Here is a 144,179-nt window from a genome sequence, read left to right on the forward strand (position 1 = left end):
TTCTTTGTGTCCTTCTCTTTCTTCTCCCACATATTCTGAGCCGTGAGGATGAAAGTCTCTTGGTGCTCAAGCCTGGAGTCAGTGTTGTGCATCTGAGGGGGGAGAGCCGACTTCAGGACACTGGTCCAAAGGAGACCTGACAGCGACAAATAATATCAAACGGAGAAAATCTCCCAGAGATTTCCTTCTCAAGGCCAAGACCAACATTCACTCAGTGACCAGCAAGCTACAGTGCTGGACACCGTATGCCAAACAATGAGCAAGACAGAAACACAGCGCCATCTGTTATCAGAGAGGATGCCTTAAATCATATTAAGGATGGAGACACGAAAATACATACCACCACACGTGGAAGTGCCCACCAGAAAGACAAGATCCAGCTTCATCCTCCAGAACACAGGCACAATTCCCTCCACTAAGAAGCCTACTCCACCCACCGAACAAACCTTAGCCGCTGGGGACAGACACCAAAAACAACAATAACTACGGGCATGCACCCGGTGAAAAGGAGACCGCAAGCAGAGTAAGCTAAGCAAAATGAGGAGACCAAAAAACACACAGCATACGAAGCAACAATGTTAAAACACACAAGACCTAACAAATGTAGAGGAAATAGGCAGTCTACCCGAAAAAGAATTCACAAAAATGATAGGAAAGACGATTCAAAATCTTGGAAATAGGAGAGAGAATATACAAGAGACGTTTCACAAGAGACGACCAGAACTGAAGAGCAAACTAACAATTATGAAGAACAAAAAAAATGAAAATAAATATTCTCTAACATGGATCACTGGCACAGTTACTGGGGACGAAGAACGGTTAAGTGGCCTGGAAGATAAAATAGTTCAAAGAAATAATGTGGGGCAGAAGAAAGAAAAAAGAAAGAAAGGAACGGAGGACAGTCTCAGTGACCCTTGGGACAACATTAAACGCACCAACATTCGAATTATAGGGCTCTCAGGAAAAGGAGGGATAAAGAAAAGACCTGAGAAAATATTTGAAGAGATTATATTTGAAAACTTCCCTAGTATGGGAAAGGAAAGAGTTAATCAAGTCCAGGAAGCACAGAGAGTCCCATACAGGAAAAATCCAAGGAGAAACACACCAAGACACGTATTAATCAACTTAATAAAAATTGCATACATAGAAAACATGTAAAAAGCAGCATGGGAAAAGCACCATATACCATACAAGGGAATCCACTTAAGTTAACAGCTGACCTTGAGGCAGATATTCTGCAAGAGAGAAGGGAGTGGCAGTATACGTATTTAAAGAGATGAAAGGAAAAAAACCTACAACCAATGTTACTGTTCTCAGCAAGAATCTCATTGAGATTGGACGGAGAAACTAAAAACTTTACAGAAAAACAAACGGAAAAAGAATTCAGCACCAACAACAGCTTTATAACTAAGGATAAAGGAACTTCTCTAGGCAGGAATCAGAAAGAAAAGAAAAGACCTCCTAGAACAAACCAAAAACAATTAACAAAACGGTAAGAGGAACATCCATATTGATAATTACGTTACATGGAAATGGTATCAATGCTCCAACCAAAACAGACAGACTGGCTGAAGGGATACAACAACAAGACCATTATATATGCTGCCTAGAAGAGATCCACTGTAGACCTAGGGACACATACAGCCTGAAAGTGAGGGGTGGGCAAGAGACATTCCATGCAAATGGATATCAAAGGAAACTTGGAGTTACAATTGTCATATCAGACGAAATAGACTTTAAGACAAAGACTATTACAAAAAACAAAAATGGACACTACATACAGATCAAGGGATCATACCAAGGAAAGGATATAACAAATACGAATACTTACGAACGCAACCGAGGAGCGCTTCCATACATAAGTTATATCTTAACAGCCATAAATGCTAACCTGACAGTGACTCCATAAGACTAGGGGAAATGACCACCCCACTTTCACCAATGGACAGATCATCCAAAATGAAAATAAATCAGGAAACATAAGCTTTAAATGACACATTGAACAAGAGCGACTTCATTCATATGTATACCACACTCTATTGCAAAACAACAGAAAACACTTTCTCCTCAGTGCTCATGGAACATTCTCCAAGATATATCATATGTAGCGTCACAAATAAAGCCTTAGAATATTAAGAAAATTGAAATAGTATCAGGTATACTTTCCACCTACAGTGCTATGAAACTAGATAGGAATTAAAAGGAAAAAAAACTGTAAATAATAAAAACACATGGAAGCTAAACAAAACGCTGTTACATATCCAAGAATTCACTGCAGAAATCCAAGATGGTATCACAAATACATGGGAAAAAGTGACAATGAAAATACGACCACCCAAAAGTATGGGATGAAGCAAATGCCACTCTAAAAGGAGAGCTCTGCGAACAAAGAAGCAAAAGGGAATTCTCTTTCAGCAGCCGCGGGAAGAGTGGATGAAATCTCCACATTCAATGCGAAATACCCCACATTTGTTGAACACCTGAATACACAATGAATCAGCCCAAAATTGAGGAGGTGGACTTTGTGAGCAACGATATTTTATGTTTTAAACGTTTTCACTTTTTGTGAGAGTGTAGGTGTATGCTGCTGTTTGAGATTTTTTTCCGTATAGTTTAGATTTAACCATTTGTGCTAGAGTTCTGTCCTTCTGTATTGTATTTTTTACTTTTTAAAATTTTCTCTTAATAAATATTTTTTTATTTTAATAACTTCATTTTATTTGATTTTACTTTATTTTGTTTTATTTTATCCTCATTCTTTGTTTCTTTCCCTTTCTGCTCACACATATTCTTAGCTGTGAGGATGAAAGTCTTTTCGTGCTCCAGCCGGGGGTAAGTGCTGTGCATCTGAGGTGAGAGAGCCTTGTTCAGGACACTGGTCCACAGGAGACATGACAGCTCCACATAATATCAAATGCACAAAATCTCCCAGAGATTTCATTCTCAATGGCAAGACCCACTTTCACTCAGTGACAAGCGAGCTACAGTTCTGGAAACCGTATGCCAAACAATGAGCAAGAAAGAAACACAGCCCCATCCGTTATCAGACAGGATGCTTTAAATCATAATAAAGATGGAGACACCAAAATACACACCTGCAAACATGGAAGTGCCCACCAGAAAGACAAGATCCAGCCTCATTCTCCAGAACACAAGCACAACTCCCCTACACTAAGAAGCCTACACAACCCACTGAACAAACTTTAGCCACTGGGGACAGACACCAAAAACAACAATAACTATGGGCATGCAGCCTGTGAAAAGGAGACCTGAAGCACAGTAAGTTAAGCAAAATGAGGAGACCAAAAAACACACAGCAGATGAAGAAGCAAGGTCAAAAAGCACCAGACCTAACAAATGAAGAGGAAATAGGCTGTCTACCTGAAAAAGAATTCAGAATAATGATAGGAAAGAAGATACAAAATCTTGGAAATAGGAGAGAGAAAATACAAGAAACGTTTCACAAGGGACGACAAGAACTGAAGAGGAAACAAACAATGATGAAGAACAAAATAAATGAAAATAATTATTCTCTAGCATGGATCACGAGCACAGTAACTGAGGCAGAAGAACGGTTAATAGGCCTGAAAGATAAAAGAGTTCAAAGAAATACTGTTGGACAGAAGAATGAAAAAAGAAAGAAAGGAACGGAGGACAGTCTCAGCGACACGTGGGACAATATTAAACACACCAACATTCGAATTATATGGGTCTCAGAAGAAGACGAGAAATAGAATGGGCGTTGAGAAAGGGAAAGAGAAAAGAACTGAGAAAATATTTGAAGAGATTATAGTTGAAAACTTCGCTCGTATGGGAAAGGAAAGAGTTAATCAGGTCCAGGAAGCACAGAGAGTCCCATACAGGATGAATCCAAGGAGAAACATGCCAAGACACGTATTCATCAAACAATTAAAAACTAAATACATAGAATGCATGTAAAAAGCAGCATGGGAAAAGCAGCATATATCATACAGGGAAATCCACGTAAGTTAACAGCTGACCTTTCAGCAGAAATTCTGCAAGAGAGAAGGGAGTGGCAGTATACGTATTTAAAGAGATGAAAGGAAAAAAACCTACAACCAATGTTACTGTTCTCAGCAAGAATCTCATTGAGATTGGACGGAGAAACTAAAAACTACAGAAAAACAAACAGAAAGAGAATTTACCATCACAAAACAGCTTGATAACAGAGGATAAAGGAAGTTCTCTAGGTAGGAATCACAAAGAAAAGAAAAAACCTCCTAGAAAAAAACAAAAACAATTAACAAAACGGTAAGAGGAACATCCATATTAATATTAACCTTACATGTAAATGGATACATTGCTCCAACTACAATAGATCGAATCGCTGAAGGGATACAGCATCAAAACCATTATATGTGATGCCTAGAAGAGACCCACTTTAGACCTAGGGAGTCATACAGACTGAAAGTGAGGAGATGGCAAGAGACATTCCATGCAAATGGAAATCAAAGGAAAACTGGAGTTACAATTCTCATATCAGATGAAATCGATTTTAAGATAAAGACTATTAAAAGAAACAAACAAGGACACTATATACGGATCAAGTGATCAAACCAAGGAAAGGATATGACAAATGTGAATACTTATGAACTGAACAGAGGAGCACTTCAATACATAACATGTAGCCTAACAGCCACAATGGGGAACTTGACACTACTACCAAAGGAGTAGGGGACATTACCACGGCACTTCCACCAATGGACAGATCTTCCAAAATGAAAATAAATCAGGAAACATAAGTTTTAAATGACTCATTGAACAAGAGAGACTTCATTCATAAGTATACCACATTCTATAGCAAAACAACAGAAAACACTTTTTACTCAGGTGCTCATGGAACATTCTCCAAGATATTTTATATGTATGATCACAAATAAAGCCTTAGAAAATTAAGAAAATTGAAACACTATCAGGTATACTTTCCGCCCACAGTGCTATGAAACTAGATACGAATTAACAGGAAAAAAAATGTAAATACTAGAAACACGGGGAATCTAAAGAAACGCTTTTACATAAGCAGGAATTCACTGCAGAAAACCAAGATGGGATCACAAATACCTGGAAAAAGTTACAATGAAAATACGACCACCCAAAACTATGGGTGAAGCAAATGCAACTCTAAAAGGAGAGCTGTGCGAAAAAAGAAACCAAAGGGAAATCTCTCCCAGCAGCCACAGGAAGAGTGGGTGAAATCTGCACATTGAACGGGAAGTACCCCGCATCATTGGATCTCTTGAATACACAATGAATCAGCCCAAAATTTACGAGGTGGACTTTGTGAGCAAAGATATATTATTCTTTCCAGTTTTTCATTTTCTGTGACTGTGGTGGTGTATGCTGCTGTTTGCGATTTTGTCTATATAGCTTAACTTTAAACATTTGTGCTAGAGTTCTGTCCGTCTGTTATGTTTTTTTAGTTTTTTAAATTTTCTCTTGACACATATATTTTATTTTAATAACTTCATTTTATTTTATTTTACTTTATTTTGTTTTATTTTATCTGCATTCTTTGTTTCCTTCTCTTTCCTCTCCCACTTTTTCTGAGCTGTGAGTATGCATGTCTCTTGGTGTTCTGGCCAGGAGTCAGTGTTGTGTTTCTGAGGTGGGAGAGCCAACTTCAAGACACTGGTGCACCGGAGAACTGACGTCTCCACATAATATCAAAGGGAGAAAATCACCCAGAGAGTCCTATCTCAACACCAAGAACCACATAAACACAGTGAGCAGCAGTCTACAGTGCTGGACACCGTATGCCAAACAATGAGCAAGACAGAAACACGGTGCCATCCATTCTCAGAAAGGATGCCTTAAATCATAATAAGGACAGAGGCACCAAAATACACACCAGCAGTTGTGGAAATGCCCACCAGAAAGACATGATCCCGCCTCATTCAAAAGAACACAAGCACAATTCCCCTCAACGAAGAAGCCTACACAACCCACTGAACAAACCTTAGCCTCTGGGGACAGACACATAAAACAACAATAACTACAGGCATGCCACCTGTGAAAAGGAACCCCAAGAAGAGTAAGTTAGACAAAAGGAGGATACCAAAAAACACACAGCACACGAGGCAGCAATGCCAAAACGCACCAGACCTAACAGATGAAGAGGAAATAGGCAGTCTTCCCGAAAAAGAATTCAGAATAATGATCAGAAAGACGATTCAACATCATGGAAATAGGAGAGAGAAAATACAAGAAACGTTTCACAAGGACGACAAGAACTGAAGAGAAAACAAACAATGATGAAGAACAAAATAAATGAAAATAATTATTCTCTAGCATAGATCAGTAGCACAATAACTGAGGCAGAAGAACGGTTAAGTGGCCTGGAAAATAAAATAGTTCAAATAAATACTGCAGGAAATATAAGAAAAAAGAAAGAAAGGAATGGAGGACAGTCTCACCGACCCTTGAGACAACATTAAACGGACCAACATTCGAATTATATGGGTCTCAGAAGAAGAAGAGAAATAGAAAAGGCGTGCGAATATATTTGAAAAGATTATATTTGAAAACTTCCCTAGTATGGGAGAGGAAAGAGTTAATCAAGTCCAGGGGGCACAGAGAGTCCCATACAGGATAAATCCAAGGAGAAACACGCCAAGACTCGTATTCACCAAACTATTTAAAAATAAATACATAGAAAGCATGTAAAAAGCAGTATTGGAAAAGCAGCATATACCATAAAAGGGAATCAACGTAAGTTAACAGCTGAGCTTTCAGCAGAAATTCTGCCAGAGAAAAGGCAGTGGCAGTATACGTATTTACAAGATGAAAGGAAAAAAACCTACAGCCAATGTTACTGTTCTCAGCAAGATCTCATTGAGATTGGACGGAGAAAGTAAAAACTTTACAGAAAAACGAACAGAAAGAGAATTCAGCACCACGCAACAGCTTTATAACAAAGGATAAAGGAACTTCTCTAGGCAGGAATCACAAAGAAAACAAAAGACCTCCTAGAACAAACCAAAAACAATTAACAAAACGGTAAGAGGTACATCCATATTATTAATAACCTTACATGTAAATGGATTCATTGCTCCAACTACAACAGATAGACTCCCTGAAGGGATACAACATCAAGACCATTATATGTGCTGCCTAGAAGAGACCCACTTTAGACCTAGGGAGTCATACAGACTGAAAGTGAAGAGATGGCAAGAGACATTCCATGCAAATGGAAATCAAAGGAAACCTGGAGTTACAATTCTCATATCAGACGAAATAGACTTTAAGATAAATACTATTACAAGAAACAAACAAGGACACTACATACGGATCAAGGGATCAAACCAAGGAGAGGATATGACAAATGCGAATACTTATGAACCCAACTGAGGAGCACTTCAATACATAACATATAACCTAACAGCCATAAAGGGGAACTTGACAGTACCACCAAAAGAGTAGGGCATATTACCACCCCTCTTCAACCAATGGACAGATCATCCAAAATGAAAAAAAATCAGGAAACATACGTTTTAAAAGACACATTGAAGAAGAGGGACTTCATTCATATGTATACAACATTCTATTGCAAAACAACAGAAAACACTTTTACCTCAGGTGCTCTTGGAACATTCTCCAAAATATGTTATATGTAGGATCACAAATAAAGCCTTAGAAAATTAAGAAAATTGAAACAGTATCAGGTATAGTTTCCGCCCACAGTGCTATGAAACTTGATAGGAATTATAAGGAAAAAAAAACTGTAAATAACACAAACACGGGGAAGCTTAAGAAAACGCTGTTACATAACCAAGAATTCACTGCAGAAAACCAAGATCTGATCACAAATACCTGGGAAAAAGTGACAATGTAAATACGACCACAGAAAACTATGGGATGAAGAAAATGCAACTCTAAAAGGAGAGCTGTGCGAACAAAGAAGCCAAAGGGAAATCTCTGCCAGCAGCCGAAGGAAGAGTGGATGAAATCTGCATATTCAACGTGAAGTACGCCGCATCCGTGGAACACCTGAATACACAATGAATCAGCCCAAGATTGACGAGGTGGAATTTGTGAGCAAAGATATATTATTCTTTCCAGTTTTTCAATTTTTGTGAATGTGGAGGTGTATGCTGCTCTTTGCGATTTTGTCTGTATAGCTTAGCTTTAACCATTTGTGCTAGAGTTCTGTCCGTCTGTTATGTTTGTTTAGTTTTAAAATTTTCTCTTGATACATATTTTTATTATAGTCATTTCATTTTATTTTATTTTACTTTACTTTGATTTATTTTATCTGCATTCTTGGTGTCCTTCTCGTTCCTCTCCCACTTTTTCTGAGCCGTGAGGATGCATGTCTCTTGGTGCTCCGGCTAGTAATCAGTCTTGTGCCTCTGAGGTGGGAGAGCCAACTTCAGGACACTGGTGCACAGGAGGCCTGACAGCTCCGCATAATATCAAAGGGAGAATATCTCCCAGAGTTTTCTTTCTCAACGCCAAGACCCACATTCACTCAGTGACCAGAAGGCTACAGTGCTGGATACCGTATGCCAAACAATGAGCAAGACAGAAACTCAGCCCCATCCGCTATCAGAGAAGATGCCTTAAATCTTAATAAGGATGGAGGCAACAAAATACACACCAGCAGTTGTGGAAATGCCCACCAGAAAGACAGGATCCAGCCTCATTCAAAAAACACAAGCACAACTACTCTCTCCGAAGAAGCCTACACAACCCACTGAACAAACCTTAGCCACTTGGGACAGACACCAAAAACAACAATAACTTCGGGCATGCCGCCTGAGACAAGGAACCCCAAGCACAGTAAGATAAGCAAAATGAGGAGACCAGAAAACACACTGCGGACGAAGCAGCAAGGTCAAAATACCCCAGACCTAACAGATGAAGAGAAAATAGGCAATCTTCCCGAAAAATAATTCAGAATAATGACAAAAAAGACGATTCAACATCATGGACATAAGAGAGAGAAAATACAAGAAACGTTTCACAAGGGACGACAAGAACTGAATAGCAAACAAACAATGATGAAGAACAAAATAAATGAAAATAATTATTCTCTAGCATGGATCACTAGCACAATAACTGAGGCAGAAGAACGGTTAAATGGCCTGGAAGATAAAATAGTTCAAATAAATACTGCGGGGCAATATATGAAAAAAGAAAGAAAGGAATGGAGGACAGTCTCAGCGACCCTTGGGACAACATTAAACGCACGAACATTCGAATTATATGGGTCTCAAAAGAAGACGAGAAATAGAAAAGGCGTGAGAATATATTTGAAGAGATTATAGTTGAACAAAACGCTGTTACATAACCAAGGATACACTGCAGAAAACCAAGATGGGATCACAAATACCTGGGAAAAATTGAAAATGAAAATAGGACCACCCAAATTTATGGAATGAAACAAATGCAACTCTAAAAGCAGAGCTGTGCGAGCAAAGAAGCGAAAAGGTAATTTCTCCCAGCACCCGCACGAAGAGTGGATGAAATCTCCACATTCAACGTGAAGTACCCCGCATCTCTGGACCACCTGAATAGAACAATGAATCAGTCCAAAATTGAGGAGGTGGACTTTGTGAGCATAGATATATTAGTTTTTCCACTCTTTCACTTTTTGTGAGTGTGTAGGCGTATGCTGCTGTGAGTCATTTTGTCAGTATAGCTAAGCTTTAAACATTTGTGTTCGAGTTCTGTGTGACTGGTTTTCTTTTTAATTTTTAAAATTTTCTCGTCATAAATATTTTTCATTTTAAAAACTTCGTTTTATTTGATTTTACTTTATTTTGTTTTATTTTATCCTCATTTTTGTTTCCTTCTCTTTCTTCTCCCACTTATTCGGAGCTGTGAGGATGAAAGTCACTAGGTGCTCTAACCAGGAGTCAGTGCTCTGCATCTGAAGTGGGAAAACCAACTTCAGGACACTGGTTCACAGGAGACCTGACAGCTCCACATAATATCAAATGGAGAAAATCTCCCAGAGATTTCCTTCTCAAGGCCAAGACCCACGTTCACTCAGTGACCAGCAAGCTACAGTGCTGGACACCGTATGGCAAACAATGAGCAAGACAGAAACAGTCCCATCCGTTATCAGAGACGATGCGTTAAATCATCATAAGGATGGAGGCACCAAAGTACACACCACCAGACGTGGAAGTGCCCACCAGAAAGAAAAGATCCAGCCTCATCTTCCGGAACACAAGCACAACTCCCTTCAACCAAGAAGCATACAAAACCCACTGAACAAACCTTAGCCACTGGGGACAGACATCAAAAACAACAATAACTTCAGGCATGATGCCTGTGAAAAGTAACCCCAAGCACAGTAAGTTAAGAAAAATGAGGAGACCAAAAAACACACAGCAGATGAAGCAGCAAGGTCAGAAATCACCAGACCTAACAAATGAAGAGGAAATAGGCAGTCTACCTGAAAAAGAACTCAGAATAATGATATGAAAGACGATTCAACATCGTGGAAATAGGAGAGACAAAATACAAGAAACGTTTCACAAGGGTCGACAAGAACTGAAGAGCAAACAAAGAATGATGAAGAACACAATACATGAAAATAATTATCCTCTAGCATGGATCACTAGCACAATAACTGAGGCAGAAGAACGGTTAAGTGGCCTGGAAGATAAAATAGTTCAAATAAATACTGCGGGGCAAAATGAGAAAAAACAAAGAAAGTAACGGAGGACAGTCTCGGCGACCCTTTGGACAACATTAAACGCACCAACATTAGAATTATATGGGTCTCAGAAGAAGAAGAGCAATAGAAAAGGCGTGAGAATATATTTGAAGAGATTATAGTTGAAAACTTCCCTAGTAATGGAAAGGAAAGAGTTAATCAAGTCCAGGAAGCACAGAGAGTCCCCTACATGATAAATCCAAGGAGAAACACGCCAGGACACGTATTCATCAAACTATTAAAATCTAAATGTATAGGAAACATGTAAAAAGCAGCATGGGAAACGCAACATTTACCATTCAAGGGAATCCACATAAGTTAACAGCTGACCTTTTAACAGAAATTCTGCGAGAGAGAAGCGAGTGACACTATACGAATTTAAAGAGATGAAAGGAAACAACCTATAACCACTGTTACTATTTTCAGCAAGAATCTCATTGAGATTGGACGGAGAAACTAAACACTTTACAGAAAAACAAACGGAAAAAGAATTAGCCACCAACAACAGCTTTATAAGAAAGGATAAAGGAACTTCTTTAGGCAGGAATCACAAAGAAAACAAAAGACCTCCTAGAACAAACCAAAAACAATTAACAAAACGGTAAGAGGAACATCCATATTGATAATTACCTTACATGTAAATGGATTCATTGCTCCAACCACAACAGATAAACTGGCTGAAGGGATACAACAACAAGCCCATTATATATGCTGCCTTGAAGAGATTCACTTTAGACCTAGCGAGACATACAGACTGAAACTGAGGATATGGCAAGAGACATTCCATGCAAATGGAAATCAAATGAAACCTGGAATTACAATTCTTATATCAGAAGAAATAGACTTTAAGATAAAGACTATTACAAGAAACAAACAAGGACACTACACACTGATCAAGGGGACAAACCAAGGAGGGAATATAAGAAATTCCAAATACTTATGAACACAACCGAAGACAACGTCAATACATAAGTTTTATCCTAACAGCCATAAAGCGGCACTTGACAGTAAAACCATAAGTGAAGGAAACATTACCACCCCACAATCACCAATGGATAGATCATCCAAAATGAAATTGCATCAGGAAACATAAGCTTTCAATGACCCGTTGAAAAAGAGGGAATTCATTCATAAGTATACAACATTCTGTTGCAAAACAACAGATAACATTTTGTCCTCAGGTGCTCATGAAACATTCTCCAAGTTATATCATATGTATGGTCACAAATAAAGCCTTTGAAAACTAAGAAAATTGAAATAACATCAGGTATAATTTCCCCCTAGATAGGAATTAAAAGAAAAAAAAAACTGTAAATAATACAAACACATGGAAGCTAAACAAAACGCTGTTACATAACCAAGAATACACTGCAGAAAACCAAGATGGGATCACAAATACCTGGGAAAAATTGAAAATGAAAATAGGAACACCCAAAGCTATGGAATGAAACAAATGCAACTCTAAAAGCAGAGCTGTGCGAGCAAAGAAGCAAAAAGGTAATCTCTCCCAGCACCCGCACGAAGAGTGGATGAAATCTCCACATTCAACGTGAAGTATCCGGCGTCTCTGGAACACCTGAATAGAACAATTAATCAGTCCAAAATTGAGGAGGTGGCCTTTGTGAGCATAGATATATTAGTTTTTCCACTTTTTCACCTTTTGTGAGTGTGTAGGTGTATGCTGCTGTGAGTCATTTTATCTGTATAGCTAAGCTTTAACCATTTTTGCTAGAGTTCTGTGTGACTGTTTTTCTTTTTACTTTTTAAAATTTTCTCTTAATACATATTTTTCATTTTAAAAACTTCATTTTATTTGATTTTACTTTATTTTCTTTTATTTTAACCTCATTCTTTGTTTCCTTCTCCTTCTTCTCCGACTTATTCTGAGCTGTGAGGATGAAAGTCTCTAAGTGCTCTCACAAGGAGTCAGTGCTCTGCATCTGAGGTGGGGAAACCAACTTCAGGACACTGGTCCACAGGAGACCTGACAGCTCCACATAATATCAAATGGAGAAAATCTTCCAGAGATTTCCTTCTCAAGGCCAAGATCCAGGTTCACTCAGTAACCAGCAAGCTACACTGCTGGACACCGTATGCCAAACAATGAGCAAGACAGAAAAAGCCCCATCCTTTCCCAGAGAGGATGCCTTAAGTCATAATAAGGACGGAGGCACCAAAATACACACCACGAGACGTGGAAGTGCCCACCAGAAAGAAAAGATCCAGCCTAATCTTTCAGACCCAAAGCACAACTCCCCTCAACCAAGAAGCATACAGAATCCACTGAACAAACCTTAGCTGCTGGGGACAGACACCAAAAACAACAATAAATACGGCCATGCCGCCTGTGAAAAGGAACCACAAGCACAGCAAGTTAAGCGAAATGAGGAGACAAAACAACACACAGCAGACGAAGCAGCAAGGTCAAAACGCACCAGAGCTAACAAATGAAGAGGAAATACGCAGTCTACATGAAAAAGAATTCAGAATAATGATAGGAAAGATGATTCAATATCGTGGAAATAGGAGAGAGACAATACAGGAAAAGTTTCACAAGGGTCGACAAGAACTGAAGAGCAAACAAACAATGATGAAGAACACAATACATGAAAATAATTTTCCTCTAGCATGGATCACTAGCACAATAACTGAGGCAGAAGAACGGTTAAGTGGCCTGGAAGATAAAATAGTTCAAATAAATACTGCGGGGCAAAATATAAAAAAAAAGAAAGGAACGGAGGACAGTCTCAGCGACCCTTGGGACAACATGAAATGCACCAACATTCGAATTATATGGGTCTCAGAAGAAGAAGAGAAATAGAAAAGGCGTGAGAATATATTTGAAGAGATTATAGTTGAAAACTTCCCAATATGGGAAAGGAAAGACTTAATCAAATCCAGGAAGCACAGAGAATTCCCTGCAGGATAAATCCAAGGAGAAACACGCCAAGACACGTATTCATCAAACTATTACAATCTAAATGTATAGGAAACATGTAAAAAGCAGCATGGGAAAAGCACCATATACCATTCAAGGGAATCCACGTAAGTTAACAGCTGACCTTTCAGCAGAAATTCTGCAAGAGAGAAGGGAGTGGCAGTATACGTACTTAAAGAGATGAAAGGAAAAAACCTACAACCAATGTTACTGTTTTCAGCAAGAATCTCATTAAGATTGGACGGAGAAACTAAAAACTTTACAGAAAAATAAACGGAAAAAGAATTCGCCACCAAAAACAGCTTTATAACAAAGGATAAAGGTACTTCTCTAGGCAGGAATCACAAAGAAAAGAAAAGACCTCCTAGAACAAACCAAAAACAATTAACAAAACGGTAAGAGGAACATCCATATTGATAATTACCTTACATGTAAATGGATTCATTGCTCCAACCACAACAGATAAACTGGCTGAAGGGATACAAGAACAAGCCCATTATATATGCTGCCTAGAAGAGATCCACTTTAGACCTAGGGAGACATACACATTGAAAGAGGATATGGGAAGAGACATTCCATTCAAATGGAAATCAAATGAAACTTGGAATTACAGTTCTTATATCAGAAGAAATAGACTTTAAATAAAGACTATTACAAGAAACAAAAAAGGACACTACACACTGATCATGGGAAGAAACCAAGGAGGGGATATAAGAAATTCCAAATACTTATGAACCCAACTGAGTAGCACTTCAAAACATAAAGTATATCCTAACAGCCATAAAGCGGCACTTGACAGTCAAACCATAAGTGAAGGAAACATTACCACCCCAGAATCACCAATGGATAGATCATCCAAAATGAAATTAAATCCGGAAATATAAGCTTTCAATGACTAGTTGAACAAGACCGAATTCATTCATAAGTATACAACATTCTATTGCAAAACAACAGAAAACACTTTCTCCTCAGGTGCTCATGAAAAATTCTCCAAGTTATATCATACGTAGGGTCACAAATAAAGCCTTAGAAAACTAAGAAAATTGAAATAGCATCAGGTATAATTTCCGCCTACAGTGCTATGAAACTAGATAGGAATTAAAAGCAAAAACAAACTGTAAATAATACAAAAACATGTAAGCTAAACAAAACGCTGTTACATAACCAAGAATACACTGCAGAAAACCAAGATGGGGTCACAAATACCTGGAAAAAATTGAAAATGGAAATAGGAACAACCAAATCTATGGAATTAAACAAATGCAACTCTAAAAGCAGAGCGGTGCGAGCAAAGAAGCGAAAAGGTAATCTCTCCCAGCACCCGCACGAAGAGTGGATGAAATCTCCACATTCAACGTCAAGTACCCCGCATCTCTGGAACACATGAATAGAACAATGAATCAGTCCAAAATTGAGGAGGTGGACTTTGTGAGCATAGATATATTAGTTTTTCCACTTTTTCACTTTTTGTGAATGTGTAGGTGTATGACACTCTGAGTCATTTTGTCTGTATAGCTAAGCTTTAACCATTTGTGCTAGAGTTCTGTGTGACTGCTTTCCTTTTTAATTTTTAAACTTTTCTCTTAATACATATTTTTCATTTTAATAACTTCATTGTATTTGATTTTACTTTATTTTGTTTTATTTTATCCTCATTCTTTGTTTCCTTCTCTTTTCTCTCCCACTTTTTCTGAGCTGTGAGGATGAATGTCTCTAGGTGTTCTAACCAGGAGTCAGAGCTTTGCATCTGAGGAGGGAAAACCAAGTTCAGGACACTGGTGCACAGGAGACCTGACAGCTTCACATAATATCAAATGGAGAAAATCTCCCAGAGATTTCTTTCTCAACGCTAAGACCCACATTCACTCAGTGACCAGTAAGCAACAGTGCTGGACACCGTATGCCAAACAATGAGCAAGACAGAGACAGTCCCATCCATTATCAGAGAGGATGCCTTAAATCATCATAAGGACGGAGGCACCAAAATACACACCAGCAGTTGTGGAAATGCCCACCAGAAAGACAGGATCCAGCCTCATTCAAAAGAACACAAGCATAACTCCCCTCCATGAAGAAGCCTACACAACCCACTTAACAAACCTTAGCAGCTTGGGACAGACACCAAAAACAACAATAACTACGGGCATGACGCCTGTGAAAAGGAACCCCAAGCACAGTAACTTAACCAAAATTAGAAGACCAAAAAACACACAGCTGACGAAGCAGCAAGGTCAAAACGCACCAGACCTAACAAATGAAGAGGAAATAGGCAGTCTACCCGAAAAAGAATTCAGAATAATGATAGGAAAAACGATTCAACATCGTGGAAATAGGAGAGAGAAAATACAGGAAACGTTTCACAGGGGTCGACAAGAACTGAAGAGCAAACAAACAGTGATGAAGAACACAATAAATGAAAATAATTATTCTCTAGCATGGATCACTAGCACAATAACTGAGGCACAAGAACGGTTAAGTGGCCTGGAAGATAAAATAGTTCAAATAAATACTGCGGATCAAAATAAAGAACAAAGAATGAAAGGAAAGGAGGACAGTCTCAGCGAACCTTGGGACAACATTAAATGCACCAACATTCGAATTATATGGCTCTCAGAAGAAGAAGAGAAAGAGAAAAAGCGTGAGAATATATTTGAACAGATTATAGTTGAAAACTTCCCTAGTATGGGAAAGGAAAGCGTTAATCAAGTCCAGGAAGCACAGAGAGTCTCATACAGGATAATTCCAAGGAGACACACGCCAAGACACGTATTCATCAAACTATTAAAATCTAAATGTATAGGAAACATGTAAAAAGCAGCATGGGAAATTCACCATTTACCATTCAAGGGAATCCACCTAAGTTAAGAGCCGACCTTACAGCAGAAATTCTGCAAGAGAGAAGGAAGTGGCAGTATACGTATATAAAGAGATGAAAGGAAAAAACCTACAACCAATGTTACTGTTTTCAGCAAGAATCTCATTGAGATTGGAAAGAGAAACTAAAAACTTTACAGAAAAACAAAGGAAAGAATATTCAGCACCAAGCAACAGCTTTATACCAAAGGATAAAGGAACTTCTCTAGGCAGGAATCACAAAGAAAAGAAAAGACCTCCTAGAACAAACCAAAAACAATTAACAAAACGGGAAGAGGAACATCCATATTGACAATTACCTTACATGTAAATGGATTCATTGCTCCAACCACAACAGATAAACTGGCTGAAGGGATACAACAACAAGCCCATTATATACGCTGCCTAGAAGAGACACATTTTAGATCTAGGGATAGATACAGACTGAAACTGAGGATATGTCAAGAGACATTCCATGCACATGGAAATCAAAGGAAACCTGGAGTTACAATTCTCATATCAGAAGAAATAGACTTTAATATAAAGACTATTTCAAGAAACAAACAAGGACACTACACACAGATCAAGGGATCAAACCAAGGAGAGGATCTAAGCAATGCAAATACTTATGAACCCAACCGAGGAGCACTTCAATACATAAGGTATATCCTAAGAGCCATAAAGCGGAACTTGACAGTAAAACCATAAGAGTAGGGGACATTACCACCCCACAATCACCAATGTATAGATCATCCAAAATGAACCTAAATTAGGAAACATAAGCTTTCAATGACACGTTGAACAAGAGGGAATTCATTCATAAATATACAACATTCTATTGCAAAACAACAGAAAACACTCTCTCCTCAGGTACTCATGAAACACTCTCCAAGATATATCATATGTAGGGTCACACATAAAGCCTTAGAAGTCTAAGAAAATTGAAATAGCATCAGGTATAATTTCCGCTTACAGTGCTATGAAACTAGATAGGAATTAAAAGAAAAAAAACTGTAAATAATACAAACACATGGAAGCTAAACAAAACGCTGTTACATAACCAAGAATACACTGTAGAAAACTAAGATGGGATCACAAATACCTGGGAAAAATTGAAAATGTAAATAGGAACACCCAAATCTATGGAATGAAACAAATGCAACTCTAAAAGCAGAGCTGTGCGAGCAAAGAAGCGAAAAAGTAATCTCTCCCAGCACCCGCACGAAGAGTGGCTGAAATTTCCACATTCAACGTGAAGTACCCCGCATCTCTGGAACACCTGAATAGAACAATGAATCAGTCCAAAATTGAGGAGGTGGACTTTGTGAGCATAGATATATTAGTTTTTCCACTTTTTCACTTTTTGTGAATGTGTAGGTGTAAGCCGCTGTGAGTCATTTTATCTGTATAGCTAAGCTTTAACCATTTGCGCTAGAGTTCTGTGTGACGGCTTTTCTTTTTAATTTTTAAAATTTTCTCTTAATACATATTTTTCATTTTAATAACTTCATTTTATTTGATTTTACTTTATTTTGTTTTATTTTATCCTCATTCTTTGTTTCCTTCTCTTTTCTCTCCCACTTTTTCTGAGCTGTGAGGATGAATGTCTCTAGGTTCTCTAACCAGGTGTCAGAGCTCTGCATCTGAGGAGGGAAAAGCAAGTTCAGGACACTGGTGCACAGGAGACCTGACAGCTTCACATAATATCAAAAGGAAAAAATCTCCCAGAGATTTCTTTCTCAACGCCAAGACCCACATTCACTCAGTGACCAGTAAGCAACAGTGCTGGACACCGTATGCCAAACAATGAGCAAGACAGAAACAGTCCCATCCGTTATCAGAGAGGATGCCTTAAATCAACATAAGGACGGAGGCACCAAAATACACACCAGCAGTTGTGGAAATGCCCACCAGAAAGACAGGATCCAGCCTCATTCAAAAGAACACAAGCATAACTCCCCTCCACGAAGAAGCCTACACAACCCACTTAACAAACCTTAGCCGCTTGGGACAGACACCAACAACAACAATAACTACGGGCATGACTCCTGTGAAAAGGAACCCCAAGCACAGTAAGTTAACCAAAATTAGGAGACCAAAAAACACACAACTGACGAAGCAGCAAGGTCAAAACGCACCAGACCTAACAAATGAAGAGGAAATAGGCAGTCTACCCGAAAAAGAATTCAGAATAATGATAGGAAAAACGATTCAACATCGTGGAAATAGGAGAGAGAAAATACAGGAAACGTTTCACAGAGGTCGACAAGAACTGAAGAGCAAACAAACAGTGATGAAGAACACAATAAATGAAAATAATTATTCTCTAGCATGGATCACAAGCACAATAACTGAGGCACAAGAACGGTTAAGTGGCCTGGAAGATAAAATAGTTGAAATAAATACTGCGGATCAAAATAAAGAACAAAGAATGAAAGGAAAGGAGGACAGTCTCAGCGACCCTTGGGACAACATTAAATGCACCAACATTCGAATTATATGGCTCTCAGAAGAAGAAGAGAAAGAGAAAAGGCGTGAGAATATATTTGAAGAGATTATAGTTGAAAACTTCCCTAGTATGGGAAAGGAAAGAGTTAATCAAGTCCAGGAAGCACAGAGAGTCTCATACAGGATAATTCCAAGGAGAAACACGCCAAGACACGTATTCATCAAACTATTAAAATCTAAATGTATAGGAAACATGTAAAAAGCAGCATGGGAAAAGCACCATTTACCATTCAAGGGAATCCATGTAAGTTAACAGCCGACCTTTCAGCAGAAATTCTGCAAGAGAGAAGGAAGTGGCAGTACACGTATTTAAAGAGATGAAAGGAAAAAAACCTACAACCAATGTTACTGTTTTCAGCAAGAATCTCATTGAGATTGGACAGAGAAACTAAAAACTTTACAGAAAAACAAACGGAAAGAGAATTCATCACCACGCAACAGCTTTATACCAAAGGATAAAGGAAATTCTCTAGGCAGGAATCACAAAGAAAAGAAAAGACCTCCTTGAACAAACCAAAAACAATTAACAAAACGGGCAGAGGAACATCCATATTGACAATTACCTTACATGTAAATGGATTCATTGCTCCAACCACAACAGATAAACTGGCTGAAGGGATACAACAACAAGCCCATTATATATGCTGCCTAGAAGAGACCCATTTTAGACCTAGGGATAGATACAGACTGAAACTGAGGATATGGCAAGAGACAGTCCATGCACATGGAAATCAAAGGAAACCTGGAGTTACAATTCTCATATCAGAAGAAATAGACTTTAAGATAAAGACTATTTCAAGAAACAAACAAAGACACTACACACTGATCAAGGGATCAAACCAAGGAGAGGATCTAAGAAATGCAAATACTTATGAACCCAACCGAGGAGCACTTCAATACATAAGGTATATCCTAACAGCCATAAAGCGGAACTTGACAGTAAAACCATAAGAGTAGGGGACATTACCACCCCACAATCACCAATGGATAGATCATCCAAAATGAAACTAAATTAGGAAACATAAGCTTTCAATGACACGTTGAACAAGAGGGAATTCATTCATAAATATATAACATTCTATTGCAAAACAAGAGAAAACACTCTCTCCTCAGGTACTCATGAAACACTCTCCAAGATATATCATATGTAGGGTCACACATAAAGCCTTAGAAATCTAAGAAAATTGAAATAGCATCAGGTATAATTTCCGCCTACAGTGCTATGAAACTAGATAGGAATTAAAAGAAAAAAAACTGTAAATAATACAAACACATGGAAGCTAAACAAAACGCTGTTACATAACCAAGAATACACTGTAGAAAACTAAGATGGGATCACAAATACCTGGGAAAAATTGAAAATGTAAATAGGAACACCCAAATCTATGGAGTGAAACAAATGCAACTCTAAAAGCAGAGCTGTGCGAGCAAAGAAGTGAAAAAGTAATCTCTCCCAGCACCCGCACGAAGAGTGGATGAAATCTCCACATTCAACGTGAAGTACCCCGCATCTCTGGAACACCTGAATAGAACAATGAATCAGTCCAAAATTGAGGAGGTGGACTTTGTGAGCATAGATATATTAGTTTTTCCACTTTTTCACTTTTTGTGAATGTGTAGGTGTATGCCGCTGTGAGTCATTTTGTCTGTATAGCTAAGCTTTAACCATTTGTGCTAGAGTTCTGTGTGACTGCTTTTCTTTTTAATTTTTAAAATTTTCTCTTAATACATAGTTTTCATTTTAATAACTTCATTTTATTTGATTTTACTTTATTTTGTTTTATTTTATCCTCATTCTTTGTTTCCTTCTCTTTTCTCTCCCACTTTTTCTGAGCTGTGAGGATGAATGTCTCTAGGTGCTCTAACCAGGAGTCAGAGCTCTGCATCTGAGGAGGGAAAACCAAGTTCAGGACACTGGTGCACAGGAGACCTGACAGCTTCACATAATATCAAATGGAGAAAATCTCCCAGAAATTTCTTTCTCAACGCCAAGACCCACATTCACTCAGTGACCAGTAAGCAACAGTGCTGGACACCGTATGCCAAACAATGAGCAAGACAGAAACAGTCCCATCCGTGATCAGAGAGGATGCCTTAAATCATCATAAGGACCGAGGCACTAAAATACACACCAGCAGTTGTGGAAATGCCCACCAGAAAGACAGGATCCAGCCTCATTCAAAAGAACACAAGCATAACTCCCCTCCACGAAGAAGCCTACACAACCCACTTAACAAACCTTAGCCGCTTGGGACAGACACCAAAAACAACAATAACTACGGGCATGACGCCTGTGAAAAGGAACCCCAAGCACAGTAAGTTAACCAAAATTAGGAGACCAAAAAACACACAGCTGACGAAGCAGCAAGGTCAAAACGCACCAGACCTAACAAATGAAGAGGAAATAGGCAGTCTACCCGAAAAAGAATTCAGAATAATGATAGGAAATACGATTCAACATCGTGGAAATAGGAGAGAGAAAATACAGGAAACGTTTCACAGGGGTCGACAAGAACTGAAGAGCAAACAAACAGTGATGAAGAACACAATAAATGAAAATAATTATTCTCTAGCATGGATCACTAGCACAATAACTGAGGCACAAGAAAGGTTAAGTGGCCTGGAAGATAAAATAGTTCAAATAAATACTGCGGATCAAAATAAAGAACAAAGAATGAAAGGAACGGAGGACAGTCTCAGCGACCCTTGGGACAACATTAAATGCACCAACATTCGAATTATATGGCTCTCAGAAGAAGAAGAGAAAGAGAAAAGGCGTGAGAATATATTTGAAGAGATTATAGTTGAAAACTTCCCTAGTATGGGAAAGGTAAGAGTTAATCAAGTCCAGGAAGCACAGAGAGTCTCATACAGGATAATTCCAAGGAGAAACACGCCAAGACACGTATTCACCAAACTATTAAAATCTAAATGTATAGGAAACATGTAAAAAGCAGCATGGGAAATGCACCATTTACCATTGAAGGGAATCCACGTAAGTTAACAGCCGACCTTTCAGCAGAAATTCTGCAAGAGTGAAGGAAGTGGCAGTATACGTATTTAAAGAGATGAAAGGAAAAAACCTACAACCAATGTTACTGTTTTCAGCAAGAATCTCATTGAGATTGGACAGACAAACTAAAAACTTTACAGAAAAACAAACGGAAAGAGAATTCAGCACCACGCAACAGCTTTATACCAAAGGATAAAGGAACTTCTCTAGGCAGGAATCACAAAGACAAGAAAAGACCTCCTAGAACAAACCAAAAACAATTAACAAAACGGGAAGAGGAACATCCATATTGACAATTACCTTACATGTAAATGGATTCATTGCTCCAACCACAACAGATAAACTGGCTGAAGGGATACAACAACAAGCCCATTATATATGCTGCCTAGAAGAGACCCGTTTTAGACCTAGGGATAGATACAGACTGAAACTGAGGATATGGCAAGAGACATTCCATGCACATGGAAATCAAAGGAAACCTGGAGTTACAATTCTCATATCAGAAGAAATAGACTTTAAGATAAAGACTATTTCAAGAAACAAACAGGGACACTACACACTGTCCAAGGGATCATACCAAGGAGAGGATCTAAGAAATGCAAATACTTATGAACCCAACCGAGGAGCACTTCAATACATAAGGTATATCGTAACAGCCATAAAGCGGAACTTGACTGTAAAACCATAAGAGTAGGGGACATTACCACCCCACAATCACCAATGGATAGATCATCCAAAATGAACCTAAATTAGGAAACATAAGCTTTCAATGACACGTTGAACAAGAGGGAATTCATTCATAAATATACAACATTCTATTGCAAAACAACAGAAAACCCTCTCTCCTCAGGTACTCATGAAACACTCTCCAAGATATATCATATGTAGGGTCACACATAAAGCCTTAGAAGTCTAAGAAAATTGAAATAGCATCAGGTATAATTTCCGCTTACAGTGCTATGAAACTAGATAGGAATTAAAAGAAAAAAAACTGTAAATAATACAAACACATGGAAGCTAAACAAAACGCTGTTACATAACCAAGAATACACTGTAGAAAACTAAGATGGGATCACAAATACCTGGGAAAAATTGAAAATGTAAATAGGAACACCCAAATCTATGGAATGAAACAAATGCAACTCTAAAAGCAGAGCTGTGCGAGCAAAGAAGCGAAAAAGTAATCTCTCCCAGCACCCGCACGAAGAGTGGCTGAAATTTCCACATTCAACGTGAAGTACCCCGCATCTCTGGAACACCTGAATAGAACAATGAATCAGTCCAAAATTGAGGAGGTGGACTTTGTGAGCATAGATATATTAGTTTTTCCACTTTTTCACTTTTTGTGAATGTGTAGGTGTAAGCCGCTGTGAGTCATTTTATCTGTATAGCTAAGCTTTAACCATTTGCGCTAGAGTTCTGTGTGACGGCTTTTCTTTTTAATTTTTAAAATTTTCTCTTAATACATATTTTTCATTTTAATAACTTCATTTTATTTGATTTTACTTTATTTTGTTTTATTTTATCCTCATTCTTTGTTTCCTTCTCTTTTCTCTCCCACTTTTTCTGAGCTGTGAGGATGAATGTCTCTAGGTTCTCTAACCAGGTGTCAGAGCTCTGCATCTGAGGAGGGAAAAGCAAGTTCAGGACACTGGTGCACAGGAGACCTGACAGCTTCACATAATATCAAAAGGAAAAAATCTCCCAGAGATTTCTTTCTCAACGCCAAGACCCACATTCACTCAGTGACCAGTAAGCAACAGTGCTGGACACCGTATGCCAAACAATGAGCAAGACAGAAACAGTCCCATCCGTTATCAGAGAGGATGCCTTAAATCAACATAAGGACGGAGGCACCAAAATACACACCAGCAGTTGTGGAAATGCCCACCAGAAAGACAGGATCCAGCCTCATTCAAAAGAACACAAGCATAACTCCCCTCCACGAAGAAGCCTACACAACCCACTTAACAAACCTTAGCCGCTTGGGACAGACACCAACAACAACAATAACTACGGGCATGACTCCTGTGAAAAGGAACCCCAAGCACAGTAAGTTAACCAAAATTAGGAGACCAAAAAACACACAACTGACGAAGCAGCAAGGTCAAAACGCACCAGACCTAACAAATGAAGAGGAAATAGGCAGTCTACCCGAAAAAGAATTCAGAATAATGATAGGAAAAACGATTCAACATCGTGGAAATAGGAGAGAGAAAATACAGGAAACGTTTCACAGAGGTCGACAAGAACTGAAGAGCAAACAAACAGTGATGAAGAACACAATAAATGAAAATAATCATTCTCTAGCATGGATCACAAGCACAATAACTGAGGCACAAGAACGGTTAAGTGGCCTGGAAGATAAAATAGTTGAAATAAATAATGCGGATCAAAATAAAGAACAAAGAATGAAAGGAAAGGTGGACAGTCTCAGCGACCCTTGGGAAAACATTAAATGCACCAACATTCGAATTATATGGCTCTCAGAAGAAGAAGAGAAAGAGAAAAGGCGTGAGAATATATTTGAAGAGATTATAGTTGAAAACTTCCCTAGTATGGGAAAGGAAAGAGTTAATCAAGTCCAGGAAGCACAGAGAGTCTCATACAGGATAATTCCAAGGAGAAACACGCCAAGACACGTATTCATCAAACTATTAAAATCTAAATGTATAGGAAACATGTAAAAAGCAGCATGGGAAAAGCACCATTTACCATTCAAGGGAATCCATGTAAGTTAACAGCCGACCTTTCAGCAGAAATTCTGCAAGAGAGAAGGAAGTGGCAGTACACGTATTTAAAGAGATGAAAGGAAAAAAACCTACAACCAATGTTACTGTTTTCAGCAAGAATCTCATTGAGATTGGACAGAGAAACTAAAAACTTTACAGAAAAACAAACGGAAAGAGAATTCATCACCACGCAACAGCTTTATACCAAAGGATAAAGGAAATTCTCTAGGCAGGAATCACAAAGAAAAGAAAAGACCTCCTAGAACAAACCAAAAACAATTAACAAAACGGGAAGAGGAACATCCATATTGACAATTACCTTACATGTAAATGGATTCATTGCTCCAACCACAACAGATAAACTGGCTGAAGGGATACAACAACAAGCCCATTATATACGCTGCCTAGAAGAGACACATTTTAGATCTAGGGATAGATACAGACTGAAACTGAGGATATGTCAAGAGACATTCCATGCACATGGAAATCAAAGGAAACCTTGAGTTACAATTCTCATATCAGAAGAAATAGACTTTAATATAAAGACTATTTCAAGAAACAAACAAGGACACTACACACAGATCAAGGGATCAAACCAAGGAGAGGATCTAAGCAATGCAAATACTTATGAACCCAACCGAGGAGCACTTCAATACATAAGGTATATCCTAACAGCCATAAAGCGGAACTTGACAGTAAAACCATAAGAGTAGGGGACATTACCACCCCACAATCACCAATGTATAGATCATCCAAAATGAACCTAAATTAGGAAACATAAGCTTTCAATGACACGTTGAACAAGAGGGAATTCATTCATAAATATACAACATTCTATTGCAAAACAACAGAAAACACTCTCTCCTCAGGTACTCATGAAACACTCTCCAAGATATATCATATGTAGGGTCACACATAAAGCCTTAGAAGTCTAAGAAAATTGAAATAGCATCAGGTATAATTTCCGCTTACAGTGCTATGAAACTAGATAGGAATTAAAAGAAAAAAAACTGTAAATAATACAAACACATGGAAGCTAAACAAAACGCTGTTACATAACCAAGAATACACTGTAGAAAACTAAGATGGGATCACAAATACCTGGGAAAAATTGAAAATGTAAATAGGAACACCCAAATCTATGGAATGAAACAAATGCAACTCTAAAAGCAGAGCTGTGCGAGCAAAGAAGCGAAAAAGTAATCTCTCCGAGCACCCGCACAAAGAGTGGCTGAAATTTCCACATTCAACGTGAAGTACCCCGCATCTCTGGAACACCTGAATAGAAAAATGAATCAGTCCAAAATTGAGGAGGTGGACTTTGTGAGCATAGATATATTAGTTTTTCCACTTTTTCACTTTTTGTGAATGTGTAGGTGTAAGCCGCTGTGAGTCATTTTATCTGTATAGCTAAGCTTTAACCATTTGCGCTAGAGTTCTGTGTGACGGCTTTTCTTTTTAATTTTTAAAATTTTCTCTTAATACATATTTTTCATTTTAATAACTTCATTTTATTTGATTTTACTTTATTTTGTTTTATTTTATCCTCATTCTTTGTTTCCTTCTCTTTTCTCTCCCACTTTTTCTGAGCTGTGAGGATGAATGTCTCTAGGTTCTCTAACCAGGTGTCAGAGCTCTGCATCTGAGGAGGGAAAAGCAAGTTCAGGACACTGGTGCACAGGAGACCTGACAGCTTCACATAATATCAAAAGGAAAAAATCTCCCAGAGATTTCTTTCTCAACGCCAAGACCCACATTCACTCAGTGACCAGTAAGCAACAGTGCTGGACACCGTATGCCAAACAATGAGCAAGACAGAAACAGTCCCATCCGTTATCAGAGAGGATGCCTTAAATCAACATAAGGACGGAGGCACCAAAATACACACCAGCAGTTGTGGAAATGCCCACCAGAAAGACAGGATCCAGCCTCATTCAAAAGAACACAAGCATAACTCCCCTCCACGAAGAAGCCTACACAACCCACTTAACAAACCTTAGCCGCTTGGGACAGACACCAACAACAACAATAACTACGGGCATGACTCCTGTGAAAAGGAACCCCAAGCACAGTAAGTTAACCAAAATTAGGAGACCAAAAAACACACAACTGACGAAGCAGCAAGGTCAAAACGCACCAGACCTAACAAATGAAGAGGAAATAGGCAGTCTACCCGAAAAAGAATTCAGAATAATGATAGGAAAAACGATTCAACATCGTGGAAATAGGAGAGAGAAAATACAGGAAACGTTTCACAGAGGTCGACAAGAACTGAAGAGCAAACAAACAGTGATGAAGAACACAATAAATGAAAATAATTATTCTCTAGCATGGATCACAAGCACAATAACTGAGGCACAAGAACGGTTAAGTGGCCTGGAAGATAAAATAGTTGAAATAAATACTGCGGATCAAAATAAAGAACAAAGAATGAAAGGAAAGGAGGACAGTCTCAGCGACCCTTGGGACAACATTAAATGCACCAACATTCGAATTATATGGCTCTCAGAAGAAGAAGAGAAAGAGAAAAGGCGTGAGAATATATTTGAAGAGATTATAGTTGAAAACTTCCCTAGTATGGGAAAGGAAAGAGTTAATCAAGTCCAGGAAGCACAGAGAGTCTCATACAGGATAATTCCAAGGAGAAACACGCCAAGACACGTATTCATCAAACTATTAAAATCTAAATGTATAGGAAACATGTAAAAAGCAGCATGGGAAAAGCACCATTTACCATTCAAGGGAATCCATGTAAGTTAACAGCCGACCTTTCAGCAGAAATTCTGCAAGAGAGAAGGAAGTGGCAGTACACGTATTTAAAGAGATGAAAGGAAAAAAACCTACAACCAATGTTACTGTTTTCAGCAAGAATCTCATTGAGATTGGACAGAGAAACTAAAAACTTTACAGAAAAACAAACGGAAAGAGAATTCATCACCACACAACAGCTTTATACCAAAGGATAAAGGAAATTCTCTAGGCAGGAATCACAAAGAAAAGAAAAGACCTCCTTGAACAAACCAAAAACAATTAACAAAACGGGCAGAGGAACATCCATATTGACAATTACCTTACATGTAAATGGATTCATTGCTCCAACCACAACAGATAAACTGGCTGAAGGGATACAACAACAAGCCCATTATATATGCTGCCTAGAAGAGACCCATTTTAGACCTAGGGATAGATACAGACTGAAACTGAGGATATGGCAAGAGACAGTCCATGCACATGGAAATCAAAGGAAACCTGGAGTTACAATTCTCATATCAGAAGAAATAGACTTTAAGATAAAGACTATTTCAAGAAACAAACAAAGACACTACACACTGATCAAGGGATCAAACCAAGGAGAGGATCTAAGAAATGCAAATACTTATGAACCCAACCGAGGAGCACTTCAATACATAAGGTATATCCTAACAGCCATAAAGCGGAACTTGACAGTAAAACCATAAGAGTAGGGGACATTACCACCCCACAATCACCAATGGATAGATCATCCAAAATGAAACTAAATTAGGAAACATAAGCTTTCAATGACACGTTGAACAAGAGGGAATTCATTCATAAATATATAACATTCTATTGCAAAACAAGAGAAAACACTCTCTCCTCAGGTACTCATGAAACACTCTCCAAGATATATCATATGTAGGGTCACACATAAAGCCTTAGAAATCTAAGAAAATTGAAATAGCATCAGGTATAATTTCCGCCTACAGAGCTATGAAACTAGATAGGAATTAAAAGAAAAAAAACTGTAAATAATACAAACACATGGAAGCTAAACAAAACGCTGTTACATAACCAAGAATACACTGTAGAAAACTAAGATGGGATCACAAATACCTGGGAAAAATTGAAAATGTAAATAGGAACACCCAAATCTATGGAGTGAAACAAATGCAACTCTAAAAGCAGAGCTGTGCGAGCAAAGAAGTGAAAAAGTAATCTCTCCCAGCACCCGCACGAAGAGTGGATGAAATCTCCACATTCAACGTGAAGTACCCCGCATCTCTGGAACACCTGAATAGAACAATGAATCAGTCCAAAATTGAGGAGGTGGACTTTGTGAGCATAGATATATTAGTTTTTCCACTTTTTCACTTTTTGTGAATGTGTAGGTGTATGCCGCTGTGAGTCATTTTGTCTGTATAGCTAAGCTTTAACCATTTGTGCTAGAGTTCTGTGTGACTGCTTTTCTTTTTAATTTTTAAAATTTTCTCTTAATACATAGTTTTCATTTTAATAACTTCATTTTATTTGATTTTACTTTATTTTGTTTTATTTTATCCTCATTCTTTGTTTCCTTCTCTTTTCTCTCCCACTTTTTCTGAGCTGTGAGGATGAATGTCTCTAGGTGCTCTAACCAGGAGTCAGAGCTCTGCATCTGAGGAGGGAAAACCAAGTTCAGGACACTGGTGCACAGGAGACCTGACAGCTTCACATAATATCAAATGGAGAAAATCTCCCAGAAATTTCTTTCTCAACGCCAAGACCCACATTCACTCAGTGACCAGTAAGCAACAGTGCTGGACACCGTATGCCAAACAATGAGCAAGACAGAAACAGTCCCATCCGTGATCAGAGAGGATGCCTTAAATCATCATAAGGACGGAGGCACCAAAACACACACCAGCAGTTGTGGAAATGCCCACCAGAAAGACAGGATCCAGCCTCATTCAAAAGAACACAAGCATAACTCCCCTCCACGAAGAAACCTACACAACCCACTTAACAAACCTTAGCCGCTTGGGACAGACACCAAAAACTACAATAACTACGGGCATGAAGCCTGTGGAAAGGAACCCCAAGCACAGTAAGTTAACCAAAATTAGGAGACCAAAAAACACACAGCTGACGAAGCAGCAAGGTCAAAACGCACCAGACCTAACAAATGAAGAGGAAATAGGCAGTCTACCCGAAAAAGAATTCAGAATAATGATAGGAAAAACGATTCAACATCGTGGAAATAGGAGAGAGAAAATACAGGAAACGTTTCACAGGGGTCGACAAGAACTGAAGAGCAAACAAACAGTGATGAAGAACACAATAAATGAAAATAATTATTCTCTAGCATGGATCACAAGCACAATAACTGAGGCACAAGAACGGTTAAGTGGCCTGGAAGATAAAATAGTTCAAATAAATTCTGCGGATCAAAATAAAGAACAAAGAATGAAAGGAAAGGAGGAAAGTCTCAGCGACCCTTGGGACAACATTAAATGCACCAACATTCGAATTATATGGCTCTCAGAAGAAGAAGAGAAAGAGAAAAGGCGTGAGAATATATTTGAAGAGATTATACTTGAAAACTTCCCTAGTATGGGAAAGGTAAGAGTTAATCAAGTCCAGGAAGCACAGAGAGTCTCATACAGGATAATTCCAAGGAGAAACACGCCAAGACACGTATTCATCAAACTATTAAAATCTAAATGTATAGGAAACATGTAAAAAGCAGCATGGGAAATGCACCATTTACCATTCAAGGGAATCAATGTAAGTTAAGAGCCGACCTTTCAGCAGAAATTCTGCAAGAGAGAAGGAAGTGGCAGTATACGTATTTAAAGAGATGAAAGGAAAAAACCTACAACCAATGTTACTGTTTTCAGCAAGAATCTCATTGAGATTGGACCGAGAAACTAAAAACTTTACAGAAAAACAAACGGAAAGAGAATTCAGCACCAAGCAACAGCTTTATACCAAAGGATAAAGGAACTTCTCTAGGCAGGAATCACAAAGAAAAGAAAAGACCTCCTAGAACAAACCAAAAACAATTAACAAAACGGGAAGAGGAACATCCATATTGACAATCACCTTACATGTAAATGGATTCATTGCTCCAACCACAACAGATAAAGTGGCTGAAGGGATACAACAACAAGCCCATTATATACGCTGCCTAGAAGAGACCCATTTTAGACCTAGGGATAGATACAGACTGAAACTGAGGATATGGCAAGAGACATTCCATGCACATGGAAATCAAAGGAAACCTGGAGTTACAATTCTCATATCAGAAGAAATAGACTTTAAGATAAAGACTATTTCAAGAAACAAACAAGGACACTACACATTGATCAAGGGATCAAACCAAGGAGAGGATCTAAGAAATGCAAATACTTATGAACCCAACCGAGGAGCACTTCAATACATAAGGTATATCCTAACAGCCATAAAGCGGAACTTGACAGTAAAACCATAAGAGTAGGGGACATTACCACCCCACAATCACCAATGGATAGATCATCCAAAATTAAACTAAATTAGGAAACATAAGCTTTCAATGACACGTTGAACAAGAGGGAATTCATTCATAAATATACAACATTCTATTGCAAAACAACAGAAAACACTCTCTCCTCAGGTACTCATGAAACACTCTCCAAGTTATATCATATGTAGGGTCACCCATAAAGCCTTAGAAATCTAAGAAAATTGAAATAGATAGGAATTAAAAGAAAAAAAACTGTAAATAATACAAACACATGGAAGCTAAACAAAACGCTGTTACAAAACCAAGAATACACTGTAGAAAACTAAGATGGGATCACAAATACCTGGGAAAAATTGAAAATGTAAATAGGAACACCCAAATCTATGGAGTGAAACAAATGCAACTCTAAAAGCAGAGCTGTGCGAGCAAAGAAGTGAAAAAGTAATCTCTCCCAGCACCCGAAGGAAGAGTGGATGAAATCTCCACATTCAACGTGAAGTACCTCGCATCTCTGGAACACCTGAATAGAACAATGAATCAGTCCAAAATTGAGGAGGTGGACTTTGTGAGCATAGATATATTAGTTTTTCCACTTTTTCACTTTTTGTGAATGTGTAGGTGTATGCCGCTGTGAGTCATTTTGTCTGTATAGCTAAGCTTTAACCATTTGTGCTAGAGTTCTGTGTGACTGCTTTTCTTTTTAATTTTTAAAATTTTCTCTTAATACATATTTTTCATTTTAATAACTTCATTTTATTTGATTTTACTTTATTTTGTTTTATTTTATCCTCATTCTTTGTTTCCTTCTCTTTTCTCTCCCACGTTTTCTGAGCTGTGAGGATGAATGTCTCTAGGTGCTCTAACCAGGAGTCAGAGCTCTGCATCTGAGGAGGGAAAACCAAGTTCAGGACACTGGTGCACAGGAGACCTGACAGCTTCACATAATATCAAATGGAGAAAATCTCCCAGAAATTTCTTTCTCAACGACAAGACCCACATTCACTCAGTGACCAGTAAGCAACAGTGCTGGACACCGTATGCCAAACAATGAGCAAGACAGAAACAGTCCCATCCGTGATCAGAGAGGATGCCTTAAATCATCATAAGGACCGAGGCACTAAAATACACACCAGCAGTTGTGGAAATGCCCACCAGAAAGACAGTATCCAGCCTCATTCAAAAGAACACAAGCATAACTCCCCTCCACGAAGAAGCCTACACAACCCACTTAACAAACCTTAGCCACTTGGGACAGACACCAAAAACAACAATAACTACGGGCATGACGCCTGTGAAAAGGAACCCCAAGCACAGTAAGTTAACCAAAATTAGGAGACCAAAAAACACACAGCTGACGAAGCAGCAAGGTCAAAACGCACCAGACCTAACAAATGAAGAGGAAATAGGCAGTCTACCCGAAAAAGAATTCAGAATAATGATAGGAAAAACGATTCAACATCGTGGAAATAGGAGAGAGAAAATACAGGAAACGTTTCATAGAGGTCGACAAGAACTGAAGAGCAAACAAACAGTGATGAAGAACACAATAAATGAAAATAATTATTCTCTAGCATGGATCACAAGCACAATAACTGAGGCACAAGAACGGTTAAGTGGCCTGGAAGATAAAATAGTTGAAATAAATACTGCGGATCAAAATAAAGAACAAAGAATGAAAGGAAAGGAGGACAGTCTCAGCGACCCTTGGGACAACATTAAATGCACCAACATTCGAATTATATGGCTCTCAGAAGAAGAAGAGAAAGAGAAAAGGCGTGAGAATATATTTGAAGAGATTATACTTGAAAACTTCCCTAGTATGGGAAAGGTAAGAGTTAATCAAGTCCAGGAAGCACAGAGAGTCTCATACAGGATAATTCCAAGGAGAAACACGCCAAGACACGTATTCATCAAACTATTAAAATCTAAATGTATAGGAAACATGTAAAAAGAAGCATGGGAAATGCACCATTTACCATTCAAGGGAATCCACGTAAGTTAAGAGCCGACCTTTCAGCAGAAATTCTGCAAGAGAGAAGGAAGTGGCAGTATACGTATTTAAAGAGATGAAAGGAAAAAACCTACAACCAATGTTACTGTTTTCAACAAGAATCTCATTGAGATTGGACCGAGAAACTAAAAACTTTACAGAAAAACAAACGGAAAGAGAATTCAGCACCAAGCAACAGCTTTATACCAAAGGATAAAGGAACTTCTCTAGGCAGGAATCACAAAGAAAAGAAAAGACCTCCTAGAACAAACCAAAAACAATTAACAAAACGGGAAGAGGAACATCCATATTGACAAATACCTTACATGTAAATGGATTCATTGCTCCAACCACAACAGATAAACTGGCTGAAGGGATACAACAACAAGCCCATTATATATGCTGCCTAGAAGAGACCCATTTTAGACCTAGGGATAGATACAGACTGAAACTGAGGATATGGCAAGAGACAGTCCATGCACATGGAAATCAAAGGAAACCTGGAGTTACAATTCTCATATCAGAAGAAAGAGACTTTAAGATAAAGACTATTTCAAGAAACAAACAAGGACACTACACACTGATCAAGGGATAAAACCAAGGAGAGGATCTAAGAAATGCAAATACTTATGAACCCAACCGAGGAGCACTTCAATACATAAGGTATATCCTAACAGCCATAAAGCGGAACTTTACAGTAAAACCATAAGAGTAGAGGACATTACCACCCCACAATCACCAATGGATAGATCATCCAAAATGAAACTAAATTAGGAAACATAAGCTTTCAATGACACGTTGAACAAGAGGGAATTCATTCATAAATATACAACATTCTATTGCAAAACAACAGAAAACACTCTCTCCTCAGGTACTCATGAAACACTCTCCAAAATATATCATATGTAGGGTCACACATAAAGCCTTAGAAATCTAAGAAAATTGAAATAGCATCAGGTCTAATTTCCGCCTACAGTGCTATGAAACTAGATAGGAATTAAAAGAAAAAAAACTGTAAATAATACAAACACATGGAAGCTAAACAAAACGCTGTTACAAAACCAAGAATACACTGTAGAAAACTAAGATGGGATCACAAATACCTGGGAAAAATTGAAAATGTAAATAGGAACACCCAAATCTATGGAGTGAAACAAATGCAACTCTAAAAGCAGAGCTGTGCGAGCAAAGAAGTGAAAAAGTAATCTCTCCCAGCACCCGCACGAAGAGTGGATGAAATCTCCACATTCAACGTGAAGTACCCCGCATCTCTGGAACACCTGAATAGAACAATGAATCAGTCCAAAATTGAGGAGGTGGACTTTGTGAGCATAGATATATTAGTTTTTCCACTTTTTCACTTTTTGTGAATGTGTAGGTGTATGCCGCTGTGAGTCATTTTGTCTGTATAGCTAAGCTTTAACCATTTGTGCTAGAGTTCTGTGTGACTGCTTTTCTTTTTAATTTTTAAAATTTTCTCTTAATACATATTTTTCATTTTAATAACTTCATTTTATTTGATTTTACTTTATTTTGTTTTATTTTATCCTCATTCTTTGTTTCCTTCTCTTTTCTCTCCCACGTTTTCTGAGCTGTGAGGATGAATGTCTCTAGGTGCTCTAACCAGGAGTCAGAGCTCTGCATCTGAGGAGGGAAAACCAAGTTCAGGACACTGGTGCACAGGAGACCTGACAGCTTCACATAATATCAAATGGAGAAAATCTCCCAGAAATTTCTTTCTCAACGACAAGACCCACATTCACTCAGTGACCAGTAAGCAACAGTGCTGGACACCGTATGCCAAACAATGAGCAAGACAGAAACAGTCCCATCCGTGATCAGAGAGGATGCCTTAAATCATCATAAGGACCGAGGCACTAAAATACACACCAGCAGTTGTGGAAATGCCCACCAGAAAGACAGTATCCAGCCTCATTCAAAAGAACACAAGCATAACTCCCCTCCACGAAGAAGCCTACACAACCCACTTAACAAACCTTAGCCACTTGGGACAGACACCAAAAACAACAATAACTACGGGCATGACGCCTGTGAAAAGGAACCCCAAGCACAGTAAGTTAACCAAAATTAGGAGACCAAAAAACACACAGCTGACGAAGCAGCAAGGTCAAAACGCACCAGACCTAACAAATGAAGAGGAAATAGGCAGTCTACCCGAAAAAGAATTCAGAATAATGATAGGAAAAACGATTCAACATCGTGGAAATAGGAGAGAGAAAATACAGGAAACGTTTCATAGAGGTCGACAAGAACTGAAGAGCAAACAAACAGTGATGAAGAACACAATAAATGAAAATAATTATTCTCTAGCATGGATCACAAGCACAATAACTGAGGCACAAGAACGGTTAAGTGGCCTGGAAGATAAAATAGTTGAAATAAATACTGCGGATCAAAATAAAGAACAAAGAATGAAAGGAAAGGAGGACAGTCTCAGCGACCCTTGGGACAACATTAAATGCACCAACATTCGAATTATATGGCTCTCAGAAGAAGAAGAGAAAGAGAAAAGGCGTGAGAATATATTTGAAGAGATTATACTTGAAAACTTCCCTAGTATGGGAAAGGTAAGAGTTAATCAAGTCCAGGAAGCACAGAGAGTCTCATACAGGATAATTCCAAGGAGAAACACGCCAAGACACGTATTCATCAAACTATTAAAATCTAAATGTATAGGAAACATGTAAAAAGAAGCATGGGAAATGCACCATTTACCATTCAAGGGAATCCACGTAAGTTAAGAGCCGACCTTTCAGCAGAAATTCTGCAAGAGAGAAGGAAGTGGCAGTATACGTATTTAAAGAGATGAAAGGAAAAAACCTACAACCAATGTTACTGTTTTCAACAAGAATCTCATTGAGATTGGACCGAGAAACTAAAAACTTTACAGAAAAACAAACGGAAAGAGAATTCAGCACCAAGCAACAGCTTTATACCAAAGGATAAAGGAACTTCTCTAGGCAGGAATCACAAAGAAAAGAAAAGACCTCCTAGAACAAACCAAAAACAATTAACAAAACGGGAAGAGGAACATCCATATTGACAAATACCTTACATGTAAATGGATTCATTGCTCCAACCACAACAGATAAACTGGCTGAAGGGATACAACAACAAGCCCATTATATATGCTGCCTAGAAGAGACCCATTTTAGACCTAGGGATAGATACAGACTGAAACTGAGGATATGGCAAGAGACAGTCCATGCACATGGAAATCAAAGGAAACCTGGAGTTACAATTCTCATATCAGAAGAAAGAGACTTTAAGATAAAGACTATTTCAAGAAACAAACAAGGACACTACACACTGATCAAGGGATAAAACCAAGGAGAGGATCTAAGAAATGCAAATACTTATGAACCCAACCGAGGAGCACTTCAATACATAAGGTATATCCTAACAGCCATAAAGCGGAACTTTACAGTAAAACCATAAGAATAGAGGACATTACCACCCCACAATCACCAATGGATAGATCATCCAAAATGAAACTAAATTAGGAAACATAAGCTTTCAATGACACGTTGAACAAGAGGGAATTCATTCATAAATATACAACATTCTATTGCAAAACAACAGAAAACACTCTCTCCTCAGGTACTCATGAAACACTCTCCAAAATATATCATATGTAGGGTCACACATAAAGCCTTAGAAATCTAAGAAAATTGAAATAGCATCAGGTCTAATTTCCGCCTACAGTGCTATGAAACTAGAAAGGAATTAAAAGAAAAAAAACTGTAAATAATACAAACACATGGAAGCTAAACAAAACGCTGTTACATAACTAAGAATACACTGTAGAAAACTAAGATGGGATCACAAATACCTGGGAAAAACTGAAAATGTAAACAGGAACACCCAAATCTATGGAGTGAAACAAATGCAAATCTAAAAGCAGAGCTGTGAGAGCAAAGAAGCGAAAAAGTAATCTGTCCCAGCACCCGCACGAAGAGTGTATGAAATCTCCACATTCAACGTGAAGTACCCCGCATCTCTGGAACACCTGAATAGAACAATGAATCAGTCCAAAATTGAGGAGGTCGACTTTGTGAGCATAGATATATTAGTTTTTCCACTTTTTCACTTTTTGTGAATGTGTAGGTGTATGCCGCTGTGAGTCATTTTGTCTGTATAGCTAAGCTTTAACCATTTGTGCTAGAGTTCTGTGTGACTGCTTTTCTTTTTAATTTTTAAAATTTTCTCTTAATACATATTTTTAATTTTAATAACTTCATTTTATTTGATTTTACTTTATTTTGTTTTATTTTATCCTCATTCTTTGTTTCCTTCTCTTTTCTCTCCCACTTTTTCTGAGCTGTGAGGATGAATTTCTCTAGATGCTCTAACCAGGAGTCATTGTTCTGCATCTGTGGTGGGAAAAGCAACTTCAGGACACTGGTCCACAGGAGACCTGATAGCTCCACATAATATCAAACGGAGAAAATCTCCCAGAGATTTCCTTCTCAAGGCCAGTACCCACATTCACTCAGTGACCAGTAAGCAACAGTGCTGGACACCGTATGCCAAACAATGAGCAAGACAGAAACAGTCCCATCCGTTATCAGAGAGGATGCCTTAAATCATCATAAGGACGGAGGCACCAAAACACACACCAGCAGTTGTGGAAATGCCCACCAGAAAGACAGGATCCAGCCTCATTCAAAAGAACACAAGCATAACTCCCCTCCACGAAGAAACCTACACAACCCACTTAACAAACCTTAGCCGCTTGGGACAGACACCAAAAACTACAATAACTACGGGCATGAAGCCTGTGAAAAGGAACCCCAAGCACAGTAAGTTAACCAAAATTAGGAGACCAAAAAACACACAGCTGACGAAGCAGCAAGGTCAAAACGCACCAGACCTAACAAATGAAGAGGAAATAGGCAGTCTACCCGAAAAAGAATTCAGAATAATGATAGGAAAAACGATTCAACATCGTGGAAATAGGAGAGAGAAAATACAGGAAACGTTTCACAGGGGTCGACAAGAACTGAAGAGCAAACAAACAGTGATGAAGAACACAATAAATGAAAATAATTATTCTCTAGCATGGATCACAAGCACAATAACTGAGGCACAAGAACGGTTAAGTGGCCTGGAAGATAAAATAGTTCAAATAAATTCTGCGGATCAAAATAAAGAACAAAGAATGAAAGGAAAGGAGGAAAGTCTCAGCGACCCTTGGGACAACATTAAATGCACCAACATTCGAATTATATGGCTCTCAGAAGAAGAAGAGAAAGAGAAAAGGCGTGAGAATATATTTGAAGAGATTATACTTGAAAACTTCCCTAGTATGGGAAAGGTAAGAGTTAATCAAGTCCAGGAAGCACAGAGAGTCTCATACAGGATAATTCCAAGGAGAAACACGCCAAGACACGTATTCATCAAACTATTAAAATCTAAATGTATAGGAAACATGTAAAAAGCAGCATGGGAAATGCACCATTTACCATTCAAGGGAATCAATGTAAGTTAAGAGCCGACCTTTCAGCAGAAATTCTGCAAGAGAGAAGGAAGTGGCAGTATACGTATTTAAAGAGATGAAAGGAAAAAACCTACAACCAATGTTACTGTTTTCAGCAAGAATCTCATTGAGATTGGACAGAGAAACTAAAAACTTTACAGAAAAACAAACGGAAAGAGAATTCAGCACCAAGCAACAGCTTTATACCAAAGGATAAAGGAACTTCTCTAGGCAGGAATCACAAAGAAAAGAAAAGACCTCCTAGAACAAACCAAAAACAATTAACAAAACGGGAAGAGGAACATCCATATTGACAATCACCTTACATGTAAATGGATTCATTGCTCCAACCACAACAGATAAAGTGGCTGAAGGGATACAACAACAAGCCCATTATATACGCTGCCTAGAAGAGACCCATTTTAGACCTAGGGATAGATACAGACTGAAACTGAGGATATGGCAAGAGACATTCCATGCACATGGAAATCAAAGGAAACCTGGAGTTACAATTCTCATATCAGAAGAAATAGACTTTAAGATAAAGACTATTTCAAGAAACAAACAAGGACACTACACATTGATCAAGGGATCAAACCAAGGAGAGGATCTAAGAAATGCAAATACTTATGAACCCAACCGAGGAGCACTTCAATACATAAGGTATATCCTAACAGCCATAAAGCGGAACTTGACAGTAAAACCATAAGAGTAGGGGACATTACCACCCCACAATCACCAATGGATAGATCATCCAAAATTAAACTAAATTAGGAAACATAAGCTTTCAATGACACGTTGAACAAGAGGGAATTCATTCATAAATATACAACATTCTATTGCAAAACAACAGAAAACACTCTCTCCTCAGGTACTCATGAAACACTCTCCAAGTTATATCATATGTAGGGTCACCCATAAAGCCTTAGAAATCTAAGAAAATTGAAATAGATAGGAATTAAAAGAAAAAAAACTGTAAATAATACAAACACATGGAAGCTAAACAAAACGCTGTTACAAAACCAAGAATACACTGTAGAAAACTAAGATGGGATCACAAATACCTGGGAAAAATTGAAAATGTAAATAGGAACACCCAAATCTATGGAGTGAAACAAATGCAACTCTAAAAGCAGAGCTGTGCGAGCAAAGAAGTGAAAAAGTAATCTCTCCCAGCACCCGAAGGAAGAGTGGATGAAATCTCCACATTCAACGTGAAGTACCTCGCATCTCTGGAACACCTGAATAGAACAATGAATCAGTCCAAAATTGAGGAGGTGGACTTTGTGAGCATAGATATATTAGTTTTTCCACTTTTTCACTTTTTGTGAATGTGTAGGTGTATGCCGCTGTGAGTCATTTTGTCTGTATAGCTAAGCTTTAACCATTTGTGCTAGAGTTCTGTGTGACTGCTTTTCTTTTTAATTTTTAAAATTTTCTCTTAATACATATTTTTCATTTTAATAACTTCATTTTATTTGATTTTACTTTATTTTGTTTTATTTTATCCTCATTCTTTGTTTCCTTCTCTTTTCTCTCCCACTTTTTCTGAGCTGTGAGGATGAATGTCTCTAGGTGCTCTTACCAGGAGTCAGAGCTCTGCATCTGAGGAGGGAAAACCAAGTTCAGGACACTGGTGCACAGGAGACCTGACAGCTTCACATAATATCAAATGGAGAAAATCTCCCAGAAATTTCTTTCTCAACGCCAAGACCCACATTCACTCAGTGACCAGTAAGCAACAGTGCTGGACACCGTATGCCAAACAATGAGCAAGACAGAAACAGTCCCATCCGTGATCAGAGAGGATGCCTTAAATCATCATAAGGACCGAGGCACTAAAATACACACCAGCAGTTGTGGAAATGCCCACCAGAAAGACAGGATCCAGCCTCATTCAAAAGAACACAAGCATAACTCCCCTCCACGAAGAAGCCTACACAACCCACTTAACAAACCTTAGCCGCTTGGGACAGACACCAAAAACAACAATAACTACGGGCATGACGCCTGTGAAAAGGAACCCCAAGCACAGTAAGTTAACCAAAATTAGGAGACCAAAAACACACAGCTGACGAAGCAGCAAGGTCAAAACACACCAGACCTAACAAATGAAGAGGAAATAGGTAGTCTACCCAAAAAAGAATTCAGAATAATGATAGGAAAAACGATTCAACATCGTGGAAATAGGAGAGAGAAAATACAGGAAACGTTTCACAGAGGTCGACAAGAACTGAAGAGCAAACAAACAGTGATGAAGAACACAATAAATGAAAATAATTATTCTCTAGCATGGATCACAAGCACAATAACTGAGGCACAAGAACGGTTAAGTGGCCTGGAAGATAAAATAGTTCAAATAAATACTGCGGATCAAAATAAAGAACAAAGAATGAAAGGAAAGGAGGACAGTCTCAGCGACCCTTGGGACAACATTAAATGCACCAACATTCGAATTATATGGCTCTCAGAAGAAGAAGAGAAAGAGAAAAGGCGTGAGAATATATTTGAAGAGATTATACTTGAAAACTTCCCTAGTATGGGAAAGGTAAGAGTTAATCAAGTCCAGGAAGCACAGAGAGTCTCATACAGGATAATTCCAAGGAGAAACACGCCAAGACACGTATTCATCAAACTATTAAAATCTAAATGTATAGGAAACATGTAAAAAGCAGCATGGGAAATGCACCATTTACCATTCAAGGGAATCCACGTAAGTTAAGAGCCGACCTTTCAGCAGAAATTCTGCAAGAGAGAAGGAAGTGGCAGTATACGTATTTAAAGAGATGAAAGGAAAAAACCTACAACCAATGTTACTGTTTTCAGCAAGAATCTCATTGAGATTGGACCGAGAAACTAAAAACTTTACAGAAAAACAAACGGAAAGTGAATTCAGCACCAAGCAACAGCTTTATACCAAAGGATAAAGGAACTTCTCTAGGCAGGAATCACAAAGAAAAGAAAAGACCTCCTAGAACAAACCAAAAACAATTAACAAAACGGGAAGAGGAACATCCATATTGACAATTACCTTACATGTAAATGGATTCATTGCTCCAACCACAACAGATAAACTGGCTGAAGGGATACAACAACAAGCCCATTATATATGCTGCCTAGAAGAGACCCATTTTAGACCTAGGGATAGATACAGACTGAAACTGAGGATATGGCAAGAGACAGTCCATGCACATGGAAATCAAAGGAAACCTGGAGTTACAATTCTCATATCAGAAGAAAGAGACTTTAAGATAAAGACTATTTCAAGAAACAAACAAGGACACTACACACTGATCAAGGGATAAAACCAAGGAGAGGATCTAAGAAATGCAAATACTTATGAACCCAACCGAGGAGCACTTCAATACATAAGGTATATCCTAACAGCCATAAAGCGGAACTTTACAGTAAAACCATAAGAGTAGAGGACATTACCACCCCACAATCACCAATGGATAGATCATCCAAAATGAAACTAAATTAGGAAACATAAGCTTTCAATGACACGTTGAACAAGAGGGAATTCATTCATAAATATACAACATTCTATTGCAAAACAACAGAAAACACTCTCTCCTCAGGTACTCATGAAACACTCTCCAAAATATATCATATGTAGGGTCACACATAAAGCCTTAGAAATCTAAGAAAATTGAAATAGCATCAGGTCTAATTTCCGCCTACAGTGCTATGAAACTAGATAGGAATTAAAAGAAAAAAAACTGTAAATAATACAAACACATGGAAGCTAAACAAAACGCTGTTACAAAACCAAGAATACACTGTAGAAAACTAAGATGGGATCACAAATACCTGGGAAAAATTGAAAATGTAAATAGGAACACCCAAATCTATGGAGTGAAACAAATGCAACTCTAAAAGCAGAGCTATGCGAGCAAAGAAGTGAAAAAGTAATCTCTCTCAGCACCCGCACGAAGAGTGGATGAAATCTACACATTCAACGTGAAGTACCCCGCATCTCTGGAACACCTGAATAGAACAATGAATCAGTCCAAAATTGAGGAGGTGGACTTTGTGAGCATAGATATATTAGTTTTTCCACTTTTTCACTTTTTGTGAATGTGTAGGTGTATGCCGCTGTGAGTCATTTTGTCTGTATAGCTAAGCTTTAACCATTTGTGCTAGAGTTCTGTGTGACTGCTTTTCTTTTTAATTTTTAAAATTTTCTCTTAATACATATTTTTCATTTTAATAACTTCATTTTATTTGATTTTACTTTATTTTGTTTTATTTTATCCTCATTCTTTGTTTCCTTCTCTTTTCTCTCCCACTTTTTCTGAGCTGTGAGGATGAATGTCTCTAGGTGCTCTAACCAGGAGTCAGAGCTCTGCATCTGAGGAGGGAAAACCAAGTTCAGGACACTGGTGCACAGGAGACCTGACAGCTTCACATAATATCAAATGGAGAAAATCTCCCAGAAATTTCTTTCTCAACGCCAAGACCCACATTCACTCAGTGACCAGTAAGCAACAGTGCTGGACACCGTATGCCAAACAATGAGCAAGACAGAAACAGTCCCATCCGTGATCAGAGAGGATGCCTTAAATCATCATAAGGACCGAGGCACTAAAATACACACCAGCAGTTGTGGAAATGCCCACCAGAAAGACAGTATCCAGCCTCATTCAAAAGAACACAAGCATAACTCCCCTCCACGAAGAAGCCTACACAACCCACTTAACAAACCTTAGCCACTTGGGACAGACACCAAAAACAACAATAACTACGGGCATGACGCCTGTGAAAAGGAACCCCAAGCACAGTAAGTTAACCAAAATTAGGAGACCAAAAAACACACAGCTGACGAAGCAGCAAGGTCAAAACACACCAGACCTAACAAATGAAGAGGAAATAGGTAGTCTACCCGAAAAAGAATTCAGAATAATGATAGGAAAAACGATTCAACATCGTGGAAATAGGAGAGAGAAAATACAGGAAACGTTTCACAGAGGTCGACAAGAACTGAAGAGCAAACAAACAGTGATGAAGAACACAATAAATGAAAATAATTATTCTCTAGCATGGATCACAAGCACAATAACTGAGGCACAAGAACGGTTAAGTGGCCTGGAAGATAAAATAGTTCAAATAAATACTGCGGATCAAAATAAAGAACAAAGAATGAAAGGAAAGGAGGACAGTCTCAGCGACCCTTGGGACAACATTAAATGCACCAACATTCGAATTATATGGCTCTCAGAAGAAGAAGAGAAAGAGAAAAGGCGTGAGAATATATTTGAAGAGATTATACTTGAAAACTTCCCTAGTATGGGAAAGGTAAGAGTTAATCAAGTCCAGGAAGCACAGAGAGTCTCATACAGGATAATTCCAAGGAGAAACACGCCAAGACACGTATTCATCAAACTATTAAAATCTAAATGTATAGGAAACATGTAAAAAGCAGCATGGGAAATGCACCATTTACCATTCAAGGGAATCCACGTAAGTTAAGAGCCGACCTTTCAGCAGAAATTCTGCAAGAGAGAAGGAAGTGGCAGTATACGTATTTAAAGAGATGAAAGGAAAAAACCTACAACCAATGTTACTGTTTTCAGCAAGAATCTCATTGAGATTGGACCGAGAAACTAAAAACTTTACAGAAAAACAAACGGAAAGAGAATTCAGCACCAAGCAACAGCTTTATACCAAAGGATAAAGGAACTTCTCTAGGCAGGAATCACAAAGAAAAGAAAAGACCTCCTAGAACAAACCAAAAACAATTAACAAAACGGGAAGAGGAACATCCATATTGACAATTACCTTACATGTAAATGGATTCATTGCTCCAACCACAACAGATAAACTGGCTGAAGGGATACAACAACAAGCCCATTATATATGCTGCCTAGAAGAGACCCATTTTAGACCTAGGGATAGATACAGACTGAAACTGAGGATATGGCAAGAGACAGTCCATGCACATGGAAATCAAAGGAAACCTGGAGTTACAATTCTCATATCAGAAGAAAGAGACTTTAAGATAAAGACTATTTCAAGAAACAAACAAGGACACTACACACTGATCAAGGGATAAAACCAAGGAGAGGATCTAAGAAATGCAAATACTTATGAACCCAACCGAGGAGCACTTCAATACATAAGGTATATCCTAACAGCCATAAAGCGGAACTTTACAGTAAAACCATAAGAGTAGAGGACATTACCACCCCACAATCACCAATGGATAGATCATCCAAAATGAAACTAAATTAGGAAACATAAGCTTTCAATGACACGTTGAACAAGAGGGAATTCATTCATAAATATACAACATTCTATTGCAAAACAACAGAAAACACTCTCTCCTCAGGTACTCATGAAACACTCTCCAAAATATATCATATGTAGGGTCACACATAAAGCCTTAGAAATCTAAGAAAATTGAAATAGCATCAGGTCTAATTTCCGCCTACAGTGCTATGAAACTAGATAGGAATTAAAAGAAAAAAAACTGTAAATAATACAAACACATGGAAGCTAAACAAAACGCTGTTACAAAACCAAGAATACACTGTAGAAAACTAAGATGGGATCACAAATACCTGGGAAAAATTGAAAATGTAAATAGGAACACCCAAATCTATGGAGTGAAACAAATGCAACTCTAAAAGCAGAGCTATGCGAGCAAAGAAGTGAAAAAGTAATCTCTCTCAGCACCCGCACGAAGAGTGGATGAAATCTACACATTCAACGTGAAGTACCCCGCATCTCTGGAACACCTGAATAGAACAATGAATCAGTCCAAAATTGAGGAGGTGGACTTTGTGAGCATAGATATATTAGTTTTTCCACTTTTTCACTTTTTGTGAATGTGTAGGTGTATGCCGCTGTGAGTCATTTTGTCTGTATAGCTAAGCTTTAACCATTTGTGCTAGAGTTCTGTGTGACTGCTTTTCTTTTTAATTTTTGAAATTTTCTCTTAATACATATTTTTCATTTTAATAACTTCATTTTATTTGATTTTACTTTATTTTGTTTTATTTTATCCTCATTCTTTGTTTCCTTCTCTTTTCTCTCCCACTTTTTCTGAGCTGTGAGGATGAATGTCTCTAGGTGCTCTAACCAGGAGTCAGAGCTCTGCATCTGAGGAGGGAAAACCAAGTTCAGGACACTGGTGCACAGGAGACCTGACAGCTTCACATAATATCAAATGGAGAAAATCTCCCAGAAATTTCTTTCTCAACGCCAAGACCCACATTCACTCAGTGACCAGTAAGCAACAGTGCTGGACACCGTATGCCAAACAATGAGCAAGACAGAAACAGTCCCATCCGTGATCAGAGAGGATGCCTTAAATCATCATAAGGACCGAGGCACTAAACTACACACCAGCAGTTGTGGAAATGCCCACCAGAAAGACAGTATCCAGCCTCATTCAAAAGAACACAAGCATAACTCCCCTCCACGAAGAAGCCTACACAACCCACTTAACAAACCTTAGCCACTTGGGACAGACACCAAAAACAACAATAACTACGGGCATGACGCCTGTGAAAAGGAACCCCAAGCACAGTAAGTTAACCAAAATTAGGAGACCAAAAAACACACAGCTGACGAAGCAGCAAGGTCAAAACGCACCAGACCTAACAAATGAAGAGGAAATAGGCAGTCTACCCGAAAAAGAATTCAGAATAATGATAGGAAAAACGATTCAACATCGTGGAAATAGGAGAGAGAAAATACAGGAAACGTTTCATAGAGGTCGACAAGAACTGAAGAGCAAACAAACAGTGATGAAGAACACAATAAATGAAAATAATTATTCTCTAGCATGGATCACAAGCACAATAACTGAGGCACAAAAACGGTTAAGTGGCCTGGAAGATAAAATAGTTCAAATAAATACTGCGGATCAAAATAAAGAACAAAGAATGAACGGAAAGGAGGACAGTCTCAGCGACCCTTGGGACAACATTAAATGCACCAACATTCGAATTATATGGCTCTCAGAATAAGAAGAGAAAGAGAAAAGGCGTGAGAATATATTTGAAGAGATTATACTTGAAAACTTCCCTAGTATGGGAAAGGTAAGAGTTAATCAAGTCCAGGAAGCACAGAGAGTCTCATACAGGATAATTCCAAGGAGAAACACGCCAAGACACGTATTCATCAAACTATTAAAATCTAAATGTATAGGAAACATGTAAAAAGCAGCATGGGAAATGCACCATTTACCATTCAAGGGAATCCACGTAAGTTAAGAGCCGACCTTTCAGCAGAAATTCTGCAAGAGAGAAGGAAGTGGCAGTATACGTATTTAAAGAGATGAAAGGAAAAAACCTACAACCAATGTTACTGTTTTCAGCAAGAATCTCATTGAGATTGGACCGAGAAACTAAAAACTTTACAGAAAAACAAACGGAAAGAGAATTCAGCACCAAGCAACAGCTTTATACCAAAGGATAAAGGAACTTCTCTAGGCAGGAATCACAAAGAAAAGAAAAGACCTCCTAGAACAAACCAAAAACAATTAACAAAACGGGAAGAGGAACATCCATATTGACAATTACCTTACATGTAAATGGATTCATTGCTCCAACCACAACAGATAAACTGGCTGAAGGGATACAACAACAAGCCCATTATATATGCTGCCTAGAAGAGACCCATTTTAGACCTAGGGATAGATACAGACTGAAACTGAGGATATGGCAAGAGACAGTCCATGCACATGGAAATCAAAGGAAACCTGGAGTTACAATTCTCATATCAGAAGAAAGAGACTTTAAGATAAAGACTATTTCAAGAAACAAACAAGGACACTACACACTGATCAAGGGATAAAACCAAGGAGAGGATCTAAGAAATGCAAATACTTATGAACCCAACCGAGGAGCACTTCAATACATAAGGTATATCCTAACAGCCATAAAGCGGAACTTTACAGTAAAACCATAAGAGTAGAGGACATTACCACCCCACAATCACCAATGGATAGATCATCCAAAATGAAACTAAATTAGGAAACATAAGCTTTCAATGACACGTTGAACAAGAGGGAATTCATTCATAAATATACAACATTCTATTGCAAAACAACAGAAAACACTCTCTCCTCAGGTACTCATGAAACACTCTCCAAAATATATCATATGTAGGGTCACACATAAAGCCTTAGAAATCTAAGAAAATTGAAATAGCATCAGGTCTAATTTCCGCCTACAGTGCTATGAAACTAGATAGGAATTAAAAGAAAAAAAACTGTAAATAATACAAACACATGGAAGCTAAACAAAACGCTGTTACAAAACCAAGAATACACTGTAGAAAACTAAGATGGGATCACAAATACCTGGGAAAAATTGAAAATGTAAATAGGAACACCCAAATCTATGGAGTGAAACAAATGCAACTCTAAAAGCAGAGCTGTGCGAGCAAAGAAGTGAAAAAGTAATCTCTCCCAGCACCCGCACGAAGAGTGGATGAAATCTACACATTCAACGTGAAGTACCCCGCATCTCTGGAACACCTGAATAGAACAATGAATCAGTCCAAAATTGAGGAGGTGGACTTTGTGAGCATAGATATATTAGTTTTTCCACTTTTTCACTTTTTGTGAATGTGTAGGTGTATGCCGCTGTGAGTCATTTTGTCTGTATAGCTAAGCTTTAACCATTTGTGCTAGAGTTCTGTGTGACTGCTTTTCTTTTTAATTTTTAAAATTTTCTCTTAATACATATTTTTCATTTTAATAACTTCATTTTATTTGATTTTACTTTATTTTGTTTTATTTTATCCTCATTCTTTGTTTCCTTCTCTTTTCTCTCCCACGTTTTCTGAGCTGTGAGGATGAATGTCTCTAGGTGCTCTAACCAGGAGTCAGAGCTCTGCATCTGAGGAGGGAAAACCAAGTTCAGGACACTGGTGCACAGGAGACCTGACAGCTTCACATAATATCAAATGGAGAAAATCTCCCAGAAATTTCTTTCTCAACGACAAGACCCACATTCACTCAGTGACCAGTAAGCAACAGTGCTGGACACCGTATGCCAAACAATGAGCAAGACAGAAACAGTCCCATCCGTGATCAGAGAGGATGCCTTAAATCATCATAAGGACCGAGGCACTAAAATACACACCAGCAGTTGTGGAAATGCCCACCAGAAAGACAGTATCCAGCCTCATTCAAAAGAACACAAGCATAACTCCCCTCCACGAAGAAGCCTACACAACCCACTTAACAAACCTTAGCCACTTGGGACAGACACCAAAAACAACAATAACTACGGGCATGACGCCTGTGAAAAGGAACCCCAAGCACAGTAAGTTAACCAAAATTAGGAGACCAAAAAACACACAGCTGACGAAGCAGCAAGGTCAAAACGCACCAGACCTAACAAATGAAGAGGAAATAGGCAGTCTACCCGAAAAAGAATTCAGAATAATGATAGGAAAAACGATTCAACATCGTGGAAATAGGAGAGAGAAAATACAGGAAACGTTTCATAGAGGTCGACAAGAACTGAAGAGCAAACAAACAGTGATGAAGAACACAATAAATGAAAATAATTATTCTCTAGCATGGATCACAAGCACAATAACTGAGGCACAAGAACGGTTAAGTGGCCTGGAAGATAAAATAGTTGAAATAAATACTGCGGATCAAAATAAAGAACAAAGAATGAAAGGAAAGGAGGACAGTCTCAGCGACCCTTGGGACAACATTAAATGCACCAACATTCGAATTATATGGCTCTCAGAAGAAGAAGAGAAAGAGAAAAGGCGTGAGAATATATTTGAAGAGATTATACTTGAAAACTTCCCTAGTATGGGAAAGGTAAGAGTTAATCAAGTCCAGGAAGCACAGAGAGTCTCATACAGGATAATTCCAAGGAGAAACACGCCAAGACACGTATTCATCAAACTATTAAAATCTAAATGTATAGGAAACATGTAAAAAGCAGCATGGGAAATGCACCATTTACCATTCAAGGGAATCCACGTAAGTTAAGAGCCGACCTTTCAGCAGAAATTCTGCAAGAGAGAAGGAAGTGGCAGTATACGTATTTAAAGAGATGAAAGGAAAAAACCTACAACCAATGTTACTGTTTTCAGCAAGAATCTCATTGAGATTGGACCGAGAAACTAAAAACTTTACAGAAAAACAAACGGAAAGAGAATTCAGCACCAAGCAACAGCTTTATACCAAAGGATAAAGGAACTTCTCTAGGCAGGAATCACAAAGAAAAGAAAAGACCTCCTAGAACAAACCAAAAACAATTAACAAAACGGGAAGAGGAACATCCATATTGACAATTACCTTACATGTAAATGGATTCATTGCTCCAACCACAACAGATAAACTGGCTGAAGGGATACAACAACAAGCCCATTATATATGCTGCCTAGAAGAGACCCATTTTAGACCTAGGGATAGATACAGACTGAAACTGAGGATATGGCAAGAGACAGTCCATGCACATGGAAATCAAAGGAAACCTGGAGTTACAATTCTCATATCAGAAGAAAGAGACTTTAAGATAAAGACTATTTCAAGAAACAAACAAGGACACTACACACTGATCAAGGGATAAAACCAAGGAGAGGATCTAAGAAATGCAAATACTTATGAACCCAACCGAGGAGCACTTCAATACATAAGGTATATCCTAACAGCCATAAAGCGGAACTTTACAGTAAAACCATAAGAATAGAGGACATTACCACCCCACAATCACCAATGGATAGATCATCCAAAATGAAACTAAATTAGGAAACATAAGCTTTCAATGACACGTTGAACAAGAGGGAATTCATTCATAAATATACAACATTCTATTGCAAAACAACAGAAAACACTCTCTCCTCAGGTACTCATGAAACACTCTCCAAAATATATCATATGTAGGGTCACACATAAAGCCTTAGAAATCTAAGAAAATTGAAATAGCATCAGGTCTAATTTCCGCCTACAGTGCTATGAAACTAGAAAGGAATTAAAAGAAAAAAAACTGTAAATAATACAAACACATGGAAGCTAAACAAAACGCTGTTACATAACCAAGAATACACTGTAGAAAACTAAGATGGGATCACAAATACCTGGGAAAAACTGAAAATGTAAATAGGAACACCCAAATCTATGGAGTGAAACAAATGCAAATCTAAAAGCAGAGCTGTGAGAGCAAAGAAGCGAAAAAGTAATCTGTCCCAGCACCCGCACGAAGAGTGTATGAAATCTCCACATTCAACGTGAAGTACCCCGCATCTCTGGAACACCTGAATAGAACAATGAATCAGTCCAAAATTGAGGAGGTCGACTTTGTGAGCATAGATATATTAGTTTTTCCACTTTTTCACTTTTTGTGAATGTGTAGGTGTATGCCGCTGTGAGTCATTTTGTCTGTATAGCTAAGCTTTAACCATTTGTGCTAGAGTTCTGTGTGACTGCTTTTCTTTTTAATTTTTAAAATTTTCTCTTAATACATATTTTTAATTTTAATAACTTCATTTTATTTGATTTTACTTTATTTTGTTTTATTTTATCCTCATTCTTTGTTTCCTTCTCTTTTCTCTCCCACTTTTTCTGAGCTGTGAGGATGAATTTCTCTAGATGCTCTAACCAGGAGTCATTGTTCTGCATCTGTGGTGGGAAAAGCAACTTCAGAACACTGGTCCACAGGAGACCTGATAGCTCCACATAATATCAAACGGAGAAAATCTCCCAGAGATTTCCTTCTCAAGGCCAGTACCCACATTCACTCAGTGACCAGTAAGCAACAGTGCTGGACACCGTATGCCAAACAATGAGCAAGACAGAAACAGTCCCATCCGTTATCAGAGAGGATGCCTTAAATCATCATAAGGACGGAGGCACCAAAACACACACCAGCAGTTGTGGAAATGCCCACCAGAAAGACAGGATCCAGCCTCATTCAAAAGAACACAAGCATAACTCCCCTCCACGAAGAAACCTACACAACCCACTTAACAAACCTTAGCCGCTTGGGACAGACACCAAAAACTACAATAACTACGGGCATGAAGCCTGTGAAAAGGAACCCCAAGCACAGTAAGTTAACCAAAATTAGGAGACCAAAAAACACACAGCTGACGAAGCAGCAAGGTCAAAACGCACCAGACCTAACAAATGAAGAGGAAATAGGCAGTCTACCCGAAAAAGAATTCAGAATAATGATAGGAAAAACGATTCAACATCGTGGAAATAGGAGAGAGAAAATACAGGAAACGTTTCACAGGGGTCGACAAGAACTGAAGAGCAAACAAACAGTGATGAAGAACACAATAAATGAAAATAATTATTCTCTAGCATGGATCACAAGCACAATAACTGAGGCACAAGAACGGTTAAGTGGCCTGGAAGATAAAATAGTTCAAATAAATTCTGCGGATCAAAATAAAGAACAAAGAATGAAAGGAAAGGAGGAAAGTCTCAGCGACCCTTGGGACAACATTAAATGCACCAACATTCGAATTATATGGCTCTCAGAAGAAGAAGAGAAAGAGAAAAGGCGTGAGAATATATTTGAAGAGATTATACTTGAAAACTTCCCTAGTATGGGAAAGGTAAGAGTTAATCAAGTCCAGGAAGCACAGAGAGTCTCATACAGGATAATTCCAAGGAGAAACACGCCAAGACACGTATTCATCAAACTATTAAAATCTAAATGTATAGGAAACATGTAAAAAGCAGCATGGGAAATGCACCATTTACCATTCAAGGGAATCAATGTAAGTTAAGAGCCGACCTTTCAGCAGAAATTCTGCAAGAGAGAAGGAAGTGGCAGTATACGTATTTAAAGAGATGAAAGGAAAAAACCTACAACCAATGTTACTGTTTTCAGCAAGAATCTCATTGAGATTGGACAGAGAAACTAAAAACTTTACAGAAAAACAAACGGAAAGAGAATTCAGCACCAAGCAACAGCTTTATACCAAAGGATAAAGGAACTTCTCTAGGCAGGAATCACAAAGAAAAGAAAAGACCTCCTAGAACAAACCAAAAACAATTAACAAAACGGGAAGAGGAACATCCATATTGACAATCACCTTACATGTAAATGGATTCATTGCTCCAACCACAACAGATAAAGTGGCTGAAGGGATACAACAACAAGCCCATTATATACGCTGCCTAGAAGAGACCCATTTTAGACCTAGGGATAGATACAGACTGAAACTGAGGATATGGCAAGAGACATTCCATGCACATGGAAATCAAAGGAAACCTGGAGTTACAATTCTCATATCAGAAGAAATAGACTTTAAGATAAAGACTATTTCAAGAAACAAACAAGGACACTACACATTGATCAAGGGATCAAACCAAGGAGAGGATCTAAGAAATGCAAATACTTATGAACCCAACCGAGGAGCACTTCAATACATAAGGTATATCCTAACAGCCATAAAGCGGAACTTGACAGTAAAACCATAAGAGTAGGGGACATTACCACCCCACAATCACCAATGGATAGATCATCCAAAATTAAACTAAATTAGGAAACATAAGCTTTCAATGACACGTTGAACAAGAGGGAATTCATTCATAAATATACAACATTCTATTGCAAAACAACAGAAAACACTCTCTCCTCAGGTACTCATAAAACACTCTCCAAGTTATATCATATGTAGGGTCACACATAAAGCCTTAGAAATCTAAGAAAATTGAAATAGCATCAGGTATAATTTCCTCCTACAGTGCTATGAAACTAGATAGGAATTAAAAGAAAAAAAACTGTAAATAATACAAACACATGGAAGCTAAACAAAACGCTGTTACAAAACCAAGAATACACTGTAGAAAACTAAGATGGGATCACAAATACCTGGGAAAAATTGAAAATGTAAATAGGAACACCCAAATCTATGGAGTGAAACAAATGCAACTCTAAAAGCAGAGCTGTGCGAGCAAAGAAGTGAAAAAGTAATCTCTCCCAGCACCCGCACGAAGAGTGGATGAAATCTCCACATTCAACGTGAAGTACCCCGCATCTCTGGAACACCTGAATAGAACAATGAATCAGTCCAAAATTGAGGAGGTGGACTTTGTGAGCATAGATATATTAGTTTTTCCACTTTTTCACTTTCTGTGAATGTGTAGGTGTATGCCGCTGTGAGTCATTTTGTCTGTATAGCTAAGCTTTAACCATTTGTTGTAGAGTTCTGTGTGACTGCTTTTCTTTTTAATTTTTAAAATTTTCTCTTAATACATATTTTTCATTTTAATAACTTCATTTTATTTGATTTTACTTTATTTTGTTTTATTTTATCCTCATTCTTTGTTTCCTTCTCTTTTCTCTCCCACTTTTTCTGAGCTGTGAGGATGAATGTCTCTAGGTGCTCTAACCAGGAGTCAGAGCTCTGCATCTGAGGAGGGAAAACCAAGTTCAGGACACAGGTGCACAGGAGACCTGACAGCTTCACATAATATCAAATGGAGAAAATCTCCCAGAAATTTCTTTCTCAACGCCAAGACCCACATTCACTCAGTGACCAGTAAGCAACAGTGCTGGACACCGTATGCCAAACAATGAGCAAGACAGAAACAGTCCCATCCGTGATCAGAGAGGATGCCTTAAATCATCATAAGGACCGAGGCACTAAAATACACACCAGCAGTTGTGGAAATGCCCACCAGAAAGACAGGATCCAGCCTCATTCAAAAGAACACAAGCATAACTCCCCTCCACGAAGAAGCCTACACAACCCACTTAACAAACCTTAGCCGCTTGGGACAGACACCAAAAACAACAATAACTACGGGCATGACGCCTGTGAAAAGGAACCCCAAGCACAGTAAGTTAACCAAAATTAGGAGACCAAAAAACACACAGCTGACGAAGCAGCAAGGTCAAAACGCACCAGACCTAACAAATGAAGAGGAAATAGGCAGTCTACCCGAAAAAGAATTCAGAATAATGATAGGAAATACGATTCAACATCGTGGAAATAGGAGAGAGAAAATACAGGAAACGTTTCACAGGGGTCGACAAGAACTGAAGAGCAAACAAACAGTGATGAAGAACACAATAAATGAAAATAATTATTCTCTAGCATGGATCACTAGCACAATAACTGAGGCACAAGAACGGTTAAGTGGCCTGGAAGATAAAATAGTTCAAATAAATACTGCGGATCAAAATAAAGAACAAAGAATGAAAGGAAAGGAGGACAGTCTCAGCGACCCTTGGGACAACATTAAATGCACCAACATTCGAATTATATGGCTCTCAGAATAAGAAGAGAAAGAGAAAAGGCGTGAGAATATATTTGAAGAGATTATACTTGAAAACTTCCCTAGTATGGGAAAGGTAAGAGTTAATCAAGTCCAGGAAGCACAGAGAGTCTCATACAGGATAATTCCAAGGAGAAACACGCCAAGACACGTATTCATCAAACTATTAAAATCTAAATGTATAGGAAACATGTAAAAAGCAGCATGGGAAATGCACCATTTACCATTCAAGGGAATCCACGTAAGTTAAGAGCCGACCTTTCAGCAGAAATTCTGCAAGAGAGAAGGAAGTGGCAGTATACGTATTTAAAGAGATGAAAGGAAAAAACCTACAACCAATGTTACTGTTTTCAGCAAGAATCTCATTGAGATTGGACCGAGAAACTAAAAACTTTACAGAAAAACAAACGGAAAGAGAATTCAGCACCAAGCAACAGCTTTATACCAAAGGATAAAGGAACTTCTCTAGGCAGGAATCACAAAGAAAAGAAAAGACCTCCTAGAACAAACCAAAAACAATTAACAAAACGGGAAGAGGAACATCCATATTGACAATTACCTTACATGTAAATGGATTCATTGCTCCAACCACAACAGATAAACTGGCTGAAGGGATACAACAACAAGCCCATTATATATGCTGCCTAGAAGAGACCCATTTTAGACCTAGGGATAGATACAGACTGAAACTGAGGATATGGCAAGAGACAGTCCATGCACATGGAAATCAAAGGAAACCTGGAGTTACAATTCTCATATCAGAAGAAAGAGACTTTAAGATAAAGACTATTTCAAGAAACAAACAAGGACACTACACACTGATCAAGGGATAAAACCAAGGAGAGGATCTAAGAAATGCAAATACTTATGAACCCAACCGAGGAGCACTTCAATACATAAGGTATATCCTAACAGCCATAAAGCGGAACTTTACAGTAAAACCATAAGAATAGAGGACATTACCACCCCACAATCACCAATGGATAGATCATCCAAAATGAAACTAAATTAGGAAACATAAGCTTTCAATGACACGTTGAACAAGAGGGAATTCATTCATAAATATACAACATTCTATTGCAAAACAACAGAAAACACTCTCTCCTCAGGTACTCATGAAACACTCTCCAAAATATATCATATGTAGGGTCACACATAAAGCCTTACAAATCTAAGAAAATTGAAATAGCATCAGGTCTAATTTCCGCCTACAGTGCTATGAAACTAGAAAGGAATTAAAAGAAAAAAAACTGTAAATAATACAAACACATGGAAGCTAAACAAAACGCTGTTACATAACCAAGAATACACTGTAGAAAACTAAGATGGGATCACAAATACCTGGGAAAAACTGAAAATGTAAATAGGAACACCCAAATCTATGGAGTGAAACAAATGCAAATCTAAAAGCAGAGCTGTGAGAGCAAAGAAGCGAAAAAGTAATCTGTCCCAGCACCCGCACGAAGAGTGTATGAAATCTCCACATTCAACGTGAAGTACCCCGCATCTCTGGAACACCTGAATAGAACAATGAATCAGTCCAAAATTGAGGAGGTCGACTTTGTGAGCATAGATATATTAGTTTTTCCACTTTTTCACTTTTTGTGAATGTGTAGGTGTATGCCGCTGTGAGTCATTTTGTCTGTATAGCTAAGCTTTAACCATTTGTGCTAGAGTTCTGTGTGACTGCTTTTCTTTTTAATTTTTAAAATTTTCTCTTAATACATATTTTTAATTTTAATAACTTCATTTTATTTGATTTTACTTTATTTTGTTTTATTTTATCCTCATTCTTTGTTTCCTTCTCTTTTCTCTCCCACTTTTTCTGAGCTGTGAGGATGAATTTCTCTAGATGCTCTAACCAGGAGTCATTGTTCTGCATCTGTGGTGGGAAAAGCAACTTCAGGACACTGGTCCACAGGAGACCTGATAACTCCACATAATATCAAACGGAGAAAATCTCCCAGAGATTTCCTTCTCAAGGCCAGTACCCACATTCACTCAGTGACCAGTAAGCAACAGTGCTGGACACCGTATGCCAAACAATGAGCAAGACAGAAACAGTCCCATCCGTTATCAGAGAGGATGCCTTAAATCATCATAAGGATGGAGGCACCAAAACACACACCAGCAGTTGTGGAAATGCCCACCAGAAAGACAGGATCCAGCCTCATTCAAAAGAACACAAGCATAACTCCCCTCCACGAAGAAACCTACACAACCCACTTAACAAACCTTAGCCGCTTGGGACAGACACCAAAAACTACAATAACTACGGGCATGACGCCTGTGAAAAGGAACCCCAAGCACAGTAAGTTAACCAAAATTAGGAGACCAAAAAACACACAGCTGACGAAGCAGCAAGGTCAAAACGCACCAGACCTAACAAATGAAGAGGAAATAGGCAGTCTACCCGAAAAAGAATTCAGAATAATGATAGGAAAAACGATTCAACATCGTGGAAATAGGAGAGAGAAAATACAGGAAACGTTTCACAGGGGTCGACAAGAACTGAAGAGCAAACAAACAGTGATGAAGAACACAATAAATGAAAATAATTATTCTCTAGCATGGATCACAAGCACAATAACTGAGGCACAAGAACGGTTAAGTGGCCTGGAAGATAAAATAGTTCAAATAAATTCTGCGGATCAAAATAAAGAACAAAGAATGAAAGGAAAGGAGGAAAGTCTCAGCGACCCTTGGGACAACATTAAATGCACCAACATTCGAATTATATGGCTCTCAGAAGAAGAAGAGAAAGAGAAAAGGCGTGAGAATATATTTGAAGAGATTATACTTGAAAACTTCCCTAGTATGGGAAAGGTAAGAGTTAATCAAGTCCAGGAAGCACAGAGAGTCTCATACAGGATAATTCCAAGGAGAAACACGCCAAGACACGTATTCATCAAACTATTAAAATCTAAATGTATAGGAAACATGTAAAAAGCAGCATGGGAAATGCACCATTTACCATTCAAGGGAATCAATGTAAGTTAAGAGCCGACCTTTCAGCAGAAATTCTGCAAGAGAGAAGGAAGTGGCAGTATACGTATTTAAAGAGATGAAAGGAAAAAACCTACAACCAATGTTACTGTTTTCAGCAAGAATCTCATTGAGATTGGACCGAGAAACTAAAAACTTTACAGAAAAACAAACGGAAAGAGAATTCAGCACCAAGCAACAGCTTTATACCAAAGGATAAAGGAACTTCTCTAGGCAGGAATCACAAAGAAAAGAAAAGACCTCCTAGAACAAACCAAAAACAATTAACAAAACGGGAAGAGGAACATCCATATTGACAATCACCTTACATGTAAATGGATTCATTGCTCCAACCACAACAGATAAAGTGGCTGAAGGGATACAACAACAAGCCCATTATATACGCTGCCTAGAAGAGACCCATTTTAGACCTAGGGATAGATACAGACTGAAACTGAGGATATGGCAAGAGACATTCCATGCACATGGAAATCAAAGGAAACCTGGAGTTACAATTCTCATATCAGAAGAAATAGACTTTAAGATAAAGACAATTTCAAGAAACAAACAAGGACACTACACATTGATCAAGGGATCAAACCAAGGAGAGGATCTAAGAAATGCAAATACTTATGAACCCAACCGAGGAGCACTTCAATACATAAGGTATATCCTAACAGCCATAAAGCGGAACTTGACAGTAAAACCATAAGAGTAGGGGACATTACCACCCCACAATCACCAATGGATAGATCATCCAAAATTAAACTAAATTAGGAAACATAAGCTTTCAATGACACGTTGAACAAGAGGGAATTCATTCATAAATATACAACATTCTATTGCAAAACAACAGAAAACACTCTCTCCTCAGGTACTCATAAAACACTCTCCAAGTTATATCATATGTAGGGTCACCCATAAAGCCTTAGAAATCTAAGAAAATTGAAATAGCATCAGGTATAATTTCCGCCTACAGTGCTATGAAACTAGATAGGAATTAAAAGAAAAAAAACTGTAAATAATACAAACACATGGAAGCTAAACAAAACGCTGTTACAAAACCAAGAATACACTGTAGAAAACTAAGATGGGATCACAAATACCTGGGAAAAATTGAAAATGTAAATAGGAACACCCAAATCTATGGAGTGAAACAAATGCAACTCTAAAAGCAGAGCTGTGCGAGCAAAGAAGTGAAAAAGTAATCTCTCCCAGCACCCGCACGAAGAGTGGATGAAATCTCCACATTCAACGTGAAGTACCCCGCATCTCTGGAACACCTGAATAGAACAATGAATCAGTCCAAAATTGAGGAGGTGGACTTTGTGAGCATAGATATATTAGTTTTTCCACTTTTTCACTTTCTGTGAATGTGTAGGTGTATGCCGCTGTGAGTCATTTTGTCTGTATAGCTAAGCTTTAACCATTTGTTGTAGAGTTCTGTGTGACTGCTTTTCTTTTTAATTTTTAAAATTTTCTCTTAATACATATTTTTCATTTTAATAACTTCATTTTATTTGATTTTACTTTATTTTGTTTTATTTTATCCTCATTCTTTGTTTCCTTCTCTTTTCTCTCCCACTTTTTCTGAGCTGTGAGGATGAATGTCTCTAGGTGCTCTAACCAGGAGTCAGAGCTCTGCATCTGAGGAGGGAAAACCAAGTTCAGGACACAGGTGCACAGGAGACCTGACAGCTTCACATAATATCAAATGGAGAAAATCTCCCAGAAATTTCTTTCTCAACGCCAAGACCCACATTCACTCAGTGACCAGTAAGCAACAGTGCTGGACACCGTATGCCAAACAATGAGCAAGACAGAAACAGTCCCATCCGTGATCAGAGAGGATGCCTTAAATCATCATAAGGACCGAGGCACTAAAATACACACCAGCAGTTGTGGAAATGCCCACCAGAAAGACAGGATCCAGCCTCATTCAAAAGAACACAAGCATAACTCCCCTCCACGAAGAAGCCTACACAACCCACTTAACAAACCTTAGCCGCTTGGGACAGACACCAAAAACAACAATAACTACGGGCATGACGCCTGTGAAAAGGAACCCCAAGCACAGTAAGTTAACCAAAATTAGGAGACCAAAAAACACACAGCTGACGAAGCAGCAAGGTCAAAACGCACCAGACCTAACAAATGAAGAGGAAATAGGCAGTCTACCCGAAAAAGAATTCAGAATAATGATAGGAAATACGATTCAACATCGTGGAAATAGGAGAGAGAAAATACAGGAAACGTTTCACAGGGGTCGACAAGAACTGAAGAGCAAACAAACAGTGATGAAGAACACAATAAATGAAAATAATTATTCTCTAGCATGGATCACTAGCACAATAACTGAGGCACAAGAACGGTTAAGTGGCCTGGAAGATAAAATAATTCAAATAAATACTGCGGATCAAAATAAAGAACAAAGAATGAAAGGAACGGAGGACAGTCTCAGCGAACCTTGGGACAACATTAAATGCACCAACATTCGAATTATATGGCTCTCAGAAGAAGAAGAGAAAGAGAAAAGGCGTGAGAATATATTTGAAGAGATTATAGTTGAAAACTTCCCTAGTATGGGAAAGGAAAGAGTTAATCAAGTCCAGGAGGCACAGAGAGTCTCATACAGGATAATTCCAAGGAGAAACACGCCAAGACACGTATTCACCAAACTATTAAAATCTAAATGTATAGGAAACATGTAAAAAGCAGCATGGGAAAAGCACCATTTACCATTCAAGGGAATCCACGTAAGTTAACAGCCGACCTTTCAGCAGAAATTCTGCAAGAGTGAAGGAAGTGGCAGTATACGTATTTAAAGAGATGAAAGGAAAAAACCTACAACCAATGTTACTGTTTTCAGCAAGAATCTCATTGAGATTGGACAGAGAAACTAAAAACTTTACAGAAAAACAAACGGAAAGAGAATTCAGCACCACGCAACAGCTTTATACCAAAGGATAAAGGAACTTCTCTAGGCAGGAATCACAAAGAAAAGAAAAGACCTCCTAGAACAAACCAAAAACAATTAACAAAACGGGAAGAGGAACATCCATATTGACAATTACCTTACATGTAAATGGATTCATTGCTCCAACCACAACAGATAAACTGGCTGAAGGGATACAAAAACAAGCCCATTATATATGCTGCCTAGAAGAGACCCATTTTAGACCTAGGGATAGATACAGACTGAAACTGAGGATATGGCAAGAGACATTCCATGCACATGGAAATCAAAGGAAACCTGGAGTTACAATTCTCATATCAGAAGAAATAGACTTTAAGATAAAGACTATTTCAAGAAATAAACAAGGACACTACACATTGATCAAGGGATCAAACCAAGGAGAGGATCTAAGAAATGCAAATACTTATGAACCCAACCGAGGATCACTTCAATACATAAGGTATATCCTAACAGCCATAAAGCGGAACTTGACAGTAAAACCATAAGAGTAGGGGACATTACCACCCCACAATCACCAATGGATAGATCATCCAAAATGAAACTAAATTAGGAAACATAAGCTTTCAATGACACGTTGAACAAGAGGGAATTCATTCATAAATATACAACATTCTATTGCAAAACAACAGAAAACACTCTCTCCTCAGGTACTCATGAAACACTCTCCAAAATATATCATATGTAGGGTCACACATAAAGCCTTAGAAATCTAAGAAAATTGAAATAGCATCAGGTCTAATTTCCGCCTACAGTGCTATGAAACTAGAAAGGAATTAAAAGAAAAAAAACTGTAAATAATACAAACACATGGAAGCTAAACAAAACGCTGTTACATAACCAAGAATACACTGTAGAAAACTAAGATGGGATCACAAATACCTGGGAAAAACTGAAAATGTAAATAGGAACACCCAAATCTATGGAGTGAAACAAATGCAAATCTAAAAGCAGAGCTGTGAGAGCAAAGAAGCGAAAAAGTAATCTGTCCCAGCACCCGCACGAAGAGTGTATGAAATCTCCACATTCAACGTGAAGTACCCCGCATCTCTGGAACACCTGAATAGAACAATGAATCAGTCCAAAATTGAGGAGGTCGACTTTGTGAGCATAGATATATTAGTTTTTCCACTTTTTCACTTTTTGTGAATGTGTAGGTGTATGCCGCTGTGAGTCATTTTGTCTGTATAGCTAAGCTTTAACCATTTGTGCTAGAGTTCTGTGTGACTGCTTTTCTTTTTAATTTTTAAAATTTTCTCTTAATACATATTTTTAATTTTAATAACTTCATTTTATTTGATTTTACTTTATTTTGTTTTATTTTATCCTCATTCTTTGTTTCCTTCTCTTTTCTCTCCCACTTTTTCTGAGCTGTGTGGATGAATTTCTCTAGATGCTCTAACCAGGAGTCATTGTTCTGCATCTGTGGTGGGAAAAGCAACTTCAGGACACTGGTCCACAGGAGACCTGATAGCTCCACATAATATCAAACGGAGAAAATCTCCCAGAGATTTCATTCTCAAGGCCAGTACCCACATTCACTCAGTGACCAGTAAGCAACAGTGCTGGACACCGTATGCCAAACAATGAGCAAGACAGAAACAGTCCCATCCGTTATCAGAGAGGATGCCTTAAATCATCATAAGGACGGAGGCACCAAAACACACACCAGCAGTTGTGGAAATGCCCACCAGAAAGACAGGATCCAGCCTCATTCAAAAGAACACAAGCATAACTCCCCTCCACGAAGAAACCTACACAACCCACTTAACAAACCTTAGCCGCTTGGGACAGACACCAAAAACTACAATAACTACGGGCATGAAGCCTGTGAAAAGGAACCCCAAGCACAGTAAGTTAACCAAAATTAGGAGACCAAAAAACACACAGCTGACGAAGCAGAAAGGTCAAAACGCACCAGACCTAACAAATGAAGAGGAAATAGGCAGTCTACCCGAAAAAGAATTCAGAATAATGATAGGAAAAACGATTCAACATCGTGGAAATAGGAGAGAGAAAATACAGGAAACGTTTCACAGGGGTCGACAAGAACTGAAGAGCAAACAAACAGTGATGAAGAACACAATAAATGAAAATAATTATTCTCTAGCATGGATCAGAAGCACAATAACTGAGGCACAAGAACGGTTAAGTGGCCTGGAAGATAAAATAGTTCAAATAAATTCTGCGGATCAAAATAAAGAACAAAGAATGAAAGGAAAGGAGGAAAGTCTCAGCGACCCTTGGGACAACATTAAATGCACCAACATTCGAATTATATGGCTCTCAGAAGAAGAAGAGAAAGAGAAAAGGCGTGAGAATATATTTGAAGAGATTATACTTGAAAACTTCCCTAGTATGGGAAAGGTAAGAGTTAATCAAGTCCAGGAAGCACAGAGAGTCTCATACAGGATAATTCCAAGGAGAAACACGCCAAGACACGTATTCATCAAACTATTAAAATCTAAATGTATAGGAAACATGTAAAAAGCAGCATGGGAAATGCACCATTTACCATTCAAGGGAATCAATGTAAGTTAAGAGCCGACCTTTCAGCAGAAATTCTGCAAGAGAGAAGGAAGTGGCAGTATACGTATTTAAAGAGATGAAAGGAAAAAACCTACAACCAATGTTACTGTTTTCAGCAAGAATCTCATTGAGATTGGACCGAGAAACTAAAAACTTTACAGAAAAACAAACGGAAAGAGAATTCAGCACCAAGCAACAGCTTTATACCAAAGGATAAAGGAACTTCTCTAGGCAGGAATCACAAAGAAAAGAAAAGACCTCCTAGAACAAACCAAAAACAATTAACAAAACGGGAAGAGGAACATCCATATTGACAATCACCTTACATGTAAATGGATTCATTGCTCCAACCACAACAGATAAAGTGGCTGAAGGGATACAACAACAAGCCCATGATATACGCTGCCTAGAAGAGACCCATTTTAGACCTAGGGATAGATACAGACTGAAACTGAGGATATGGCAAGAGACATTCCATGCACATGGAAATCAAAGGAAACCTGGAGTTACAATTCTCATATCAGAAGAAATAGACTTTAAGATAAAGACAATTTCAAGAAACAAACAAGGACACTACACATTGATCAAGGGATCAAACCAAGGAGAGGATCTAAGAAATGCAAATACTTATGAACCCAACCGAGGAGCACTTCAATACATAAGGTATATCCTAACAGCCATAAAGCGGAACTTGACAGTAAAACCATAAGAGTAGGGGACATTACCACCCCACAATCACCAATGGATAGATCATCCAAAATGAAACTAAATTAGGAAACATAAACTTTCAATGACACGTTGAACAAGAGGGAATTCATTCATAAATATACAACATTCTATTGCAAAACAACAGAAAACACTCTCTCCTCAGGTACTCATGAAACACTCTCCAAGATGTATCATATATAGGGTCACACATAAAGCCTTAGAAATCTAAGGAAATTGAAATAGCATCAGGTATAATTTCCGCCTACAGTGCTATGAAACTAGATAGGAATTAAAAGAAAAAAAAACTGTAAATTATACAAACACATGGAAGCTAAACAAAACGCTGTTACATAACCAAGAATACACTGTAGAAAACTAAGATGGGATCACAAATACCTGGGAAAAATTGAAAATGTAAATAGGAACACCCAAATCTATGGAGTGAAACAAATGCAACTCTAAAAGCAGAGCTGTGCGAGCAAAGAAGTGAAAAAGTAATCTCTCCCAGCACCCGCACGAAGAGTGGATGAAATCTCCACATTCAACGTGAAGTACCCCGCATCTCTGGAACACCTGAATAGAACAATGAATCAGTCCAAAATTGAGGAGGTGGACTTTGTGAGCATAGATATATTAGTTTTTCCACTTTTTCACTTTTTGTGAATGTGTAGGTGTATGCCGCTGTGAGTCATTTTGTCTGTATAGCTAAGCTTTAACCATTTGTGCTAGACTTCTCTGTGACTGCTTTTCTTTTTAATTTTTAAAATTTTCTCTTAATACATAGTTTTCATTTTAATAACTTCATTTTATTTGATTTTACTTTATTTTGTTTTATTTTATCCTCATTCTTTGTTTCCTCCTCTTTTCTCTCCCACTTTTTCTGAGCTGTGAGGATGAATGTCTCTAGGTGCTCTAACCAGGAGTCAGAGCTCTGCATCTGAGGAGGGAAAACCAAGTTCAGGACACTGGTGCACAGGAGACCTGACAGCTTCACATAATATCAAATGGAGAAAATCTCCCAGAGATTTCTTTCTCAACGCCAAGACCCACATTCACTCAGTGACCAGTAAGCAACAGTGCTGGACACCGTATGCCAAACAATGAGCAAGACAGAAACAGTCCCATCCGTGATCAGAGAGGATGCCTTAAATCATCATAAGGACCGAGGCACTAAAATACACACCAGCAGATGTGGAAATGCCCACCAGAAAGACAGGATCCAGCCTCATTCAAAAGAACACAAGCATAACTCCCCTCCACGAAGAAGCCTACACAACCCACTTAACAAACCTTAGCCGCTTGGGACAGACACCAAAAACAACAATAACTACGGGCATGACGCCTGTGAAAAGGAACCCCAAGCACAGTAAGTTAACCAAAATTAGGAGACCAAAAAACACACAACTGACGAAGCAGCAAGGTCAAAACGCACCAGACCTAACAAATGAAGAGGAAATAGGCAGTCTACCCGAAAAAGAATCCAGAATAATGATAGGAAAAACGATTCAACATCGTGGAAATAGGAGAGGGAAAATACAGGAAACGTTTCACAGGGGTCGACAAGAACTGAAGAGCAAACAAACAGTGATGAAGAACACAATAAATGAAAATAATTATTCTCTAGCATGGATCACAAGCACAATAACTGAGGCACAAGAACGGTTAAGTGGCCTGGAAGATAAAATAGTTCAAATAAATACTGCGGATCAAAATAAAGAACAAAGAATGAAAGGAAAGGAGGAAAGTCTCAGCGACCCTTGGGACAACATTAAATGCACCAACATTCGAATTATATGGCTCTCAGAAGAAGAAGAGAAAGAGAAAAGGCGTGAGAATATATTTGAAGAGATTATAGTTGAAAACTTCCCTAGTATGGGAAAGGAAAGAGTTAATCAAGTCCAGGAAGCACAGAGAGTCTCATACAGGATAATTCCAAGGAGAAACACGCCAAGACACGTATTCATCAAACTATTAAAATCTAAATGTATAGGAAACATGTAAAAAGCAGCATGGGAAATGCACCATTTACCATTCAAGGGAATCCATGTAAGTTAAGAGCCGACCTTTCAGCAGAAATTCTGCAAGAGAGAAGGAAGTGGCAGTATACGTATTTAAAGAGATGAAAGGAAAAAACCTACAACCAATGTTACTGTTTTCAGTAAGAATCTCATTGAGATTGGACAGAGAAACTAAAAACTTTACAGAAAAACAAACGGAAAGAGAATTCAGCACCAAGCAACAGCTTTATACCAAAGGATAAAGGAACTTCTCTACGCAGGAATCACAAAGAAAAGAAAACACCTCCTAGAACAAACCAAAAACAATTAACAAAACGGGAAGAGGAACATCCATATTGACAATCACCTTACATGTAAATGGATTCATTGCTCCAACCACAACAGATAAAGTGGCTGAAGGGATACAACAACAAGCCCATTATATACGCTGCCTAGAAGAGACCCATTTTAGACCTAGGGATAGATACAGACTGAAACTGAGGATATGGCAAGAGACAGTCCATGCACATGGAAATCAAAGGAAACCTGGAGTTACAATTCTCATATCAGAAGAAATAGACTTTAAGATAAAGACTATTTCAAGAAACAAACAGGGACACTACACACTGATCAAGGGATCATACCAAGGAGAGGATCTAAGAAATGCAAATACTTATGAACCCAACCGAGGAGCACTTCAATACATAAGGTATATCGTAACAGCCATAAAGCGGAACTTGACAGTAAAACCATAAGAGTAGGGGACATTACCACCCCACAATCACCAATGGATAGATCATCCAAAATGAAACTAAATTAGGAAACATAAGCTTTCAATGACACGTTGAACAAGAGGGAATTCATTCATAAATATACAACATTCTATTGCAAAACAACAGAAAACACTCTCTCCTCAGGTACTCATGAAACACTCTCCAAGTTATATCATATGTAGGGTCACCCATAAAGCCTTAGAAATCTAAGAAAATTGAAATAGCATCAGGTATAATTTCCGCCTACAGTGCTATGAAACTAGATAGGAATTAAAAGAAAAAAAACTGTAAATAATACAAACACATGGAAGCTAAACAAAACGCTGTTACATAACCAAGAATACACTGTAGAAAACTAAGATGGGATCACAAATACCTGGGAAAAATTGAAAATGTAAATAGGAACACCCAAATCTATGGAGTGAAACAAATGCAACTCTAAAAGCAGAGCTGTGCGAGCAAAGAAGTGAAAAAGTAATCTCTCCCAGCACCCGCACGAAGAGTGGATGAAATCTCCACATTCAACGTGAAGTACCCCGCATCTCTGGAACACCTGAATAGAACAATGAATCAGTCCAAAATGGAGGAGGTGGACTTTGTGAGCATAGATATATTAGTTTTTCCACTTTTTCACTTTCTGTGAATGTGTAGGTGTATGCCGCTGTGAGTCATTTTGTCTGTATAGCTAAGCTTTAACCATTTGTTGTAGAGTTCTGTGTGACTGCTTTTCTTTTTAATTTTTAAAATTTTCTCTTAATACATATTTTTCATTTTAATAACTTCATTTTATTTGATTTTACTTTATTTTGTTTTATTTTATCCTCATTCTTTGTTTCCTTCTCTTTTCTCTCCCACTTTTTCTGAGCTGTGAGGATGAATGTCTCTAGGGGCTCTAACCAGGAGTCAGAGCTCTGCATCTGAGGAGGGAAAACCAAGTTCAGGACACTGGTGCACAGGAGACCTGACAGCTTCACATAATATCAAAAGGAAAAAATCTCCCAGAGATTTCTTTCTCAACGCCAAGACCCACATTCACTCAGTGACCAGTAAGCAACAGTGCTGGACACCGTATGCCAAACAATGAGCAAGACAGAAACAGTCCCATCCGTTATCAGAGAGGATGCCTTAAATCATCATAAGGACGGAGGCACCAAAATACACACCAGCAGTTGTGGAAATGCCCACCAGAAAGACAGGATCCAGCCTCATTCAAAAGAACCCAAGCATAACTCCCCTCCACGAAGAAGCCTACACAACCCACTTAACAAACCTTAGCCGCTTGGGACAGACACCAAAAACAACAATAACTACGGGCATGACGCCTGTGAAAAGGAACCCCAAGCACAGTAAGTTAACCAAAATTAGGAGACCAAAAAACACACAACTGACGAAGCAGCAAGGTCAAAACGCACCAGACCTAACAAATGAAGAGGAAATAGGCAGTCTACCCGAAAAAGAATTCAGAATAATGATAGGAAAAACGATTCAACATCGTGGAAATAGGAGAGAGAAAATACAGGAAACGTTTCACAGGGGTCGACAAGAACTGAAGAGCAAACAAACAGTGATGAAGAACACAATAAATGAAAATAATTATTCTCTAGCATGGATCACAAGCACAATAACTGAGGCACAAGAACGGTTAAGTGGCCTGGAAGATAAAATAGTTCAAATAAATACTGCGGATCAAAATAAAGAACAAAGAATGAAAGGAAAGGAGGAAAGTCTCAGCGACCCTTGGGACAACATTAAATGCACCAACATTCGAATTATATGGCTTTCAGAAGAAGAAGAGAAAGAGAAAAGGCGTGAGAATATATTTGAAGAGATTATAGTTGAAAACTTCCCTAGTATGGGAAAGGAAAGAGTTAATCAAGTCCAGGAGGCACAGAGAGTCTCATACAGGATAATTCCAAGGAGAAACACGCCAAGACACGTATTCACCAAACTATTAAAATCTAAATGTATAGGAAACATGTAAAAAGCAGCATGGGAAAAGCACCATTTACCATTCAAGGGAATCCACGTAAGTTAACAGCCGACCTTTCAGCAGAAATTCTGCAAGAGTGAAGGAAGTGGCAGTATACGTATTTAAAGAGATGAAAGGAAAAAACCTACAACCAATGTTACTGTTTTCAGCAAGAATCTCATTGAGATTGGACAGAGAAACTAAAAACTTTACAGAAAAACAAACGGAAAGAGAATTCAGCACCACGCAACAGCTTTATACCAAAGGATAAAGGAACTTCTCTAGGCAGGAATCACAAAGACAAGAAAAGACCTCCTAGAACAAACCAAAAACAATTAACAAAACGGGAAGAGGAACATCCATATTGACAATTACCTTACATGTAAATGGATTCATTGCTCCAACCACAACAGATAAACTGGCTGAAGGGATACAACAACAAGCCCATTATATATGCTGCCTAGAAGAGACCCATTTTAGACCTAGGGATAGATACAGACTGAAACTGAGGATATGGCAAGAGACATTCCATGCACATGGAAATCAAAGGAAACCTGGAGTTACAATTCTCATATCAGAAGAAATAGACTTTAAGATAAAGACTATTTCAAGAAACAAACAAGGACACTACACACTGATCAAGGGATCAAACCAAGGAGAGGATCTAAGAAATGCAAATACTTATGAACCCAACCGAGGAGCACTTCAATACATAAGGTATATCCTAACAGCCATAAAGCGGAACTTGACAGTAAAACCATAAGAGTAGGGGACATTACCACCCCACAATCACCAATGGATAGATCATCCAAAATGAAACTAAATTAGGAAACATAAGCTTTCAATGACACGTTGGACAAGAGGGAATTCATTCATAAATACACAACATTCCATTGCAAAACATCAGAAAACACTCTCTCCTCAGGTACTCATGAAACACTCTCCAAGTTATATCATATGTAGGGTCACACATAAAGCCTTAGAAATCTAAGAAAATTGAAATAGCATCAGGTATAATTTCCGCCTACAGTGCTATGAAACTAGATAGGAATTAAATGAAAAAAAACTGTAAATAATACAAACACATGAAAGCTAAAGAAAACGCTGTTACATAACCAAGAATACACTGTAGAAAACTAAGATGGGATCACAAATACCTGGGAAAAATTGAAAATGTAAATAGGAACACTCAAATCTATGGAATGAAACAAATGCAACTCTAAAAGCAGAGCTGTGTGAGCAAAGAAGCAAAAAGGAATCTCTCCCAGCACCCGTACGAAGAGTGGATGAAATCTCCACATTGAACGTGAAGTACCCCGCATCTCTGGAACACCTGAATAGAACAATGAATCAGTCCAAAATTGAGGAGGTGGACTTTGTGAGCATAGATATATTAGTTTTTCCACTTTTTCACTTTTTGTGAACGTGTAGGTGTATGCCGCTGTGAGTCATTTTGTCTGTAGAGCTAAGCTTTAACCATTTGTGCTAGAGTTCTGTGTGACTGCTTTTCTTTTTAATTTTTAAAATTTTCTCTTAATACATAGTTTTCATTTTAATAACTTCATTTTATTTGATTTTACTTTATTTTGTTTTTTTATCCTCATTTTTTGTTTCCTTCTCTTTTCTCTCCCACTTTTTCTGAGCTGTGAGGATGAATGTCTCTAGGTGCTCTAACCAGGAGTCAGAGCTCTGCATCTGAGGAGGGAAAACCAAGTTCAGGACACTGGTGCACAGGAGACCTGACAGCTTCACATAATATCAAATGGAGAAAATCTCCCAGAGATTTCTTTCTCAACGCCAAGACCCACATTCACTCAGTGACCAGTAAGCAACAGTGCTGGACACCGTATGCCAAACAATGAGCAAGACAGAAACAGTCCCATCCGTTATCAGAGAGGATGCCTTAAATCATCATAAGGACGGAGGCACCAAAATACACACCAGCAGTTGTGGAAATGCCCACCAGAAAGACAGGATCCAGCCTCATTCAAAAGAACACAAGCATAACTCCCCTCCACGAAGAAGCCTACACAACCCACTTAACAAACCTTAGCCGCTTGGGACAGACACCAAAAACAACAATAACTACGTGCATGACGCCTGTGTAAAGGAACCCCAAGCACAGTAAGTTAACCAAAATTAGGAGACCAAAAAACACACAGCTGACGAAGCAGCAAGGTCAAAACGCACCAGACCTAACAAATGAAGAGGAAATAGGCAGTCTACCCGAAAAAGAACTCAGAATAATGATAGGAAAAACGATTCAACATCGTGGAAATAGGAGAGAGAAAATACAAGAAACGTTTCACAGGGGTCGACAAGAACTGAAGAGCAAACAAGCTGTGATGAAGAACACAATAAATGAAAATAATTATTCTCTAGCATGGATCACTAACACAATAACTGAGGCACAAGAACGGTTAAGTGGCCTGGAAGATAAAATAGTTCAAATAAATACTGCGGATCAAAATAAAGAACAAAGAATGAAAGGAAAGGAGGACAGTCTCAGCGACCCTTGGGACAACATTAAATGCACCAACATTCGAATTATATGGCTCTCAGAAGAAGAAGAGAAAGAGAAAAGGCGTGAGAATATATGTGAAGAGATTATAGTTGAAAACTTCCCTAGTATGGGAAAGGAAAGAGTTAATCAAGTCCAGGACGCACAAAGAGTCTCATACAGGATAAATCCAAGGAGAAACACGCCAAGACACGTATTCATCAAACTATTTAAATCTAAATGTATTGGAAACATGTAAAAAGCAGCATGGGAAAAGCACCATTTACCATTGAAGGGAATCCACGTAAGTTAACAGCCGACCTTTCAGCAGAAATTCTGCAAGAGAGAAGGAAGTGGCAGTATACGTATTTAAAGAGATGAAAGGAAAAAAACCTACAACCAATGTTACTGTTTTCAGCAAGAATCTCATTGAGATTGGACAGAGAAACTAAAAACTTTACAGAAAAACAAACGGAAAGAGAATTCAGCACCACGCAACAGCTTTATACCAAAGGAAAAAGGAGGTTCTCTAGGCAGGAATCACTAAGACAAGAAAAGACCTCCTAGAACAAACCAAAAACAATTAACAAAATGGGAAGAGGAACATCCATAATGACAATTACCTTACATGTAAATGGATTCATTGCTCCAACCACAACAGATAAACTGGCTGAAGGGATACAACAACAAGCCCATTATATATGCTGCCTAGAAGAGACCCATTTTAGACCTAGGGATAGATACAGACTGAAACTGAGGATATGGCAAGAGACATTCCATGCACATGGAAATCAAAGGAAACCTGGAGTTACAATTCTCATATCAGAAGAAATAGACTTTAAGATAAAGACTATTTCAAGAAACAAACAAGGACACTACACACTGATCAAGGGATCAAACCAAGGAGAGGATCTAAGAAATGCAAATACTTATGAACCCAACCGAGGAGCACTTCAATACATAAGGTATATCCTAACAGCCATAAAGCGGAACTTGACAGTAAAACCATAAGAGTAGGGGACATTACCACCCCACAATCACCAATGGATAGATCATCCAAAATGAAACTAAATTAGGAAACATAAGCTTTCAATGACACGTTGGACAAGAGGGAATTCATTCATAAATACACAACATTCTATTGCAAAACAACAGAAAACACTCTCTCCTCAGGTACTCATGAAACACTCTCCAAGTTATATCATATGTAGGGTCACACATAAAGCCTTAGAAATCTAAGAAAATTGAAATAGCATCAGGTATAATTTCCGCCTACAGTGCTATGAAATTAGATAGGAATTAAAAGAAAAAAAACTGTAAATAATACAAACACATGGAAGCTAAACAAAACGCTGTTACATAACCAAGAATACACTGTAGAAAACTAAGATGGGATCACAAATACCTGGGAAAAATTGAAAATGTAAATAGGAACACCCAAATCTATGGAATGAAACAAATGCAACTCTTAAAGCAGAGCTGTGCGAGCAAAGAAGCAAAAAAGTAATCTCTACCAGCACCCGCACGAAGAGTGGATGAAATCTCCACATTCAACGTGAAGTACCCCGCATCACTGGAACACCTGAATAGAACAATGAATCAGTCCAAAATTGAGGAGGTGGACTTAGTGAGCAAAGATATATTAGTTTTTCCACTTTTTCACTTTTTGTGAACGTGTAGGTGTATGCCGCTGTGAGTCATTTTATCTGTAGAGCTAAGCTTTAACCATTTGTGCTAGAGTTCTGTGTGACTGCTTTTGTTTTTAATTTTTAAAATTTTCTCTTAATACATAGTTTTCATTTTAATAACTTCATTTTATTTGATTTTACTTTATTTTGTTTTATTTTATCCTCATTCTTTGTTTCCTTCTCTTTTCTCTCCCACTTTTTCTGAGCTGTGAGGATGAATGTCTCTAGGTGCTCTAACCAGGAGTCAGAGCTCTGCATCTGAGGAGGGAAAACAAAGTTCAGGACACTGGTGCAAGGAGACCTAACAGCTTCACATAATATCAAATGGAGAAAATCTCCCAGAGTTTTCTTTCTCAACGCCAAGACCCACATTCACTCAGTGACCAGTAAGCAACAGTGCTGGACACCGTATGCCAAACAATGAGCAAGACAGAAACAGTCCCATCCGTTATCAGAGAGGATGCCTTAAATCATCATAAGGACGGAGGCACCAAAATACACACCAGCAGTTGTGGAAATGCCCACCAGAAAGACAGTATCCAGCCTCATTCAAAAGAACACAAGCATAACTCCCCTCCACGAAGAAGCCTACACAACCCACTTAACAAACCTTAGCCGCTTGGGACAGACACCAAAAACAACAATAACTACGGGAATGACGCCTGTGAAAAGGAACCCCAAGCACAGTAAGTTAACCAAAATTAGGAGACCAAAAAACACACAGCTGACGAAGCAGCAAGGTCAAAACGCACCAGACCTAACAAATGAAGAGGAAATAGGCAGTCTACCCGAAAAAGAACTCAGAATAATGATAGGAAAAACGATTCAACATCGTGGAAATAGGAGAGAGAAAATACAAGAAACGTTTCACAGGGGTCGACAAGAACTGAAGAGCAAACAAACTGTGATGAAGAACACAATAAATGAAAATAATTATTCTCTAGCATGGATCACTAGCACAATAACTGAGGCACAAGAACGGTTAAGTGGCCTGGAATATAAAATAGTTCAAATAACCACTGCGGATCAAAATAAAGAACAAAGAATGAAAGGAACGGAGGACAGTCTCAGCGACACTTGGGACAACATTAAATGCACCAACATTCGAATTATATGGCTCTCAGAAGAAGAAGAGAAAGAGAAAAGGCGTGAGAATATATGTGAAGAGATTATAGTTGAAAACTTCCCTAGTATGGGAAAGGAAAGAGTTAATCAAGTCCAGGACGCACAAAGAGTCTCATACAGGATAAATCCAAGGAGAAACACGCCAAGACACGTATTCATCAAACTATTAAAATCTAAATGTATTGGAAACATGTAAAAAGCAGCATGGGAAAAGCACCATTTACCATTCAAGGGAATCCACGTAAGTTAACAGCCGACCTTTCAGCAGAAATTCTGCAAGAGAGAAGGAAGTGGCAGTATACGTATTTAAAGAGATGAAAGGAAAAAAACCTACAACCAATGTTACTGTTTTCAGCAAGAATCTCATTGAGATTGGACAGAGAAACTAAAAACTTTACAGAAAAACAAACGGAAAGAGAATTCAGCACCACGCAACAGCTTTATACCAAAGGATAAAGGAACTTCTCTAGGCAGGAATCACAAAGACAAGAAAAGACCTCCTAGAACAAACCAAAAACAATTAACAAAACGGGAAGAGGAACATCCATATTGACAATTACCTTACATGTAAATGGATTCATTGCTCCAACCACAACAGATAAACTGGCTGAAGGGATACAACAACAAGCCCATTATATATGCTGCCTAGAAGAGACCCATTTTAGACCTAGGGATAGATACAGACTGAAACTGAGGATATGGCAAGAGACATTCCATGCACATGGAAATCAAAGGAAACCTGGAGTTACAATTCTCATATCAGAAGAAATAGACTTTAAGATAAAGACTATTTCAAGAAACAAACAAGGACACTACACACTGATCAAGGGATCAAACCAAGGAGAGGATCTAAGAAATGCAAATACTTATGAACCCAGCCGAGGAGCACTTCAATACATAAGGTATATCCTAACAGCCATAAAGCGGAACTTGACAGTAAAATCATAAGAGTAGGGGACATTACCACCCCACAATCACCAATGGATAGATCATCCAAAATGAAACTAAATTAGGAAACATAAGCTTTCAATGACACGTTGGACAAGAGGGAATTCATTCATAAATACACAACATTCCATTGCAAAACATCAGAAAACACTCTCTCCTCAGGTACTCATGAAACACTCTCCAAGTTATATCATATGTAGGGTCACACATAAAGCCTTAGAAATCTAAGAAAATTGAAATAGCATCAGGTATAATTTCCGCCTACAGTGCTATGAAACTAGATAGGAATTAAATGAAAAAAAACTGTAAATAATACAAACACATGAAAGCTAAAGAAAACGCTGTTACATAACCAAGAATACACTGTAGAAAACTAAGATGGGATCACAAATACCTGGGAAAAATTGAAAATGTAAATAGGAACACCCAAATCTATGGAATGAAACAAATGCAACTCTAAAAGCAGAGCTGTGCGAGCAAAGAAGCGAAACAGTAATCTCTCCCAGCACCCGCACGAAGAGTGGATGAAATCTCCACATTCAACGTGAAGTACCCCGCATCTCTGGAACACCTGAATAGAACAATGAATCAGTCCAAAATTGAGGAGGTGGACTTAGTGAGCAAAGATATATTAGTTTTTCCACTTTTTCACTTTTTGTGAATGTGTAGGTGTATGCCGCTGTGAGTCATTTTGTCTGTAGAGCTAAGCTTTAACCATTTGTGCTAGAGTTCTGTGTGACTGCTTTTCTTTTTAATTCTTAAAATTTTCTCTTAATACATAGTTTTCATTTTAATAACTTCATTTTATTTGATTTTACTTTATTTTGTTTTATTTTATCCTCATTCTTTGTTTCCTTCTCTTTTCTCTCCCACTTTTTCTGAGCTGTGAGGATGAATGTCTCTAGGTGCTCTAACCAGGAGTCAGAGCTCTGCATCTGAGGAGGGAAAACCAAGTTCAGGACACTGGTGCACAGGAGACCTGACAGCTTCACATAATATCAAATGGAGAAAATCTCCCAGAGATTTCTTTCTCAACGCCAAGACCCACATTCACTCAGTGACCAGTAAGCAACAGTGCTGGACACCGTATGCCAAACAATGAGCAAGACAGAAACAGTCCCATCCGTTATCAGAGAGGATGCCTTAAATCATCATAAGGTCGGAGGCACCAAAATACACACCAGCAGTTGTGGAAATGCCCACCAGAAAGACAGGATCCAGCCTCATTCAAAAGAACACAAGCATAACTCCCCTCCACGAAGAAGCCTACACAACCCACTTAACAAACCTTAGCCGCTTGGGACAGACACCAAAAACAACAATAACTACGGGCATGATGCCTGTGAAAAGGAACCCCAAGCACAGTAAGTTAACCAAAATTAGGAGACCAAAAAACACACAGCTGACGAAGCAGCAAGGTCAAAACGCACCAGACCTAACAAATGAAGAGGAAATAGGCAGTCTACCCGAAAAAGAACTCAGAATAATGATAGGAAAAACGATTCAACATCGTGGAAATAGGAGAGAGAAAATACAGGAAACGTTTCACAGGGGTCGACAAGAACTGAAGAGCAAACAAACAGTGATGAAGAACACAATAAATGAAAATAATTATTCTCTAGCATGGATCACTAGCACAATAACTGAGGCACAAGAACGGTTAAGTGGCCTGGAAGATAAAATAGTTCAAATAAATACTACGGATCAAAATAAAGAACAAAGAATGAAAGGAAAGGAGGAAAGTCTCAGCGACCCTTGGGACAACATTAAATGCACCAACATTCGAATTATATGGCTTTCAGAAGAAGAAGAGAAAGAGAAAAGGCGTGAGAATATATTTGAAGAGATTATAGTTGAAAACTTCCCTAGTATGGGAAAGGAAAGAGTTAATCAAGTCCAGGAAGCACAGAGAGTCTCATACAGGATAATTCCAAGGAGAAACACGCCAAGACACGTATTCATCAAACTCTTAAAATCTAAATGTATAGGAAACATGTAAAAAGCAGCATGGGCAAAGCACCATTTACCATTCAAGGGAATCCACGTAAGTTAACAGCCGACCTTTCAGCAGAAATTCTGCAAGAGTGAAGGAAGTGGCAGTATACGTATTTAAAGAGATGAAAGGAAAAAACCTACAACCAATGTTACTGTTTTCAGCAAGAATCTCATTGAGATTGGACAGAGAAACTAAAAACTTTACAGAAAAACAAACGGAAAGAGAATTCAGCACCACGCAACAGCTTTATACCAAAGGATAAAGGAACTTCTCTAGGCAGGAATCACAAAGACAAGAAAAGACCTCCTAGAACAAACCAAAAACAATTAACAAAACGGGAAGAGGAACATCCATATTGACAATTACCTTACATGTAAATGGATTCATTGCTCCAACCACAACAGATAAACTGGCTGAAGGGATACAACAACAAGCCCATTATATATGCTGCCTAGAAGAGACCCATTTTAGACCTAGGGATAGATACAGACTGAAACTGAGGATATGGCAAGAGACATTCCATGCACATGGAAATCAAAGGAAACCTGGAGTTACAATTCTCATATCAGAAGAAATAGACTTTAAGATAAAGACTATTTCAAGAAACAAACAAGGACACTACACACTGATCAAGGGATCAAACCAAGGAGAGGATCTAAGAAATGCAAATACTTATGAACCCAACCGAGGAGCACTTCAATACATAAGGTATATCCTAACAGCCATAAAGCGGAACTTGACAGTAAAACCATAAGAGTAGGGGACATTACCACCCCACAATCACCAATGGATAGATCATCCAAAATGAAACTAAATTAGGAAACATAAGCTTTCAATGACACGTTGGACAAGAGGGAATTCATTCATAAATACACAACATTCCATTGCAAAACATCAGAAAACACTCTCTCCTCAGGTACTCATGAAACACTCTCCAAGTTATATCATATGTAGGGTCACACATAAAGCCTTAGAAATCTAAGAAAATTGAAATAGCATCAGGTATAATTTCCGCCTACAGTGCTATGAAACTAGATAGGAATTAAATGAAAAAAAACTGTAAATAATACAAACACATGAAAGCTAAAGAAAACGCTGTTACATAACCAAGAATACACTGTAGAAAACTAAGATGGGATCACAAATACCTGGGAAAAATTGAAAATGTAAATAGGAACACTCAAATCTATGGAATGAAACAAATGCAACTCTAAAAGCAGAGCTGTGTGAGCAAAGAAGCAAAAAGGAATCTCTCCCAGCACCCGTACGAAGAGTGGATGAAATCTCCACATTGAACGTGAAGTACCCCGCATCTCTGGAACACCTGAATAGAACAATGAATCAGTCCAAAATTGAGGAGGTGGACTTTGTGAGCATAGATATATTAGTTTTTCCACTTTTTCACTTTTTGTGAACGTGTAGGTGTATGCCGCTGTGAGTCATTTTGTCTGTAGAGCTAAGCTTTAACCATTTGTGCTAGAGTTCTGTGTGACTGCTTTTCTTTTTAATTTTTAAAATTTTCTCTTAATACATAGTTTTCATTTTAATAACTTCATTTTATTTGATTTTACTTTATTTTGTTTTTTTATCCTCATTTTTTGTTTCCTTCTCTTTTCTCTCCCACTTTTTCTGAGCTGTGAGGATGAATGTCTCTAGGTGCTCTAACCAGGAGTCAGAGCTCTGCATCTGAGGAGGGAAAACCAAGTTCAGGACACTGGTGCACAGGAGACCTGACAGCTTCACATAATATCAAATGGAGAAAATCTCCCAGAGATTTCTTTCTCAACGCCAAGACCCACATTCACTCAGTGACCAGTAAGCAACAGTGCTGGACACCGTATGCCAAACAATGAGCAAGACAGAAACAGTCCCATCCGTTATCAGAGAGGATGCCTTAAATCATCATAAGGACGGAGGCACCAAAATACACACCAGCAGTTGTGGAAATGCCCACCAGAAAGACAGGATCCAGCCTCATTCAAAAGAACACAAGCATAACTCCCCTCCACGAAGAAGCCTACACAACCCACTTAACAAACCTTAGCCGCTTGGGACAGACACCAAAAACAACAATAACTACGTGCATGACGCCTGTGTAAAGGAACCCCAAGCACAGTAAGTTAACCAAAATTAGGAGACCAAAAAACACACAGCTGACGAAGCAGCAAGGTCAAAACGCACCAGACCTAACAAATGAAGAGGAAATAGGCAGTCTACCCGAAAAAGAACTCAGAATAATGATAGGAAAAACGATTCAACATCGTGGAAATAGGAGAGAGAAAATACAAGAAACGTTTCACAGGGATCGACAAGAACTGAAGAGCAAACAAGCTGTGATGAAGAACACAATAAATGAAAATAATTATTCTCTAGCATGGATCACTAACACAATAACTGAGGCACAAGAACGGTTAAGTGGCCTGGAAGATAAAATAGTTCAAATAAATACTGCGGATCAAAATAAAGAACAAAGAATGAAAGGAACGGAGGACAGTCTCAGCGACCCTTGGGACAACATTAAATGCACCAACATTCGAATTATATGGCTCTCAGAAGAAGAAGAGAAAGAGAAAAGGCGTGAGAATATATGTGAAGAGATTATAGTTGAAAACTTCCCTAGTATGGGAAAGGAAAGAGTTAATCAAGTCCAGGACGCACAAAGAGTCTCATACAGGATAAATCCAAGGAGAAACACGCCAAGACACGTATTCATCAAACTATTTAAATCTAAATGTATTGGAAACATGTAAAAAGCAGCATGGGAAAAGCACCATTTACCATTGAAGGGAATCCACGTAAGTTAACAGCCGACCTTTCAGCAGAAATTCTGCAAGAGAGAAGGAAGTGGCAGTATACGTATTTAAAGAGATGAAAGGAAAAAAACCTACAACCAATGTTACTGTTTTCAGCAAGAATCTCATTGAGATTGGACAGAGAAACTAAAAACTTTACAGAAAAACAAACGGAAAGAGAATTCAGCACCACGCAACAGCTTTATACCAAAGGAAAAAGGAGGTTCTCTAGGCAGGAATCACTAAGACAAGAAAAGACCTCCTAGAACAAACCAAAAACAATTAACAAAATGGGAAGAGGAACATCCATATTGACAATTACCTTACATGTAAATGGATTCATTGCTCCAACCACAACAGATAAACTGGCTGAAGGGATACAACAACAAGCCCATTATATATGCTGCCTAGAAGAGACCCATTTTAGACCTAGGGATAGATACAGACTGAAACTGAGGATATGGCAAGAGACATTCCATGCACATGGAAATCAAAGGAAACCTGGAGTTACAATTCTCATATCAGAAGAAATAGACTTTAAGATAAAGACTATTTCAAGAAACAAACAAGGACACTACACACTGATCAAGGGATCAAACCAAGGAGAGGATCTAAGAAATGCAAATACTTATGAACCCAACCGAGGAGCACTTCAATACATAAGGTATATCCTAACAGCCATAAAGCGGAACTTGACAGTAAAACCATAAGAGTAGGGGACATTACCACCCCACAATCACCAATGGATAGATCATCCAAAATGAAACTAAATTAGGAAACATAAGCTTTCAATGACACGTTGGACAAGAGGGAATTCATTCATAAATACACAACATTCTATTGCAAAACAACAGAAAACACTCTCTCCTCAGGTACTCATGAAACACTCTCCAAGTTATATCATATGTAGGGTCACACATAAAGCCTTAGAAATCTAAGAAAATTGAAATAGCATCAGGTATAATTTCCGCCTACAGTGCTATGAAATTAGATAGGAATTAAAAGAAAAAAAACTGTAAATAATACAAACACATGGAAGCTAAACAAAACGCTGTTACATAACCAAGAATACACTGTAGAAAACTAAGATGGGATCACAAATACCTGGGAAAAATTGAAAATGTAAATAGGAACACCCAAATCTATGGAATGAAACAAATGCAACTCTTAAAGCAGAGCTGTGCGAGCAAAGAAGCAAAAAAGTAATCTCTACCAGCACCCGCACGAAGAGTGGATGAAATCTCCACATTCAACGTGAAGTACCCCGCATCACTGGAACACCTGAATAGAACAATGAATCAGTCCAAAATTGAGGAGGTGGACTTAGTGAGCAAAGATATATTAGTTTTTCCACTTTTTCACTTTTTGTGAACGTGTAGGTGTATGCCGCTGTGAGTCATTTTATCTGTAGAGCTAAGCTTTAACCATTTGTGCTAGAGTTCTGTGTGACTGCTTTTGTTTTTAATTTTTAAAATTTTCTCTTAATACATAGTTTTCATTTTAATAACTTCATTTTATTTGATTTTACTTTATTTTGTTTTATTTTATCCTCATTCTTTGTTTCCTTCTCTTTTCTCTCCCACTTTTTCTGAGCTGTGAGGATGAATGTCTCTAGGTGCTCTAACCAGGAGTCAGAGCTCTGCATCTGAGGAGGGAAAACAAAGTTCAGGACACTGGTGCAAGGAGACCTAACAGCTTCACATAATATCAAATGGAGAAAATCTCCCAGAGTTTTCTTTCTCAACGCCAAGACCCACATTCACTCAGTGACCAGTAAGCAACAGTGCTGGACACCGTATGCCAAACAATGAGCAAGACAGAAACAGTCCCATCCGTTATCAGAGAGGATGCCTTAAATCATCATAAGGACGGAGGCACCAAAATACACACCAGCAGTTGTGGAAATGCCCACCAGAAAGACAGTATCCAGCCTCATTCAAAAGAACACAAGCATAACTCCCCTCCACGAAGAAGCCTACACAACCCACTTAACAAACCTTAGCCGCTTGGGACAGACACCAAAAACAACAATAACTACGGGAATGACGCCTGTGAAAAGGAACCCCAAGCACAGTAAGTTAACCAAAATTAGGAGACCAAAAAACACACAGCTGACGAAGCAGCAAGGTCAAAACGCACCAGACCTAACAAATGAAGAGGAAATAGGCAGTCTACCCGAAAAAGAACTCAGAATAATGATAGGAAAAACGATTCAACATCGTGGAAATAGGAGAGAGAAAATACAAGAAACGTTTCACAGGGGTCGACAAGAACTGAAGAGCAAACAAACTGTGATGAAGAACACAATAAATGAAAATAATTATTCTCTAGCATGGATCACTAGCACAATAACTGAGGCACAAGAACGGTTAAGTGGCCTGGAATATAAAATAGTTCAAATAACCACTGCGGATCAAAATAAAGAACAAAGAATGAAAGGAACGGAGGACAGTCTCAGCGACCCTTGGGACAACATTAAATGCACCAACATTCGAATTATATGGCTCTCAGAAGAAGAAGAGAAAGAGAAAAGGCGTGAGAATATATGTGAAGAGATTATAGTTGAAAACTTCCCTAGTATGGGAAAGGAAAGAGTTAATCAAGTCCAGGACGCACAAAGAGTCTCATACAGGATAAATCCAAGGAGAAACACGCCAAGACACGTATTCATCAAACTATTAAAATCTAAATGTATTGGAAACATGTAAAAAGCAGCATGGGAAAAGCACCATTTACCATTCAAGGGAATCCACGTAAGTTAACAGCCGACCTTTCAGCAGAAATTCTGCAAGAGAGAAGGAAGTGGCAGTATACGTATTTAAAGAGATTAAAGGAAAAAAACCTACAACCAATGTTACTGTTTTCAGCAAGAATCTCATTGAGATTGGACAGAGAAACTAAAAACTTTACAGAAAAACAAACGGAAAGAGAATTCAGCACCACGCAACAGCTTTATACCAAAGGATAAAGGAACTTCTCTAGGCAGGAATCACAAAGACAAGAAAAGACCTCCTAGAACAAACCAAAAACAATTAACAAAACGGGAAGAGGAACATCCATATTGACAATTACCTTACATGTAAATGGATTCATTGCTCCAACCACAACAGATAAACTGGCTGAAGGGATACAACAACAAGCCCATTATATATGCTGCCTAGAAGAGACCCATTTTAGACCTAGGGATAGATACAGACTGAAACTGAGGATATGGCAAGAGACATTCCATGCACATGGAAATCAAAGGAAACCTGGAGTTACAATTCTCATATCAGAAGAAATAGACTTTAAGATAAAGACTATTTCAAGAAACAAACAAGGACACTACACACTGATCAAGGGATCAAACCAAGGAGAGGATCTAAGAAATGCAAATACTTATGAACCCAGCCGAGGAGCACTTCAATACATAAGGTATATCCTAACAGCCATAAAGCGGAACTTGACAGTAAAATCATAAGAGTAGGGGACATTACCACCCCACAATCACCAATGGATAGATCATCCAAAATGAAACTAAATTAGGAAACATAAGCTTTCAATGACACGTTGGACAAGAGGGAATTCATTCATAAATACACAACATTCCATTGCAAAACATCAGAAAACACTCTCTCCTCAGGTACTCATGAAACACTCTCCAAGTTATATCATATGTAGGGTCACACATAAAGCCTTAGAAATCTAAGAAAATTGAAATAGCATCAGGTATAATTTCCGCCTACAGTGCTATGAAACTAGATAGGAATTAAATGAAAAAAAACTGTAAATAATACAAACACATGAAAGCTAAAGAAAACGCTGTTACATAACCAAGAATACACTGTAGAAAACTAAGATGGGATCACAAATACCTGGGAAAAATTGAAAATGTAAATAGGAACACCCAAATCTATGGAATGAAACAAATGCAACTCTAAAAGCAGAGCTGTGTGAGCAAAGAAGCAAAAAGGAATCTCTCCCAGCACCCGTACGAAGAGTGGATGAAATCTCCACATTGAACGTGAAGTTCCCCGCATCTCTGGAACACCTGAATAGAACAATGAATCAGTCCAAAATTGAGGAGGTGGACTTTGTGAGCATAGATATATTAGTTTTTCCACTTTTTCACTTTTTGTGAACGTGTAGGTGTATGCCGCTGTGAGTCATTTTGTCTGTAGAGCTAAGCTTTAACCATTTGTGCTAGAGTTCTGTGTGACTGCTTTTCTTTTTAATTTTTAAAATTTTCTCTTAATACATAGTTTTCATTTTAATAACTTCATTTTATTTGATTTTACTTTATTTTGTTTTATTTTATCCTCATTCTTTGTTTCCTTCTCTTTTCTCTCCCACTTTTTCTGAGCTGTGAGGATGAATGTCTCTATGTGCTCTAACCAGGAGTCAGAGCTCTGCATCTGAGGAGGGAAAACCAAGTTCAGGACACTGGTGCACAGGAGACCTGACAGCTTCACATAATATCAAATGGAGAAAATCTCCCAGAGATTTCTTTCTCAACGCCAAGACCCACATTCACTCAGTGACCAGTAAGCAACAGTGCTGGACACCGTATGCCAAACAATGAGCAAGACAGAAACAGTCCCATCCGTTATCAGAGAGGATGCCTTAAATCATCATAAGGACGGAGGCACCAAAATACACACCAGCAGTTGTGGAAATGCCCACCAGAAAGACAGGATCCAGCCTCATTCAAAAGAACACAAGCATAACTCCCCTCCACGAAGAAGCCTACACAACCCACTTAACAAACCTTAGCCGCTTGGGACAGACACCAAAAACAACAATAACTACGGGAATGACGCCTGTGAAAAGGAACCCCAAGCACAGTAAGTTAACCAAAATTAGGAGACCAAAAAACACACAGCTGACGAAGCAGCAAGGTCAAAACGCACCAGACCTAACAAATGAAGAGGAAATAGGCAGTCTACCCGAAAAAGAACTCAGAATAATGATAGGAAAAACGATTCAACATCGTGGAAATAGGAGAGAGAAAATACAAGAAACGTTTCACAGGGGTCGACAAGAACTGAAGAGCAAACAAACTGTGATGAAGAACACAATAAATGAAAATAATTATTCTCTAGCATGGATCACTAGCACAATAACTGAGGCACAAGAACGGTTAAGTGGCCTGGAAGATAAAATAGTTCAAATAAATACTGCGGATCAAAATAAAGAACAAAGAATGAAAGGAACGGAGGACAGTCTCAGCGACCCTTGGGAAAACATTAAATGCACCAACATTCGAATTATATGGCTCTCAGAAGAAGAAGAGAAAGAGAAAAGGCGTGAGAATATATGTGAAGAGATTATAGTTGAAAACTTCCCTAGTATGGGAAAGGAAAGAGTTAATCAAGTCCAGGAAGCACAGAGAGTCTCATACAGGATAAATCCAAGGACAAACACGCCAAGACACGTATGCATCAAACTATTAAAATCTAAATGTATAGGAAACATGTAAAAAGCAGCATGGGAAAAGCACCATTTACCATTCAAGGGAATCCACGTAAGTTAACAGCCGACCTTTCAGCAGAAATTCTGCAAGAGAGAAGGAAGTGGCAGTATACGTATTTAAAGAGATGAAAGGAAAAAATCCTACAACCAATGTTACTGTTTTCAGCAAGAATCTCATTGAGATTGGACAGAGAAACTAAAAACTTTACAGAAAAACAAACGGAAAGAGAATTCAGCACCACGCAACAGCTTTATACCAAAGGATAAAGGAACTTCTCTAGGCAGGAATCACAAAGACAAGAAAAGACCTCCTAGAACAAACCAAAAACAATTAACAAAACGGGAAGAGGAACATCCATATTGACAATTACCTTACATGTAAATGGATTCATTGCTCCAACCACAACAGATAAACTGGCTGAAGGGATACAACAACAAGCCCATTATATATGCTGCCTAGAAGAGACCCATTTTAGACCTAGGGATAGATACAGACTGAAACTGAGGATATGGCAAGAGACATTCCATGCACAAGGAAATCAAAGGAAACCTGGAGTTACAATTCTCATATCAGAAGAAATAGACTTTAAGATAAAGACTATTTCAAGAAACAAACAAGGACACTACACACTGATCAAGGGATCAAACCAAGGAGAGGATCTAAGAAATGCAAATACTTATGAACCCAGCCGAGGAGCACTTCAATACATAAGGTATATCCTAACAGCCATAAAGCGGAACTTGACAGTAAAATCATAAGAGTAGGGGACATTACCACCCCACAATCACCAATGGATAGATCATCCAAAATGAAACTAAATTAGGAAACATAAGCTTTCAATGACACGTTGGACAAGAGGGAATTCATTCATAAATACACAACATTCCATTGCAAAACATCAGAAAACACTCTCTCCTCAGGTACTCATGAAACACTCTCCAAGTTATATCATATGTAGGGTCACACATAAAGCCTTAGAAATCTAAGAAAATTGAAATAGCATCAGGTATAATTTCCGCCTACAGTGCTATGAAACTAGATAGGAATTAAATGAAAAAAAACTGTAAATAATACAAACACATGAAAGCTAAAGAAAACGCTGTTACATAACCAAGAATACACTGTAGAAAACTAAGATGGGATCACAAATACCTGGGAAAAATTGAAAATGTAAATAGGAACACCCAAATCTATGGAATGAAACAAATGCAACTCTAAAAGCAGAGCTGTGTGAGCAAAGAAGCAAAAAGGAATCTCTCCCAGCACCCGTACGAAGAGTGGATGAAATCTCCACATTGAACGTGAAGTACCCCGCATCTCTGGAACACCTGAATAGAACAATGAATCAGTCCAAAATTGAGGAGGTGGACTTTGTGAGCATAGATATATTAGTTTTTCCACTTTTTCACTTTTTGTGAACGTGTAGGTGTATGCCGCTGTGAGTCATTTTGTCTGTAGAGCTAAGCTTTAACCATTTGTGCTAGAGTTCTGTGTGACTGCTTTTCTTTTTAATTTTTAAAATTTTCTCTTAATACATAGTTTTCATTTTAATAACTTCATTTTATTTGATTTTACTTTATTTTGTTTTATTTTATCCTCATTCTTTGTTTCCTTCTCTTTTCTCTCCCACTTTTTCTGAGCTGTGAGGATGAATGTCTCTAGGTGCTCTAACCAGGAGTCAGAGCTCTGCATCTGAGGAGGGAAAACCAAGTTCAGGACACTGGTGCACAGGAGACCTGACAGCTTCACATAATATCAAATGGAGAAAATCTCCCAGAGATTTCTTTCTCAACGCCAAGACCCACATTCACTCAGTGACCAGTAAGCAACAGTGCTGGACACCGTATGCCAAACAATGAGCAAGACAGAAACAGTCCCATCCGTTATCAGAGAGGATGCCTTAAATCATCATAAGGATGGAGGCACCAAAATACACACCAGCAGTTGTGGAAATGCCCACCAGAAAGACAGGATCCAGCCTCATTCAAAAGAACACAAGCATAACTCCCCTCCACGAAGAAGCCTACACAACCCACTTAACAAACCTTAGCCCCTTGGGACAGACACCAAAAACAACAATAACTACGGGCATGACGCCTGTGAAAAGGAACCCCAAGCACAGTAAGTTAACCAAAATTAGGAGACCAAAAAACACACAGCTGACGAAGCAGCAAGGTCAAAACGCACCAGACCTAACAAATGAAGAGGAAATAGGCAGTCTACCCGAAAAAGAATTCAGAATAATGATAGGAAAAATGATTCCACATCGTGGAAATAGAAGAGAGAAAATACAGGAAACGTTTCACAGGGGTCGACAAGAACTGAAGAGCAAACAGTGATGAAGAACACAGTAAATGAATATAATTATTCTCTAGCATGGATCACTAGCACAATAACTGAGGCACAAGAACGGTTAAGTGGCCTGGAAGATAAAATAGTTCAAATAAATACTGCGGATCAAAATAAAGAACAAAGAATGAAAGGAACGGAGGACAGTCTCAGCGACCCTTGGGAAAACATTAAATGCACCAACATTCGAATTATATGGCTCTCAGAAGAAGAAGAGAAAGAGAAAAGGCGTGAGAATATATGTGAAGAGATTATAGTTGAAAACTTCCCTAGTATGGGAAAGGAAAGAGTTAATCAAGTCCAGGAAGCACAGCGAGTCTCATACAGGATAAATCCAAGGACAAACACGCCAAGACACGTATGCATCAAACTATTAAAATCTAAATGTATAGGAAACATGTAAAAAGCAGCATGGGAAAAGCACCATTTACCATTCAAGGGAATCCACGTAAGTTAACAGCCGACCTTTCAGCAGAAATTCTGCAAGAGAGAAGGAAGTGGCAGTATACGTATTTAAAGAGATGAAAGGAAAAAATCCTACAACCAATGTTACTGTTTTCAGCAAGAATCTCATTGAGATTGGACAGAGAAACTAAAAACTTTACAGAAAAACAAACGGAAAGAGAATTCAGCACCACGCAACAGCTTTATACCAAAGGATAAAGGAACTTCTCTAGGCAGGAATCACAAAGACAAGAAAAGACCTCCTAGAACAAACCAAAAACAATTAACAAAACGGGAAGAGGAACATCCATATTGACAATTACCTTACATGTAAATGGATTCATTGCTCCAACCACAACAGATAAACTGGCTGAAGGGATACAACAACAAGCCCATTATATATGCTGCCTAGAAGAGACCCATTTTAGACCTAGGGATAGATACAGACTGAAACTGAGGATATGGCAAGAGACATTCCATGCACAAGGAAATCAAAGGAAACCTGGAGTTACAATTCTCATATCAGAAGAAATAGACTTTAAGATAAAGACTATTTCAAGAAACAAACAAGGACACTACACACTGATCAAGGGATCAAACCAAGGAGAGGATCTAAGAAATGCAAATACTTATGAACCCAGCCGAGGAGCACTTCAATACATAAGGTATATCCTAACAGCCATAAAGCGGAACTTGACAGTAAAATCATAAGAGTAGGGGACATTACCACCCCACAATCACCAATGGATAGATCATCCAAAATGAAACTAAATTAGGAAACATAAGCTTTCAATGACACGGTGGACAAGAGGGAATTCATTCATAAATACACAACATTCCATTGCAAAACATCAGAAAACACTCTCTCCTCAGGTACTCATGAAACACTCTCCAAGTTATATCATATGTAGGGTCACACATAAAGCCTTAGAAATCTAAGAAAATTGAAATAGCATCAGGTATAATTTCCGCCTACAGTGCTATGAAACTAGATAGGAATTAAATGAAAAAAAACTGTAAATAATACAAACACATGAAAGCTAAAGAAAACGCTGTTACATAACCAAGAATACACTGTAGAAAACTAAGATGGGATCACAAATACCTGGGAAAAATTGAAAATGTAAATAGGAACACCCAAATCTATGGAATGAAACAAATGCAACTCTAAAAGCAGAGCTGTGTGAGCAAAGAAGCAAAAAGGAATCTCTCCCAGCACCCGTACGAAGAGTGGATGAAATCTCCACATTGAACGTGAAGTACCCCGCATCTCTGGAACACCTGAATAGAACAATGAATCAGTCCAAAATTGAGGAGGTGGACTTTGTGAGCATAGATATATTAGTTTTTCCACTTTTTCACTTTTTGTGAACGTGTAGGTGTATGCCGCTGTGAGTCATTTTGTCTGTAGAGCTAAGCTTTAACCATTTGTGCTAGAGTTCTGTGTGACTGCTTTTCTTTTTAATTTTTAAAATTTTCTCTTAATACATAGTTTTCATTTTAATAACTTCATTTTATTTGATTTTACTTTATTTTGTTTTATTTTATCCTCATTCTTTGTTTCCTTCTCTTTTCTCTCCCACTTTTTCTGAGCTGTGAGGATGAATGTCTCTAGGTGCTCTAACCAGGAGTCAGAGCTCTGCATCTGAGGAGGGAAAACCAAGTTCAGGACACTGGTGCACAGGAGACCTGACAGCTTCACATAATATCAAATGGAGAAAATCTCCCAGAGATTTCTTTCTCAACGCCAAGACCCACATTCACTCAGTGACCAGTAAGCAACAGTGCTGGACACCGTATGCCAAACAATGAGCAAGACAGAAACAGTCCCATCCGTTATCAGAGAGGATGCCTTAAATCATCATAAGGACGGAGGCACCAAAATACACACCAGCAGTTGTGGAAATGCCCACCAGAAAGACAGGATCCAGCCTCATTCAAAAGAACACAAGCATAACTCCCCTCCACGAAGAAGCCTACACAACCCACTTAACAAACCTTAGCCGCTTGGGACAGACACCAAAAACAACAATAACTACGGGCATGACGCCTGTGAAAAGGAACCCCAAGCACAGTAAGTTAACCAAAATTAGGAGACCAAAAAACACACAGCTGACGAAGCAGCAAGGTCAAAACGCACCAGACCTAACAAATGAAGAGGAAATAGGCAGTCTACCCGAAAAAGAACTCAGAATAATGATAGGAAAAACGATTCAACATCGTGGAAATAGGAGAGAGAAAATACAAGAAACGTTTCACAGGGGTCGACAAGAACTGAAGAGCAAACAAACTGTGATGAGGAACACAATAAATGAAAATAATTATTCTCTAGCATGGATCACTAGCACAATAACTGAGGCACAAGAACGGTTAAGTGGCCTGGAGGATAAAATAGTTCAAATAAATACTGCGGATCAAAATAAAGAACAAAGAATGAAAGGAACGGAGGACAGTCTCAGCGACCCTTGGGACAACATTAAATGCACCAACATTCGAATTATATGGCTCTCAGAAGAAGAAGAGAAAGAGAAAACGCGTGAGAATATATGTGAAGAGATTATAGTTGAAAACTTCCCTAGTATGGGAAAGGAAAGAGTTAATCAAGTCCAGGACGCACAAAGAGTCTCATACAGGATAAATCCAAGGAGAAACACGCCAAGACACGTATTCATCAAACTATTAAAATCTAAATGTATTGGAAACATGTAAAAAGCAGCATGGGAAAAGCACCATTTACCATTCAAGGGAATCCACGTAAGTTAACAGCCGACCTTTCAGCAGAAATTCTGCAAGAGAGAAGGAAGTGGCAGTATACGTATTTAAAGAGATGAAAGGAAAAAAACCTACAACCAATGTTACTGTTTTCAGCAAGAATCTCATTGAGATTGGACAGAGAAACTAAAAACTTTACAGAAAAACAAACGGAAAGAGAATTCAGCACCACGCAACAGCTTTATACCAAAGGAAAAAGGAACTTCTCTAGGCAGGAATCACAAAGACAAGAAAAGACCTCCTAGAACAAACCAAAAACAATTAACAAAACGGGAAGAGGAACATCCATATTGACAATTACCTTACATGTAAATGGATTCATTGCTCCAACCACAACAGATAAACTGGCTGAAGGGATACAACAACAAGCCCATTATATATGCTGCCTAGAAGAGACCCATTTTAGACCTAGGGATAGATACAGACTGAAACTGAGGATATGGCAAGAGACATTCCATGCACATGGAAATCAAAGGAAACCTGGAGTTACAATTCTCATATCAGAAGAAATAGACTTTAAGATAAAGACTATTTCAAGAAACAAACAAGGACACTACACACTGATCAAGGGATCAAACCAAGGAGAGGATCTAAGAAATGCAAATACTTATGAACCCAGCCGAGGAGCACTTCAATACATAAGGTATATCCTAACAGCCATAAAGCGGAACTTGACAGTAAAACCATAAGAGTAGGGGACATTACCACCCCACAATCACCAATGGATAGATCATCCAAAATGAAACTAAATTAGGAAACATAAGCTTTCAATGACACGTTGAACAAGAGGGAATTCATTCATAAATATACAACATTCTATTGCAAAACAACAGAAAACACTCTCTCCTCAGGTACTCATGAAACACTCTCCAAGATATATCATATGTAGGGTCACACATAAAGCCTTAGAAATCTAAGAAAATTGAAATAGCATCAGGTCTAATTTCCGCCTACAGTGCTATGAAACTAGATAGGAATTAAAAGAAAAAAACTGTAAATAATACAAACACATGGAAGCTAAACAAAACGCTGTTACATAAACAAGAATACACTGTAGAAAACTAAGATGGGATCACAAATACCTGGGAAAAATTGAAAATGTAAATAGGAACACCCAAATCTATGGAATGAAACAAATGCAACTCTAAAAGCAGAGCTGTGTGAGCAAAGAAGCGAAAAAGTAATCTCTCCCAGCACCCGTACGAAGAGTGGATGAAATCTCCACATTCAACGTGAAGTACCCCGCATCTCTGGAACACCTGAATAGAACAATGAATCAGTCCAAAATTGAGGAGGTGGACTTTGTGAGCATAGATATATTAGTTTTTCCACTTTTTCACTTTTTGTGAATGTGTAGGTGTATGCCGCTGTGAGTCATTTTGTCTGTAGAGCTAAGCTTTAACCATTTGTGCTAGAGTTCTGTGTGACTGCTTTTCTTTTTAATTTTTAAAATTTTCTCTTAATACATAGTTTTCATTTTAATAACTTCATTTTATTTGATTTTACTTTATTTTGTTTTATTTTATCCTCATTCTTTGTTTCCTTCTCTTTTCTCTCCCACTTTTTCTGAGCTGTGAGGATGAATGTCTCTAGGTGCTCTAACCAGGAGTCAGAGCTCTGCATCTGAGGAGGGAAAACCAAGTTCAGGACACTGGTGCACAGGAGACCTGACAGCTTCACATAATATCAAATGGAGAAAATCTCCCAGAGATTTCTTTCTCAACGCCAAGACCCACATTCACTCAGTGACCAGTAAGCAACAGTGCTGGACACCGTATGCCAAACAATGAGCAAGACAGAAACAGTCCCATCCGTTATCAGAGAGGATGCCTTAAATCATCATAAGGACGGAGGCACCAAAATACACACCAGCAGTTGTGGAAATGCCCACCAGAAAGACAGGATCCAGCCTCATTCAAAAGAACACAAGCATAACTCCCCTCCACGAAGAAACCTACACAACCCACTTAACAAACCTTAGCCGCTTGGGACAGACACCAAAAACAACAATAACTACGGGCATGACGCCTGTGAAAAGGAACCCCAAGCACAGTAAGTTAACCAAAATTAGGAGACCAAAAAACACACAGCTGACGAAGCAGCAAGGTCAAAACGCACCAGACCTAACAAATGAAGAGGAAATAGGCAGTCTACCCGAAAAACAATTCAGAATAATGATAGGAAAAATGATTCCACATCGTGGAAATAGAAGAGAGAAAATACAGGAAACGTTTCACAGGTGTCGACAAGAACTGAAGAGCAAACAGTGATGAAGAACACAGTAAATGAATATAATTATTCTCTAGCATGGATCACTAGCACAATAACTGAGGCACAAGAACGGTTAAGTGGCCTGGAAGATAAAATAGTTCAAATAAATACTGCGGATCAAAATAAAGAACAAAGAATGAAAGGAACGGAGGACAGTCTCAGCGACCCTTGGGAAAACATTAAATGCACCAACATTCGAATTATATGGCTCTCAGAAGAAGAAGAGAAAGAGAAAAGGCGTGAGAATATATGTGAAGAGATTATAGTTGAAAACTTCCCTAGTATGGGAAAGGAAAGAGTTAATCAAGTCCAGGAAGCACAGAGAGTCTCATACAGGATAAATCCAAGGAGAAACACGCCAAGACACGTATTCATCAAACTATTAAATTCTAAACGTATAGGAAACATGTAAAAAGCAGCATGGGAAAAGCACCATTTACCATTCAAGGGAATCCACGTAAGTTAACAGCCGACCTTTCAGCAGAAATTCTGCAAGAGAGAAGGAAGTGGCAGTATACGTATTTAAAGAGATGAAAGGAAAAAATCCTACAACCAATGTTACTGTTTTCAGCAAGAATCTCATTGAGATTGGACAGAGAAACTAAAAACTTTACAGAAAAACAAACGGAAAGAGAATTCAGCACCACGCAACAGCTTTATACCAAAGGATAAAGGAACTTCTCTAGGCAGGAATCACAAAGACAAGAAAAGACCTCCTAGAACAAACCAAAAACAATTAACAAAACGGGAAGAGGAACATCCATATTGACAATTACCTTACATGTAAATGGATTCATTGCTCCAACCACAACAGATAAACTGGCTGAAGGGATACAACAACAAGCCCATTATATATGCTGCCTAGAAGAGACCCATTTTAGACCTAGGGATAGATACAGACTGAAACTGTGGATATGGCAAGAGACATTCCATGCACATGGAAATCAAAGGAAACCTGGAGTTACAATTCTCATATCAGAAGAAATAGACTTTAAGATAAAGACTATTTCAAGAAACAAACAAGGACACTACACACTGATCAAGGGATCAAACCAAGGAGAGGATCTAAGAAATGCAAATACTTATGAACCCAGCCGAGGAGCACTTCAATACATAAGGTATATCCTAACAGCCATAAAGCGGAACTTGACAGTAAAACCATAAGAGTAGGGGACATTACCACCCCACAATCACCAATGGATAGATCATCCAAAATGAAACTAAATTAGGAAACATAAGCTTTCAATGACACGTTGAACAAGAGGGAATTCATTCATAAATATACAACATTCTATTGCAAAACAACAGAAAACACTCTCTCCTCAGGTACTCATGAAACACTCTCCAAGATATATCATATGTAGGGTCACACATAAAGCCTTAGAAATCTAAGAAAATTGAAATAGCATCAGGTCTAATTTCCGCCTACAGTGCTATGAAACTAGATAGGAATTAAAAGAAAAAAACTGTAAATAATACAAACACATGGAAGCTAAACAAAACGCTGTTACATAAACAAGAATACACTGTAGAAAACTAAGATGGGATCACAAATACCTGGGAAAAATTGAAAATGTAAATAGGAACACCCAAATCTATGGAATGAAACAAATGCAACTCTAAAAGCAGAGCTGTTTGAGCAAAGAAGCGAAAAAGTAATCTCTCCCAGCACCCGTACGAAGAGTGGATGAAATCTCCACATTCAACGTGAAGTACCCCGCATCTCTGGAACACCTGAATAGAACAATGAATCAGTCCAAAATTGAGGAGGTGGACTTTGTGAGCATAGATATATTAGTTTTTCCACTTTTTCACTTTTTGTGAATGTGTAGGTGTATGCCGCTGTGAGTCATTTTGTCTGTAGAGCTAAGCTTTAACCATTTGTGCTAGAGTTCTGTGTGACTGCTTTTCTTTTTAATTTTTAAAATTTTCTCTTAATACATAGTTTTCATTTTAATAACTTCATTTTATTTGATTTTACTTTATTTTGTTTTATTTTATCCTCATTCTTTGTTTCCTTCTCTTTTCTCTCCCACTTTTTCTGAGCTGTGAGGATGAATGTCTCTAGGTGCTCTAACCAGGAGTCAGAGCTCTGCATCTGAGGAGGGAAAACCAAGTTCAGGACACTGGTGCACAGGAGACCTGACAGCTTCACATAATATCAAATGGAGAAAATCTCCCAGAGATTTCTTTCTCAACGCCAAGACCCACATTCACTCAGTGACCAGTAAGCAACAGTGCTGGACACCGTATGCCAAACAATGAGCAAGACAGAAACAGTCCCATCCGTTATCAGAGAGGATGCCTTAAATCATCATAAGGACGGAGGCACCAAAATACACACCAGCAGTTGTGGAAATGCCCACCAGAAAGACAGGATCCAGCCTCATTCAAAAGAACACAAGCATAACTCCCCTCCACGAAGAAACCTACACAACCCACTTAACAAACCTTAGCCGCTTGGGACAGACACCAAAAACAACAATAACTACGGGCATGACGCCTGTGAAAAGGAACCCCAAGCACAGTAAGTTAACCAAAATTAGGAGACCAAAAAACACACAGCTGACGAAGCAGCAAGGTCAAAACGCACCAGACCTAACAAATGAAGAGGAAATAGGCAGTCTACCCGAAAAAGAATTCAGAATAATGATAGGAAAAACGATTCCACATCGTGGAAATAGGAGAGAGAAAATACAGGAAACGTTTCACAGGGGTCGACAAGAACTGAAGAGCAAACAAACAGTGATGAAGAACACAGTAAATGAAAATAATTATTCTCTAGCATGGATCACTAGCACAATAACTGAGGCACAAGAACGGTTAAGTGGCCTGGAAGATAAAATAGTTCAAATAAATACTGCGGATCAAAATAAAGAACAAAGAATGAAAGGAACGGAGGACAGTCTCAGCGACCCTTGGGACAACATTAAATGCACCAACATTCGAATTATATGGCTCTCAGAAGAAGAAGAGAAAGAGAAAAGGCGTGAGAATATATGTGAAGAGATTATAGTTGAAAACTTCCCTAGTATGGGAAAGGAAAGAGTTAATCAAGTCCAGGACGCACAGAGAGTCTCATACAGGATAAATCCAAGGAGAAACACGCCAAGACACGTATTCATCAAACTATTAAAATCTAAATGTATAGGAAACATGTAAAAAGCGGCATGGGAAAAGCACCATTTACCATTCAAGGGAATCCACGTAAGTTAACAGCCGACCTTTCAGCAGAAATTCTGCAAGAGAGAAGGAAGTGGCAGTATACGTATTTAAAGAGATGAAAGGAAAAAATCCTACAACCAATGTTACTGTTTTCAGCAAGAATCTCATTGAGATTGGACAGAGAAACTAAAAACTTTACAGAAAAACAAACGGAAAGAGAATTCAGCACCACGCAACAGCTTTATACCAAAGGATAAAGGAACTTCTCTAGGCAGGAATCACAAAGACAAGAAAAGACCTCCTAGAACAAACCAAAAACAATTAACAAAACGGGAAGAGGAACATCCATATTGACAATTACCTTACATGTAAATGGATTCATTGCTCCAACCACAACAGATAAACTGGCTGAAGGGATACAACAACAAGCCCATTATATATGCTGCCTAGAAGAGACCCATTTTAGACCTAGGGATAGATACAGACTGAAACTGAGGATATGGCAAGAGACATTCCATGCACATGGAAATCAAAGGAAACCTGGAGTTACAATTCTCATATCAGAAGAAATAGACTTTAAGATAAAGACTATTTCAAGAAACAAACAAGGACACTACACACTGATCAAGGGATCAAACCAAGGAGAGGATCTAAGAAATGCAAATACTTATGAACCCAGCCGAGGAGCACTTCAATACATAAGGTATATCCTAACAGCCATAAAGCGGAACTTGACAGTAAAACCATAAGAGTAGGGGACATTACCACCCCACAATCACCAATGGATAGATCATCCAAAATGAAACTAAATTAGGAAACATAAGCTTTCAATGACACGTTGAACAAGAGGGAATTCATTCATAAATATACAACATTCTATTGCAAAACAACAGAAAACACTCTCTCCTCAGGTACTCATGAAACACTCTCCAAGATATATCATATGTAGGGTCACACATAAAGCCTTAGAAATCTAAGAAAATTGAAATAGCATCAGGTCTAATTTCCGCCTACAGTGCTATGAAACTAGATAGGAATTAAAAGAAAAAAACTGTAAATAATACAAACACATGGAAGCTAAACAAAACGCTGTTACATAAACAAGAATACACTGTAGAAAACTAAGATGGGATCACAAATACCTGGGAAAAATTGAAAATGTAAATAGGAACACCCAAATCTATGGAATGAAACAAATGCAACTCTAAAAGCAGAGCTGTGTGAGCAAAGAAGCGAAAAAGTAATCTCTCCCAGCACCCGTACGAAGAGTGGATGAAATCTCCACATTCAACGTGAAGTACCCCGCATCTCTGGAACACCTGAATAGAACAATGAATCAGTCCAAAATTGAGGAGGTGGACTTTGTGAGCATAGATATATTAGTTTTTCCACTTTTTCACTTTTTGTGAATGTGTAGGTGTATGCCGCTGTGAGTCATTTTGTCTGTAGAGCTAAGCTTTAACCATTTGTGCTAGAGTTCTGTGTGACTGCTTTTCTTTTTAATTTTTAAAATTTTCTCTTAATACATAGTTTTCATTTTAATAACTTCATTTTATTTGATTTTACTTTATTTTGTTTTATTTTATCCTCATTCTTTGTTTCCTTCTCTTTTCTCTCCCACTTTTTCTGAGCTGTGAGGATGAATGTCTCTAGGTGCTCTAACCAGGAGTCAGAGCTCTGCATCTGAGGAGGGAAAACCAAGTTCAGGACACTGGTGCACAGGAGACCTGACAGCTTCACATAATATCAAATGGAGAAAATCTCCCAGAGATTTCTTTCTCAACGCCAAGACCCACATTCACTCAGTGACCAGTAAGCAACAGTGCTGGACACCGTATGCCAAACAATGAGCAAGACAGAAACAGTCCCATCCGTTATCAGAGAGGATGCCTTAAATCATCATAAGGACGGAGGCACCAAAATACACACCAGCAGTTGTGGAAATGCCCACCAGAAAGACAGGATCCAGCCTCATTCAAAAGAACACAAGCATAACTCCCCTCCACGAAGAAACCTACACAACCCACTTAACAAACCTTAGCCGCTTGGGACAGACACCAAAAACAACAATAACTACGGGCATGACGCCTGTGAAAAGGAACCCCAAGCACAGTAAGTTAACCAAAATTAGGAGACCAAAAAACACACAGCTGACGAAGCAGCAAGGTCAAAACGCACCAGACCTAACAAATGAAGAGGAAATAGGCAGTCTACCCGAAAAACAATTCAGAATAATGATAGGAAAAATGATTCCACATCGTGGAAATAGAAGAGAGAAAATACAGGAAACGTTTCACAGGTGTCGACAAGAACTGAAGAGCAAACAGTGATGAAGAACACAGTAAATGAATATAATTATTCTCTAGCATGGATCACTAGCACAATAACTGAGGCACAAGAACGGTTAAGTGGCCTGGAAGATAAAATAGTTCAAATAAATACTGCGGATCAAAATAAAGAACAAAGAATGAAAGGAACGGAGGACAGTCTCAGCGACCCTTGGGAAAACATTAAATGCACCAACATTCGAATTATATGGCTCTCAGAAGAAGAAGAGAAAGAGAAAAGGCGTGAGAATATATGTGAAGAGATTATAGTTGAAAACTTCCCTAGTATGGGAAAGGAAAGAGTTAATCAAGTCCAGGAAGCACAGAGAGTCTCATACAGGATAAATCCAAGGAGAAACACGCCAAGACACGTATTCATCAAACTATTAAATTCTAAACGTATAGGAAACATGTAAAAAGCAGCATGGGAAAAGCACCATTTACCATTCAAGGGAATCCACGTAAGTTAACAGCCGACCTTTCAGCAGAAATTCTGCAAGAGAGAAGGAAGTGGCAGTATACGTATTTAAAGAGATGAAAGGAAAAAATCCTACAACCAATGTTACTGTTTTCAGCAAGAATCTCATTGAGATTGGACAGAGAAACTAAAAACTTTACAGAAAAACAAACGGAAAGAGAATTCAGCACCACGCAACAGCTTTATACCAAAGGATAAAGGAACTTCTCTAGGCAGGAATCACAAAGACAAGAAAAGACCTCCTAGAACAAACCAAAAACAATTAACAAAACGGGAAGAGGAACATCCATATTGACAATTACCTTACATGTAAATGGATTCATTGCTCCAACCACAACAGATAAACTGGCTGAAGGGATACAACAACAAGCCCATTATATATGCTGCCTAGAAGAGACCCATTTTAGACCTAGGGATAGATACAGACTGAAACTGTGGATATGGCAAGAGACATTCCATGCACATGGAAATCAAAGGAAACCTGGAGTTACAATTCTCATATCAGAAGAAATAGACTTTAAGATAAAGACTATTTCAAGAAACAAACAAGGACACTACACACTGATCAAGGGATCAAACCAAGGAGAGGATCTAAGAAATGCAAATACTTATGAACCCAGCCGAGGAGCACTTCAATACATAAGGTATATCCTAACAGCCATAAAGCGGAACTTGACAGTAAAACCATAAGAGTAGGGGACATTACCACCCCACAATCACCAATGGATAGATCATCCAAAATGAAACTAAATTAGGAAACATAAGCTTTCAATGACACGTTGAACAAGAGGGAATTCATTCATAAATATACAACATTCTATTGCAAAACAACAGAAAACACTCTCTCCTCAGGTACTCATGAAACACTCTCCAAGATATATCATATGTAGGGTCACACATAAACCCTTAGAAATCTAAGAAAATTGAAATAGCATCAGGTCTAATTTCCGCCTACAGTGCTATGAAACTAGATAGGAATTAAAAGAAAAAAACTGTAAATAATACAAACACATGGAAGCTAAACAAAACGCTGTTACATAAACAAGAATACACTGTAGAAAACTAAGATGGGATCACAAATACCTGGGAAAAATTGAAAATGTAAATAGGAACACCCAAATCTATGGAATGAAACAAATGCAACTCTAAAAGCAGAGCTGTGTGAGCAAAGAAGCGAAAAAGTAATCTCTCCCAGCACCCGTACGAAGAGTGGATGAAATCTCCACATTCAACGTGAAGTACCCCGCATCTCTGGAACACCTGAATAGAACAATGAATCAGTCCAAAATTGAGGAGGTGGACTTTGTGAGCATAGATATATTAGTTTTTCCACTTTTTCACTTTTTGTGAATGTGTAGGTGTATGCCGCTGTGAGTCATTTTGTCTGTAGAGCTAAGCTTTAACCATTTGTGCTAGAGTTCTGTGTGACTGCTTTTCTTTTTAATTTTTAAAATTTTCTCTTAATACATAGTTTTCATTTTAATAACTTCATTTTATTTGATTTTACTTTATTTTGTTTTATTTTATCCTCATTCTTTGTTTCCTTCTCTTTTCTCTCCCACTTTTTCTGAGCTGTGAGGATGAATGTCTCTAGGTGCTCTAACCAGGAGTCAGAGCTCTGCATCTGAGGAGGGAAAACCAAGTTCAGGACACTGGTGCACAGGAGACCTGACAGCTTCACATAATATCAAATGGAGAAAATCTCCCAGAGATTTCTTTCTCAACGCCAAGACCCACATTCACTCAGTGACCAGTAAGCAACAGTGCTGGACACCGTATGCCAAACAATGAGCAAGACAGAAACAGTCCCATCCGTTATCAGAGAGGATGCCTTAAATCATCATAAGGACGGAGGCACCAAAATACACACCAGCAGTTGTGGAAATGCCCACCAGAAAGACAGGATCCAGCCTCATTCAAAAGAACACAAGCATAACTCCCCTCCACGAAGAAGCCTACACAACCCACTTAACAAACCTTAGCCGCTTGGGACAGACACCAAAAACAACAATAACTACGGGCATGACGCCTGTGAAAAGGAACCCCAAGCACAGTAAGTTAACCAAAATTAGGAGACCAAAAAACACACAGCTGACGAAGCAGCAAGGTCAAAACGCACCAGACCTAACAAATGAAGAGGAAATAGGCAGTCTACCCGAAAAAGAATTCAGAATAATGATAGGAAAAACGATTCCACATCGTGGAAATAGGAGAGAGAAAATACAGGAAACGTTTCACAGGGGTCGACAAGAACTGAAGAGCAAACAAACAGTGATGAAGAACACAGTAAATGAAAATAATTATTCTCTAGCATGGATCACTAGCACAATAACTGAGGCACAAGAACGGTTAAGTGGCCTGGAAGATAAAATAGTTCAAATAAATACTGCGGATCAAAATAAAGAACAAAGAATGAAAGGAACGGAGGACAGTCTCAGCGACCCTTGGGACAACATTAAATGCACCAACATTCGAATTATATGGCTCTCAGAAGAAGAAGAGAAAGAGAAAAGGCGTGAGAATATATGTGAAGAGATTATAGTTGAAAACTTCCCTAGTATGGGAAAGGAAAGAGTTAATCAAGTCCAGGACGCACAGAGAGTCTCATACAGGATAAATCCAAGGAGAAACACGCCAAGACACGTATTCATCAAACTATTAAAATCTAAATGTATAGGAAACATGTAAAAAGCGGCATGGGAAAAGCACCATTTACCATTCAAGGGAATCCACGTAAGTTAACAGCCGACCTTTCAGCAGAAATTCTGCAAGAGAGAAGGAAGTGGCAGTATACGTATTTAAAGAGATGAAAGGAAAAAATCCTACAACCAATGTTACTGTTTTCAGCAAGAATCTCATTGAGATTGGACAGAGAAACTAAAAACTTTACAGAAAAACAAACGGAAAGAGAATTCAGCACCACGCTACAGCTTTATACCAAAGGATAAAGGAACTTCTCTAGGCAGGAATCACAAAGACAAGAAAAGACCTCCTAGAACAAACCAAAAACAATTAACAAAACGGGAAGAGGAACATCCATATTGACAATTACCTTACATGTAAATGGATTCATTGCTCCAACCACAACAGATAAACTGGCTGAAGGGATACAACAACAAGCCCATTATATATGCTGCCTAGAAGAGACCCATTTTAGACCTAGGGATAGATACAGACTGAAACTGAGGATATGGCAAGAGACATTCCATGCACAAGGAAATCAAAGGAAACCTGGAGTTACAATTCTCATATCAGAAGAAATAGACTTTAAGATAAAGACTATTTCAAGAAACAAACAAGGACACTACACACTGATCAAGGGATCAAACCAAGGAGAGGATCTAAGAAATGCAAATACTTATGAACCCAACCGAGGAGCACTTCAATACATAAGGTATATCCTAACAGCCATAAAGCGGAACTTGACAGTAAAACCATAAGAGTAGGGGACATTACCACCCCACAATCACCAATGGATACATCATCCAAAATGAAACTAAATTAGGAAACATAAGCTTTCAATGACACGTTGGACAAGAGGGAATTCATTCATAAATACACAACATTCCATTGCAAAACAACAGAAAACACTCTCTCCTCAGGTACTCATGAAACACTCTCTAAGTTATATCATATGTAGGGTCACACATAAAGCCTTAGAAATCTAAGAAAATTGAAATAGCATCAGGTATAATTTCCGCCTACAGTGCTATGAAACTAGATAGGAATTAAAAGAAAAAAAACTGTAAATAATACAAACACATGGAAGCTAAAGAAAACGCTGTTACTTAACGAAGAATACACTGTAGAAAACTAAGATGGGATCACAAATACCTGGGAAAAATTGAAAATGTAAATAGGAACACCCAAATCTTTGGAATGAAACAAATGCAACTCTAAAAGCAGAGCTGTGCGAGCAAAGAAGTGAAAAAGTAATCTCTCCCAGCACCCGCAGGAAGAGTGGATGAAATCTCCACATTCAACGTGAAGTACCCCACATCTCTGGAACACCTGAATAGAACAATGAATCAGTCCAAAATTGAGGAGGTGGACTTTGTGAGCATAGATATATTAGTTTTTCCACTTTTTCACTTTTTGTGAACGTGTAGGTGTATGCCGCTGTGAGTCATTTTGTCTGTAGAGCTAAGCTTTAACCATTTGTGCTAGAGTTCTGTGTGACTGCTTTTCTTTTTAATTTTTAAAATTTTCTCTTAATACATAGTTTTCATTTTAATAACTTCATTTTATTTGATTTTACTTTATTTTGTTTTATTTTATCCTCATTCTTTGTTTCCTTCTCTTTTCTCTCCCAATTTTTCTGAGCTGTGAGGATGAATGTCTCTAGGTGCTCTAACCAGGAGTCAGAGCTCTGCATCTGAGGAGGGAAAACCAAGTTCAGGACACTGGTGCACAGGAGACCTGACAGCTTCACATAATATCAAATGGAGAAAATCTCCCAGAGATTTCTTTCTCAACGCCAAGACCCACATTCACTCAGTGACCAGTAAGCAACAGTGCTGGACACCGTATGCCAAACAATGAGCAAGACAGAAACAGTCCCATCCGTTATCAGAGAGGATGCCTTAAATCATCATAAGGACGGAGGCACCAAAATACACACCAGCATTTGTGGAAATGCCCACCAGAAAGACAGGATCCAGCCTCATTCAAAAGAACACAAGCATAACTCCCCTCCACGAAGAAGCCTACACAACCCACTTAACAAACCTTAGCCGCTTGGGACAGACACCAAAAACAACAATAACTACGGGCATGACGCCTGTGAAAAGGAACCCCAAGCACAGTAAGTTAACCAAAATTAGGAGACCAAAAAACACACAGCTGACGAAGCAGCAAGGTCAAAACGCACCAGACCTAACAAATGAAGAGGAAATAGGCAGTCTACCCGAAAAAGAATTCAGAATAATGATAGGAAAAACGATTCCACATCGTGGAAATAGGAGAGAGAAAATACAGGAAACGTTTCACAGGGGTCGACAAGAACTGAAGAGCAAACAAACAGTGATGAAGAACACAGTAAATGAAAATAATTATTCTCTAGCATGGATCACTAGCACAATAACTGAGGCACAAGAACGGTTAAGTGGCCTGGAAGATAAAATAGTTCAAATAAATACTGCGGATCAAAATAAAGAACAAAGAATGAAAGGAACGGAGGACAGTCTCAGCGACCCTTGGGACAACATTAAATGCACCAACATTCGAATTATATGGCTCTCAGAAGAAGAAGAGAAAGAGAAAAGGCGTGAGAATATATGTGAAGAGATTATAGTTGAAAACTTCCCTAGTATGGGAAAGGAAAGAGTTAATCAAGTCCAGGACGCACAGAGAGTCTCATACAGGATAAATCCAAGGAGAAACACGCCAAGACACGTATTCATCAAACTATTAAAATCTAAATGTATAGGAAACATGTAAAAAGCGGCATGGGAAAAGCACCATTTACCATTCAAGGGAATCCACGTAAGTTAACAGCCGACCTTTCAGCAGAAATTCTGCAAGAGAGAAGGAAGTGGCAGTATACGTATTTAAAGAGATGAAAGGAAAAAATCCTACAACCAATGTTACTGTTTTCAGCAAGAATCTCATTGAGATTGGACAGAGAAACTAAAAACTTTACAGAAAAACAAACGGAAAGAGAATTCAGCACCACGCAACAGCTTTATACCAAAGGATAAAGGAACTTCTCTAGGCAGGAATCACAAAGACAAGAAAAGACCTCCTAGAACAAACCAAAAACAATTAACAAAACGGGAAGAGGAACATCCATATTGACAATTACCTTACATGTAAATGGATTCATTGCTCCAACCACAACAGATAAACTGGCTGAAGGGATACAACAACAAGCCCATTATATATGCTGCCTAGAAGAGACCCATTTTAGACCTAGGGATAGATACAGACTGAAACTGAGGATATGGCAAGAGACATTCCATGCACAAGGAAATCAAAGGAAACCTGGAGTTACAATTCTCATATCAGAAGAAATAGACTTTAAGATAAAGACTATTTCAAGAAACAAACAAGGACACTACACACTGATCAAGGGATCAAACCAAGGAGAGGATCTAAGAAATGCAAATACTTATGAACCCAACCGAGGAGCACTTCAATACATAAGGTATATCCTAACAGCCATAAAGCGGAACTTGACAGTAAAACCATAAGAGTAGGGGACATTACCACCCCACAATCACCAATGGATAGATCATCCAAAATGAAACTAAATTAGGAAACATAAGCTTTCAATGACACGTTGGACAAGAGGGAATTCATTCATAAATACACAACATTCCATTGCAAAACAACAGAAAACACTCTCTCCTCAGGTACTCATGAAACACTCTCCAAGTTATATCATATGTAGGGTCACACATAAAGCCTTAGAAATCTAAGAAAATTGAAATAGCATCAGGTATAATTTCCTCCTACAGTGCTATGAAACTAGATAGGAATTAAAAGAAAAAAAACTGTAAATAATACAAACAAATGGAAGCTAAAGAAAACGCTGTTACATAACCAAGAATACACTGTAGAAAACTAAGATGGGATCACAAATACCTGGGAAAAATTGAAAATGTAAATAGGAACACCCAAATCTATGGAATGAAACAAATGCAACTCTAAAAGCAGAGCTGTGTGAGCAAAGAAGCAAAAAAGTAATCTCTCCCAGCACCCGTACGAAGAGTGAATGAAATCTCCACATTGAACGTGAAGTACCCCGCATCTCTGGAACACCTGAATAGAACAATGAATCAGTCCAAAATTGAGGAGGTGGACTTTGTGAGCATAGATATATTAGTTTTTCCACTTTTTCACTTTTTGTGAACGTGTAGGTGTATGCCGCTGTGAGTCATTTTGTCTGTAGAGCTAAGCTTTAACCATTTGTGCTAGAGTTCTGTGTGACTGCTTTTCTTTTTAATTTTTAAAATTTTCTCTTAATACATAGTTTTCATTTTAATAACTTCATTTTATTTGATTTTACTTTATTTTGTTTTATTTTATCCTCATTCTTTGTTTCCTTCTCTTTTCTCTCCCACTTTTTCTGAGCTGTGAAGATGAATGTCTCTAGGTGCTCTAACCAGGAGTCAGAGCTCTGCATCTGAGGAGGGAAAACCAAGTTCAGGACACTGGTGCACAGGAGACCTGACAGCTTCACATAATATCAAATGGAGAAAATCTCCCAGAGATTTCTTTCTCAACGCCAAGACCCACATTCACTCAGTGACCAGTAAGCAACAGTGCTGGACACCGTATGCCAAACAATGAGCAAGACAGAAACAGTCCCATCCGTTATCAGAGAGGATGCCTTAAATCATCATAAGGACGGAGGCACCAAAATACACACCAGCAGTTGTGGAAATGCCCACCAGAAAGACAGGATCCAGCCTCATTCAAAAGAACACAAGCATAACTCCCCTCCACGAAGAAGCCTACACAACCCACTTAACAAACCTTAGCCGCTTGGGACAGACACCAAAAACAACAATAACTACGGGCATGACGCCTGTGAAAAGGAACCCCAAGCACAGTAAGTTAACCAAAATTAGGAGACCAAAAAACACACAGCTGACGAAGCAGCAAGGTCAAAACGCACCAGACCTAACAAATGAAGAGGAAATAGGCAGTGTACCCGAAAAAGAATTCAGAATAATGATAGGAAAAACGATTCCACATCGTGGAAATAGGAGAGAGAAAATACAGGAAACGTTTCACAGGGGTCGACAAGAACTGAAGAGCAAACAAACAGTGATGAAGAACACAGTAAATGAAAATAATTATTCTCTAGCATGGATCACTAGCACAATAACTGAGGCACAAGAACGGTTAAGTGGCCTGGAAGATAAAATAGTTCAAATAAATACTGCGGATCAAAATAAAGAACAAAGAATGAAAGGAACGGAGGACAGTCTCAGCGACCCTTGGGACAACATTAAATGCACCAACATTCGAATTATATGGCTCTCAGAAGAAGAAGAGAAAGAGAAAAGGCGTGAGAATATATGTGAAGAGATTATAGTTGAAAACTTCCCTAGTATGGGAAAGGAAAGAGTTAATCAAGTCCAGGACGCACAGAGAGTCTCATACAGGATAAATCCAAGGAGAAACACGCCAAGACACGTATTCATCAAACTATTAAAATCTAAACGTATAGGAAACATGTAAAAAGCGGCATGGGAAAAGCACCATTTACCATTCAAGGGAATCCACGTAAGTTAACAGCCGACCTTTCAGCAGAAATTCTGCAAGAGAGAAGGAAGTGGCAGTATACGTATTTAAAGAGATGAAAGGAAAAAATCCTACAACCAATGTTACTGTTTTCAGCAAGAATCTCATTGAGATTGGACAGAGAAACTAAAAACTTTACAGAAAAACAAACGGAAAGAGAATTCAGCACCACGCAACAGCTTTATACCAAAGGATAAAGGAACTTCTCTAGGCAGGAATCACAAAGACAAGAAAAGACCTCCTAGAACAAACCAAAAACAATTAACAAAACGGGAAGAGGAACATCCATATTGACAATTACCTTACATGTAAATGGATTCATTGCTCCAACCACAACAGATAAACTGGCTGAAGGGATACAACAACAAGCCCATTATATATGCTGCCTAGAAGAGACCCATTTTAGACCTAGGGATAGATACAGACTGAAACTGAGGATATGGCAAGAGACATTCCATGCACAAGGAAATCAAAGGAAACCTGGAGTTACAATTCTCATATCAGAAGAAATAGACTTTAAGATAAAGACTATTTCAAGAAACAAACAAGGACACTACACACTGATCAAGGGATCAAACCAAGGAGAGGATCTAAGAAATGCAAATACTTATGAACCCAACCGAGGAGCACTTCAATACATAAGGTATATCCTAACAGCCATAAAGCGGAACTTGACAGTAAAACCATAAGAGTAGGGGACATTACCACCCCACAATCACCAATGGATAGATCATCCAAAATGAAACTAAATTAGGAAACATAAGCTTTCAATGACACGTTGGACAAGAGGGAATTCATTCATAAATACACAACATTCCATTGCAAAACAACAGAAAACACTCTCTCCTCAGGTACTCATGAAACACTCTCCAAGTTATATCATATGTAGGGTCACACATAAAGCCTTAGAAATCTAAGAAAATTGAAATAGCATCAGGTATAATTTCCTCCTACAGTGCTATGAAACTAGATAGGAATTAAAAGAAAAAAAACTGTAAATAATACAAACAAATGGAAGCTAAAGAAAACGCTGTTACATAACCAAGAATACACTGTAGAAAACTAAGATGGGATCACAAATACCTGGGAAAAATTGAAAATGTAAATAGGAACACCCAAATCTATGGAATGAAACAAATGCAACTCTAAAAGCAGAGCTGTGTGAGCAAAGAAGCAAAAAAGTAATCTCTCCCAGCACCCGTACGAACAGTGAATGAAATCTCCACATTGAACGTGAAGTACCCCGCATCTCTGGAACACCTGAATAGAACAATGAATCAGTCCAAAATTGAGGAGGTGGACTTTGTGAGCATAGATATATTAGTTTTTCCACTTTTTCACTTTTTGTGAACGTGTAGGTGTATGCCGCTGTGAGTCATTTTGTCTGTAGAGCTAAGCTTTAACCATTTGTGCTAGAGTTCTGTGTGACTGCTTTTCTTTTTAATTTTTAAAATTTTCTCTTAATACATAGTTTTCATTTTAATAACTTCATTTTATTTGATTTTACTTTATTTTGTTTTATTTTATCCTCATTCTTTGTTTCCTTCTCTTTTCTCTCCCACTTTTTCTGAGCTGTGAGGATGAATGTCTCTAGGTGCTCTAACCAGGAGTCAGAGCTCTGCATCTGAGGAGGGAAAACCAAGTTCAGGACACTGGTGCACAGGAGACCTGACAGCTTCACATAATATCAAATGGAGAAAATCTCCCAGAGATTTCTTTCTCAACGCCAAGACCCACATTCACTCAGTGACCAGTAAGCAACAGTGCTGGACACCGTATGCCAAACAATGAGCAAGACAGAAACAGTCCCATCCGTTATCAGAGAGGATGCCTTAAATCATCATAAGGACGGAGGCACCAAAATACACACCAGCAGTTGTGGAAATGCCCACCAGAACGACAGGATCCAGCCTCATTCAAAAGAACACAAGCATAACTCCCCTCCACGAAGAAGCCTACACAACCCACTTAACAAACCTTAGCCGCTTGGGACAGACACCAAAAACAACAATAACTACGGGCATGACGCCTGTGAAAAGGAACCCCAAGCACAGTAAGTTAACCAAAATTAGGAGACCAAAAAACACACAGCTGACGAAGCAGCAAGGTCAAAACACACCAGACCTAACAAATGAAGAGGAAATAGGCAGTGTACCCGAAAAAGAATTCAGAATAATGATAGGAAAAACGATTCCACATCGTGGAAATAGGAGAGAGAAAATACAGGAAACGTTTCACAGGGGTCGACAAGAACTGAAGAGCAAACAAACAGTGATGAAGAACACAGTAAATGAAAATAATTATTCTCTAGCATGGATCACTAGCACAATAACTGAGGCACAAGAACGGTTAAGTGGCCTGGAAGATAAAATAGTTCAAATAAATACTGCGGATCAAAATAAAGAACAAAGAATGAAAGGAACGGAGGACAGTCTCAGCGACCCTTGGGACAACATTAAATGCACCAACATTCGAATTATATGGCTCTCAGAAGAAGAAGAGAAAGAGAAAAGGCGTGAGAATATATGTGAAGAGATTATAGTTGAAAACTTCCCTAGTATGGGAAAGGAAAGAGTTAATCAAGTCCAGGACGCACAGAGAGTCTCATACAGGATAAATCCAAGGAGAAACACGCCAAGACACGTATTCATCAAACTATTAAAATCTAAATGTATAGGAAACATGTAAAAAGCGGCATGGGAAAAGCACCATTTACCATTCAAGGGAATCCACGTAAGTTAACAGCCGACCTTTCAGCAGAAATTCTGCAAGAGAGAAGGAAGTGGCAGTATACGTATTTAAAGAGATGAAAGGAAAAAATCCTACAACCAATGTTACTGTTTTCAGCAAGAATCTCATTGAGATTGGACAGAAAAACTAAAAACTTTACAGAAAAACAAACGGAAAGAGAATTCAGCACCACGCAACAGCTTTATACCAAAGGATAAAGGAACTTCTCTAGGCAGGAATCACAAAGACAAGAAAAGACCTCCTAGAACAAACCAAAAACAATTAACAAAACGGGAAGAGGAACATCCATATTGACAATTACCTTACATGTAAATGGATTCATTGCTCCAACCACAACAGATAAACTGGCTGAAGGGATACAACAACAAGCCCATTATATATGCTGCCTAGAAGAGACCCATTTTAGACCTAGGGATAGATACAGACTGAAACTGAGGATATGGCAAGAGACATTCCATGCACAAGGAAATCAAAGGAAACCTGGAGTTACAATTCTCATATCAGAAGAAATAGACTTTAAGATAAAGACTATTTCAAGAAACAAACAAGGACACTACACACTGATCAAGGGATCAAACCAAGGAGAGGATCTAAGAAATGCAAATACTTATGAACCCAACCGAGGAGCACTTCAATACATAAGGTATATCCTAACAGCCATAAAGCGGAACTTGACAGTAAAACCATAAGAGTAGGGGACATTACCACCCCACAATCACCAATGGATAGATCATCCAAAATGAAACTAAATTAGGAAACATAAGCTTTCAATGACACGTTGGACAAGAGGGAATTCATTCATAAATACACAACATTCCATTGCAAAACAACAGAAAACACTCTCTCCTCAGGTACTCATGAAACACTCTCCAAGTTATATCATATGTAGGGTCACACATAAAGCCTTAGAAATCTAAGAAAATTGAAATAGCATCAGGTATAATTTCCTCCTACAGTGCTATGAAACTAGATAGGAATTAAAAGAAAAAAAACTGTAAATAATACAAACAAATGGAAGCTAAAGAAAACGCTGTTACATAACCAAGAATACACTGTAGAAAACTAAGATGGGATCACAAATACCTGGGAAAAATTGAAAATGTAAATAGGAACACCCAAATCTATGGAATGAAACAAATGCAACTCTAAAAGCAGAGCTGTGTGAGCAAAGAAGCAAAAAAGTAATCTCTCCCAGCACCCGTACGAAGAGTGAATGAAATCTCCACATTGAACGTGAAGTACCCCGCATCTCTGGAACACCTGAATAGAACAATGAATCAGTCCAAAATTGAGGAGGTGGACTTTGTGAGCATAGATATATTAGTTTTTCCACTTTTTCACTTTTTGTGAACGTGTAGGTGTATGCCGCTGTGAGTCATTTTGTCTGTAGAGCTAAGCTTTAACCATTTGTGCTAGAGTTCTGTGTGACTGCTTTTCTTTTTAATTTTTAAAATTTTCTCTTAATACATAGTTTTCATTTTAATAACTTCATTTTATTTGATTTTACTTTATTTTGTTTTATTTTATCCTCATTCTTTGTTTCCTTCTCTTTTCTCTCCCACTTTTTCTGAGCTGTGAGGATGAATGTCTCTAGGTGCTCTAACCAGGAGTCAGAGCTCTGCATCTGAGGAGGGAAAACCAAGTTCAGGACACTGGTGCACAGGAGACCTGACAGCTTCACATAATATCAAATGGAGAAAATCTCCCAGAGATTTCTTTCTCAACGCCAAGACCCACATTCACTCAGTGACCAGTAAGCAACAGTGCTGGACACCGTATGCCAAACAATGAGCAAGACAGAAACAGTCCCATCCGTTATCAGAGAGGATGCCTTAAATCATCATAAGGACGGAGGCACCAAAATACACACCAGCAGTTGTGGAAATGCCCACCAGAAAGACAGGATCCAGCCTCATTCAAAAGAACACAAGCATAACTCCCCTCCACGAAGAAGCCTACACAACCCACTTAACAAACCTTAGCCGCTTGGGACAGACACCAAAAACAACAATAACTACGGGCATGACGCCTGTGAAAAGGAACCCCAAGCACAGTAAGTTAACCAAAATTAGGAGACCAAAAAACACACAGCTGACGAAGCAGCAAGGTCAAAACGCACCAGACCTAACAAATGAAGAGGAAATAGGCAGTCTACCCGAAAAAGAATTCAGAATAATGATAGGAAAAACGATTCCACATCGTGGAAATAGGAGAGAGAAAATACAGGAAACGTTTCACAGGGGTCGACAAGAACTGAAGAGCAAACAAACAGTGATGAAGAACACAGTAAATGAAAATAATTATTCTCTAGCATGGATCACTAGCACAATAACTGAGGCACAAGAACGGTTAAGTGGCCTGGAAGATAAAATAGTTCAAATAAATACTGCGGATCAAAATAAAGAACAAAGAATGAAAGGAACGGAGGACAGTCTCAGCGACCCTTGGGACAACATTAAATGCACCAACATTCGAATTATATGGCTCTCAGAAGAAGAAGAGAAAGAGAAAAGGCGTGAGAATATATGTGAAGAGATTATAGTTGAAAACTTCCCTAGTATGGGAAAGGAAAGAGTTAATCAAGTCCAGGACGCACAGAGAGTCTCATACAGGATAAATCCAAGGAGAAACACGCCAAGACACGTATTCATCAAACTATTAAAATCTAAATGTATAGGAAACATGTAAAAAGCGGCATGGGAAAAGCACCATTTACCATTCAAGGGAATCCACGTAAGTTAACAGCCGACCTTTCAGCAGAAATTCTGCAAGAGAGAAGGAAGTGGCAGTATACGTATTTAAAGAGATGAAAGGAAAAAATCCTACAACCAATGTTACTGTTTTCAGCAAGAATCTCATTGAGATTGGACAGAGAAACTAAAAACTTTACAGAAAAACAAACGGAAAGAGAATTCAGCACCACGCAACAGCTTTATACCAAAGGATAAAGGAACTTCTCTAGGCAGGAATCACAAAGACAAGAAAAGACCTCCTAGAACAAACCAAAAACAATTAACAAAACGGGAAGAGGAACATCCATATTGACAATTACCTTACATGTAAATGGATTCATTGCTCCAACCACAACAGATAAACTGGCTGAAGGGATACAACAACAAGCCCATTATATATGCTGCCTAGAAGAGACCCATTTTAGACCTAGGGATAGATACAGACTGAAACTGAGGATATGGCAAGAGACATTCCATGCACAAGGAAATCAAAGGAAACCTGGAGTTACAATTCTCATATCAGAAGAAATAGACTTTAAGATAAAGACTATTTCAAGAAACAAACAAGGACACTACACACTGATCAAGGGATCAAACCAAGGAGAGGATCTAAGAAATGCAAATACTTATGAACCCAACCGAGGAGCACTTCAATACATAAGGTATATCCTAACAGCCATAAAGCGGAACTTGACAGTAAAACCATAAGAGTAGGGGACATTACCACCCCACAATCACCAATGGATAGATCATCCAAAATGAAACTAAATTAGGAAACATAAGCTTTCAATGACACGTTGGACAAGAGGGAATTCATTCATAAATACACAACATTCCATTGCAAAACAACAGAAAACACTCTCTCCTCAGGTACTCATGAAACACTCTCCAAGTTATATCATAAGTAGGGTCACACATAAAGCCTTAGAAATCTAAGAAAATTGAAATAGCATCAGGTATAATTTCCTCCTACAGTGCTATGAAACTAGATAGGAATTAAAAGAAAAAAAACTGTAAATAATACAAACAAATGGAAGCTAAAGAAAACGCTGTTACATAACCAAGAATACACTGTAGAAAACTAAGATGGGATCACAAATACCTGGGAAAAATTGAAAATGTAAATAGGAACACCCAAATCTATGGAATGAAACAAATGCAACTCTAAAAGCAGAGCTGTGTGAGCAAAGAAGCAAAAAAGTAATCTCTCCCAGCACCCGTACGAAGAGTGAATGAAATCTCCACATTGAACGTGAAGTACCCCGCATCTCTGGAACACCTGAATAGAACAATGAATCAGTCCAAAATTGAGGAGGTGGACTTTGTGAGCATAGATATATTAGTTTTTCCACTTTTTCACTTTTTGTGAACGTGTAGGTGTATGCCGCTGTGAGTCATTTTGTCTGTAGAGCTAAGCTTTAACCATTTGTGCTAGAGTTCTGTGTGACTGCTTTTCTTTTTAATTTTTAAAATTTTCTCTTAATACATAGTTTTCATTTTAATAACTTCATTTTATTTGATTTTACTTTATTTTGTTTTATTTTATCCTCATTCTTTGTTTCCTTCTCTTTTCTCTCCCACTTTTTCTGAGCTGTGAGGATGAATGTCTCTAGGTGCTCTAACCAGGAGTCAGAGCTCTGCATCTGAGGAGGGAAAACCAAGTTCAGGACACTGGTGCACAGGAGACCTGACAGCTTCACATAATATCAAATGGAGAAAATCTCCCAGAGATTTCTTTCTCAACGCCAAGACCCACATTCACTCAGTGACCAGTAAGCAACAGTGCTGGACACCGTATGCCAAACAATGAGCAAGACAGAAACAGTCCCATCCGTTATCAGAGAGGATGCCTTAAATCATCATAAGGACGGAGGCACCAAAATACACACCAGCAGTTGTGGAAATGCCCACCAGAAAGACAGGATCCAGCCTCATTCAAAAGAACACAAGCATAACTCCCCTCCACGAAGAAGCCTACACAACCCACTTAACAAACCTTAGCCGCTTGGGACAGACACCAAAAACAACAATAACTACGGGCATGACGCCTGTGAAAAGGAACCCCAAGCACAGTAAGTTAACCAAAATTAGGAGACCAAAAAACACACAGCTGACGAAGCAGCAAGGTCAAAACGCACCAGACCTAACAAATGAAGAGGAAATAGGCAGTCTACCCGAAAAAGAATTCAGAATAATGATAGGAAAAACGATTCCACATCGTGGAAATAGGAGAGAGAAAATACAGGAAACGTTTCACAGGGGTCGACAAGAACTGAAGAGCAAACAAACAGTGATGAAGAACACAGTAAATGAAAATAATTATTCTCTAGCATGGATCACTAGCACAATAACTGAGGCACAAGAACGGTTAAGTGGCCTGGAAGATAAAATAGTTCAAATAAATACTGCGGATCAAAATAAAGAACAAAGAATGAAAGGAACGGAGGACAGTCTCAGCGACCCTTGGGACAACATTAAATGCACCAACATTCGAATTATATGGCTCTCAGAAGAAGAAGAGAAAGAGAAAAGGCGTGAGAATATATGTGAAGAGATTATAGTTGAAAACTTCCCTAGTATGGGAAAGGAAAGAGTTAATCAAGTCCAGGACGCACAGAGAGTCTCATACAGGATAAATCCAAGGAGAAACACGCCAAGACACGTATTCATCAAACTATTAAAATCTAAATGTATAGGAAACATGTAAAAAGCGGCATGGGAAAAGCACCATTTACCATTCAAGGGAATCCACGTAAGTTAACAGCCGACCTTTCAGCAGAAATTCTGCAAGAGAGAAGGAAGTGGCAGTATACGTATTTAAAGAGATGAAAGGAAAAAATCCTACAACCAATGTTACTGTTTTCAGCAAGAATCTCATTGAGATTGGACAGAGAAACTAAAAACTTTACAGAAAAACAAACGGAAAGAGAATTCAGCACCACGCAACAGCTTTATACCAAAGGATAAAGGAACTTCTCTAGGCAGGAATCACAAAGACAAGAAAAGACCTCCTAGAACAAACCAAAAACAATTAACAAAACGGGAAGAGGAACATCCATATTGACAATTACCTTACATGTAAATGGATTCATTGCTCCAACCACAACAGATAAACTGGCTGAAGGGATACAACAACAAGCCCATTATATATGCTGCCTAGAAGAGACCCATTTTAGACCTAGGGATAGATACAGACTGAAACTGAGGATATGGCAAGAGACATTCCATGCACAAGGAAATCAAAGGAAACCTGGAGTTACAATTCTCATATCAGAAGAAATAGACTTTAAGATAAAGACTATTTCAAGAAACAAACAAGGACACTACACACTGATCAAGGGATCAAACCAAGGAGAGGATCTAAGAAATGCAAATACTTATGAACCCAACCGAGGAGCACTTCAATACATAAGGTATATCCTAACAGCCATAAAGCGGAACTTGACAGTAAAACCATAAGAGTAGGGGACATTACCACCCCACAATCACCAATGGATAGATCATCCAAAATGAAACTAAATTAGGAAACATAAGCTTTCAATGACACGTTGGACAAGAGGGAATTCATTCATAAATACACAACATTCCATTGCAAAACAACAGAAAACACTCTCTCCTCAGGTACTCATGAAACACTCTCCAAGTTATATCATATGTAGGGTCACACATAAAGCCTTAGAAATCTAAGAAAATTGAAATAGCATCAGGTATAATTTCCTCCTACAGTGCTATGAAACTAGATAGGAATTAAAAGAAAAAAAACTGTAAATAATACAAACACATGGAAGCTAAAGAAAACGCTGTTACATAACCAAGAATACACTGTAGAAAACTAAGATGGGATCACAAATACCTGGGAAAAATTGAAAATGTAAATAGGAACACCCAAATCTATGGAATGAAACAAATGCAACTCTAAAAGCAGAGCTGTGTGAGCAAAGAAGCAAAAAAGTAATCTCTCCCAGCACCCGTACGAAGAGTGGATGAAATCTCCACATTGAACGTGAAGTACCCCGCATCTCTGGAACACCTGAATAGAACAATGAATCAGTCCAAAATTGAGGAGGTGGACTTTGTGAGCATAGATATATTAGTTTTTCCACTTTTTCACTTTTTGTGAACGTGTAGGTGTATGCCGCTGTGAGTCATTTTGTCTGTAGAGCTAAGCTTTAACCATTTGTGCTAGAGTTCTGTGTGACTGCTTTTCTTTTTAATTTTTAAAATTTTCTCTTAATACATAGTTTTCATTTTAATAACTTCATTTTATTTGATTTTACTTTATTTTGTTTTATTTTATCCTCATTCTTTGTTTCCTTCTCTTTTCTCTCCCACTTTTTCTGAGCTGTGAGGATGAATGTCTCTAGGTGCTCTAACCAGGAGTCAGAGCTCTGCATCTGAGGAGGGAAAACCAAGTTCAGGACACTGGTGCACAGGAGACCTGACAGCTTCACATAATATCAAATGGAGAAAATCTCCCAGAGATTTCTTTCTCAACGCCAAGACCCACATTCACTCAGTGACCAGTAAGCAACAGTGCTGGACACCGTATGCCAAACAATGAGCAAGACAGAAACAGTCCCATCCGTTATCAGAGAGGATGCCTTAAATCATCATAAGGACGGAGGCACCAAAATACACACCAGCAGTTGTGGAAATGCCCACCAGAAAGACAGGATCCAGCCTCATTCAAAAGAACACAAGCATAACTCCCCTCCACGAAGAAGCCTACACAACCCACTTAACAAACCTTAGCCGCTTGGGACAGACACCAAAAACAACAATAACTACGGGCATGACGCCTGTGAAAAGGAACCCCAAGCACAGTAAGTTAACCAAAATTAGGAGACCAAAAAACACACAGCTGACGAAGCAGCAAGGTCAAAACGCACCAGACCTAACAAATGAAGAGGAAATAGGCAGTCTACCCGAAAAAGAATTCAGAATAATGATAGGAAAAACGATTCCACATCGTGGAAATAGGAGAGAGAAAATACAGGAAACGTTTCACAGGGGTCGACAAGAACTGAAGAGCAAACAAACAGTGATGAAGAACACAGTAAATGAAAATAATTATTCTCTAGCATGGATCACTAGCACAATAACTGAGGCACAAGAACGGTTAAGTGGCCTGGAAGATAAAATAGTTCAAATAAATACTGCGGATCAAAATAAAGAACAAAGAATGAAAGGAACGGAGGACAGTCTCAGCGACCCTTGGGACAACATTAAATGCACCAACATTCGAATTATATGGCTCTCAGAAGAAGAAGAGAAAGAGAAAAGGCGTGAGAATATATGTGAAGAGATTATAGTTGAAAACTTCCCTAGTATGGGAAAGGAAAGAGTTAATCAAGTCCAGGACGCACAGAGAGTCTCATACAGGATAAATCCAAGGAGAAACACGCCAAGACACGTATTCATCAAACTATTAAAATCTAAACGTATAGGAAACATGTAAAAAGCGGCATGGGAAAAGCACCATTTACCATTCAAGGGAATCCACGTAAGTTAACAGCCGACCTTTCAGCAGAAATTCTGCAAGAGAGAAGGAAGTGGCAGTATACGTATTTAAAGAGATGAAAGGAAAAAATCCTACAACCAATGTTACTGTTTTCAGCAAGAATCTCATTGAGATTGGACAGAGAAACTAAAAACTTTACAGAAAAACAAACGGAAAGAGAATTCAGCACCACGCAACAGCTTTATACCAAAGGATAAAGGAACTTCTCTAGGCAGGAATCACAAAGACAAGAAAAGACCTCCTAGAACAAACCAAAAACAATTAACAAAACGGGAAGAGGAACATCCATATTGACAATTACCTTACATGTAAATGGATTCATTGCTCCAACCACAACAGATAAACTGGCTGAAGGGATACAACAACAAGCCCATTATATATGCTGCCTAGAAGAGACCCATTTTAGACCTAGGGATAGATACAGACTGAAACTGAGGATATGGCAAGAGACATTCCATGCACAAGGAAATCAAAGGAAACCTGGAGTTACAATTCTCATATCAGAAGAAATAGACTTTAAGATAAAGACTATTTCAAGAAACAAACAAGGACACTACACACTGATCAAGGGATCAAACCAAGGAGAGGATCTAAGAAATGCAAATACTTATGAACCCAACCGAGGAGCACTTCAATACATAAGGTATATCCTAACAGCCATAAAGCGGAACTTGACAGTAAAACCATAAGAGTAGGGGACATTACCACCCCACAATCACCAATGGATAGATCATCCAAAATGAAACTAAATTAGGAAACATAAGCTTTCAATGACACGTTGGACAAGAGGGAATTCATTCATAAATACACAACATTCCATTGCAAAACAACAGAAAACACTCTCTCCTCAGGTACTCATGAAACACTCTCCAAGTTATATCATATGTAGGGTCACACATAAAGCCTTAGAAATCTAAGAAAATTGAAATAGCATCAGGTATAATTTCCTCCTACAGTGCTATGAAACTAGATAGGAATTAAAAGAAAAAAAACTGTAAATAATACAAACACATGGAAGCTAAAGAAAACGCTGTTACATAACCAAGAATACACTGTAGAAAACTAAGATGGGATCACAAATACCTGGGAAAAATTGAAAATGTAAATAGGAACACCCAAATCTATGGAATGAAACAAATGCAACTCTAAAAGCAGAGCTGTGTGAGCAAAGAAGCAAAAAAGTAATCTCTCCCAGCACCCGTACGAAGAGTGGATGAAATCTCCACATTGAACGTGAAGTACCCCGCATCTCTGGAACACCTGAATAGAACAATGAATCAGTCCAAAATTGAGGAGGTGGACTTTGTGAGCATAGATATATTAGTTTTTCCACTTTTTCACTTTTTGTGAACGTGTAGGTGTATGCCGCTGTGAGTCATTTTGTCTGTAGAGCTAAGCTTTAACCATTTGTGCTAGAGTTCTGTGTGACTGCTTTTCTTTTTAATTTTTAAAATTTTCTCTTAATACATAGTTTTCATTTTAATAACTTCATTTTATTTGATTTTACTTTATTTTGTTTTATTTTATCCTCATTCTTTGTTTCCTTCTCTTTTCTCTCCCACTGTTTCAGAGCTGTGAGGATGAATGTCTCTAGGTGCTCTAACCAGGAGTCAGAGCTCTGCATCTGAGGAGGGAAAACCAAGTTCAGGACACTGGTGCACAGGAGACCTGACAGCTTCACATAATATCAAATGGAGAAAATCTCCCAGAGATTTCTTTCTCAACGCCAAGACCCACATTCACTCAGTGACCAGTAAGCAACAGTGCTGGACACCGTATGCCAAACAATGAGCAAGACAGAAACAGTCCCATCCGTTATCAGAGAGGATGCCTTAAATCATCATAAGGACGGAGGCACCAAAATACACACCAGCAGTTGTGGAAATGCCCACCAGAAAGACAGGATCCAGCCTCATTCAAAAGAACACAAGCATAACTCCCCTCCACGAAGAAGCCTACACAACCCACTTAACAAACCTTAGCCGCTTGGGACAGACACCAAAAACAACAATAACTACGGGCATGACGCCTGTGAAAAGGAACCCCAAGCACAGTAAGTTAACCAAAATTAGGAGACCAAAAAACACACAGCTGACGAAGCAGCAAGGTCAAAACGCACCAGACCTAACAAATGAAGAGGAAATAGGCAGTCTACCCGAAAAAGAATTCAGAATAATGATAGGAAAAACGATTCCACATCGTGGAAATAGGAGAGAGAAAATACAGGAAACGTTTCACAGGGGTCGACAAGAACTGAAGAGCAAACAAACAGTGATGAAGAACACAGTAAATGAAAATAATTATTCTCTAGCATGGATCACTAGCACAATAACTGAGGCACAAGAACGGTTAAGTGGCCTGGAAGATAAAATAGTTCAAATAAATACTGCGGATCAAAATAAAGAACAAAGAATGAAAGGAACGGAGGACAGTCTCAGCGACCCTTGGGACAACATTAAATGCACCAACATTCGAATTATATGGCTCTCAGAAGAAGAAGAGAAAGAGAAAAGGCGTGAGAATATATGTGAAGAGATTATAGTTGAAAACTTCCCTAGTATGGGAAAGGAAAGAGTTAATCAAGTCCAGGACGCACAGAGAGTCTCATACAGGATAAATCCAAGGAGAAACACGCCAAGACACGTATTCATCAAACTATTAAAATCTAAACGTATAGGAAACATGTAAAAAGCGGCATGGGAAAAGCACCATTTACCATTCAAGGGAATCCACGTAAGTTAACAGCCGACCTTTCAGCAGAAATTCTGCAAGAGAGAAGGAAGTGGCAGTATACGTATTTAAAGAGATGAAAGGAAAAAATCCTACAACCAATGTTACTGTTTTCAGCAAGAATCTCATTGAGATTGGACAGAAAAACTAAAAACTTTACAGAAAAACAAACGGAAAGAGAATTCAGCACCACGCAACAGCTTTATACCAAAGGATAAAGGAACTTCTCTAGGCAGGAATCACAAAGACAAGAAAAGACCTCCTAGAACAAACCAAAAACAATTAACAAAACGGGAAGAGGAACATCCATATTGACAATTACCTTACATGTAAATGGATTCATTGCTCCAACCACAACAGATAAACTGGCTGAAGGGATACAACAACAAGCCCATTATATATGCTGCCTAGAAGAGACCCATTTTAGACCTAGGGATAGATACAGACTGAAACTGAGGATATGGCAAGAGACATTCCATGCACAAGGAAATCAAAGGAAACCTGGAGTTACAATTCTCATATCAGAAGAAATAGACTTTAAGATAAAGACTATTTCAAGAAACAAACAAGGACACTACACACTGATCAAGGGATCAAACCAAGGAGAGGATCTAAGAAATGCAAATACTTATGAACCCAACCGAGGAGCACTTCAATACATAAGGTATATCCTAACAGCCATAAAGCGGAACTTGACAGTAAAACCATAAGAGTAGGGGACATTACCACCCCACAATCACCAATGGATAGATCATCCAAAATGAAACTAAATTAGGAAACATAAGCTTTCAATGACACGTTGGACAAGAGGGAATTCATTCATAAATACACAACATTCCATTGCAAAACAACAGAAAACACTCTCTCCTCAGGTACTCATGAAACACTCTCCAAGTTATATCATATGTAGGGTCACACATAAAGCCTTAGAAATCTAAGAAAATTGAAATAGCATCAGGTATAATTTCCTCCTACAGTGCTATGAAACTAGATAGGAATTAAAAGAAAAAAAACTGTAAATAATACAAACACATGGAAGCTAAAGAAAACGCTGTTACATAACCAAGAATACACTGTAGAAAACTAAGATGGGATCACAAATACCTGGGAAAAATTGAAAATGTAAATAGGAACACCCAAATCTATGGAATGAAACAAATGCAACTCTAAAAGCAGAGCTGTGTGAGCAAAGAAGCAAAAAAGTAATCTCTCCCAGCACCCGTACGAAGAGTGGATGAAATCTCCACATTGAACGTGAAGTACCCCGCATCTCTGGAACACCTGAATAGAACAATGAATCAGTCCAAAATTGAGGAGGTGGACTTTGTGAGCATAGATATATTAGTTTTTCCACTTTTTCACTTTTTGTGAACGTGTAGGTGTATGCCGCTGTGAGTCATTTTGTCTGTAGAGCTAAGCTTTAACCATTTGTGCTAGAGTTCTGTGTGACTGCTTTTCTTTTTAATTTTTAAAATTTTCTCTTAATACATAGTTTTCATTTTAATAACTTCATTTTATTTGATTTTACTTTATTTTGTTTTATTTTATCCTCATTCTTTGTTTCCTTCTCTTTTCTCTCCCACTGTTTCAGAGCTGTGAGGATGAATGTCTCTAGGTGCTCTAACCAGGAGTCAGAGCTCTGCATCTGAGGAGGGAAAACCAAGTTCAGGACACTGGTGCACAGGAGACCTGACAGCTTCACATAATATCAAATGGAGAAAATCTCCCAGAGATTTCTTTCTCAACGCCAAGACCCACATTCACTCAGTGACCAGTAAGCAACAGTGCTGGACACCGTATGCCAAACAATGAGCAAGACAGAAACAGTCCCATCCGTTATCAGAGAGGATGCCTTAAATCATCATAAGGACGGAGGCACCAAAATACACACCAGCAGTTGTGGAAATGCCCACCAGAAAGACAGGATCCAGCCTCATTCAAAAGAACACAAGCATAACTCCCCTCCACGAAGAAGCCTACACAACCCACTTAACAAACCTTAGCCGCTTGGGACAGACACCAAAAACAACAATAACTACGGGCATGACGCCTGTGAAAAGGAACCCCAAGCACAGTAAGTTAACCAAAATTAGGAGACCAAAAAACACACAGCTGACGAAGCAGCAAGGTCAAAACGCACCAGACCTAACAAATGAAGAGGAAATAGGCAGTCTACCCGAAAAAGAATTCAGAATAATGATAGGAAAAACGATTCCACATCGTGGAAATAGGAGAGAGAAAATACAGGAAACGTTTCACAGGGGTCGACAAGAACTGAAGAGCAAACAAACAGTGATGAAGAACACAGTAAATGAAAATAATTATTCTCTAGCATGGATCACTAGCACAATAACTGAGGCACAAGAACGGTTAAGTGGCCTGGAAGATAAAATAGTTCAAATAAATACTGCGGATCAAAATAAAGAACAAAGAATGAAAGGAACGGAGGACAGTCTCAGCGACCCTTGGGACAACATTAAATGCACCAACATTCGAATTATATGGCTCTCAGAAGAAGAAGAGAAAGAGAAAAGGCGTGAGAATATATGTGAAGAGATTATAGTTGAAAACTTCCCTAGTATGGGAAAGGAAAGAGTTAATCAAGTCCAGGACGCACAGAGAGTCTCATACAGGATAAATCCAAGGAGAAACACGCCAAGACACGTATTCATCAAACTATTAAAATCTAAATGTATAGGAAACATGTAAAAAGCGGCATGGGAAAAGCACCATTTACCATTCAAGGGAATCCACGTAAGTTAACAGCCGACCTTTCAGCAGAAATTCTGCAAGAGAGAAGGAAGTGGCAGTATACGTATTTAAAGAGATGAAAGGAAAAAATCCTACAACCAATGTTACTGTTTTCAGCAAGAATCTCATTGAGATTGGACAGAGAAACTAAAAACTTTACAGAAAAACAAACGGAAAGAGAATTCAGCACCACGCAACAGCTTTATACCAAAGGATAAAGGAACTTCTCTAGGCAGGAATCACAAAGACAAGAAAAGACCTCCTAGAACAAACCAAAAACAATTAACAAAACGGGAAGAGGAACATCCATATTGACAATTACCTTACATGTAAATGGATTCATTGCTCCAACCACAACAGATAAACTGGCTGAAGGGATACAACAACAAGCCCATTATATATGCTGCCTAGAAGAGACCCATTTTAGACCTAGGGATAGATACAGACTGAAACTGAGGATATGGCAAGAGACATTCCATGCACAAGGAAATCAAAGGAAACCTGGAGTTACAATTCTCATATCAGAAGAAATAGACTTTAAGATAAAGACTATTTCAAGAAACAAACAAGGACACTACACACTGATCAAGGGATCAAACCAAGGAGAGGATCTAAGAAATGCAAATACTTATGAACCCAACCGAGGAGCACTTCAATACATAAGGTATATCCTAACAGCCATAAAGCGGAACTTGACAGTAAAACCATAAGAGTAGGGGACATTACCACCCCACAATCACCAATGGATAGATCATCCAAAATGAAACTAAATTAGGAAACATAAGCTTTCAATGACACGTTGGACAAGAGGGAATTCATTCATAAATACACAACATTCCATTGCAAAACAACAGAAAACACTCTCTCCTCAGGTACTCATGAAACACTCTCCAAGTTATATCATATGTAGGGTCACACATAAAGCCTTAGAAATCTAAGAAAATTGAAATAGCATCAGGTATAATTTCCTCCTACAGTGCTATGAAACTAGATAGGAATTAAAAGAAAAAAAACTGTAAATAATACAAACACATGGAAGCTAAAGAAAACGCTGTTACATAACCAAGAATACACTGTAGAAAACTAAGATGGGATCACAAATACCTGGGAAAAATTGAAAATGTAAATAGGAACACCCAAATCTATGGAATGAAACAAATGCAACTCTAAAAGCAGAGATGTGTGAGCAAAGAAGCAAAAAAGTAATCTCTCCCAGCACCCGTACGAAGAGTGGATGAAATCTCCACATTGAACGTGAAGTACCCCGCATCTCTGGAACACCTGAATAGAACAATGAATCAGTCCAAAATTGAGGAGGTGGACTTTGTGAGCATAGATATATTAGTTTTTCCACTTTTTCACTTTTTGTGAACGTGTAGGTGTATGCCGCTGTGAGTCATTTTGTCTGTAGAGCTAAGCTTTAACCATTTGTGCTAGAGTTCTGTGTGACTGCTTTTCTTTTTAATTTTTAAAATTTTCTCTTAATACATAGTTTTCATTTTAATAACTTCATTTTATTTGATTTTACTTTATTTTGTTTTATTTTATCCTCATTCTTTGTTTCCTTCTCTTTTCTCTCCCACTGTTTCTGAGCTGTGAGGATGAATGTCTCTAGGTGCTCTAACCAGGAGTCAGAGCTCTGCATCTGAGGAGGGAAAACCAAGTTCAGGACACTGGTGCACAGGAGACCTGACAGCTTCACATAATATCAAATGGAGAAAATCTCCCAGAGATTTCTTTCTCAACGCCAAGACCCACATTCACTCAGTGACCAGTAAGCAACAGTGCTGGACACCGTATGCCAAACAATGAGCAAGACAGAAACAGTCCCATCCGTTATCAGAGAGGATGCCTTAAATCATCATAAGGACGGAGGCACCAAAATACACACCAGCAGTTGTGGAAATGCCCACCAGAAAGACAGGATGCAGCCTCATTCAAAAGAACACAAGCATAACTCCCCTCCACGAAGAAGCCTACACAACCCACTTAACAAACCTTAGCCGCTTGGGACAGACACCAAAAACAACAATAACTACGGGCATGACGCCTGTGAAAAGGAACCCCAAGCACAGTAAGTTAACCAAAATTAGGAGACCAAAAAACACACAGCTGACGAAGCAGCAAGGTCAAAATGCACCAGACCTAACAAATGAAGAGGAAATAGGCAGTCTACCCGAAAAAGAATTCAGAATAATGATAGGAAAAACGATTCCACATCGTGGAAATAGGAGAGAGAAAATACAGGAAACGTTTCACAGGGGTCGACAAGAACTGAAGAGCAAACAGTGATGAAGAACACAGTAAATGAAAATAATTATTCTCTAGCATGGATCACTAGCACAATAACTGAGGCACAAGAACGGTTAAGTGGCCTGGAAGATAAAATAGTTCAAATAAATACTGCGGATCAAAATAAAGAACAAAGAATGAAAGGAACGGAGGACAGTCTCAGCGACCCTTGGGACAACATTAAATGCACCAACATTCGAATTATATGGCTCTCAGAAGAAGAAGAGAAAGAGAAAAGGCGTGAGAATATATGTGAAGAGATTATAGTTGAAAACTTCCCTAGTATGGGAAAGGAAAGAGTTAATCAAGTCCAGGAAGCACAGAGAGTCTCATACTGGATAAATCCAAGGACTAACACGCCAAGACACGTATGCATCAAACTATTAAAATCTAAACGTATAGGAAACATGTAAAAAGCAGCATGGGAAAAGCACCATTTACCATTCAAGGGAATCCACGTAAGTTAACAGCCGACCTTTCAGCAGAAATTCTGCAAGAGAGAAGGAAGTGGCAGTATACGTATTTAAAGAGATGAAAGGAAAAAATCCTACAACCAATGTTACTGTTTTCAGCAAGAATCTCATTGAGATTGGACAGAGAAACTAAAAACTTTACAGAAAAACAAACGGAAAGAGAATTCAGCACCACGCAACAGCTTTATACCAAAGGATAAAGGAACTTCTCTAGGCAGGAATCACAAAGACAAGAAAAGACCTCCCAGAACAAACCAAAAACAATTAACAAAACGGGAAGAGGAACATCCATATTGACAATTACCTTACATGTAAATGGATTCATTGCTCCAACCACAACAGATAAACTGGCTGAAGGGATACAACAACAAGCCCATTATATATGCTGCCTAGAAGAGACCCATTTTAGACCTAGGGATAGATACAGACTGAAACTGAGGATATGGCAAGAGACATTCCATGCACATGGAAATCAAAGGAAACCTGGAGTTACAATTCTCATATCAGAAGAAATAGACTTTAAGATAAAGACTATTTCAAGAAACAAACAAGGACACTACACACTGATCAAGGGATCAAACCAAGGAGAGGATCTAAGAAATGCAAATTCTTATGAACCCAACCGAGGAGCACTTCAATACATAAGGTATATCCTAACAGCCATAAAGCGGAACTTGACAGTAAAACCATAAGAGTAGGGGACATTACCACCCCACAATCACCAATGGATAGATCATCCAAAATGAAACTAAATTAGGAAACATAAGCTTTCAATGACACGTTGAACAAGAGGAAATTCATTCATAAATATACAACATTCTATTGCAAAACAACAGAAAACACTCTCTCCTCAGGTACTCATGAAACACTCTCCAAGATATATCATATGTAGGGTCACACATAAAGCCTTAGAAATCTAAGAAAATTGAAATAGCATCAGGTATAATTTCCGCCTACAGTGCTATGAAACTAGATAGGAATTAAAAGAAAAAAACTGTAAATAATACAAACACATGGAAGCTAAAGAAAACGCTGTTACATAACCAAGAATACACTGTAGAAAACTAAGATGGGATCACAAATACCTGGGAAAAATTGAAAATGTAAATAGGAACACCCAAATCTATGGAATGAAACAAATGCAACTCTAAAAGCAGAGCTGTGTGAGCAAAGAAGCAAAAAAGTAATCTCTCCCAGCACCCGTACGAAGAGTGAATGAAATCTCCACATTGAACGTGAAGTACCCCGCATCTCTGGAACACCTGAATAGAACAATGAATCAGTCCAAAATTGAGGAGGTGGACTTTGTGAGCATAGATATATTAGTTTTTCCACTTTTTCACTTTTTGTGAACGTGTAGGTGTATGCCGCTGTGAGTCATTTTGTCTGTAGAGCTAAGCTTTAACCATTTGTGCTAGAGTTCTGTGTGACTGCTTTTCTTTTTAATTTTTAAAATTTTCTCTTAATACATAGTTTTCATTTTAATAACTTCATTTTATTTGATTTTACTTTATTTTGTTTTATTTTATCCTCATTCTTTGTTTCCTTCTCTTTTCTCTCCCACTTTTTCTGAGCTGTGAGGATGAATGTCTCTAGGTGCTCTAAACAGGAGTCAGAGCTCTGCATCTGAGGAGGGAAAACCAAGTTCAGGACACTGGTGCACAGGAGACCTGACAGCTTCACATAATATCAAATGGAGAAAATCTCCCAGAGATTTCTTTCTCAACGCCAAGACCCACATTCACTCAGTGACCAGTAAGCAACAGTGCTGGACACCGTATGCCAAACAATGAGCAAGACAGAAACAGTCCCATCCGTTATCAGAGAGGATGCCTTAAATCATCATAAGGACGGAGGCACCAAAATACACACCAGCAGTTGTGGAAATGCCCACCAGAAAGACAGGATCCAGCCTCATTCAAAAGAACACAAGCATAACTCCCCTCCACGAAGAAGCCTACACAACCCACTTAACAAACCTTAGCCGCTTGGGACAGACACCAAAAACAACAATAACTACGGGCATGACGCCTGTGAAAAGGAACCCCAAGCACAGTAAGTTAACCAAAATTAGGAGACCAAAAAACACACAGCTGACGAAGCAGCAAGGTCAAAACGCACCAGACCTAACAAATGAAGAGGAAATAGGCAGTCTACCCGAAAAAGAATTCAGAATAATGATAGGAAAAACGATTCCACATCGTGGAAATAGGAGAGAGAAAATACAGGAAACGTTTCACAGGGGTCGACAAGAACTGAAGAGCAAACAAACAGTGATGAAGAACACAATAAATGAAAATAATTATTCTCTACCATGGATCACTAGCACAATAACTGAGGCACAAGAACGGTTAAGTGGCCTGGAAGATAAAATAGTTCAAATAAATACTGCGGATCAAAATAAAGAACAAAGAATGAAAGGAACGGAGGACAGTCTCAGCGACCCTTGGGACAACATTAAATGCACCAACATTCGAATTATATGGCTCTCAGAAGAAGAAGAGAAAGAGAAAAGGCGTGAGAATATATGTGAAGAGATTATAGTTGAAAACTTCCCTAGTATGGGAAAGGAAAGAGTTAATCAAGTCCAGGACGCACAGAGAGTCTCATACAGGATAAATCCAAGGAGAAACACGCCAAGACACGTATTCATCAAACTATTAAAATCTAAATGTATAGGAAACATGTAAAAAGCGGCATGGGAAAAGCACCATTTACCATTCAAGGGAATCCACGTAAGTTAACAGCCGACCTTTCAGCAGAAATTCTGCAAGAGAGAAGGAAGTGGCAGTATACGTATTTAAAGAGATGAAATGAAAAAATCCTACAACCAATGTTACTGTTTTCAGCAAGAATCTCATTGAGATTGGACAGAGAAACTAAAAACTTTACAGAAAAACAAACGGAAAGAGAATTCAGCACCACGCAACAGCTTTATACCAAAGGATAAAGGAACTTCTCTAGGCAGGAATCACAAAGACAAGAAAAGACCTCCTAGAACAAACCAAAAACAATTAACAAAACGGGAAGAGGAACATCCATATTGACAATTACCTTACATGTAAATGGATTCATTGCTCCAACCACAACAGATAAACTGGCTGAAGGGATACAACAACAAGCCCATTATATATGCTGCCTAGAAGAGACCCATTTTAGACCTAGGGATAGATACAGACTGAAACTGAGGATATGGCAAGAGACATTCCATGCACAAGGAAATCAAAGGAAACCTGGAGTTACAATTCTCATATCAGAAGAAATAGACTTTAAGATAAAGACTATTTCAAGAAACAAACAAGGACACTACACACTGATCAAGGGATCAAACCAAGGAGAGGATCTAAGAAATGCAAATACTTATGAACCCAACCGAGGAGCACTTCAATACATAAGGTATATCCTAACAGACATAAAGCGGAACTTGACAGTAAAACCATAAGAGTAGGGGACATTACCACCCCACAATCACCAATGGATAGATCATCCAAAATGAAACTAAATTAGGAAACATAAGCTTTCAATGACACGTTGGACAAGAGGGAATTCATTCATAAATACACAACATTCCATTGCAAAACAACAGAAAACACTCTCTCCTCAGGTACTCATGAAACACTCTCCAAGTTATATCATATGTAGGGTCACACATAAAGCCTTAGAAATCTAAGAAAATTGAAATAGCATCAGGTATAATTTCCTCCTACAGTGCTATGAAACTAGATAGGAATTAAAAGAAAAAAAACTGTAAATAATACAAACACATGGAAGCTAAAGAAAACGCTGTTACATAACCAAGAATACACTGTAGAAAACTAAGATGGGATCACAAATACCTGGGAAAAATTGAAAATGTAAATAGGAACACCCAAATCTATGGAATGAAACAAATGCAACTCTAAAAGCAGAGCTGTGTGAGCAAAGAAGCAAAAAAGTAATCTCTCCCAGCACCCGTACGAAGAGTGGATGAAATCTCCACATTGAACGTGAAGTACCCCGCATCTCTGGAACACCTGAATAGAACAATGAATCAGTCCAAAATTGAGGAGGTGGACTTTGTGAGCATAGATATATTAGTTTTTCCACTTTTTCACTTTTTGTGAACGTGTAGGTGTATGCCGCTGTGAGTCATTTTGTCTGTAGAGCTAAGCTTTAACCATTTGTGCTAGAGTTCTGTGTGACTGCTTTTCTTTTTAATTTTTAAAATTTTCTCTTAATACATAGTTTTCATTTTAATAACTTCATTTTATTTGATTTTACTTTATTTTGTTTTATTTTATCCTCATTCTTTGTTTCCTTCTCTTTTCTCTCCCACTGTTTCAGAGCTGTGAGGATGAATGTCTCTAGGTGCTCTAACCAGGAGTCAGAGCTCTGCATCTGAGGAGGGAAAACCAAGTTCAGGACACTGGTGCACAGGAGACCTGACAGCTTCACATAATATCAAATGGAGAAAATCTCCCAGAGATTTCTTTCTCAACGCCAAGACCCACATTCACTCAGTGACCAGTAAGCAACAGTGCTGGACACCGTATGCCAAACAATGAGCAAGACAGAAACAGTCCCATCCGTTATCAGAGAGGATGCCTTAAATCATCATAAGGATGGAGGCACCAAAATACACACCAGCAGTTGTGGAAATGCCCACCAGAAAGACAGGATCCAGCCTCATTCAAAAGAACACAAGCATAACTCCCCTCCACGAAGAAGCCTACACAACCCACTTAACAAACCTTAGCCGCTTGGGACAGACACCAAAAACAACAATAACTACGGGCATGACGCCTGTGAAAAGGAACCCCAAGCACAGTAAGTTAACCAAAATTAGGAGACCAAAAAACACACAGCTGACGAAGCAGCAAGGTCAAAACGCACCAGACCTAACAAATGAAGAGGAAATAGGCAGTCTACCCGAAAAAGAATTCAGAATAATGATAGGAAAAACGATTCCACATCGTGGAAATAGGAGAGAGAAAATACAGGAAACGTTTCACAGGGGTCGACAAGAACTGAAGAGCAAACAAACAGTGATGAAGAACACAGTAAATGAAAATAATTATTCTCTAGCATGGATCACTAGCACAATAACTGAGGCACAAGAACGGTTAAGTGGCCTGGAAGATAAAATAGTTCAAATAAATACTGCGGATCAAAATAAAGAACAAAGAATGAAAGGAACGGAGGACAGTCTCAGCGACCCTTGGGACAACATTAAATGCACCAACATTCGAATTATATGGCTCTCAGAAGAAGAAGAGAAAGAGAAAAGGCGTGAGAATATATGTGAAGAGATTATAGTTGAAAACTTCCCTAGTATGGGAAAGGAAAGAGTTAATCAAGTCCAGGACGCACAGAGAGTCTCATACAGGATAAATCCAAGGAGAAACACGCCAAGACACGTATTCATCAAACTATTAAAATCTAAATGTATAGGAAACATGTAAAAAGCGGCATGGGAAAAGCACCATTTACCATTCAAGGGAATCCACGTAAGTTAACAGCCGACCTTTCAGCAGAAATTCTGCAAGAGAGAAGGAAGTGGCAGTATACGTATTTAAAGAGATGAAAGGAAAAAATCCTACAACCAATGTTACTGTTTTCAGCAAGAATCTCATTGAGATTGGACAGAGAAACTAAAAACTTTACAGAAAAACAAACGGAAAGAGAATTCAGCACCACGCAACAGCTTTATACCAAAGGATAAAGGAACTTCTCTAGGCAGGAATCACAAAGACAAGAAAAGACCTCCTAGAACAAACCAAAAACAATTAACAAAACGGGAAGAGGAACATCCATATTGACAATTACCTTACATGTAAATGGATTCATTGCTCCAACCACAACAGATAAACTGGCTGAAGGGATACAACAACAAGCCCATTATATATGCTGCCTAGAAGAGACCCATTTTAGACCTAGGGATAGATACAGACTGAAACTGAGGATATGGCAAGAGACATTCCATGCACAAGGAAATCAAAGGAAACCTGGAGTTACAATTCTCATATCAGAAGAAATAGACTTTAAGATAAAGACTATTTCAAGAAACAAACAAGGACACTACACACTGATCAAGGGATCAAACCAAGGAGAGGATCTAAGAAATGCAAATACTTATGAACCCAACCGAGGAGCACTTCAATACATAAGGTATATCCTAACAGCCATAAAGCGGAACTTGACAGTAAAACCATAAGAGTAGGGGACATTACCACCCCACAATCACCAATGGATAGATCATCCAAAATGAAACTAAATTAGGAAACATAAGCTTTCAATGACACGTTGGACAAGAGGGAATTCATTCATAAATACACAACATTCCATTGCAAAACAACAGAAAACACTCTCTCCTCAGGTACTCATGAAACACTCTCCAAGTTATATCATATGTAGGGTCACACATAAAGCCTTAGAAATCTAAGAAAATTGAAATAGCATCAGGTATAATTTCCTCCTACAGTGCTATGAAACTAGATAGGAATTAAAAGAAAAAAAACTGTAAATAATACAAACACATGGAAGCTAAAGAAAACGCTGTTACATAACCAAGAATACACTGTAGAAAACTAAGATGGGATCACAAATACCTGGGAAAAATTGAAAATGTAAATAGGAACACCCAAATCTATGGAATGAAACAAATGCAACTCTAAAAGCAGAGATGTGTGAGCAAAGAAGCAAAAAAGTAATCTCTCCCAGCACCCGTACGAAGAGTGGATGAAATCTCCACATTGAACGTGAAGTACCCCGCATCTCTGGAACACCTGAATAGAACAATGAATCAGTCCAAAATTGAGGAGGTGGACTTTGTGAGCATAGATATATTAGTTTTTCCACTTTTTCACTTTTTGTGAACGTGTAGGTGTATGCCGCTGTGAGTCATTTTGTCTGTAGAGCTAAGCTTTAACCATTTGTGCTAGAGTTCTGTGTGACTGCTTTTCTTTTTAATTTTTAAAATTTTCTCTTAATACATAGTTTTCATTTTAATAACTTCATTTTATTTGATTTTACTTTATTTTGTTTTATTTTATCCTCATTCTTTGTTTCCTTCTCTTTTCTCTCCCACTGTTTCTGAGCTGTGAGGATGAATGTCTCTAGGTGCTCTAACCAGGAGTCAGAGCTCTGCATCTGAGGAGGGAAAACCAAGTTCAGGACACTGGTGCACAGGAGACCTGACAGCTTCACATAATATCAAATGGAGAAAATCTCCCAGAGATTTCTTTCTCAACGCCAAGACCCACATTCACTCAGTGACCAGTAAGCAACAGTGCTGGACACCGTATGCCAAACAATGAGCAAGACAGAAACAGTCCCATCCGTTATCAGAGAGGATGCCTTAAATCATCATAAGGACGGAGGCACCAAAATACACACCAGCAGTTGTGGAAATGCCCACCAGAAAGACAGGATGCAGCCTCATTCAAAAGAACACAAGCATAACTCCCCTCCACGAAGAAGCCTACACAACCCACTTAACAAACCTTAGCCGCTTGGGACAGACACCAAAAACAACAATAACTACGGGCATGACGCCTGTGAAAAGGAACCCCAAGCACAGTAAGTTAACCAAAATTAGGAGACCAAAAAACACACAGCTGACGAAGCAGCAAGGTCAAAATGCACCAGACCTAACAAATGAAGAGGAAATAGGCAGTCTACCCGAAAAAGAATTCAGAATAATGATAGGAAAAACGATTCCACATCGTGGAAATAGGAGAGAGAAAATACAGGAAACGTTTCACAGGGGTCGACAAGAACTGAAGAGCAAACAGTGATGAAGAACACAGTAAATGAAAATAATTATTCTCTAGCATGGATCACTAGCACAATAACTGAGGCACAAGAACGGTTAAGTGGCCTGGAAGATAAAATAGTTCAAATAAATACTGCGGATCAAAATAAAGAACAAAGAATGAAAGGAACGGAGGACAGTCTCAGCGACCCTTGGGACAACATTAAATGCACCAACATTCGAATTATATGGCTCTCAGAAGAAGAAGAGAAAGAGAAAAGGCGTGAGAATATATGTGAAGAGATTATAGTTGAAAACTTCCCTAGTATGGGAAAGGAAAGAGTTAATCAAGTCCAGGAAGCACAGAGAGTCTCATACTGGATAAATCCAAGGACTAACACGCCAAGACACGTATGCATCAAACTATTAAAATCTAAACGTATAGGAAACATGTAAAAAGCAGCATGGGAAAAGCACCATTTACCATTCAAGGGAATCCACGTAAGTTAACAGCCGACCTTTCAGCAGAAATTCTGCAAGAGAGAAGGAAGTGGCAGTATACGTATTTAAAGAGATGAAAGGAAAAAATCCTACAACCAATGTTACTGTTTTCAGCAAGAATCTCATTGAGATTGGACAGAGAAACTAAAAACTTTACAGAAAAACAAACGGAAAGAGAATTCAGCACCACGCAACAGCTTTATACCAAAGGATAAAGGAACTTCTCTAGGCAGGAATCACAAAGACAAGAAAAGACCTCCCAGAACAAACCAAAAACAATTAACAAAACGGGAAGAGGAACATCCATATTGACAATTACCTTACATGTAAATGGATTCATTGCTCCAACCACAACAGATAAACTGGCTGAAGGGATACAACAACAAGCCCATTATATATGCTGCCTAGAAGAGACCCATTTTAGACCTAGGGATAGATACAGACTGAAACTGAGGATATGGCAAGAGACATTCCATGCACATGGAAATCAAAGGAAACCTGGAGTTACAATTCTCATATCAGAAGAAATAGACTTTAAGATAAAGACTATTTCAAGAAACAAACAAGGACACTACACACTGATCAAGGGATCAAACCAAGGAGAGGATCTAAGAAATGCAAATTCTTATGAACCCAACCGAGGAGCACTTCAATACATAAGGTATATCCTAACAGCCATAAAGCGGAACTTGACAGTAAAACCATAAGAGTAGGGGACATTACCACCCCACAATCACCAATGGATAGATCATCCAAAATGAAACTAAATTAGGAAACATAAGCTTTCAATGACACGTTGAACAAGAGGAAATTCATTCATAAATATACAACATTCTATTGCAAAACAACAGAAAACACTCTCTCCTCAGGTACTCATGAAACACTCTCCAAGATATATCATATGTAGGGTCACACATAAAGCCTTAGAAATCTAAGAAAATTGAAATAGCATCAGGTATAATTTCCGCCTACAGTGCTATGAAACTAGATAGGAATTAAAAGAAAAAAACTGTAAATAATACAAACACATGGAAGCTAAAGAAAACGCTGTTACATAACCAAGAATACACTGTAGAAAACTAAGATGGGATCACAAATACCTGGGAAAAATTGAAAATGTAAATAGGAACACCCAAATCTATGGAATGAAACAAATGCAACTCTAAAAGCAGAGCTGTGTGAGCAAAGAAGCAAAAAAGTAATCTCTCCCAGCACCCGTACGAAGAGTGAATGAAATCTCCACATTGAACGTGAAGTACCCCGCATCTCTGGAACACCTGAATAGAACAATGAATCAGTCCAAAATTGAGGAGGTGGACTTTGTGAGCATAGATATATTAGTTTTTCCACTTTTTCACTTTTTGTGAACGTGTAGGTGTATGCCGCTGTGAGTCATTTTGTCTGTAGAGCTAAGCTTTAACCATTTGTGCTAGAGTTCTGTGTGACTGCTTTTCTTTTTAATTTTTAAAATTTTCTCTTAATACATAGTTTTCATTTTAATAACTTCATTTTATTTGATTTTACTTTATTTTGTTTTATTTTATCCTCATTCTTTGTTTCCTTCTCTTTTCTCTCCCACTTTTTCTGAGCTGTGAGGATGAATGTCTCTAGGTGCTCTAAACAGGAGTCAGAGCTCTGCATCTGAGGAGGGAAAACCAAGTTCAGGACACTGGTGCACAGGAGACCTGACAGCTTCACATAATATCAAATGGAGAAAATCTCCCAGAGATTTCTTTCTCAACGCCAAGACCCACATTCACTCAGTGACCAGTAAGCAACAGTGCTGGACACCGTATGCCAAACAATGAGCAAGACAGAAACAGTCCCATCCGTTATCAGAGAGGATGCCTTAAATCATCATAAGGACGGAGGCACCAAAATACACACCAGCAGTTGTGGAAATGCCCACCAGAAAGACAGGATCCAGCCTCATTCAAAAGAACACAAGCATAACTCCCCTCCACGAAGAAGCCTACACAACCCACTTAACAAACCTTAGCCGCTTGGGACAGACACCAAAAACAACAATAACTACGGGCATGACGCCTGTGAAAAGGAACCCCAAGCACAGTAAGTTAACCAAAATTAGGAGACCAAAAAACACACAGCTGACGAAGCAGCAAGGTCAAAACGCACCAGACCTAACAAATGAAGAGGAAATAGGCAGTCTACCCGAAAAAGAATTCAGAATAATGATAGGAAAAACGATTCCACATCGTGGAAATAGGAGAGAGAAAATACAGGAAACGTTTCACAGGGGTCGACAAGAACTGAAGAGCAAACAAACAGTGATGAAGAACACAATAAATGAAAATAATTATTCTCTAGCATGGATCACTAGCACAATAACTGAGGCACAAGAACGGTTAAGTGGCCTGGAAGATAAAATAGTTCAAATAAATACTGCGGATCAAAATAAAGAACAAAGAATGAAAGGAACGGAGGACAGTCTCAGCGACCCTTGGGACAACATTAAATGCACCAACATTCGAATTATATGGCTCTCAGAAGAAGAAGAGAAAGAGAAAAGGCGTGAGAATATATGTGAAGAGATTATAGTTGAAAACTTCCCTAGTATGGGAAAGGAAAGAGTTAATCAAGTCCAGGACGCACAGAGAGTCTCATACAGGATAAATCCAAGGAGAAACACGCCAAGACACGTATTCATCAAACTATTAAAATCTAAATGTATAGGAAACATGTAAAAAGCGGCATGGGAAAAGCACCATTTACCATTCAAGGGAATCCACGTAAGTTAACAGCCGACCTTTCAGCAGAAATTCTGCAAGAGAGAAGGAAGTGGCAGTATACGTATTTAAAGAGATGAAAGGAAAAAATCCTACAACCAATGTTACTGTTTTCAGCAAGAATCTCATTGAGATTGGACAGAGAAACTAAAAACTTTACAGAAAAACAAACGGAAAGAGAATTCAGCACCACGCAACAGCTTTATACCAAAGGATAAAGGAACTTCTCTAGGCAGGAATCACAAAGACAAGAAAAGACCTCCTAGAACAAACCAAAAACAATTAACAAAACGGGAAGAGGAACATCCATATTGACAATTACCTTACATGTAAATGGATTCATTGCTCCAACCACAACAGATAAACTGGCTGAAGGGATACAACAACAAGCCCATTATATATGCTGCCTAGAAGAGACCCATTTTAGACCTAGGGATAGATACAGACTGAAACTGAGGATATGGCAAGAGACATTCCATGCACAAGGAAATCAAAGGAAACCTGGAGTTACAATTCTCATATCAGAAGAAATAGACTTTAAGATAAAGACTATTTCAAGAAACAAACAAGGACACTACACACTGATCAAGGGATCAAACCAAGGAGAGGATCTAAGAAATGCAAATACTTATGAACCCAACCGAGGAGCACTTCAATACATAAGGTATATCCTAACAGACATAAAGCGGAACTTGACAGTAAAACCATAAGAGTAGGGGACATTACCACCCCACAATCACCAATGGATAGATCATCCAAAATGAAACTAAATTAGGAAACATAAGCTTTCAATGACACGTTGGACAAGAGGGAATTCATTCATAAATACACAACATTCCATTGCAAAACAACAGAAAACACTCTCTCCTCAGGTACTCATGAAACACTCTCCAAGTTATATCATATGTAGGGTCACACATAAAGCCTTAGAAATCTAAGAAAATTGAAATAGCATCAGGTATAATTTCCTCCTACAGTGCTATGAAACTAGATAGGAATTAAAAGAAAAAAAACTGTAAATAATACAAACACATGGAAGCTAAAGAAAACGCTGTTACATAACCAAGAATACACTGTAGAAAACTAAGATGGGATCACAAATACCTGGGAAAAATTGAAAATGTAAATAGGAACACCCAAATCTATGGAATGAAACAAATGCAACTCTAAAAGCAGAGCTGTGTGAGCAAAGAAGCAAAAAAGTAATCTCTCCCAGCACCCGTACGAAGAGTGGATGAAATCTCCACATTGAACGTGAAGTACCCCGCATCTCTGGAACACCTGAATAGAACAATGAATCAGTCCAAAATTGAGGAGGTGGACTTTGTGAGCATAGATATATTAGTTTTTCCACTTTTTCACTTTTTGTGAACGTGTAGGTGTATGCCGCTGTGAGTCATTTTGTCTGTAGAGCTAAGCTTTAACCATTTGTGCTAGAGTTCTGTGTGACTGCTTTTCTTTTTAATTTTTAAAATTTTCTCTTAATACATAGTTTTCATTTTAATAACTTCATTTTATTTGATTTTACTTTATTTTGTTTTATTTTATCCTCATTCTTTGTTTCCTTCTCTTTTCTCTCCCACTGTTTCAGAGCTGTGAGGATGAATGTCTCTAGGTGCTCTAACCAGGAGTCAGAGCTCTGCATCTGAGGAGGGAAAACCAAGTTCAGGACACTGGTGCACAGGAGACCTGACAGCTTCACATAATATCAAATGGAGAAAATCTCCCAGAGATTTCTTTCTCAACGCCAAGACCCACATTCACTCAGTGACCAGTAAGCAACAGTGCTGGACACCGTATGCCAAACAATGAGCAAGACAGAAACAGTCCCATCCGTTATCAGAGAGGATGCCTTAAATCATCATAAGGACGGAGGCACCAAAATACACACCAGCAGTTGTGGAAATGCCCACCAGAAAGACAGGATCCAGCCTCATTCAAAAGAACACAAGCATAACTCCCCTCCACGAAGAAGCCTACACAACCCACTTAACAAACCTTAGCCGCTTGGGACAGACACCAAAAACAACAATAACTACGGGCATGACGCCTGTGAAAAGGAACCCCAAGCACAGTAAGTTAACCAAAATTAGGAGACCAAAAAACACACAGCTGACGAAGCAGCAAGGTCAAAACGCACCAGACCTAACAAATGAAGAGGAAATAGGCAGTCTACCCGAAAAAGAATTCAGAATAATGATAGGAAAAACGATTCCACATCGTGGAAATAGGAGAGAGAAAATACAGGAAACGTTTCACAGGGGTCGACAAGAACTGAAGAGCAAACAAACAGTGATGAAGAACACAATAAATGAAAATAATTATTCTCTAGCATGGATCACTAGCACAATAACTGAGGCACAAGAACGGTTAAGTGGCCTGGAAGATAAAATAGTTCAAATAAATACTGCGGATCAAAATAAAGAACAAAGAATGAAAGGAACGGAGGACAGTCTCAGCGACCCTTGGGACAACATTAAATGCACCAACATTCGAATTATATGGCTCTCAGAAGAAGAAGAGAAAGAGAAAAGGCGTGAGAATATATGTGAAGAGATTATAGTTGAAAACTTCCCTAGTATGGGAAAGGAAAGAGTTAATCAAGTCCAGGACGCACAGAGAGTCTCATACAGGATAAATCCAAGGAGAAACACGCCAAGACACGTATTCATCAAACTATTAAAATCTAAATGTATAGGAAACATGTAAAAAGCGGCATGGGAAAAGCACCATTTACCATTCAAGGGAATCCACGTAAGTTAACAGCCGACCTTTCAGCAGAAATTCTGCAAGAGAGAAGGAAGTGGCAGTATACGTATTTAAAGAGATGAAATGAAAAAATCCTACAACCAATGTTACTGTTTTCAGCAAGAATCTCATTGAGATTGGACAGAGAAACTAAAAACTTTACAGAAAAACAAACGGAAAGAGAATTCAGCACCACGCAACAGCTTTATACCAAAGGATAAAGGAACTTCTCTAGGCAGGAATCACAAAGACAAGAAAAGACCTCCTAGAACAAACCAAAAACAATTAACAAAACGGGAAGAGGAACATCCATATTGACAATTACCTTACATGTAAATGGATTCATTGCTCCAACCACAACAGATAAACTGGCTGAAGGGATACAACAACAAGCCCATTATATATGCTGCCTAGAAGAGACCCATTTTAGACCTAGGGATAGATACAGACTGAAACTGAGGATATGGCAAGAGACATTCCATGCACAAGGAAATCAAAGGAAACCTGGAGTTACAATTCTCATATCAGAAGAAATAGACTTTAAGATAAAGACTATTTCAAGAAACAAACAAGGACACTACACACTGATCAAGGGATCAAACCAAGGAGAGGATCTAAGAAATGCAAATACTTATGAACCCAACCGAGGAGCACTTCAATACATAAGGTATATCCTAACAGACATAAAGCGGAACTTGACAGTAAAACCATAAGAGTAGGGGACATTACCACCCCACAATCACCAATGGATAGATCATCCAAAATGAAACTAAATTAGGAAACATAAGCTTTCAATGACACGTTGGACAAGAGGGAATTCATTCATAAATACACAACATTCCATTGCAAAACAACAGAAAACACTCTCTCCTCAGGTACTCATGAAACACTCTCCAAGTTATATCATATGTAGGGTCACACATAAAGCCTTAGAAATCTAAGAAAATTGAAATAGCATCAGGTATAATTTCCTCCTACAGTGCTATGAAACTAGATAGGAATTAAAAGAAAAAAAACTGTAAATAATACAAACACATGGAAGCTAAAGAAAACGCTGTTACATAACCAAGAATACACTGTAGAAAACTAAGATGGGATCACAAATACCTGGGAAAAATTGAAAATGTAAATAGGAACACCCAAATCTATGGAATGAAACAAATGCAACTCTAAAAGCAGAGCTGTGTGAGCAAAGAAGCAAAAAAGTAATCTCTCCCAGCACCCGTACGAAGAGTGGATGAAATCTCCACATTGAACGTGAAGTACCCCGCATCTCTGGAACACCTGAATAGAACAATGAATCAGTCCAAAATTGAGGAGGTGGACTTTGTGAGCATAGATATATTAGTTTTTCCACTTTTTCACTTTTTGTGAACGTGTAGGTGTATGCCGCTGTGAGTCATTTTGTCTGTAGAGCTAAGCTTTAACCATTTGTGCTAGAGTTCTGTGTGACTGCTTTTCTTTTTAATTTTTAAAATTTTCTCTTAATACATAGTTTTCATTTTAATAACTTCATTTTATTTGATTTTACTTTATTTTGTTTTATTTTATCCTCATTCTTTGTTTCCTTCTCTTTTCTCTCCCACTGTTTCAGAGCTGTGAGGATGAATGTCTCTAGGTGCTCTAACCAGGAGTCAGAGCTCTGCATCTGAGGAGGGAAAACCAAGTTCAGGACACTGGTGCACAGGAGACCTGACAGCTTCACATAATATCAAATGGAGAAAATCTCCCAGAGATTTCTTTCTCAACGCCAAGACCCACATTCACTCAGTGACCAGTAAGCAACAGTGCTGGACACCGTATGCCAAACAATGAGCAAGACAGAAACAGTCCCATCCGTTATCAGAGAGGATGCCTTAAATCATCATAAGGACGGAGGCACCAAAATACACACCAGCAGTTGTGGAAATGCCCACCAGAAAGACAGGATCCAGCCTCATTCAAAAGAACACAAGCATAACTCCCCTCCACGAAGAAGCCTACACAACCCACTTAACAAACCTTAGCCGCTTGGGACAGACACCAAAAACAACAATAACTACGGGCATGACGCCTGTGAAAAGGAACCCCAAGCACAGTAAGTTAACCAAAATTAGGAGACCAAAAAACACACAGCTGACGAAGCAGCAAGGTCAAAACGCACCAGACCTAACAAATGAAGAGGAAATAGGCAGTCTACCCGAAAAAGAATTCAGAATAATGATAGGAAAAACGATTCCACATCGTGGAAATAGGAGAGAGAAAATACAGGAAACGTTTCACAGGGGTCGACAAGAACTGAAGAGCAAACAAACAGTGATGAAGAACACAGTAAATGAAAATAATTATTCTCTAGCATGGATCACTAGCACAATAACTGAGGCACAAGAACGGTTAAGTGGCCTGGAAGATAAAATAGTTCAAATAAATACTGCGGATCAAAATAAAGAACAAAGAATGAAAGGAACGGAGGACAGTCTCAGCGACCCTTGGGAAAACATTAAATGCACCAACATTCGAATTATATGGCTCTCAGAAGAAGAAGAGAAAGAGAAAAGGCGTGAGAATATATGTGAAGAGATTATAGTTGAAAACTTCCCTAGTATGGGAAAGGAAAGAGTTAATCAAGTCCAGGAAGCACAGAGAGTCTCATACAGGATAAATCCAAGGACAAACACGCCAAGACACGTATGCATCAAACTATTAAAATCTAAATGTATAGGAAACATGTAAAAAGCAGCATGGGAAAAGCACCATTTACCATTCAAGGGAATCCACGTAAGTTAACAGCCGACCTTTCAGCAGAAATTCTGCAAGAGAGAAGGAAGTGGCAGTATACGTATTTAAAGAGATGAAAGGAAAAAATCCTACAACCAATGTTACTGTTTTCAGCAAGAATCTCATTGAGATTGGACAGAGAAACTAAAAACTTTACAGAAAAACAAACGGAAAGAGAATTCAGCACCACGCAACAGCTTTATACCAAAGGATAAAGGAACTTCTCTAGGCAGGAATCACAAAGACAAGAAAAGACCTCCTAGAACAAACCAAAAACAATTAACAAAACGGGAAGAGGAACATCCATATTGACAATTACCTTACATGTAAATGGATTCATTGCTCCAACCACAACAGATAAACTGGCTGAAGGGATACAACAACAAGCCCATTATATATGCTGCCTAGAAGAGACCCATTTTAGACCTAGGGATAGATACAGACTGAAACTGAGGATATGGCAAGAGACATTCCATGCACATGGAAATCAAAGGAAACCTGGAGTTACAATTCTCATATCAGAAGAAATAGACTTTAAGATAAAGACTATTTCAAGAAACAAACAAGGACACTACACACTGATCAAGGGATCAAACCAAGGAGAGGATCTAAGAAATGCAAATTCTTATGAACCCAACCGAGGAGCACTTCAATACATAAGGTATATCCTAACAGCCATAAAGCGGAACTTGACAGTAAAACCATAAGAGTAGGGGACATTACCACCCCACAATCACCAATGGATAGATCATCCAAAATGAAACTAAATTAGGAAACATAAGCTTTCAATGACACGTTGAACAAGAGGAAATTCATTCATAAATATACAACATTCTATTGCAAAACAACAGAAAACACTCTCTCCTCAGGTACTCATGAAACACTCTGCAAGATATATCATATGTAGGGTCACACATAAAGCCTTAGAAATCTAAGAAAATTGAAATAGCATCAGGTATAATTTCCGCCTACAGTGCTATGAAACTAGATAGGAATTAAAAGAAAAAAACTGTAAATAATACAAACACATGGAAGCTAAACAAAACGCTGTTACATAACCAAGAATACACTGTAGAAAACTAAGATGGGATCACAAATACCTGGGAAAAATTGAAAATGTAAATAGGAACACCCAAATCTATGGAATGAAACAAATGCAACTCTAAAAGCAGAGCTGTGTGAGCAAAGAAGCAAAAAAGTAATCTCTCCCAGCACCCGTACGAAGAGTGAATGAAATCTCCACATTGAACGTGAAGTACCCCGCATCTCTGGAACACCTGAATAGA

Source organism: Balaenoptera physalus (genome assembly GCF_965194825.1).
Source record: "Balaenoptera physalus genome assembly, chromosome: Y".
Taxonomy (NCBI): Eukaryota; Metazoa; Chordata; class Mammalia; order Artiodactyla; family Balaenopteridae; genus Balaenoptera; species Balaenoptera physalus.